The sequence below is a fragment of the Uloborus diversus genome, chromosome 4 (assembly GCF_026930045.1).
Source record: "Uloborus diversus isolate 005 chromosome 4, Udiv.v.3.1, whole genome shotgun sequence".
NCBI lineage: Eukaryota > Metazoa > Arthropoda > Arachnida > Araneae > Uloboridae > Uloborus > Uloborus diversus.
In genome coordinates this window covers 133,650,479-133,794,657 of record NC_072734.1, presented here as the reverse complement: position 1 = coordinate 133,794,657, position 144,179 = coordinate 133,650,479, and the positions used below count along the sequence as shown (strand labels likewise).

At 33.9% G+C, this 144,179-nt stretch overlaps 1 protein-coding gene across 1 annotated transcript; it reads left to right on the top strand.

Annotated features, from left to right (window-relative positions):
- Window positions 1-34,271: 34,271 nt before the first annotated feature.
- On the top strand, window positions 34,272-115,331 carry LOC129220218 (transcription elongation factor SPT4-like). The gene is made up of 4 exons (XM_054854584.1): window positions 34,272-34,521; window positions 40,655-40,761; window positions 87,313-87,368; window positions 115,120-115,331. The coding sequence occupies exons 1-4, from the start codon at window positions 34,453-34,455 to the stop codon at window positions 115,236-115,238; spliced, it is 351 nt and encodes a 116-aa protein (XP_054710559.1). The 5' UTR covers window positions 34,272-34,452; the 3' UTR covers window positions 115,239-115,331.
- The last annotated feature ends 28,848 nt before the right edge of the window (window positions 115,332-144,179 follow it).

Genomic DNA, 144,179 nt, shown 5'->3' with positions numbered 1-144,179 from the left:
TCAGGACATTGATTTTTATATATTAAGATGATGAATTTGATAGTAATTAGGTGTTGACATGATAAATGAATTTCTCTGATTTTAACACAATTTCTTCCAAATACATAGTTTCAACAAAATATTTTTTCTGGCGTTGCAATTAATATTTTTAAAACTAAATGAATAACCTTGTCGTAGCAACTTGGATGCAATTTTAATCGAGAAGGGAAGAAGAAAGAAATAGTGCATAGAACATCTAGAGGGAAGAATAGTGGAAGGAAAGTTTTATGAAAATATTACTACAATCTTTGCAGAGGAAAGCTGAAAGATGGATTTTATTTCCAAATAAGTTCTTTTATTAATTTTAGTCTTATGCTTTAGAAATATTGCATTTAAAAAAAAAATCTAATATCCCAAATCTTAAGAGTCATTCCATGTCAAGTACCTAGGGGTCCCCACTCGACCATCTCCGATTTGGATGAAACTTTATAGAGGTGTAGAGATGTCTTTGAAACTAACCTATGCAAATCTTCATCTTCCTAGATCCAAATCCTGAGGATCTAGGATCTCCGAAAAATGATCCAAAATGCGGATTAGCTTTTTGTGTCAAATTGACAAATTCAGACTAAGTTTAAAGAAAATTTTATCACGCTGGAAGCCTGAAATTTCAGGCACCTAATGTACAATTGGCCGTTAATATATTCAAACATTTTTATGAATTTGAGCTCGTTACATTTTGTGTAGCAAGCGCGTAAACTTGTGAAAAAGCGCGATATGGAAATTCTTTCCTGGATTTTAGGTTGTCATAAAATCCGAATAAAAATAATTCATAAGCTCGTGCTTCGTGATTCTATTGTAAAAACACTTGTTTTTACTGAGTTACAGTTGCAGAGCTTAAATATGTATTTTCTAAAAGATATTGTCATCAGTGGCTATCAAAACGGTTCAAGTGAAAAATAGCCAATTTCAAAGCACTATAGCTCGAGTTTGTCACCTCGCATCTTCTTTTCGTTAAAACCATTAGAAAAAAGAACAGATTTTTTCCTTTCAAAATAAGTTTTTTTTTTTTCGATAATGTTCTTTCGTTTAAGGACAAAAAATTGAGCTTGAAATTCTGTCTCTCGTAACGAATTGCCATGTTTAAGAGCAGGTTGTGGGATATTTTATTACACTGGAAGCCTAAAATTTTAGGGGCTTAAAATACTTTTGGTTGTCAATATGCTCTAGTACTTTTATGAATTTGAGTTCATTATCTTTTGTGTAGCATGCATGCAAAGCCGCGAGAAAAACGCAGTGGAGAAAGTCTTTCCTGGATTTTTGAATGTCATAAATCTGAACAAAAATGATTCAAAAGCTCGTACTTTGTAGTTCTATTGTCAATATACATTTTTTTAAGGGGATATAACTGCAAAGCGTAAATATTGACTTTCTAACAGATATTGGCATTCAAAGTGGCTGTCAAAATCGTTCACACAAAAAATATCCTTTATTTAATGCGCTGTAGCTCAAGTTTGTCAGTTTGCATCTTCTTTTCGTTAGTACCATTAGAAAGAACATATTTTTTCCTATTAAAGTAGTTTTTCCTTACGATGGTGTTGTTTCAGATAAGTGTATAAAAATTAACTTGAAATACTATTTGTAGTTAGCGAGAAACTCTCGTTCTACAATAAACAAAGAATGGTGAATGCCATGGAAACCGACTAATAATGATTTTGCAACTTTTATTAGTCAGAAATAGTTTTTTAATTCTATTTTTAAAAGTTCTTTTGCAAATTATATATAATAGATACAGAAAAATATCCTGTTCTGAAGCAGACTGATACATCAGACAGAACAAGATAATTTTCTTCTATCATATTTCATTTGCAAAGTATATTTTTAAAAGATAAATAAAAAACAATTTCTGACTTATAACAGTAGCAAAATCATTATTAGCCGGTTTCCGTGGCATTCACCATCCTTTGTTTATTGTGGAACGAGAGTTTCCCGCTAACGACAAATAGTATTTCACGTTCATTTTTATACGCTTATCTGAAAAAACACCATTGTAAGAGAAAACTATTTTTATAGGAAAAAATGTGTTCTTTCTAAAGGTATCAACGAAAAGAAGATGCAAGGTGACAAACTTCAGCTACAGCCCGCTAAAAATAGGCTATTTTTTCTTGTGAACGATTTTGACAGTCACTTTGGATGCCAATATCTGTTAGAAAATAAATATTTACGCTTTGCAGTTATATCCATAGATCTTTAAAAGGGATAGATAGGCCTTTCCTCCTACAGCGCAGCGTATTTCGCCCGGAGAAAGTGGGGTCATCATGATTCTTCCGAGAATCACGTGATCAAGGGACATCGTGTCTTCTCGGGCAGCAATGATATAACAATGCGAAGCGTCGTTAAAAGTCTAGGATTGTCTGAAGATTTTCATTATACTTATGTGAGAAATCTCTATATGTATGAATCTGAGATTTTATAGCGAAAGAGGGTTTGATGAATTTTATTAAAAAATAAAGACATAGTGAGTAACAGAAATCTTTTTTTCTGCTAAAGGCAAAAAAAGTCCCCATGCAGAGTCGAAATTAAGAATATTTTAAGCAATTTACTATAGATACCGAGCATTATATTAAATCACTAAAAACAAGCGATGGAAAATTAGTTGTAGTATGTCCGCGAAAAACTGGATTTTTAGGTTTCCTAATTTCTATGAAAAGTGTGCTGGGAACATATGAAAAGTATGCAGGTGCCCGAATTTCCAGTTCTAAACTGCGTAATGACTTATAAGCTTACTCAGGATCACCTTGAAACTTTTTTCAGTGCGATATGGTTGTGAGGGGGATTCAACAATAATCGTCGGATAATTTCGAAGTGCGAAAAAAAGATTATTCATTCATACGGAAATTAGAGTCCAGTTCTTCAAATTGCGCTGATTTTGACAACCTTCAAATGCTCAGATTAAATTTTAAGCGTAACAAAAATGCTTTGAAAGAAAGCCTTTTCTTCCGATTCCTTTGACGACGATTTGGAAAATTCAGAAATCATCTCAATTAACATGACGCAGTATAGTAATGATGTTTCTGACTACGCTGGATTTTTGTCCGGCAAGTGCACTCTGTTGTAAACTGCGACGACTGCAACGCTGTCTTAACTACAACAAATCAAAAAAATAGACCTAATAAAATTTAAGAATTTTGGGACACATTCAAGTATGATAACTTATTGCAACATTGCAGCCATTGAAATATGTACATTTGTGAAGAACAACTGAGCGAGAATGTGAAAAAGTTTTGGGAGTAAAACACAAAAATATAATGTTACTCATGAGACCACAAGAGTTATGCGAAAAATTTCAAATTCCGTTTTTCTAAGTTTAAATAAGCATATGTTGAAAACAGAAGCAGCAGATTTTCTCGTTAAAAAGTTTATGAAATTAATCATTACTAAATATTTAAGCGTTAGAATATAACGCGCAGTTAATTCAAACAATGAAAATAATTCACAAAGACCAATAAGTAGGAAAGTAACAAAATTAATCTTGTTAAGGGACAATAATCACTAGTTTTCTTCACCCTCGAGTTTGAATTGTCAAAATTATCATAGTCTGTGGGACGAAAAAAAAAGAAAAGAAAAATTGGGGAGGGGGCGGAAGTCAAATGACCATTCATGTAGTTTATAATTGCAAATAATTTATTTTCTGAGTACTTAAAAAAAAAAAAAAAAACACTGAAGTTGCTTAAAAATTAGGAACAAACCAAAGTTATTGGTTTGGCTAATATAGTGCTGGTGCGAAATGCATGCGAATATTAGAATATTATTTAATTGAGTTGATATTCGATACTATTTACATTTTTATTTCTAATTGGTTTATGGTTTTAGATCGGGTTTTATGTTAAATTGTTGCACTGGCTTCAAAAGCTGTGGGAAAAAGCACGCGTTGAAATTATTTATCTGTATTTGAAAAATTTGATTGAAATAAAAAAAAATTTATAGGTCAATTTTTGTTTAAGATTTTTGAAGACGTCTTTTTCTACTCAGTATTTAAAGCACTTGAAAAAAAGTTTAAATAGCTTGTGCGCCTGCTTCAAAAGTTATGATGGGAAAATATCTAATGGACCATTCCATGAAAAAGCAGTCATTTTGTCCCGCGTTTCATTAAAAAGTAATAACTTAAAAAGGTAACAAAGAACATTTTTTGTAAAAGTACAACAAATACATTTGCGATTTCTTAATGAAAAAAAAATTTGTTACCTTTTTTAATTATTACTTTTAGTGAAAAATATGAGGTGTTACGTGAGGGACAGAGTGTTCCGTTTTTCTTTAATAATGGATAAAATGCTTTAATTTAACCCATGCTTAAAGGGGGGTTTAACCCATGCTTAAAGCATTTAACCCATGGGTTAAATGCTTTAATTTCCCTTGATTGTGCAAATGGTTGCGGTGCAAAGTGATTCTCTTCGAGAAGGGAAACAGTTTCTTGTGAGGGGAGTCCCTTGATCACGTGATGTCCAACGAGGGATGTTGGCGCGCGCTCTGAGGAGAAAAGTGAGGAGAAGGCACATCTATTCCATTTTAAGATCTATGGTTATATCCCCTTAAAAACATGTATATTGACAATAGAACTACCAAGTACGAGCTTTTGAATCATTTTTGTTCAGAATTTATGACATTCTAAAATCCAGGAAAAGGTTTCTACACTGCGTTTCTCTCGCGACTTTGCAAGCATGCTACACAAAAGATAATGAACTCAAATTCATAAAAGTACTAGAGCATGTTGACAACCAAAAGTAGCCCCTAAATTTCAATTTTAGGGGCTTAATTTAAAAATAATTAAGCCCCTAAAATTTTAGGCTTCCAGTGTAATAAAATATTCTTCAACCTGCTCTTAAACATGGCAATTCGTTACGAGAGACAGAATTTCGAGCTCAATTTTTTATCCTTAAACGAAAGTACACCATAAAAAAAAACTTATTTTGAAAGGGAAATATCTGTTCTTTCCAATGGTTTTAACGAAAAGAAGATGCGTGGTGATAAACTTGAGCTATAGCGCTTTGAAAATAGGCTATTTCTCACTTGAACGGTTTTGATAGCCACTTTGGATTGCAATATCTTTTAGAAAATACATATTTAAGCTCTGCAACTGTAACCCATTAAAAACAAGTAATTTCACAATAGAATCACGAACCACTTGCTTGTGAATTATTTTTGTTTGGATTTTATGACGTCCTAAAATTCAGGGAAATATTTCCATATCGCGCTTTTTCACAAGTTTACGCGCATGCTACACGAAATCTAACGAGCTCAAATTCACAAAAATTCTTGAATATATTAACGGCTAATTGTACTTTAAACGCCTAAAATTTCAGGCTTCCAGCGTGATAAATTTTTCTGTAAACGTAGTCTGAACTTGGTAATTTGACACAAAAAGCTGATCCGCCGTTTTGGATCACATTTTTCGGAGATCTTAGATCCTCAGGATTTGGATCTAGATCTTAGCTGAAAATTTGCATAGGTTAGTTTCAAAGACATCTCTACATCTCTATGAAGTTTCATCTAAATCGAAGGTGGTGGAGCAGTGACGATTTGAAAAACTAGGTCAGTTGACGAGGAATGACTCTTAAATACGTTATGGTTCATTTCACGTTAATCAAAAACCCGCTACATACCAGGTCAATATTTTCAATCTAGTATTTATTTATCAATATGCTTCTTACGATCTTTGAGCTACATATTTTTATACGCATTTGATAATTAGTTTTGTAATTTTCTCCAAGGTTTATAAAGGCATTCGTAGAAATGAATTTATTGAAAAATAAATTTTTATTTCGAGTTGGACATATTTAAATTATATTTTCAAAGGAAGAGAAATGAAAAGAAAATGTTTGAAGCAATTATTAGAAACAAAAAAGTTAAAAAAAAAATATTTAAAAAATAGAAACGTTGAAAAACTATTTGTTGAACAGTTAAATAATGCTTCAATACTTATTTGCAGCTTATTTTGAGATAATTTGTAAAAAAATATCATTAGAATCCCAGATAATCATGCTTGAAAATCAGTAGAGATATGAACTGCCTCCAATTTGTTTAGTGGAGCAGCGAGGAGGAGGGTCCTTTCAGAGGACTTGCTTTTAACGTAATTGCCATTCCCAATGCATAGTTTTTACACATGTAAGGACTGTTTCGATCAAGAAAAACCCTCCAGAAGGTAATTCTGGCTGCTCTAGTGGACGTACAATTGCAAGTTCAATGCTATTCTACTGCTATTTATGAAATATGCACGAAATATACATAATTTATGCAAGAACACCGATTGATTTTTAAAAATTAGCATTATAGTAACTTAAAATATAAAAAAGTAAAATTGATCAAAGAGTGGCAAAAATTATTGACGTTTCGATTGTTATGCGTTTGCTTTACGATGTTTTTGGGTGATTTTGCTACCATCAGCAAAAATCTCTCTCAGCCAGCGTTCCATACGCTTCAGGCACCAAATAGGGTGAGATATTAGCCATTGCATAGCAAACACTTTTCAGTGTTCAAGTTTTTCTTTCCTTCTCATTCACAGCAGAGTGCAATAGTAGCAGAGAGGAATCTCTGAATAAAAGGTTTTTCTAGAACTACTCTGGAGAGAAAGAGGGTGAGAGAGAGGGAGAGAGAGAGGAGACACTTTGTTAAAAGTCATCAGGATGCGATGCTCAAAAGAAAAAGTCGCGTTCTCGGAAAACTCTTCTCAGGTATGTAGACATGCCGAACTAGGGGTGCTCTGCTCTCATAAATTTTCCTGTACAGGAACGTCAATGAGAAACAGTTGAGTCCTGGAGTCGAGACGAGATTGTTTCAGGTTCGGGGATTCAGGCGATAGTTTTGAATATTTCATAGTAGGCTTCTGTAGTCTGCAAGGAAAACCTTTTAAGCATAGAGAAATCTCAAAAAGTTACTGTAAAAGTTCAATTTTGGCTGTTTTTCATTTTTTTTTAAATAGAAAAATGACGTTAGAATCTTTTGTTTTGTTGGACAATTCCATGAGTTGTTAGACACGTCACAAATGCATACATGACAAAAGTCAAAAAAGGTCATGGATGATTAATATCAGAATTAAAATTGGGGAAGAATTAAATTTAAACGAAATTTATGTGAAGAAAAATATTTTTCGAGAAAGCTGTGTGCGGAGTTTTAGTACTTTCCGGTGCCTCTGAATTTACTGGAAGAAAGCTCCGGAGATTGCACCTCATCGTTAGGAGAAGTCTAAGCAAGTGTGTTCCAACTGTATTCTTCAAAGCCAGGGCTGCGGATATCGGAGGGAAAATGACCGACTCCGGGAATTTTAAACCCTTAGACTCCGACTCCTTTTCTCCAAATTAAGTCCGACTCCGACTCCTCTAGCACTAGCAGAGTTGAAGACTTTGAGGGACATTGACCGACTCCGACCCTTGGAGTTTTAAACCTTTGACTCCCTACTCCGACTAAGAAAATTGAAGACTAAGAAAATTGTGAGAAACAGAATGAATTTCTTGTATGTGAATTTCCCTTCTTCGGAGTAATTGATAATTATTTTTTAGAGAAAAAAAAGTAGTAATCAAAATTTTCTCCTGTAACATTCGTATTCTCTTATTTCGGATATTTCTTTCGTAGTTTTTTACGAACTGTGTACAAGCCCTATCAAATTCGGGTAAATAAGACGCTAGCCCTTCTCATGCAACAGAAATATTTTTCTGTTTCTCTGCATCTGACAGAAGATATACAGAAGTGCTTCGAAATGTAGTTAAATCCCGTTACAAAGCACTTGAAGAGGTTACAAATTTTGTTCATTGTAATGGAAACTTCGTTGTATAATGGAATTCAAGCGATGTAATGACAATTACAATGGACTGAACATTTATTTCGTTGAAACGGATATTTCGTTGCATTGGCATTCGCTGTAAGGAGATTTTACTGAGGTTTTTATTTCCAACGCATAGTCAATGAGACTTTAAATTGGTGACAGATGTGAGAGGTAAGTGAAACATCACCTCTATAGTTTCATCGAGAAATATTAATCACAAACAAGGCATGATTAATTTAACAGTGAGTAATTTTTAATGTATGCAATTCATTAATTCGTTAGGAGCACATGTCGCACCTCCAGTGCAAGAAGGACACAACTCAAAATGGAAAATTCAACATTTCGAAACCAAAATCGATAGTTCTTCATTCAAAATTTCTGAATCAAAATTGACAAATTCTCAATTGAAATTTTTTAAATCAAAAATTTTAAATGCAGTCTTCGTTTTAGTTTATATTTATCTGAAGATAAATGGTGTTTGGGACTGTTATAATATTGTGTGGATAATTCTTAATTCAAAATTTCCAAATCAAAATTGACAATTCTCAACTCAAAATTTTTAGATAAAATTTTTAAAATGCAATCTTTGTTTTAGTTTATATTTATCTGAAGATAAATGACGTTTGGGACTGTTATAATGTTGTGTGAATATTAATATTCATAAATAGGTATACAATTTTGTGGATTAACTAATGAATTACATGATAATTCTATTCCGGAAATTATTTGAATTATCTCGAAAAAAATTATAAAGTAACGCAAAAAAATTGACTTTAGCACATGAAGAAAAACTCATGAATTTATGGCAACTTTTCCTCTCTCTCTCTTTTTTTTTTTTTTTTTTTTTTTTGAGTTATTACCTTGTTGCACTGTAGGTGCGATGTGTTAGAAATATATATAATATTTAAACTGTGAACTTCATTTCGGAATTTTCACCTCTTCAATGGAGAATAAAATAAATAGATTTGATGTTTAGGGGATTTAATTTCTTGGAAAACTTTTTCATAACAATATACTTTAAACATATATTTTGAAATGGATTTTTTTTTTTTTTTTTGGTATGTTTTCAACTGTTTTCTTTTTGTACGTGTTGTTGTATCTGTTTATACATCGTTCACTTCGAAGAAGAGTGCCACAATATGAAGAAATGAAATTCTACAGGAGAAGCATTTGAACTTGAATTCTTCAGACAATTTTCATTAAGAAAGGTAAGTTTGTTGTGCTCTCCAGTGGATAATATTCGAACAAAAAATCTGTCGTTATTATCCAAAGAAGATAACGTCTTTTGAAGGCCTTTAAGCGAAAAAAAAAAAAAAGAAGAAAATTAAAAATTCATTTTGTGGCACTCTTCTTCCAAACGAGCGATATATCTTCTAGCGAAATTCATATGTTATGTATGTTTTTTATTGCTTCTATACTGAAATTGATTTCATGGCATAAGTATTTTTGCATCTAAAATTTAATTAAAAGAATAACGCATTAATTTATATATTTATGATTTCTTGTCGCCATCATCCATCAGTTAATTATTACTATTATTGTTATTATTATTATTACTGATTAATAATTCCCATTACTCTTATTTCGTTAGATTATGCGATTTTGTAATAGGTATTACTTATCAAAATGCTTTTCATTTTTGAATGATTAACGTTTTGTAACCTTAATTGTGGCTCATTAGAAGAGACAAAATTGAAAATATGTTACGCAATCCCAATTGTCACACAAACACGGTTACTGTTTTGTAGCTTGTAACTAAAAAGATATTATATTTCATTTCATAATAACATTTCTTTTCTTTTTTGCACTAAGCTTTTATCAACTTACTTTATCTTGAATCTTGTAATGAAAAATACAGAATATTTTAAACAGATGGAACGTTAATACAAAAAAAAAAAAAATTCAAAAGGAGGGGGGGAGGGCAATTTAACGAGAAAAATTTAATTAAACATCACACATTTTCAGAAATCCAGTAGGGGGAAAAAACACATCGTTTTTTTTTCAGGCTGTGATATTTAATTCCATATTAACAGAAACATATTAAATATTTTGTTGAAAAATGTTTTTCGCATGACTATTACATTCCAAAGGAAGGATCTTTAATCAGTATCGATGTAAAGTCAATATTTCAAACGTACTAGTTTTAAACAAATAGTTAATTCTATAAAAAAAATGTAATTCTTCAAAGAAAACTTTTTCACTAACAGTACAGAGTTTTTAATGTAAAATTTAATAGTTATTATCTAACTATGCTAGGATAATAAATCAAGTGTTCTCAGGCGGTATCTCAATGTGTGGTACAGAAAAATGGTAATTCATTTAAAAAATTAAAAAATAGATTGACTATGCAAAATAAATACGGCTATCGAACTACATCGTATTCTCAGACTTCTTTTTCTAAAACTTATACCCGCAGAATATTTCGAAAATAAATTGTGTAGTTAGTAGTTAATAGAGCAGAAAAACTAAAAAGTTAACAAACCTGGAACTTCAACCCTAAAGGAATTACTTTTATCCTGATTTTAACTATTAAAATAATTTAGTTTCGCTAAGAAGAATAAAACACAAAATTTTCTCAAAGCTCGTAGAAAAAATCTAAAATTTTACTTTCATCTACTTTCTGAAAAATGAAACAAGAGGAATAACTACGCACACTGAATTTGAAAACAGAGGACTTTAAAGTGGGTGTGTCAAAAATTAAGAGTCCGTGAGTACATTTGTTATTTTAAATTTTTATCTGGTTTGTTCACCGCAACTGAATGCCTGTTGAATAAAATTCATAATTGAAAGGAAAACGCTAAATAAATTCCAATGCCTGTCTTATAAAATCCATTTCATTGGAAGTTAAATACATAAACAACCGTAACTACGCAGTTGTCATGAAAGTCGTTGCCAAACGAAGTTTCTGTAATAAAAGGATTTCTTGTTTGACAAGAACTTTCATTTATGCAGCGACGGATAAAACTGAAAATTGTAATTCGGAGCCTTGCATGGTCGAATGCAGAATTCTATTTTCTTCGTTCTTTATTCTTAGCTATTTCTTAGTTCTCAGATAATTTCAACAAAGTATTTACATTTTTGGTCCGATTTTTCAGTGCGCGTTAAAATTATCTGACTTTTTATATTCTGAAATGATAAAATGTTCAAAACTCATTGCGTTAAAATAGGAAGAAATATGAATAATCAGCGTAAATGAAACACAAATAAGCAAAGCTCTTGCACATTGCACTTTTGTACTGAAAATGGGACTTCATTGCGGCCTTAAAATAGCGATTTGCCGCAGTTTCTTAACTATTGGTGCTTTATATATGTTGGTGAGTCACTTTATAAATGTAACATTCGTGTTGATCTTTTGTTTTACTAGTTACTTATTATTTAATCACATAACTGATCCAAGGGTTTCCTCATAGAGTATACTCCATATACGCCGTATACTCTCTAACATTTTTTATCCATATTATGCATACACATATTGTGCATAATGGATTACTGGGAGTATATAACCTCAGAAAAATTAAGGGGAACATCACTGAACTGATCACATTGGCTATTACCACAGTGAAAATTACTGTCTTTTAACCAGGTCTTTGAATATTAAGAGTCTGAGATGTTTCTAGGTAAATTTCTGCGATGCCTCATATTTTCACTAAATATTTAGGCATAGAAAATTAGTTTTCAAAGAAAATGTATTCAAATTTCAAAACACAAACCTCGTTTTACTTTTCGTTCATGAAGTTAAATATGTGTTAACAGTCCCTTCGGGTAGTTTTTAAATGCCTCTCAAGGTTGTTTAAAAGTTACACACGCGTCTATTTCTTTTCATTCCCCTTCAGCAAAATTCTTGTGCAAGATGAAGTGGGGTCAATAGAAAAACCTTGAGAATTGGCAATTAAGTCATGCCCACGTGAGGAAAAAAATGAATAGTTTTTTAACCCAACACACTAATGTTCGAATCTGTTAAACATTTCACGTGCAAAAGATGGGCAGGGGGTACGAAATTGCTGGGAATGGCAACCTGTTCCGTCTATTTACGGGGGTAATCAAGTGAATCCCCGATAAGATAAATTAGAGAGTAGTGCCCTCTTTGAAAATGCAACTGATTCCCAGATCGTCTGCTTGTTGCTAGGCACCAGCGTTCCTTATTTTGCCCTTCAAAGTAGTTATAAGGCAATGACACTTTCGATTTTTCTTTTTTGTTTTGTTTTGTTTTGAGAAAGTGAATGTTATCTCATACATCTTGGAACATCCCTTGACATGTTGCTATTTATGCTTTGGAAGGAGATGAAATTCCACACAACCCTTCGTATTAGTCTCAGCATGCGTGAGTAGATAAACGGACGGAATTTCTAATCACCAGCATGTCTTCCCCACAGGGAAAAATTCTTAGACGATGGAGAAGGGGGATGGAAATTCGCACGGCGCCAGGATGCAATTTGCGGAGGCAGTTGTTTGGGATCAAGAGAAAAAACCTGTACGGAGTGATAGATTAACCAGTTTTCCATGCATTCTTCAAAGCAGCTTTTCTGAAACTTTCTGCTTGAACAGAAAGAAGACATTTCGTCTAATCCGAACTCGTGGAACTTCCCATAAACTAATGTTTCATGAACTATTTTTTTTTTTTTTTGCATTTTTTTTTTCAAAGAACAAATATTTAAATCGTGAAACTAAATGATGATGAAAGGGCAAAATACCTTTAGTTTTCTTTCATTTATTTCAAAAAACAAATTCGTGCAAATCCATTGATGTCATATGAATATAAACACCGGAATCATGTTTTAAATTTATTCAATTATAACAGTTTTCACCTAGTTTTGATGTTTAACTTCATAACCTACTAGTGTTTGTGAGTGTGGTGGTGTATGTGTGTGTGTGTTTTTGAAACTTAACTGTTTGAGTGATATGATTTTAGAAATACCTCAAATCTACCAATCAATTTATTTCAATATTAAGCTATAAAAATGTAATTCAAGTCTAGAAGCTGTTATTATTAACATCAAATCAAAAATTAATTAAAGTAACAAATATTTCTGCTTCATTTTTTAAAGTATGCTAAAGTGATAATAAGATTAAAGTCTCAAAAACTACGAAAGTCTTCTTCTTCATCCTCTTCTTCGTATCTCCCACCCGGTAGAACGAAGTCATACCAGTCGCAAAAAATCATTCACAAAAACCTCCAGTGACGATGTGCAGACGTCGTGCAGTAACTACGAAAGTTCAGAATTTTAGTGAAAACAGTACAATCAAAAATGATTTTTAAAACTTTTTTAGCTTTTAATAATATATGTGACTTAAAAAATAGTTTGTGAAATATTAACTTTAAAATACGAAGAATGACAGAGTAATGAAATATGAGGAAATGAAATTGCTCCTGGCTCCAGATGCGACACTTAACAAAACAGCTTACAGAAATTTGTGTTATTGAGTACCTTAACGGAACTCTTTTTTTTTTTTTTTTTTCTGCGAAACTACAAACCTTAGGGTAAGGTTAAGTTGTGACATTGAAAAATGTAACCAGTTTGAACTAAACTGGAATAAGAAATAATAATACTGAGCCTTCATTACATCAAAACCAATACTGAATTGACAAGAAAAAGAGGGAGAGAAAGTTATTACAGTTAAAGAAAAGAGGAGATCTATTGGAAGTTGATAGTAAAAATAATGAATAAAACTAAAAAATGTGTGTGGTACATAACGGATGAACATCAATGTATTTCATTGCAATTACAAAAAAATTCAATGTATTACTTTCTTACATTCGTAAGTAAGGAGAAATGGAAGATAATTTCAGTAGTTATAATAATAAAAAAAAAGGGAAGGAAAGAAGAACATCACATTATGTTTCATTTTAAAGAGCAAATGCCTAAAGAAATGTGATATTTACTTTATAAGATAGCATAATCGGAAATCGGTAATAAAAAAAAAAGCCCACAGGTTTTCAAATTAAAGGAAAATAAATATTAAAATTATACCTCTTAATCTTATTTATATTATTTATTATTAAATATGGTGATGAGTAAAACATGATATAATGAGTAATATATCATCCCATAAATATAATGTAATGATATGATTCATTTTTATTTTATGTTTGAAAACTTATTAGTAAAGTTACAAGTTTAAAGTAAATTAGAAATGCTAAGTTAAAAATTAAAAGTTGGTCAGGAAAAAGGCAAAATGTTTTCTGTGTAGTAACTAATGCAGTATTTTTCATTCCTGATTCATAAATTTTTATAAAAGTAGCTAAGATAATTGATAAGGAGTAAAGCAGCTTTTGCTTAACTGACTCAATTAAATGCAATAAAAGTTTATAACTGTAGCTATAAAAAAAAAATGGTTAAAGCATTGAATTGTCACATTTCACAGATGACTGTTAATATCATTCAAACACACGTTTAAAAATATTTAATTTACCCAGCTGCTTTTTTTTTTTTGTAAATAATAGTTTTATTGCAATGTATAGTATATGTATATTATTAGTGTTTATTATAATACGTAGCATTGTTTTTTCAGTTCGATGTATTTTTTAACCCCCTCCCCATACATATGAAGTTTGGGGGAGGGGGTTGAGCACACTCTTTCAGTTGAGTAGAAACATTTTTTTACATGTATTTTTGTACCACCTTAATGTAAAGTTTATTCGTGGGTTATAATGCGTCTAATCTTCATACAGAATATGATGACGAATTTTAAAATTACTTTGAACTTCAGTTTTTAGTTAAAGAAAAATATTTTATCCTTTTTTTTCCTTCTTGTAAATATTATGTAACACTTAATAAGTTGTTAGCCAACTATTTAGTAACAAAAGAATTTAAAAAATAAATTAATAAATAAGTAATAGTATTGTAATAATATTTAGCTATAAATTTACTAACTGATTGTAGCGAAATAATAATTATTAATATTTACACCTTTTTTAACAGTTATAACCATATCCTAATATTTATGTTAGGAAGAGGATTTGGGAACTATTCATATGTGTCCCTACCTGTTGTGTTTACAAGTGCCCCGTCATCTACCATAGAGCTAATTTTTAAAAATAAAGAATTCTCAATTTAATTAAAAAATTAAACATTGTCATAAATTTACTTGAATGTTCATGCAATGGTTTGCAATAATTAAGTGTAGCTTATTAGTTAGTTTAAAATATGTTTTGACGTGAAGAAATAGCGATAAAGTTACATACAGCACCTGCTAAAACCGAAGTTGTCACCACAGAAAAAAAAAAACTTGTTCATTGCTCTAAAAGCTTGGACAAAAAGTAGAACTGGTACTGCCATTACTTGAAAAATTTTCAAGATTTTTTTGCATGACGTTATCTTAATAAAACATAAGATGTTCTCATGTGCCCCGTGCTCACATGGTTCCTTTTTCCCTACTCCAAAAACTGTTAAGTCGGTAATATTACTTAAGTGTATGCATATGTAGATTTTTAGTAACATTTAGAGGAATAAAGTACAGGATAATCGTCTGAACCATTTTTCCAAACACTTCATACGTGAGTTAAAATTCACATTACAACAATTCAAAGTTCAACAGGTACTCAAATGCAAAATTAGAAACTGAATGCAATACAGAATTACACAAATGTTATAATAGTTTTTTTTTTTTTTTCAGTACATCTTAGCACTGAAAGTACATTCTCCAATAGCAACGTATGCTTAAATGAACATTTCTTTACCCCAAAGATAGACTGACGTATCTCCAAAAATTGCGATTTTCCTTTTATTAGTGTATTGTATGAAGATGCCTATTCCGCATCGAGCCATGTGAACGTAATTCTTTAAAGAAATAATCCATTTCAATTTTTTACCAGGATTAAGAGAGAGCGCCTCCCATCCTTTGATTGCGCCAGAAAAAAGTTTTTCCTCTCTCCTGTAAAATTACAGTAGTGTGACTTACGTCCTTCTGGCTCTGAGGTACAGATTTATCTATCAAACATTATGAATTGGAAAGTTTTTTTGATTGTTCATCTTTAAGAATGAGGGCTTTCATTCTCTTGTAGTCAGTGTAACTGGATTAAAAGTACAAACAAACAAAAGCTCACTAACATTGTGAAAAACTGAGAACGAAGGTTGTTTAACAAATAATCTTATTTTTAGAAAGTATCCCTCTCCCCGCCTCTCCTTTCCTTCACTTCCAAAGAAATTATAGACATTACATCCCTCGTAATGAGAAACCTAGCGTTTCAGTATTTTGTAAATACTAATATCTCCTTAAATATTTGCATCATCATTAAAGTTTCCACGCTTTAAATTCGTTAAATTTGTATAAATATCTGTAGAAATAGATTTTTCATATTCATTTAAAAATGTCTTAATATTCTGTTTTATGAGCATCGATTTTTACTAATAGCAGAAGAACCTGAACGGTTATACAAAAAAAAATTTTATACGATGTTTACAATATTTATTTATTATTGAGCAATCACGTTTGCTCATTGCTTTCATTTGACTGTTTTGATGTCCTATGATTTTATTCCCCCCCCCCCGCCACCCTTTGCAGCATCACCGTCGACCGGTTCCTCAGGATGCTGCTCCTATAGCGAAAACCGTCTCCAGGTTGCATCCATATCCTACATACACGCGCATACATACACAGCTACACACACACGCGCGCATACATACACAACTACACACACACACACACACATGCACACACAAACACATACACCTACACACACATACACAAACACATACCCACACGCATACATACAGACACCTACACATCCACACACACATGCACACAACTACCCACACATTCATGCCTGCACACAGACACAAACACATATGCTTACACACACATACACATACCCCGTCCCCACGCACACAAACACTCATACACACAACTACCCACACACTCATGCCTGCACACAGACATAAACACACATGCCTACACACACATACCTCCTACACACAAACACACATACCCCCCCCCCACACACGCACAAACACACACGCATACATACACACACACACACGCACTCGTGATTGCGAAAAACATAATTTGAATTCAAGATGACAAAATTCAATTTAATTTTTTTTGAGCAATCACGATTGCTTATTGCTTTCATTTGACTGTTTTGAGGTCCTATCATTTTATTTATTTTTTGTTTTACTTTTTGATATGAAGTGTTATTTATCTTAGCCGAGCTTTATCAATACAACTTACTTAAGTAGCAATGTACCTTTTTCCACTTTATTACATAAACTAAGCGAAAATATTTGGCATATCCCATGTATCACACATTTTCTATTACAATAAACTTGATTTGAAGCTGAATGAAATTACACCCTCAAATGAAATTTCAGATTGATAAATATTTTGTAAACTCAAACTGCACTGCAAATTCGAAGAAATAGACAGTCTCAGGTTAAATGCTTTTAAAAATATGTCTGTAGACATGGTAGTGCTGATATATTTGCAAGTTTACTTTCTTTTCATTGTCTTTGTAACCCTTGTTTCAAATTTATTTTCAATGAACTGAAAATTAGCTAGTGTTATGCTGTTTTTCATGCTGTCATTAGAATTTCAATAGTTACTCATTGCGAATTATGTGAATGCTTATTGAATAAAGCTAAACTGGAAATGTTAAAAATATTAACTCAAATTATCTTTTATTTTTCTTCAGTATCAACCATGAAATTGATTTGGCGTTTGCAAATGAAAATCGCACAAGATACTACATAGAAAGTACAAGAAAAAAAAAGCACTCTAATAGCATTGGATAGGAGCCACGACGACACTGTATTGCCATGGCAACACCCCTTCATTCCTCTTTGTATTTGGATTCGACTTGTTTTACTGTGGTTTTCTCTTTCCTTTGCCTGGGAATACGTGTTCCGGGGATATTGCTGTTTGAGCGACTCATAAATGTTTTTTGAACTTATTACAAAAAATGTAGGGAACTTTACATTACCAATAGTGGAATTTTGGTGGTGTTAAGTGTATGTGCATATTGTTTAATTTATGCTTCATATAAGTTCCACTGAAATTATATTTTAGAAGGAGGTGTGTTTCATCTAATCCTCCCTGATAAATGATCAATATTTTAACGCTTCTAAGCTTCAATGATACCGTTCCGCAGTTCGAAGGTTATCATCGAAAGTGAATCACGCCATATCCCATCAAGGGGCCTCATACAACCAGACAGTGTCTAGCAAATCCTAAAAAATTTTTCCTCTATCCTCAGGGGCACCGTTTCATCATCTGGTGCGTTCAATTGTGTGTGAGTAGGATGTAGATACTGACCTCAAAATTGGAAGATCAGCTCTGTTGTTAGCTGCAACAGCATTTGCCATTGATCAATGATATCGAATGAAAATGAAAACCGGATTGACTCTACCTAAAAGGCACTCTAGTTTGGGCGCTTACTCAGTTTCAAGAACTTTTCAGCTTCAAGAAATGAACGCAAAGGTTCTTTAAAAATGGAATAAAAGGTCATGGGATTAAAACCTTTTAAAAGATGAATCCTTGAAGATTGCACAATGGCTTACGTATTTATTTTCGTAGAATGCGAATTGTCAAGTTTTTCTTGCAATTTTTGAACAAAATTCTAAGGGTTTGCGACCATTTTATAGAAATGAGCCCTGCACGTGACAACTAATATTTTTATTTAAAAAACGATATTGAAAAAATTAATAGATTTTCCTGCAGATTAAGAAATTGTACATGATTTCTAAAGCAAAAAAAAACCCCGTTTATTACTTTTTAAATTATTATTACGAAATATAGTTCCACGTGCCGGACCAGGGCCAGGTTATGACTTTTGAGAACACTACTGGGCACGAACTTTATTTTTTGCCCCCTCCCCTCTTCTATTATACCCCCTCATAATACTTTTGCTTTGGAATTTGAAAAAGATATTAAAATGTTATGAAGAATTGAGGCAGTGACATTAAAAAGGGTTATAACACGAACTCATTTACATTCCTTCATCCACTAATTCACTTATTTATTCCTTTACTAGCTGCATTGCCCGGCTTCGCACGGTCTACCTCGAAAATAAAAGTTATGTCAAGTGACGCACGTTCAACAATCAGGCTTCAATTAGACAAAAAAGTAAAATTTCCCCTCAAAATAATTATTCTTAAAGAAAGAAAACGACAAATCAAAAATTCCCGAATAAATTAAACGCAAGCTACTAAAATCCCAAACTAAAAATAATTATTAAATAAAAACAAAAAACCCAACAGCCGAAATTTGAATTGAAAATTTTTCACGAATTTATAACTTCCTACTTCGTACAAGGAACTAAGAAGAAGAAGAAAAAAAAAAAGATCGGAAGCCTGTTTTTTTTTTTTTTTCGCATTATAGCAACAAATTTGACACCGTTCTTCTAATATTTTGTTTGTCTTTAAAAATTTTCGCTTTTGTCAAACAATTAATAAAAACAAAACTTTATAACTTGAATTCGTTTTCGAACATATTCAAATTTTCGCAATCTAGGTGATTCTAAAAGTTATAATTTTTCATACGTTTCAATTTAGTTTTTCGGAAAACATGGCAGAGTTACGGTAACGTGGTTGTAGTAAGTTCTCAAAAATCTTGAAGCCTCATCCATTCCAAAAATTTCATTAAAATATGAAAATTTCTTCCAAAAAATAACTAAGTCGTCAAACCATCAACGTTAAAAAAAATTACGAGGATAAACCAAACAAATAAAAAATCCCATTGAATTTCCATTGAAAATGAAACTGATCCGCCTACTCCGTTATTTATCGCCAGTTCCTCCAAAGACTGTCACTGTACGTCTCATTCCTAACTATCGTAGCTAAGCGTTTAAAGTTAAACAAACTGACGAACTTGAGAGAATCCAAATTCTTTGAGAACCTGTAGAACAAATTCAGGTATTTTCTTAAAACTTGTATGGGTAAATAAATAAAAATTTTACAAATTTGTTAAGCTGTCTTACGTTTTTGATGGTTAAATAATGATTTAATTTTCGACGAAAGTTTACTTTTGCTGTAATAATAATGAAGATATGACGCACTTTCTAATTTCAAAGTTTAAAAGATGGAATATTTTCAAAATTCTTGAATCACTTCGCAGAATTGTAAAATTTTTGTATCGAAAATTACGGCTGAATCTTTGAAGAATTTTAACATATAAATTGTGTGATCATTTTTGTGGAAGTTATTAAAAGAAGTTAAAAACGATCGCATGTCTGGTATCCATACATCAATGATAAAGACAATAGATCTAATTGATTTGAGATAAAAGTCAGACGTTTTGCAATCAAGTGATGACCACAAGCAATCTTAATTGCTCAAAATGTATAATTTGTTTCCTTTCAAAAGCTGAGTACAATTCTTCCATAAAAAGCTATTTAAAAACGAATATGATAGCCCAGAAACAGTGAATTCTTTCGCTTTAATTTCTATCAAAAATGCAGTAGCCAAGAATCGATTTTCCAGAATTTTAAACTGTTTGTATTTGTAAGGAAAGAAGAACATGTATTTTAAGCTTAATTCGTATACCGTAATACGAAATTATGTTCGTTAAAAATTTTAAATTCCCACGATACCAATAACAAAAAAATATTTCCAGAATATTTGGGGGAGATATTCTTATTAATCTGAACATATGGCTTTCGTTAAAACTAAAGGTGGGCAATGTCGTTCTTTTTAATGATCCGTTCATCAGAGGACCGTTCATTCTTTTGATCCGTTCATTTAGTTCGTTCATTTGAACGACTTCGTTCATTTTAAAAGTTACAAGCGATCTCGCTACACGACATACTCACGTACATTCAAATGTTTCATTAAATCAGCAATATTCTTTGAAGGAAAAATAACTAAAATCATCTAAAAGTAGGAAAATATGGCTATGAAAAATGAATTTAAAAAAACTCAGCTTTTTTAAACGGCATCTTTCTCAGGTGCCGAATGGTAAGATATGTATTCCATTCCAAAAATCGCACCTTCCATTTCAGCACGTCACAAAATTTAATTATTAAATTTTACTTTATAAAAAAAAATAAACTGTTTGTTACGGAGGAAAATTTGCAAAATTGAATTTACGTGAAATAGTGCACTAATTCTAAATAGAAATATCTTATCTCCAAGCGTAGTATGGTAACAGGTGAAAATAAAACAAAAAAATAATTTTCAATCTGTACTTTAGGTTGCATTTTTTTTTAAATGTTAATCACGAAATAAATAACAGAGGGAACTACAAAAAAGAAAAGAAAAGAAAGAAAGAAACAGGCTACAATATTAAACATGAGAATAAAGAAATGTTCATTAAAACTACGTACCTTAAATAACATAAACTTAACGAAGGTAATATAATCATAAAACGCTTGCTTTGTAAATAAAAACTGGCGTTAAGTGTCGAAACTGACCTTTTTTGACTCCAAAACAAACATCAGTCAACTATGACATCTACCCAAAAGAAAGAGAGAGGTGCGGTCCTCCAAATATTTGTTTCCAACTAAACTACTTCGTGCATACATACATATAGTATTACCAATAAGTATAACGAAAAAGGTCACAACAAATGAATTTTTAGCTCAACCGAAGTACCGGATAATTTAATTTAAAAAAAAAGGGCTCATTCTAATATTAGAAAGTTTCAAAAATTTTCCACAGTACCAATGAGAACAGAAAAAAAAAAAAAATGCACACACAACCATTTTTTTTAAATGGGATAAAAATTAGACAGTCAAAATCCTTATACGAAACCTCTAGACAATGGAAATGGAATGCAAAATTAAGTGACTTGGAAGTCGCCAAGCAAGTTAAAAATGGAAATCAAATAAATATAGATGGTAGTTGATAGGAGGGATGTTATACAAGACAAAAGGATCACCAGAAAAGTGATAGAAGATAGTTTTGGATATAATTTTCGCAACAGAAAGTGTGAGAAAGACCAAACAAGTTACACAAAACATTACTAATGGATACATGGGAAAATTGCAAATGAAGAACTGCTACAGTTAAAGAAAAATGATGAATAAAGCAGAAATTAAAAAGGTTCGAACTGAATATACTTACTGCACTGAGAAAAATGAAATTTGAAATGGATTAATGAGTTTAAAAAAATTTTGAAAAAAAATAGAACCGACTTCAAAATTGCTCTAAAAAGTGAAAAATAATTTTATTCTTTAAACACCATCGATAATGCTTTTAAACATTATTTTTGAAGTTGGCGCAAAAACAAAACTAAAATCCAGTGTAACCATGCTTCGTTCATATTTTTTTTCAGAAAAGCATCCAAAGTTACGAACGAAACATTTATATCGTTATTCAAATATACTGTCATGAATGCATAATGTATGTGATAGTGAAGAAACTGGGCTTGGTTAAATTTATAGTTGTATTTGAGTTATGGCTGTGAATGATTTTATCTATCGTTTTTACGCCAACTTCAAAAATTATGTTTAAAAGCATTATCGATGGTGTTTAAAGAATAAAATTATTTTTCACTTTTTAGAGCAATTTTGAAGTCGGTTCCATTTTTTTTCAAAATTTTTTTATTTCATTCTTTTTAGTGTAAATGTAAGTATTTCAGAAATAATAAGAAGTTACCATCACGAAACTTCACATTTTTTTCTTAAAAATGCTCCATACTAAAAAAAAACTATTGACAAGCGTTAAACTTTAAGCGATTGGCACTAAAAACTTACAGTGGCTCCCAAAAGTGTTCGTACACCTTGAAATTTTGTAGTAAAACCAAAATAACGCAAAGCTGAGTTCGAATATGAAGTCCAATTTTTTTTTCACACCATTCCTATGCCATTCTGAAAAAAACCTAGTAGTTTTTTTCAAAATATTGCCAGATTTTATTTTTGAAATTTGTCAAAAAACGAAGAGACAAAGAAAAAATACGCCACAAAAGTCATCGACCACTGAAATATTTTTGAATAAATTGATGATTAAAATTATCATATGTGGTTTTTTTGTTATTTTTGTATTGTAATGACACTGTAAAGTCATTTGCCTTTAATTTTTTGTTTATTTATTCCCTAATATTCTGTTTATTATTTTTAAATGGCAGCTATAAGTAGAAAATAGCAAACACGATTCGAAATTTGATTTTTTCCCCTCACAGTAGACATAAATTGGTTTAAAATTTCTCTAAATTAGTTAATTTATACCATTCTATAGTAAGTGCTTAAAAAAATGATTTAAAGACAAGAATCGGATCGAAAACAAGGTAAGAAAAGGTCAACTGGCAATGTTAACAAAGTCTGATCGGAGGTTTACAGTTAAAAAAATTATGAAAAATACACATTTGTGTGCTGAAAAAGTTTCTGCAGAATTGAATGAAACATTTTATGTTTAATTTTCACCTAAAATTGTTCGTCAAGTTCTCTGATTACGGGATCTCTTCATGCAGAAATTTTCTTGTTCGTGAGAAAAACAGTAAGCTTACGCTTTCCGTCGTAAAATCAATGATAAATAAGCTCAAAAAGTTTTGGAACAACTTCTTACTTATAGAGGAAAATAAATTCAATATTTTAGGTTAAATTGTTGTATATCTGTCAATAGAAGAAAAAATTAGGAATTTAATCTTAAGAACCTAGTTGGATCACTTAATCAGGACGGTGAAAGTGTTCTTGTGTGAGGGAGCATAAGTGCATCAGGACTTGGAAATTTAGAATTTTTAGAAGAAATAATGAATTATGCTGTTCATTTAAATATTTTAAAACACAATTTTAAACTATTAGCCCAAAATTTGGTAATCGGAAACAACTTTGTTTTTTATCAATATAACGATAAGAAGTTCACGTTTGCGTTTGATGTCTCAAAAATTGTCCTTAAAATTAGAAATATCTCCTAAATTGCCAGAGTTCAACTTAATGTAACATATTTAGAGATATTTGGAGGCTTGATTACAAATATACAGCTCTGAAACGAAAATAGAGCTAGAAACAGTAAAACTCGATGTGTGGTTGAACACTTACTCAGAAATTGCATAAAAAAAGAAATAAATAAACAATGAAATCTATTCCCACACGTTTAAAAGCTGTTATTGATACTGTGTGATATTCTACTAAATAATAATTTTGTAAAAAGTTAGATTATTTGCTAATATTTTGACATTTTATCAAAGTGTACGAAGACTTTTGTGAGATAAAATTTCCGGCACTTTTTGGTTTTTGATTTTTAAAAAATTAAGTTTTAATGTTTTATTAAAAATTTTCATGTAGTTTTGTTAAAAATAGATCATAGATCTTGTAATTAAATACCTATTCCGAAATATTAATTTTAACCAATGCATAGGGCCTTTTTCATTGAAAGTCATAGGTGTACGAACACTTTTGGGAGCCACTGTATCTTTGTTCCTCTCTGGAAATCATGCGTAGTTAATCTTACTAATATTATATATGCGAAAGTTTGTCTGTATGGATGTATGGATGTATGAATGTATGGATGTATGGATGTTTGTTACTCTTTCACGCAAAAATACTTAACGGATTTTGATGAAACTTTACAATAATATAGCTTATGCATCAGAATAACACATAGGGTAGTTCTCGTCCCGTTATGGGGGGCAAAACCCCCTTAGGGGGGCAATAAATCACAATTTTTGTATAAATTCTCTAATATCGGGATGAAAAAATACTTGCACATATTTACATTATATGTCCATCGAAAGCTCTGATTTTTCTGCTGAAGATGGCACCTGTTTGAAATTTCTAAGTAGAATAAAAAACGAGTTATGAGCTTTTTAGATCCATGTTCGAAGGCTTTCCTCAACTCAATACAGTATTTAGTGTATCATCTCAACTCCCTGTCGATAGCGACAATTGTTGTATTGTTGACTTTCTTTGCTTTTCGTGATTGTTCAAGGCTTTTCTCAAGTCAAATCTTGAAGTAAGATTTTTGCACAAGATTGGAAATTAATACATGATTTGGCTGATGATTTTCCATTTAAACGGAACTTTAATGTAATTAATGGTTTTTATTATTATTTATGCTGATTGAACACTTACTCATTATCCAAACAACCAGCAGATCGCCAAAATTTTTGCAGAAAGATTTCCGTAGCTGATGCATTTGGCAGTTTTTTCAACGTTGCTGTTTTTGAAGCCGAAGACTACGTCATAATGTTTCTCAGCTTTCACCAAGTAAACAAAATATCGCCAATCAAAGAATTTTCAAAAGACTTTTTTTACTGTGTTAAATAATCCAGCAATTAAATTAGGCAAATCCATAAACAGCACAAAATCTTCCATTAATTTTCCTTTTTGCACAATTTCAAACAATCACCAAATTTTATTACTTATTTTGGTAACATTTCGGATGAAACTGTTTAGCGCCATTTTATGGTGACCAAAAATATCTCAGCATCAGGCGACGATATCTCTGTAACGAAAATTAATATCATATCGTTTTACAAAGTAAGGAAAGAATGGGGGAGCATCATCGAAGGTACCCCGAAACGACTTTCGCAAATTCGGTAAAATCGCACCAAGAGCCACAATGATTGAAATTTCTCGAAATAACTAAAGCAAGTATAAGGGGATTACGAGCGCAGCTACTTTTTTTTAATCACTTCGTACTTCATTAGCCATACAGAGAAGGTTTTAGACTCCATGTTAAAAAAAAAGTATCAAAAGATTAATCTTTTTAAACATGAGAAGATTAATTTCATGTTTTTTAAATTTGTATATGCTTAAATATAGTGCTTTCGTTTCTAAATCAATACTACTTTGTTCTTTATACTTATTGCTATTTTAGTTTTATGGGTAAGGAAGAAACTCGATTTTTAATCACGTCACAAAGATGTGTTTTAAATTCTTTCACTTAAAACAGAAAACAAAAGCAAGTAACGATTTTTTCTAATAATTATTACTGACCCAGGCAACGCCGGGTATTTTTGCTAGTTTAATTATAACCATTTAAGTATTGCGTTTTTCCTAACAAATTTACATTCCACTGCATCTAAGTTGCTCATGATGCAATCCTGTATTTTCTTACTTAGCCCCGATCATCTGTTATCGGCATAGATGATAACGATAAAAATACTACAGAGTAGTTGAGTCAAACCTAATGGTAGCATTGTGAAGGCTAAGCAGATCCTAATCACTGCATCACCTCGCTTCCAGGTTCGGTTTACCCCTACTATGGAACAATAGCACTGAAGAAAGGAAGATTTTGATAATTCACATAGGGTTACTATAAATCGGCAGGATTACTAAAATAAAATTATTTACGCCAAAAATGAGACGACAGCGCCAGATTCCCCATTATTGAAATATCCCTTGAAGAAATTTGATGCTTGCTTCACAGAAGCCTTCATTCAAAATTATCATTACAATTACTATTAATGTTACTGTTATATGGCACCAAACTTTTTTAACAATGAGTTTCATATTGTCGCGTAGATGAAGATAGCGAAGACAATATGAAAGCCAAATGAAGCGAATACTCGTTAGTCTCAACTCGAGATCTTTATTCAGAACGACGAATGAACGTTACATCTCCTTATATACAACTTGAGAAAGTGCAGGAACTTTCCAGACTTAGAGGAAATTAATAGAACATTCGAGAAAATACGGGAAACAGTAGACACGAAATTTTCGTAAAATTCACTTTGTCCAAGTCGGGATTCGAACCCGGGTCGCTCGTGTGGGAGGCGAGAATTCTACCACTGAGCCACCGTTATCCACGTATGAAAAGTGCGAACTTCGCTACAATATCATTTTAATCATTTATTAGGGAAATTGCATAAAATTTACTGTTTTTTGCCCATAACTTTTTTTCTAAAGAACAAATATGGTCAAACAAAGTAATGGGACCTAAGTTGAGCCATCCCCTATCCATTAAAAAAAGAATCATCAAAATCGGTTCACTAGGTGAGACGCTATGAGTGGACAAACAAACAAAAAAAACATACATGGGCAGTTCTCAAAAGGTGGGAGCAAACACAGACCTCAACTTTGAAGCTTCAACACCAAATAACTTTCATTTTAATTAACTCAAAAATTTTTGAGTTAAATTATAATACTGTATAGAGACAAGAATTGACATAAATTATGGAAAAAAAGCTCTTTAAATGCCCTTAAAAAAATATTTTCTTTGCTAAAAGGCGCAATTTTGGACATACCAAAACGTTAACTGAGCAAATGTACCATTAAAGAAAAATTTTTTAAAATTATTTCCATACGTTTCAAAAAAAAATTTAAAGGTATGAATCTTACACTGAATAATTTTTTGTTAATATTTTACACAAATAACAAAAGTAAAGACAGATTATTCACTTTGTAAACGATTTTAGAAAATAGTAAGTTTGAAATTTGATGCATGTCCAAAATTTACGATCTTTACAATGCTATTTTTTGAGAACTAAGTATATGATGTTTTCATTTTAAAGGAGTTTATCGAGCCTCAGAATCAATTTTTAATTGTTTAAAAGTGTTTTCATAAGCTTTTATGCAGTATCTTAGAAGAAAAATATTTTTTTTTAAACGTACATGTGACATGTCCAAATGGCGTTACGATCTTGACGCCGATAATTCTGTCCATTTATTCATAATTTTTGATGATCTACTGTCTTCTAACCTCAATAAAAAACGTTATTATAATGTTATCTTCTTTAATCCATTGGTATTCTGCATAATTAATATGTTACACATTGAACAATACATAAATTACAGTAGAAACATGGCTGCTTATGATCGAACCGAAAGCCATTTTGCGCTAAAATTGCCAAGCAAACCTCCGTTAGCGACAACACAGTATACGATAAGCTAAAGGTTACCAGAGGGGAATTCCAATTTGACAAATGTAGTTTATCGTCAGCCGTACCAGTTTTGGCGACTTTATCACCTGCGCTAGCAATTTTTTTTTTTTTTTTTTCCGCTTTTATTATTTTAGAATTCTTTTTCTCTTCTTTCTTTTGGAAACATAATTTAACGATCTCCAAATAGAAATACGAATTTCTTTCTTCAATAATTTTTTTGGACATCATTTTAATTCTTATGACATTAGAAAAAATATTCATTATTAAAACTGATGTCACTTTTTACAATTGTATTATTTTTAATTTGAAGCTTTTTTTTAACCTTGCATCAATTTCTTCAAAATCATTCCAAAACTTTATTAAATGTAAGGAGCAGCATGTATAGCCATTCAAGTATTTCATTAATATCCTCTTTATTATTAAATTGCAAAATTTAAAAAGTAGTAAATAAAATTTTCATTGGAAAAGTTAAAAATCAGATTAACAATTGTCAAAAATGGTGAAACTTACGTTATGATGATGTCCAAAATCCGTTACCTACAGGAAAACAATGTCCAAAATCTGTTACCTACAGATTGCTGATTTAATTTGCTAATTAACAATTTTTACAAATACCTGCTGTCTTTTCATGTTCATATATTGTGTTCTAGGTATGCATACTATAGAATAAAATCAAAATTGATGTCAAATTCGAAAATTTTTGAAATTGCTCAAAGTTAACTTTTTTGTTCCCACCTTTTGAGAACTGCCCACATACGGTATGAACTGATAACCGCCTCCTTTTTGAAGTCGGTTAAAAATTTGAAAATCAATGCATTTCAAAAAAAGAAAATGCGATTTTATCACAAGTGCATCAATGCAAGGTTCCAAACTGCTCACCGTTCAAAAGAACGGCCGTTCATTTTTTAGGAGAACGAATGGATCCGTTCATTTTTAGGATTCGTTCATTTTGACCCGTTCATACAATTCAGGACACATTCTTAGTTAAAACCGCTAGTGCTTAAACTGTTTTTAATTATAACTATGTATCTTAAATCAACATTTAGAATTTTTTTTTCCCCGTATGAAATATTTCAGTTCAAAATATAAAAGCAGTTTTCTACACCTTTTTTTATTTTAAATTTTAACGAGTAAAATAATTTTTCGTGCAATAACGGAAAATTAATTAGTATTGCAATTGACGAAAACAGTGAAAGATTCACATGATGAATAAACAAAGTTTAAGTGATTTAAAATACTGTCCAACCACGGATTGCATGGAATTTTCAAACGTCCAGATAAGAAGAATCTATGTGAATGAGGGGGAAAAGTAAAAATTTGATGCGCGTATTCCGCTCATTTCAATGAGACTCTGCTTCTGCAAAAGGTGGCAGCGGTAAAAAATAATATATTCATCCATTTCCGGCTGTAAAACGGATTTTTTTCTTTCCATACAATCCGTGGTCAGACAGTAATCCTCATATAAATAAAAGCCGATGATCGAGTAACGCGCGTGTTTCAACAATGAAACTTGAGCCAAGGCATGAAAATTTGATAATGTGTTTTGGTAATGTTTAACATGCAGGGAAAGGCTTTATCGTGACAAGGCTAAACTCCATCCGGCAACTTAACTGTTTTACTGGTAAGACTGTCATTTCAGGGGAATGAAGAAACGAAAAAGTGGTCAATTATGAACGCTATCTACTGGAGTTTAGGGTTAATCCACTGCAGTTAGGGTTACAATTTCAACCATCAAAATATCACCAAACAAGCAGTTGCTTTGTTAAAATTTAGAAGAGAAGCAATTTTCACCCGTCATACCTTGACGGGCGACTTTCTAGTAGTAATAATAATAATGATTTGAATTTTGACATCTTGAATTTGAATTATTTTTTTCGCAATCACGAGTTGTGTTCAGACCCTACTCGTTGGGTTTCTTGTTTTTACAAACGGCTCCTGTTCTCTCTGGAATCAACTTTTTTTATGCTCGACCTTCTCGATTTTACATAATCCTCTTTAGAAAAAAAAAATAAATAAAATAAAAAAATTAATTTGAATTTTGACATTTTGAATTCAAATTATGTTTTTCGCAATCACGAGTGTGTGTATGTAGGCGTGTGTGTTTGTGTGTTGGGGGTATGTGTGTTTGTGTGTAGGGGGTATGTGTATGTGTGTGCAGGCATGTGTGTTTGTGTCTGTGTGCTGGCATAAGTGTGTGGGTAATATGTAACCCACAAATAACGTGTGCGGGTAATAACGTGTGTATGAATATGTGTGTGGGGGGGGGTATGTGTATGTGTGTGTAGGAATATGTGTTTGTGTCTGTGTGCAGGCATGAATGTGTGGGTAGTTGTGTTTATGTGCGTGTGTATGTTTGTGTGTGTGTGTGTGTATGTGTAGGTGTCTGTATGTATGCGTGTGTGTATGTGTTTGTGTGTGTTCGTGTGTGTGTGTAGTTGTGTATGTATGCACGTGTGTGTAGGATATGGATTCTTTCGCTATAGGTGCAGCATCGTGAGGACCCGGTCGATGGTGGTGCTGCAGAGGGTGGCGGTGGGAAAATAAAATGATAGGAACGTCAAAAACAGTCAAATGAGAACAATAAGCAATCGTGATTGCTCAAAAAACAGCATCCAGCACCCAACAAAACTCCGCGAGAATGTACCTCCTCCTCATGTGTGTGTAGATTGTAGAACACGGACGCCACCGCTCAGGAAGACAGGAGGCTGGTGGACAGTAGGGTGGTTCGAAAAAAATCGAATTTCTTTATTTCAGAATAGCGTTACTTCTTAAAAGTTGTAGTTTGGTATCCTCAATTGGGGAAAAATAATAAAAAAAATTCTTTGTTGACATCTTCAGTTCGCGCATGAGGCTAAAAAAAATATGCTAAACATTGAATTTTTCAAAAAATAATAAAATGGGGTTTTTTCCTACAGTCAAAAGTACTACTTTTAGTCACTGAAATAGATAGAATAAGCAAAAATAATAGCATGGGCCCAGAAAATACTTCCACTTTCCCAACAGTTATTTTTTAATTAATTTTTTTAAATGTCCAATTTTTCAAACAAGGCGTAGTCTTGATGACGTCACAAATGATGCACTTTGCCTCATCTTTCTACTACGTTTCCACGTTATGATAATCAAGCAGCGAATTAAACATTGCGCTCTACGCTTGCTATCAACCATATCGTTGCCAATACACGTTAGTAAGTGTGCCAATCAAATATTTTGCTCTGTGAATGGCCACACTCAATGGCATTTCATCATTTGTGATGTCATCGGCAGAAATATAAACAATGAAAGCGCACCGATTTAAGTATTTTTTTAAAAATATTAAACTTAAGCAAATTATTTTAAAAATGTCAGATCCTACGTTTTTAAACATGCTCTTTCAGAAAAAAATACTGTTACATTTTTGGAAACTACCCCATTAGGTTTTTTATATTTTTATAACGCAAGAGCCATAAATTGTCAGAAAACAGGATAGTTTGAACCTAAATTTTTTTATAGCTTTTACATAAGATCTTTCGTTTTCGCATACGCCTTCAATTGGGCTAAAATCTCCTGCCCAATATAAGGCGTATGTGCGAACTTCAAACTACATTATATATTGACAATGTATGGTTGTTGCATTACGAAAAAATACAAAAAAAAAAACTAATTTTATTATTTTCTGAAAAAAATCAATTTTTAGCATATTTTTTCAAACTTTCAGCCTCATGCGCAAACTGAAGGTGTCAACTTGGAATTTTTTTTATTATTTTTTCCCAATTGAGGATACCAAACTGCAACTTCTCAGAGGTAACGCGATTCCGAAATAAAATAATCGATTTTTCGAACCACAGAGAAGCACCTGCAGAGCTGCAGAGACCGATAGACGGTGGTGCTCGCAGAGGGTCCGGGTCCAAAAATCAAAGGGACATTATATGCGGTCAAGTGGGAGTAATAAGCAATTCATTGATTGAGAAGAAAAAAAGCAATTTAAAAAGGGGGGGGGCGCAAGCTATAAGCTGCATGGGGGCGCAGTATATTCTTGTTACACCGCTGTCTATCATTATCTTTAGGATTGTTAGATAGCAAGTCACGTGATATTTCAATTTATTCACTTGGAATATGTTTTTCAGCTCTTTTTTTCTGGATTATTTTTGAAATATTATTTAATTTTAACGCCTAGATACGGCAATTATGAATGACTTCTTTAAATCATATCTACTAAATATAAATTTCTCATGCTAATGTTGTTTAAATGAATTAATTTCGAACATGTTTTTCACTTTTATTTTTTCTGTTCTAAAATAAATTGCGTGTTTTTCTTTTTTGATTAAAATTAGTTTTTTTAACTGTGTCTTTTATTTTACTTTACAAAAGCACACATTTCTTACTGAATGGTTCATTTATCTTTTTTGATGATTGCTTCGTGTTTTAAGGTCTAAATATTAAAAAGATTTATCAGTGTTCGTTTCAAAGAAAAAGTTTTAATGTGAGTAAAATATCTGAAAAGATGTGCTGGAATTTACTTATAATTATAACTTTTAGAAATACAAAGTAATGAAATAAATATGGAGCATAGAAATTCAATAAATAAATAAATAAATTAACTAATTAATAATAAATAAATTAAAAATAAATAATTTCAGATTACTATAGTTTGGGACAAACCTAACCTGACAGCGTAGTAATGCTGTGGTTAGGCTCTGCGTAGCCTTCGCAACGCTGCCAAGTTAGGTTTACCACAGCCGTAGCTCCCTTCATTTAGGATTAGTTAGAAATAAAAGTACCATAACGGTATACGCTGAAAATATAATATTTATAAGTAAGGGTGCATGAAGGGGGCGGGGAGATTATCCGTAGTAACCAAATCTTTTTTGCTGCGTCCAAGTTACCTTTTTATATTTTTATGGATATTCCTCGGATTACCTACGTTAGAAAATCCCCCAGTTATACTATGATGGGTACGAATTTCTTCTATACTTCCATTCTATATCATTTGTCGGAACAAGAAACCCAACGAGTAGGGTCATATCGAAGTTCGTGATTGCGAAGAACATAATTTGAATTAACACTGGATCCTGGTGGATGCAGGAAAAATTTTTGCTTTAAATTTATCACGCAATTCGCAACTTCAAAGCTCAAATACGCTACCTTGCTATGATAAAGAAAAAGGTAAAACAATCCATTCCACATGTTTTCTTTGGGGGTAAATTACAGGCTTCAGACAGTTTATGATGTGATGAGATTTCAGAAGAAAAGAAAGCTTCCCACAAACACGATAAAAAATTACTGTCAAAGCAAATTATAAGTTACGGCATTTGTTTGTTTTACCTTTTTCTTCCGCCATTAGACAGTGACTGCAGCGCATCCTGTAGTTTATTGGAGTTGCGAATATTCGCAACTCCAACGAACTATAGGGGGCACTGAAGTCACTGTCTAATGGCGGAATTGAAAACTAAAACAAACGCACATGGTAACGAAGAAAATGCTAAAAGTGTTGTGATTTTTGTTCGTACGTATGATTGTTTCGCTTCACTTTTTTTAAATTAATTTTCAAAGTCTTGTTGATATTCTGACCCACGTAGAAAGAAATGAGAATTCAAGAAGCATTACTAAACGTCAAACATTAATGCAAAGTACGTAGTTCGTAGTTCTAAGCAGCCATTTTCACGATGTTGAATTCGATATTTATCAATTCTTGATAAAACTAAATAATAATTGTGGCCTGACAAGAATAACAATTAATGCTAGAAAATTTAATATGACATTTACAAATTATTACCAAAAGAAGATGATACTTCTTTGCTTTGCTTTGGCTAGCGCTTGTTTTCCATTTGTAGCTGAGTTATTTCTCTTGAATTCCCGAATCGGTTAATTTAAAAATTTTCTGTTTCGATTTTTCTAATTTCTGAGTTACGATTTAATTGTGTCATGTTATGCAAATCATCAACAAAATTCTCACGGCTATATTGTCGTAGTTTTCTTTTCAGTTGATTGACAATTATTTCTTTTTACTTATCGAATTCTGTAATCTTACTACCATTTTATTCCACTCATGATAAAAATTGAAAATGGTTTAACTAAAAACGCGAAATCTCGCCAAGGCTACTTTGCTCGCACAATGCCAAAATTATAACCCTAAACAAATTTGGCGATACCTTTCAGCTGAGAATAAAAGGAATAAAGTAAATTCTTTCTCGGTTATTCATTTTGTTCTACGATAATATATTCAAGAAAATATTTTGATTACTGTCCATTCCAACTAAATGCTGCTGTAAAATATGGTAAGTTTAATTAATTTAAGATTAAAAAAACTCCCATATTCTTACAAATTCATACAAAACAATAAAATTTTTTACCTTGTATAACGTTATCCAAGTTTGTTAATCCAGAATTTTCGCTTTCACCTATTATTAAGGAAATAATGAAAACTAACATTATTTTGAGGAGCTCAAGAATACTACTAAGGGACAAATTAATTTCTGTAGCTGAAAGCAAACTAAGACACATCGATTGCGTTAATAAATACTCAGAACAAACTGCCTGTGTTTACGTCAACAGACACACATGGAACGCAACGTGGCAAAGTTTTAGTTGCATTCGCAGTTTTATAAATCACCGCAAGGTAGCGTATTCGAACGCTGGAGTTCCGAATTAGTGATACGGAGACCTCCAAAAAATTCCAGTAGACTCCAGTCACGTGGACAGCGTCATTGCCGTCATTTTTCAAAATCGCCAAGTGCGCCAAACGAATAACCCAGTTTCGGCCCAACGCAGAAGACAGAACCGTGCTTGTCCTCAGTGCGCACGCGTGAGAACTTGTTGCTATTATGCTATTTAGTGCAGTTTAGTGTTTACTGCAACAGCTATATTGCATTTGAGGAAGTCGGTTTTATTTTTTGAATATTGAAGAAAACTTTAAAATAGTTTGAGGTCTTCACGTTTCCCCTATTTTTTTCGGGTTTTCAAGAAAAACAAACTTTTTGTGATATTCTAACATGTCTTTAGAGAGCGTCCCAAAAGATCTTCGCAATCTTCGTGCCTGCTTACTATGTTCCATGATTAAGGTATTACGATTTTTGTCGCACAGGATCGTGTTTGTTATAACGTAATCAAAATAGTTGTCAATTTCTGTCTCATTATAGTCTAAAATTTGTATTGCTGGAAAGTACTGTTTTAAAATTTCTGTTATAAACTCTCAAGTTAAAAAATTAGACAAATATCGTTGTGACAGGAGAGTAAGTATTCCTAAAATGGGGTAAGTTTTTAGCGTTGCATTTTTTCTATATGTATTTGTACGTTATAAGAAACACTCGCAACTTCGTGTGATGTTAAAATTAGGTAAGGTTTCATTTTATTGATTCATTTAATTGTCTTGATGCATAGTAATTTGTTTTTACTTTGTCCACATGCTTTATTGTTCATTGCTGACTTCTACTGTTTGTTGTATATTAATCGTTTTCATCACTTTATTCATTGCTCCAATTTTGAAGGTAAGTTGCCTACAAGTGTAAGGATTGATTGTGTTTAATTCGATTTTAGTTCAACCTTCAATTAATTTCAGTTAAAGTTCATGGTGCGTTTTCCAGAGTGACACTTGGTCTGAGTAAATGAGTTTATTGAATAAAATGGTGTTGTATAATAGTTACAATACTTTTTCCAATGCCACAGAAGACAGGTACAAGCTGAAGAACCTCACATTACATTTTCAAAGTCAACACCCTTACTTAATGTTGACACTGGCAGATTTCCTTCAAAAAGGGAGGGCTTGAAGAACTATTAAATTTGCTGCTAGTAAATTTGTCCTCAAAGATCAACAAGTATTTCCGGGCAATTCAGATAGCATTCACTTCTCCATCAAAGGCTGTTTGAAATTTCTCTGCTGAAGCATAGAAGGAAAACTAACTCGAAAAAACTTTAGAGCCTACAGAAGTTAATTAAGGGATCTACTCATGGATAAGCGAAACCACTTAGATTTTGGGTGCTTTGTATTAATAGTATCTAGGGCATATAGTACTTCAAAACCTCTGCAGAGTTGTTCTACTTAATCTATGGCTCATGTGACAGGCATAAATTTGTTTAAATTTTTATAACATCAAGTGGGTTAAAGATCTTTAAAGTGCCATAGAAAACATCAGGCAATTCAAATTTTTGTTGAATATTCCAAACAAACTGCATTAAACAGTTTTGATTTTTTTCAACTTCTAGAGGTTCTTAGGTAATTAACTCAATGATTATCAGACTAAATTAACTTTTCCAAATGAATTAGTTTTTTTTTTCTTCAATAATTATTTTAATGGATTTATTTTTGGTCAGCAACAGCAAAGCATCAACGGTGTTGATTTGACAAGCCTATTAATGAGCCTTTAGGTCTGGTTTTGCTAAAGCTCCAGCTTTCCTATGTTTTGATAACTTGCCGAAATAAGCAGCTCGCAGCAATAAGGGGGCATTCATTAATTATGTAAGGGTCCCAAGAGGGAGGGGGTTTGAAAAATCTCTACATAGCCTACTTGGGGAAGGAGGGGATGTCAAACCCATTCTTATGTAAGGTTTTCCAAGTCGATATTTTATATTAGAAATCAGACAGTCAAGAGGTTTGGCAGGGATCATATTTCATTTATGCCTGGAAGGTAAAAAACATATTAAAATGAGCTGTTTTTTACTTGTTTTGCAAAGAATGAATAATGTAAAATATAATAAAAGAATTGCGCTATGTATGGGATGTTTTATTTTAATTAGTATTGCATCATATAATATAGCTGAAAAATAAAAATCTTTGATGAACATCAAACTGGGAGTTTTAGTGTAACGGATCCTTTTCTAACAATTTTTTATTATTTTTGAAAACGAAATGGAATAAGAATAAGGGGAAGGAGCTTAAAAAATCTTGCTTCCCCTTACATGGGGATAGGGGAGGGTGTCAAAAATTGTTAAAATCATCCTTATGTAATTAATAAATAACCCCTAAGTAACTATAGGCAAAATGAATGTCTTATAAATAGGTACTGTGTAAAGTTGATCTGTCACAACACCAGAGGGAGCCAGTTAGTCTCTTTGAAACCGTCAATCTACACTGAAAGTAATTTGAAATTGAGACAGATAATGAAACAATTTATAAATTTTCCATCTGTTAAACATTAGCAGCATTTCGGTAAGTAAATTTTTGTAAGGATTTTTAGCCGAGAATATCTTTTTGAAAAAATATCAAAGTATTTCAACTTTATTTTAAGTAATATTGATTCAGAATTCCAGCAGTATTATCTACTCATACATTAAAAGTATACTGTAACCGTTCTAATAAAGCTTTTTAAAAACCTTGTCGTATATAACTGCTATTTCCAACAAACATACGTTTTATATACTTTGAAATGTTCAAAAAGTTAATTTTTTATTTTAATGATTTAAATCAGGGGTGGCCAACCTTTTTGGAGAAGTTACACTATCTGGAGAAATAAGCTCTGCATACCAGTTTCCATTTTCCACACACTAAAAATTGTAAAATATCAAGAAAGATTTTTTTGAGGCTATCTCATTTTTATTTAAATATAGTACATTTTTTTCTCTTGTCTGAGTAGTGGACTTGTACAAACTCATGATTTATCATTAATAAACATTTTTAAAGGTTCAGTTAGATAAGTTCCGCTTAAAATAAAAGCTAATAATATGAACCATTTAACTCTAAATATTAAAGATTCGGTACTTAGTGCTGCTTATGAATTAGTAGCTTTTTCACCAAGTCATTAATTTTAGGCTTAGTTCTTGTATGTATTTGCGAAGTGCATATGAATTAATCTTCGAAGGCATTGTGATTTTTATATATTCACTAGAGGACCCGACAGACGTTGTTCTGTTCAAACTTTGTAAATTGAAAAGTTGAAAAATTTCAATAAACTATCAAGTCTTTGAACCATTTTGTTGAAAAAAATAAGTAAACAGAAAATGTTTTAAACTGCTTGGTGTCAGAATGAGTATATTTGTTACAACTTGTCTTATGTGTTTATCTAGTGCTTGCTGAGCATTTGTTTTATCAACTATTTTTTCTCGTGCACTTGAAAGATCTTCATAGATTGTATGGTTTGTTCCTTCAACCATGCTCAAAGGATAAAAATCATCCTCAGATATTAATTATAAAAAACTAACGACGCATCTAGAAAAAACAGGAAATCACGTTGCAAGGTCCCTCATATGAAAAAGAATAAAACAATCGAATGGATATTGTTTAAAAAAATGATAAAAGTGAAAACAGCTCCCTGAATTAGCAAAAATCACTCCCCCCCCCCCCTCCTGATGTAAGATAAACACATTCTTCAACTAAAATGACTAAACACTCTTTAAAAACCAAAAACAATTCTTTAGTAGTAAACAAATAATCACTTAACTGTATTGTTTGATCACTGTTGCCAAGCCACCATGTTCCTGTAATCCAGCCGATCAGTGAGCGAAGGGAACTCCGACCGATTAGTGGTCCCATCTTTTGAACGAAAACTTCATATATTTGCCTAATTTGTTCTTTCTACCAAAGATAAAAATCTTCCACTGCACTGATCTTGTGTGTACAGAACTACCCTGTTGTAATTTATCTGGACAAAAATAAAATTTGTTTTGTCTTCAAATTCCACCATCTTTTCCTTTAATAATGTACTGATTGGTTTGATAATCTTTAAAATATTCTTGTCATTGGTGCCAAAACTCAGATGGATTTGAACCGAGAAACAAATGTTGTTATGTACGGTACTATCCAATCATTTGGTTAAGAAGACCTAAAGCACCAATTCGGTTACATGGTTTAACTACGATGAAAAATATGCATTTTTGCGTGAGCCTAGTGAAATTAATCCGAGTTCTTTCAGTACTTGACTTTAAAATATATCACTGGACCTAAAATTGTTGTTTTCAAGAAATGAAGGCTTCACTCTCTCTCTATGTTTTATCTGTTCTCAATTGACATTATCACTGTAGGAAATTTCATTACAAAAAGCAGAGCTGGCTTTCTGATTGCCCTTTGGCAACAGGTTAAATATTTATTTCAGTTCTCGCTCAACAATAGGTTAAAATAAATATTAATCATTTGGGAGATATAACCATCCAATGTTTAAATAAATTAATCAATTAACCAAAGCGTTTCCGATTCGATCGATCGCGATTCAAAAAATCATTCTTGACACAACTTAATTACACACAAAAAATTTGATCAAAATACATCCAGCCATTTAAAAGTCTTATGGTTACAAACGTCTGCACCGAAAAAAAATATATATATTATGATAAAAGAAAACATTAGTTCAGAAACATATTTTAAACCAAACCTATAACAACAACCAACAGGTAAATCATATAAAATTAAAAAAAAATGTTCTGTGCTAATTTCGGAAACATAATATAATTTAGACAATTTGCAGTTGAACCAAGTTCCCAATCTTGATTTTCAATCAATATTGTATGGTGCTATAGGTCAATAATTTCGATTGGGATTTTCAGACGCATAACAATTGGAGAAATTGACAAAGATCACTAATTTTTTATCTTCAAATCATCAAACCTAATATGTAAAGAATCCTACAAAATAGACAATATTTATCATAAAGTCAGACCAAACAACGTAAGTAGAAGCACAAATTTGTAAATTACAGCAGACACGTGTTTCGGCGTTACAGGGAACGCCGAAACACGTGTCTGCTGTAATTTACAAATTTGTGCTTCTACTTACGTTGTTTGGTCTGACTTTACTATTCAGCACAAAGGTATTTATTTATCTTAATATTTATCATAGTTCGAAAAACGTGACTCTAGAAAGCTACTCCCAGTTTGGAAACAATGTAATTTTAAAATGATGTACTAACCCAACTAAACACCAATAACTTTCCCTTTTCAATGGACTCCCAAAGAAAATTCTTTCAAACTCTGACAAATTTTCTACAGCCGAACTCGTTTAGAAATTGAGGCAACCAACAATTTAAAAGGTTTTTTTGTGAGGGAGGGGGGAGGGATTTTAAATAGTTTTTTTACTCTCACCTCTCTTCTGAATACGTGGCGTGCATGTTGTGGGTTGACTATTTCTAACTGACACGTTCTGTAACTTTATACTAGAGATGCACCATGTAATTGGTATACTGCGTGTTCGGCAGACAAACTGAATGTTCAGTTTGTCCAATACTTTAATAGTCAGCAACCAAATAACAGAAAAATTTAAATGTTTGCAAATTGGTAAACAAATGCATTTTTTAAAAACAATTGGATGACAACTAGGGAAACAGTATTATGTTAGATCTGTTTTTGATTTTTGATTAAATGTTTGCTGAGGAAAGAGGCATTTTGTTTTCTTGATGAATCAATGCAACTTCATTTCCAACACATCCATAAACAATATAGAGACCATCTTCTTATTAGCAAACACAACATCTAAATATCAACTTATGAACGCCAAAATTTAATGCTAGAAAATAGGCTAGACTTAATGCATTTGATCAACAAGGCGAAAAATGCTAACACTAGTAGCGAATTGCTCAAAACTGTTGATGTTTTGGATACAGCTGTGTAAAGTATGTTTGAAGATAAAGTGAAACAATAGCAAGTTGTTTTCATCGTATTGAATTCAAGAGCGGACATGTCAGAGTGAAAAGAAGGATGTAACTTAACCAGAAAATAGCAATGATTATTACTATATATATTAAAAAAAATAGTAAATTAAAAAGTTAGAGACATTAAAGTGTATATTATAAAGATATTTAAGTTGAGAGCAAGGGACGCCCATATGCAAAATTTTAAAGGGGTGGGGGCTCAGATACTTTCCCTATGCTTTAGCAGGATATTTTCCTCATAGAAACTGATTTCAGTACAGATTAGAGTTGTCAAAATTTGATTTTTTAAAAATAATTTATTCATTAATGGCTGGAGAAGAAGGCTGGAGATTTACATTTTTGCAAAGAAAAAAGTATTAAAAGCAATAAAGTTCTAATTTCTAAGGGGGGCTTGAGCCCCCCCCCCCCTTGTCCCCTATATGGGCGCCCTTGGTTGAGAGTAAAAAATAAATAATGTGAAATAAACAAATAAAATTGTAAAACCCCTCTCCTGTGCACACCCTTCTGTTATGGACAAAAATGTTTGTCCCGTTAGTGTCTGCTTTGGAGGGGTTTTACTGTAGTTAAGAAATGTATTTTTATTCCACAACATGTAAATTTATAAATTGTGTTCTTCTTTCAGTCTACAGATCAATTTGAATTTGATGGATGTGATAACTGTGAAGAATATTTAAATTTGAAGAATAATAGAGATTTAGTTTATGACTGTACAAGCTCAAACTTTGACGGGTAAGTAGATTCTATTTTGAAGCAATTTTACATGCATTGTTATGATAATACTATTTAGCTTAGTCCTTGAAAATATTCTCTCATGTTTAAAATGTTTTTTTTTTCTTTTAAATACTACTTATGAGTTTTTTTGAGTGTTATCTATGTATGATGCATATCACATTCAGAATTATTGTCGCAATTTTGTGTGATAGATAAGAGGGCACACTTTAGCGAGTTTGAGTAGATACAATTTTATGTTCGGAAAAAGAAGTCATGAGTAATGAATTATACATATATTACATACATATATATACAACAGGGTGGCGACAGAGCAGGGAGATCAGTGAAAAGTCAGGGAAATATCAGGGAATTTCGAAAAAATAACAAAAAATCAGGGAAAATTTTATGAAGAATTTTTTTTTTTTTTGCTTTACAAAATTAAGTACTCTAATTCCCAACGCATTTTCGCCAATTATCTGTTCAAAAAAAAAATAAATAAAATTAATGAGGTGCGATTATACACTGCCGCATATTTGTGCATCTTTTTTCCTCAACGTCAAAGTATTGAATCTTACTTAATAACCACAGGATGAACTTCCTAAGATTGCTTCTGTGTCTGCTAGGTTGTTTATTTTACCTAGCTTGAAATTTCCTTTCAAGCTTTCAATGCTACGTAAAATAAACAACCATACAGGCAAAGAGGAAGCCTTCATTAATGCCTTAGCTCCTTTGCCTTTATTCCATTGTCTCGAAGTAATTAGCATACTGTAATCTCGATTTCAAGAAGAAATCTTTGGTTTTTAAATTAATACTGATAAAAGGTCAAAAGTTATTACCTCTTCGCGCTTTCAATTTAATTGCTAAAATTGAACTTTCAATCAAAAAAACTTTGTTTTTTGCCGTTATACTATTTGTTGTCGCCGCAGATTATAAAGGTTTTCTTTCCTTCAGACTTAAATGTTTCCTTTATTTTATAACCAAGTTGTATTCTTCTTTTATATATTTTAAAATAAACTAATTGCCTTTTTTTCTTTTTTTTTCTTTTTGAATTCCTTTTTTTTTTTTTTTTTGCATTTCAAAGTTGTTTGTTACAAAAACAATCTAAGCTTTTTTTCGTTACATGCTGAAATCATTTGAAATAGAGTTAACTTATGTATGTACATAGGTAAATATTCATTCATTCAACCCTATGTTCTTGATTAGAGAAAAGCTCCCTATGAATGGATGTCAAATGGTTTCGTCTGTTTTGCATAAATATGTCAATTAGTTATATAAGAATAGCTACATTACTTCTATTCTTTTACTATTATTTGTTATTCTTGCAACAATTATTCTACTGTTTGAAACTTTAGTTCAAAATATTTTCAATTACTTTTTAGTTCCATCATAAATACACATATGTTTTAAAGAGTGATTTTAATAGTTTCTTAAAATTCTTATGCTAAGTGATTTCTGAATTTTTTTTTTTTTTTTTTTCTGATTTTCTATTGTCTTTCCATGTATAAAAATTTAATATGCTCTTTTGTCGGGGGTTTTTTCCAAAAAAATTGACTTGATTTTTTTTTAAACAAGTAGCATCTTTTTAAAATATATCTTTAGTTCACCAATTTTACACAACTTAAAACGTTTAAAATACTGCATTTTATACAAACATACAAGTAGAGCAAAGAAAGGAAACCCTTCATTGGTAACGTAAATCAGGGAAATTTGGTGAACTTAATCAGGGAAAAGTCAGGGAACTTTTTTTCACTGTTCCTGTCGCCACCCTGTACAATATTATATACATATATATTACAATATTACGTCTGGTATGATCGTCGAAATCTGAAAGTCCCCTTACTAGTCTAGTAACCTTTCTTTGAACCCTTTCCAATAGAGAAATATCTTTCCTGAGATAAGAAAACAAAAACTGAACAACATACTTAAAATTTTTATCAATGTCATTCATAAAAATAATTAACAGAAGAGGCCCTAAAACTGATCCCTGAAGCACTCTTCTTAAAATATCACTCCATTTAGAATAATTTCCCCTCACAACTACTCTTTCTATCCAGTCAGCCCATTCCTAACACAAAGTAAAGTTTTTCCTCCTCTTCGTATATCAGCTGTTTGCTGAGAAGAGCAACATGCAGTACCTTATCAAAAGCTTTTTGAAAATCAGTATAAACAACGTCCACACACTTTTTGTTGTCTAAAGCCAAGGTAACCTTGTTGTAGAAATGCAATATATTAGCAGTACAGGATTTGCCTTATAAGCTACTTTATCATTGAGGTACCTTATCAAAAGCTTTTTGAAAATCAGTATAAACAACGTCTACACACTTTTTGTTGTCTAAAGCCAAGATAACCTTGTCTATCAAATGCAATAAATTAGCAGTACAGGATTTACCTTTCCTGAAACCATACTGCAAATTAGTCAACAGACTATTAGGCTTTAAGAAATTCGTAATCTTAATTTTGATCAGAGTTTCAAAAATCTTACAAACCACTGAAGTCAGACTTATAGGTCTATAATTCCCTGCATTACCCTTTCTTGACGAGCAGCATTATGTTAGCCAGCTTTCTCTGGCACTGTTCCTGAGTTATAAGAAGAATTGAAAAGGTTCAAAATAACATCCACTAATTCCTCTGCACATTCAACTAAAATTATTGGATAAATATTATCTGGTCCTGGAGCTTTAGTTTCTTTAATTTTTTTCAAATGAAATAGAACCCTCTCCCTGGAAAACACAAAATCCTCAAGTTGTATATTGGCTTGTGTCTTGTTAGTGTTGAGATAGTTATCTTTAAACACACTAGAAAAAAAGTTATTAAGAACATTTGCAATATCCCTATCTTTTGAATTAAATTTTACGTGCTCATCAACCAATGGCCCAATTTGACTATTTCGGCCTTTCCCAGAATTAGCATAAGTAAAAAACTTTTAGGATTTCTGGCAATGTTTGCTCCAATTCCCTTTTCTGAATCTGTGCCAAATGCTTAAAATTATGCCTTCCCTTACAATACTGGAGCCTATCAGCACTCTGACTAGTTTCTTTAAACTGATTAAAAGCAGCTTGCTTACAGTTTAGAGCTTCTTTTATTTCCCTAGAGAACCACATGGGCCAAATTTTAGTACTAACACCTTTTCTTCTAAATAGAACATAATCCCCAACCGTTTTGATAGTTTTTTTTAAATTCCCATCAACTGCAAATCTATGTTGCTATTTTCTAATCCTGACGAAAATATCTCTTTTCAGCTCTGCCTAAGTGCGACAAATTCAGTATTTCTGAAATTGGGCACAAACCTAAAACTTTCATCTTTTTACACTTCAACTTTAGTACAGAACCTAATACTGTTGTGATCACTATCTCCAATATAATAAAATATAATCCAATACAATGTCCCCAAATAATTTTCAAGAGCAATATACAAATGGAAGCTTTTTGATTTAATCCTCATGAGTCATGCCATTGTACGAGAAATGCCAGAATTCTCAATAGGGTTTTCCCCAGACCATTACAGGGCAGGGTGCCTCCAAATAGAAAGGCACTTTTTTATAGAAATTTTGCAATCGAAAAAGTGCCTTTAAAAAAATAAAAAATAAAACTTTTTGTGTACTACATGCGTACCAAAGTATTTTTCAATACCCATGTACCTTTTAATAATACCTTTTTTTAATGAATAAAAAGCATTTTCTCATAATTAAAAAAAAAATGTTCTAAAAACTGAGAGATTTCTAATTTTATTCAAATCATGGGAAACAGGGAGTTACGTTTCAAAGCCAGGCTTGCACGAAAGTTTCCTTTTGGAAAAAAAAGTTTGCTTTTGTGATGAAATTTGGTTAAAACTTTGAAGGATCAAGGAGGACCCATTGAGATATGTAAAAAAAAAGAGGGCAGGGTGCAGCCCCCTTCTAAAAATACCTGAGGGAAAGACTAGTCAACATTCAATCCACTGATGCATTCTCTTAAAAAACTTTCAAAATTCTGTTTTAGCATAAATAAAAGAGGAAATTTTGGAATGAAATCTGTTAAGTTTGAATTGTTCCTAAATTTGATTTCATTTGTTTATTTCTTTTTTTCATGAGAAAAAATTATCAATACATTCATACAAATTCAAAAATATGATAGAAAAGTAACTTCGTCTGAAATTGTTTTCACATTCAAAATGGCAAATGAAAATGAGGTACTTGGAAGATAATTTTGTTATACTAAAAAGTAGCATTATGTAGCGTAAGAACTATCAATTCAGTATAGAAACCTTTAAAATTTACACTCTAATGTATTGTGCAGGTTCCATTTTCTGGGATTAAGAATTTGGGATAGCTCTAATTTTTGCAATCTCAATTCCTGTGAAGGATCCCTTTTTTTCCCATAAAGGATTTCGTGAAAGTTTCGTTTTGTTACCATTCATTTCTTAGAATTAACAAAAAGGTGAATAATTTTTATTCTTAAATTTCCAATGCTCATTTATCTATTTTGCCACGTTACATGGCAAAATGGATAAATTGTATGAAACTATATAGGCTGTCAACATTTTTATTTGAAAAGTGTGCGATGTCCACTTCCTACTCCTTCCTCCCCTTGTCACAGTTTTACGACCTCTCTTCTTGCCGCAAAGCTTTACATCGTTTGTGGACGCCTCATAGGTGAAACTTATGAATGATATTCATCTATTATTGTTTCTGAGAAAAATTGTCAGAGAAAATTAAGTGAAAAGTGAGATGCAACTAGGAAATAAAAATGGCATATATTTGCAAATACTGTCGGTCCCGCTTAATCAAATATTCTCGGTTCCAAGAATTATTCGATTAAGCGGGGAAATTTTCTTTACCTTTTGGTTGTCAGTTTAGACAGCATTTGTCATAAAATGTAATCAATACCTATATGAAGGAAATAACTTTAAAAAAGTTTTAGAAATAATAAGCTAATGAAACAACAAAATAGTTAAATAGTTTGCAGAACAAAAAATACATTTGAAAATTACATTAAAGTTGCTTACAATTTGAGTTGTGAAATCTTTGTTACGGCACCTTTTTTCAGAACATTATTTTTTGTAAAATTCTGTAATAGTGGATTGCTAGGTCCTTTGGTAACACTTTTATTGTTTCTTTTTTTTTAACGGCAAGAACGAAAGAAATGAGATAGACTACATGAAATGCTTTGACGAAATATGAATGTGTTTTCTTGCACGCTGATGGTGAAAAATATTGTTTTATATTTTTATGTCAATTGTTGTTTGTACCTAACTTATTTCTAATTTATTCAAAAAAATTTCTCAACAAAAATATTTACTACAACTGATACATATTATTCAATTATATGGGGAAGTTATTCGATTAAGGAGCGATCTTTAACATTGGGTCTGTGGGGAAATATTTGGCTCTGTATAAGTGGGGTGTTCGTTTATCCATTACCCGATTAAACGGGGCTGACAGTACTATTTTTTTTGTTGTGTTGTCTGGAACTAAAGTAAAATCAATATGTGGAATGAATGCTAAAATTGTAGTATAAATGTAGTAGGGTTAACCAGGGCAATTGTGATAGGTTTTTGATGTTTTCAAGAAAAATCATTAGTTTAAGAAAAGTGTTTAACAATATCACACTTTAGAATATGCAACTTCTACATCAATCAGGATGTACCACCAAGAGCACCCATATAGGGGGTCAACGGGAGGCTTGAGCCTCCCTTTGAAATAAGAACTTCCTTGCTTTTAGTACTTTTTTCTTTGCAAAAATGTAAAAACATTTCTTCTCCAGCCATTAATGAATAAGTTATTAAAAATGTAAAATTTTAATGACTCTAATCTGCCCTGAAATCAGTTTCCACGGGGTAAATATCCAGCTAAATCACAGAGAAAATACTCGTGCACCCCCCCCCTGCAACTTTGCATATGGGCACCCATTTGTACCACACAAATTTTTAACAAATTCTTTACAAAAATAAAAATTGTTTGAGACATTTACCCGGAACAGATTTGTAAATCACATGATTTTTGGAGTAATTGTGAATGATCTCAGAAATGCTATTTTGAATGTGTAATAATAGATTATGGTACATAAAGCTCTATTCAAGATGTTGGCCTTGACCCTACTTTGGAAATGATGCTTTCATTTTTAGTGCTCACTATTCCCTCTTGTATAACACCAATAAGAGATTTCTCAAATTTATTAAAAATAGCGAGTGGAAAGTAATAGAAAAAAATTATAATAGATGTTTAATGCAAACTCAAATTGGAAAATCAGATTTTTTTTTATTATACAAATATAAAAAAAAAAAAAATAGTTTAAAAAACTAAAAAAGAAAAACACACTTTTGTAGCAAAATGAACTAAAAAGTAAAAAGTTATTTTTGGATAAGTATATACAGTGATTGACCAAGCACGTAATTTTAATATAATACAAAAAACTGCGGGCTGCTGTCTCTTTACATTTTTGTATGGACAACAAATGGAAGAAATTCAAGACAACTGATAAGAAGCGCTCCCCCCCTCGCTTTTTTGTATTGCATAAAAAATTAAGTATTTGGTCAATTACTAGCTTCCAAAGATTATTTTTTACTTTTTAATTCATTTTGCTACAAAAGTGTGGCTTTTTTTTATTTAAGTTTTTGAAACTATTATTTTATTTTTCTTTTTTTCTGTTTAGTTTAACTTGTTTTACGAAAAAAAAAAAAAAAATACATTTCAACAAAATTTAAAATCTTTTATATTAATGAATTCCCCCCCCCCCCCTAAAAAAAAGCGGCTAAAGGTCTCGGGCAGCATTTGAAATGCGGTCTCTTGAACTCCATAAAGAATAAATATACCCCTTAAAGTGTAATAGCCATGTTCTAAAAACATTCAACTGCACTGATAAATTTCCTGTCGAGTAATTGTCTAATCCAGCTGATCCATCTCAGTCATCAATGTACGTGTGCAGAAATCATATTTACATTACTTTGAAAATTTGGGATACATTTTGATAAAAGTATTGTTCAACAAAGGCCTGATCAGCAATGAATTGTCAATTGAAGGCTCACCTAAATTTTGGCATGAAATTAGTTAAAAACTAAAAACTCGTGTTCTAATTGCTTTGGAATAATGGAACAAATTTTGACTGATGCAGAAAAATCAAAAGTTTTTATAGATATTTTTCAATGATTTTTGCAAAATTTTTTTAATCTATTAAAAAAAAAATTCTTCACATAGTTAGAATTAAGGCCAAAATATTCATTAAAATTGATATAAACTAACAATTAATAGTTAATTAATTTGATTATAGAATATTGCATTGTCATTGGATCTGAAATCATGTGCCGAATTTCAAAAGAATCTGATTGCAGGAAGTATGCGAAATTTGAGTTGCAAGATTCCATTACAAGACACATACAGACATACCTACAGGTGAAGCTAACCAAAGCGTGTTCAAAATAATAAGTTTTTTTAAAGATATCAAATGAAAAAGTCTAAAAAATTACCACATTGGCTTAGTATAACTCAAAAATTTTTTTTTTAATGTTTCAATGTTTCATTTGTTAATGAGAATTTAAACATAGACTTATTGTTCATTTACATCCACAAATCCATGAAAAATATAAGTTACTCTTTGGTTCTTGTATGTTTTCATAAAAAATGGTGGAGCAGTAATGATGTCAAAAATGGTGATTGAAAATACATAGTTTACATACAAACACAGTTTTTGTGTTATTCACACAGTGGAATCCCTGTACAATGATTTCCCCATCCTCTTCAACATTATTTATTACCCAGACTTACTTGTAGTGCGTTGTAATTGTAAACAGAGTTCGCATTTACAACTCACAATGTTCAGAACACGAACAGAGTTCACATTACCCCCTTTTTAAAGTTCACATTTACTACAGATTTTCAAAAATTAGAGGGAATTTGTAATGTTAAAACTAACAAAAACAGGAGAAATGAATATTTGAGCAAGTCAACCACTTCAAAAGAAGTAGGTTTATGCATTCATTACTATAAAATTGAATCACAAAAAATTATTTTGAAAATTTAGCTAATGAGATGTGAAACCGAGGTACTAGAAAAAAAAATTATGTTTTTTTTTGTCAATAATTAATGTATACAAGGAGTTGGATAATTGTTTCCAAGAATTAAATGTAACCATATTTTGTGTCAGTGCCAATTTCATTCCCTCTAAATTTCTCTGGTTTGACACTAAGTGTCGCCATCGGTGATTTGTTTTCTGGATGCCATCAAAAGCACTGTTTGTGAAAGTTTCTTAAGTCTTCTTTTCCAGTCTGCTGTGTTGCAATTGAAGAGCATTCTTTCTGATTTTTGAAAATACTCTTTGTAAATGCAAAACAAAATAAATAACAAAAAAGTATTAGATCAAGTTGAAATTCCTAGATTGCCAAGTTTGGTGAAATTAGTTAAGATTTTTCTTTGGTATTCAAGTAAAGTTAAATTTTGCTAGCAAGATATTCGACTCATATTTTAAAATAAATAAGTTTATTTACATATACACAATATAGATAATGTTTAACATATTTATCAGGATAATTTAGTCACGTCAAGAGTGACTGCAAAATGTGCCAAGATAGCATGAAGAATTGCCTACAGAATCGATAAAGTCAAGAAAACTAAAACGGCATTCAGCCTACTTAAAAGACAAATACAATGTCATTCCGGATCACATGGATTTGCATAAAAATACTTCAACTTCAAGCTTAACTGAATCGAGAAAAATATACATGCAAATTATATATGTTGACTAAAATGTTTAACAACTCCCACTAGATGAACAGTTGTTCATCCAAAAATATATGTAACAAAGTAGAATTCTAATTTAAATTTCTTGTATCACCTTCTGACAAGATCAATTTAAATCAAGTTTCAAAACCTCGTAAATGAACAGGAACTTCCTCTGAAAATAGAAAAGTAAAATATATTAGTAATGAACAATTAAAACATTCAAACCAAGGTTGTTTTTTTTTTAGTCCACCAAAAGTTCACTAATTTATCAAGTCTCTTATCTCTAGATTATAGAGAAGTTAATCAGTTCTATTTAAGATGGCATTTCCTGTTTGAATTTTGCAGGATCGAATTTTCCCATCTCTTCCTTGAAATATTTCAGTGATTTTCCTCATTTTCCAAAAAGTTCTCGATAGAAGTTCATCCTGAATTAATACCACATCTTTTAACTTGAAATCATGACCTTTGATTTGGTTTGTGTGATGTGCTGACCTTAGGTTTAGAAGATATTCTTTCATCCAGCCTTTCCAGAAGTGGTTGAATATTGTTTTGCGCAAGCATAGCCATTGAGTAAGATTTCCTTAATTCCAAGCAAATTGAAATCATTAATTTTAATTATAGGTAAGCACATAGCGCGTTTTCCAATTTAAAAATGGACAGGTGTAATGGCAATGGTTCTTCAAATTCAAAATAAACACAGATTAAAGGTTGAGAATTGATCATGGCCTCAACTTCTACAAGAAGAGTTTCTAACTCAGGGTTCTTACTTCCTTAAAAAACCCTTAAGAGACCCTTAATTTCATCAAGCAAAATTAAGGTCCTTAAAAAACTCTTAAAAAGTCCTTAATTTTCTGAAAATTTCCTTAAATTTTTTAAACTATGTCAAATTTGGTCCCTTTTTTCTATTTTAGCCTATCATATCTTCATTCTCCGTGATGTTTGCCGAAAACGTACGTTTTGAACACATGTCAAACACGTTTATTCGCCGAAAATTGCATGCCTTGTTTGAGATTTCAATCTATTCGCATCCTGCAAATATTTCAATAATTTTTAATGTTGGAAGATTTTTCATCATATGCTACTTTATATCTGTTTATTTTATTCATTATTTCAATCATATTTTTATTTTTTAATTTTATTTTAGAAAAAATTTAAAAGAAAAAAAAAAGTGGTTTACTCTCAGTCTCAGATTGTATTGAAACTCGGCTTGGTTACTTTTTTTTATGTATTTAAGAAAGTGTTCAAAATACTTATGGTGAATATCTAGTGGTTTATGTTAGGGCTTTACAGGCTGTGAAATTTTTTAGAATTTCATGATTAAATGAAGCAACTTCAAGGATTTTTTTTTTTTTTTAAATCCTGAAATAGTATTATGAAGTTTTAGAAAACACATTATGTGTTCCAATGCAAAGAAAAAGGATAATCAATTATGTATTTATCTATTTTCAATTCTTACTATCTCGCTGTGAAAAGTATATGTTCTACCTTAAAAGGGAAACTTAGATTTTTTACTCTGCTGTAAATTTTTACTTTACAAACAAACCTAATTTTAAAATTTACGTTCTCATTTTCAATACCTTAAATTCAAATGATTTTAGTTAAAAAAAGATTTTTTCCCTAAAAAATATAAAAAATTTACATTATTGAGTGATGTAGCTAAGATTGAACTCTGACTCCATCAGCCCCTTTTTTTTAGCACTTATGAGGTAGAAATAGCTGCTTCTCTTTCAAAATTTAAATTTATATAAAAATACACTTGAGAGAAATGGTGCAGTATAGCAAATTTGTACAAAATGGGATTTTAGTAACAATAACAAATGAAAAGCAATAATAACAAAATCATAGTTTAAATATCTTGTAGAAAAGAGATTTTAGCTCTTTTCCTTCAATTTGCTTCTCACTCTAAAAATGTATGCCAGTGGCACAGCGAAGGGGAATTTTTGGGGGTTAAAACACCCCCCTGAGGCATTAGTTTTAACATAAATGTGTATTATAATACTGTAGTTTAAACATATGAAAGGACTGTTTTAATAATGAAACTCCCCTAAGAAGATAATTTTGACCAAAAAACCAACCCTAGAAGACATTTTTGATCAAAAAAACCCTCCAGGTTTTTCTGGCTGTGCTTGATGTATGCTAAAAAAATATGGTTTTAATTTGCAACTAATTTTCTGCAGTTATCCCCATTTTCCTGATCTTTTTTTTTTTTATATCTGAAATTTGAGAAATAAAGAATGCTTTAAGAACAATATGTGCCTTGTATTGTATTAATGACTACCCAATCATTTCAAGCTTAATTAATATTAAAGAGATGGTGGGATTTTATGTAAGAGACAAGTTCATTTGCAATAAATTAGTCATAAATGATAAACCTACTGATATTGATATGGTTTGGTTGGAGTTGATAAGGGCAAAAACTTGCTCTTTGGAAACATTTATAGGCCACTTAATTCAAGCCAGGGACAAGATGAACAGATGTATCATATTATTAGTGACATGTCCAGTAAGGAATCATGCATCATAATAGAGGATTTCAATTTTAAGGGTATTGATTGGAATAATTTTTATCCTAGTAATGGCAGAGAAGAGGCATTTTTAAAAGTAATTGGTGACTGTTTCTTAGATCAAGTTGTAACTCAGAGGACTCGAGAGGAGGCGATTTTGGATCTAGTTTTCTGTGACGTAGGAAGTTCTGTTCAGGGGTTGTGTGTAGGGGATCATATTGGAGATAGTGATTATAACAGCATTAGGTTCCAGAATAAATTTGAAGTGCACAAAAATGATAATTTTTAGTTTGTGCCCAATTTCAGAAACACTGATTTTGTTGCACTTAGGCAGAGCTTGAAAGAGGTTTTTTTGGCGGATTGGAAAATACCGACGTAGATCAGCAGTAGACGGAATTTAAGGAATAGGTCCCTTAACGGTTAACAGTTGGGGATTATGTTCTATTTAGGAGAAAAGGTGTTAGTACTAAAATTTGGCCCATGTGGTTCTCTAGGGAGATAAAAGAAGCTCTAAACTGTAAGCAAGCGTCTTTTCATCAGTTTAAGGAATCTGGTCCGAGTGCAGATAGGCTCCAGTATTGTAAGGCAAGGTGTAATTTTAAGTGTTTGGTACGGATTCAGAAAAGGGATTTGGAGCAAAGGGGCTAGCAGATAACACAGATGGGAATCCTAAGAGTTTTTGTTTACGCTAATGCTGGGAACGCTCGAAAAAGTCAAAATGGGCCATTTGTTGATGGGCATGGAAATTTAATCCAAAACAATAGGGATATTGCAAATGTTCTTAATAATATTTTTTCCAGTGTGTTTAACGATAACTGTATCTCAGCAGTATACACTAGCAAGGATTTTGTGTTTTCCAGGGAGGAGGTTCTATTTCATTTGAAAAAAAATTAAAGCAACTAAAGCTTCGAGACCAGATAATATTTATCCAAAAATTTTAGTTGAATGTGCAGAGGAATTAGTGGATGTTATTTTAAATATTTTTAATGCTTCTTGTAACTCAGGGACGGTGCCAGAGGACTGGAAACTGGCTAACATAACGCCGCTCTTCAAGAAAGGGTCTAAAGAAAATGCTGGGAATTAAGACCTGTAAGTCTGACTTCAGTGGTTTGTAAGATTTTTGAAACTTTGATCAAAATTAAGATTATGAATTTCTTAGTGTCTTTTATAGTCTGTTGACTAGTTTTCAGTATGGGTTCAGGAAAGGTAAATCATGTGCTACTAATTTATTGCATTTCTACGATAAGGTTACCTTGGCTTTAGATAGCAAAAGTGTGTGGACGTTGTTTATATTGATTTTCAAAAAGCTTTTGATAAGGTACTGCATTTTGCTCTTCTCAGCAAACTAGATGATATAGAAATAGGAGGAAAAACTTTACTTTGGGTTAGAAATTGGCTGACTGGAAGAAAACAAAGAGTAGTTGTGCGGATAAATCACTCTAAATGGAGTGATGTTTTAAGCGGGGTTCCTCAGGGTTTAGTTTTAGGACCTCTCTTGTTAGTTTTTTTTATTATTGACATCAGTGAAAATATTTCTGGAAGCATGAGTTGTTTTGTTGATGATATAAAAGTTATGGGGATTGTAGAAAATGAAGAACAGGTAAAATAGCTTCAAGAGGATTTAGATTATACAGTAAAACCCCTCTCAACGGACACCCCTCAAAGGTGGATACCCCTCTAATGCGGACAATTTTTAAATTCCCTGATTCCAAGGCAAATAACATTATTAATTATTAAACCCCTCTATTGTGGACGAAAAAATTTGTCCCGTTAGTGTCAGCATTAGAGGGATTTTACTGTATTACTAAGTGGGCGGAGAAGTGGGGTATGGCAGGGTTAATGTAGGGAAATGTCTAGTGCTACACTTAGGTCATGGAAATAAGTACGAGTTATCATTTACAGGGTTCAAACATTAGTCAGGCAGAAAATGTTATTGATCTGGGTATCTTAATAAATCAGGACTTCAAGTTTAATCAACAGTGGAGCATTGCAAGTAACAAAGCCAACAGAATGCTTGGATTTATCAATAGATCTATTACAAACAAATCTAAGATGGTTCTTTTGCCTTTATATAGGAGTTTATTAGCACTCCGTTTGGAGTATGCTGTGCAGTTTTGGTCTCCTTATCTGAAGAAAGACATTTCTGTATTGGGAAGGATTCAAAGAAAGGTAACTATACTAGTAGGGACACTTTCATATTTAGATTATGATACCAGACTTAATAGGCTTAATATGTATAGTCTGGAGCAAAGGAAGGTCAGAGGGGACATGATTCAGTTGTTTAAATTTGTCAAAATGAATGATGTTAATGGTTTAAATTTTTGCAGCGAAGGCAGGACGAGGGGCCATTGTTTTAAGCTATTCAAATTTCAGGCTAACCTGAAAATTAGGAAAAACTACTACTTTAGTAGGGTGGTGTGTGTATGGGCGCTTGGAGCATCTTACTGGAAGAGGTGGTAATGAGCAAGGGGGTGGATAGCTTTATCCACCCCCTGTGGCCATTGATCTTCCTTTAGGACTAATAAATTGACTAGGATCAGCCTTAACAGTATTAATTTTGTTACTTTCCTACTTATTGGTCTTTGTGAATTATTTTCATTGTTTGAATTGACTGCGCGATACATTCTAACGCTTAAATATTTAGTAACGATTGATTTTATACACTTGTTAACGAGAAAAATCTGCTGCTTCTGTTTCCAACATATGCTTATTTAAACTTAGAAAAACGGAATTCGAAATTTTTCTCATAACTCTTGTGGTCTCATGAGTAACATTATATTTTTGTGTTTTACTCCCAAAACTTTTTCACATTCTCTCTCAGTTGTTCTTCACGAATGTACATATTTCAATGGCTGCAATCTTGCAGTAAATTATCATACTTGAATGTGTCCCAAAATTCTTAAATTTTATTAGGCCTATTTTTTGGTTTGTTGTAGTTGAGACTGCGTTGCAGTCGTCGCAGTTCACAACAGAGTGCACTTGCCGGACAAAAAATCCAGCGTAGTCAGAAACATCACTAATATACTGCGTCATGTTAATTGAGATAATTTCTGAATTTTCCAAGTCGTCGTCAAAGGAATCCGAAGAAAAGGCTTTCTTTCAAAGCATTTTTGTTACTCTTCAAATTTAATCTTAGCATTTGAAGGTTGTCAAAATCAGCGCAATTTGAAGAACTGGAATCGATCAAGGCCTCGGCTGGGATTGATCAAGGCATATCTATCCCTTTTTAAGATCTATGGTCATGACCCCCCCCCCCCCCCCCTTTGTATCCGCCATTGCTCCAGAGCATATTTATGATCGAAAGCGACTCTTTAAATTTCCGTATGAATGAATAATCTCTTTTTCGCACTTCGAAATTGTCCGACGGTTATTGTTGAATCCCCCCTCACAACCTGATCACACTGAAAAAAGTTTCAAGGTGATCCTGAGTAAGCTTATAAGTCATTACGCAGTTTAGAACTGGAATTCGAGCACCTACATACTTTTCATGTGCTCCCAGCACACTTTTCATAGAAATTAGGGAACCTAAAAATCCAGTTTTTCGCGGACAAACTATAACTTATTTTCCATCACTAGTTTTTAGTGATTTAATATAATGCTCGGCATCTACAGTAAATTGTTTAAAATATTCTTAATTTCGATTCTGCATGGGGACTTTTTTTGCTTTTAGCAGAAAGAAAGATTTCTGCTACTCACTATGTCTTTATTTTTTAATAAAATTGGCACTAGCATTGCATTCATCAAACCCTCTTTCGCTAGAAAATCTTAGATTCACACATATAGAGATTTCTCACATAAGTATAATGAAAATCTTCAGACAATCCTAGACTTTTAATGACGCTTCGCATTGTTAGATCACTGCTGCCCGAGAAGAGGGAGACACGATATCCCTTGATCACGTGATTCTCGGAAGAATCATGATGACCCCACTTTCTCCGGGTGAAATACGCTGCGCTGTAGGAGAAAGGCCTATCTACCCCTTTTTAAGATCTATGGGCCCAGCTAGGCTGGTTCTAGTCAATTTATTAGTCCTCAATGAAGTTCAATGGCCCTCTTAAAGCTATCCATCCCCTTGCTCATTATCACCTCTTCCGGGAAACTGTTCCAAGTGCCCACCACCCTACTAAAGTAGTAGTTTTTCCTAATTTCCAGGTTAGCCTGAGGTTTGAATAGCTTAAAACAATGGCCCCTCGTCCTGCTTTCCGTGCAAAAATTAAAACCATTAACATCATTCATTTTGACAAATTTAAACAACTGAATCATGTCACCTCTGACTCTCCTTTGCTCCAGGCTATACATATTAAGCCTATTTAGTCTGGTATCACAATCTAAATCTGAAAGTCTCCTTACTAATCTCGTTACCCTTCTTTGAACCCTTTCCAATACAGAAATATCTTTCCTCAGATAAGGCAACCAAAACTGAACAGCATACTCCAAATGATGTCTTATTAATTTCCTATATAAAGGCAGAAGAATCATCTTAGATTTGTTTGAAATAGATCTATTGATTAACCGAAGCATTCTGTTGGCTTTGTTACTTGTAATGTTGCACTGTTGACTAAACTTGAAATCTTGATTTATTAAGATACCCAGATCAGTAACATTTTCTGCCTGACTAATGCCCAAACTCTGTAAATAATAACTTGTATGCTTATTTCCATGACCTAAGTGTAGCACTTGACATTTCCCTACTGTAACTGCCATAACCCACCTATCTGCCCACTTAGTAATATGATCTAAATTATCTTGAAGCTGTTCTACTTGTTCTTCAGTTTCTACAATCCCCATAACTTTTACATCATCAGCAAAACAATTCATGTTTCCAGAAATATTTTCATTGATGTCATTGATAAAAATAATAAACAAGAGAGGCCCTAAAACTGAATCCTGAGGAACCCCGCTTAAAACATCACTCCATTTATAATGATTTCCCTTCCTTTGCATAGTTGTACAATACTATTAAGTTCAAGTACAACCACCTCATAACAAGATTCATAAGGTTGTCTTGCCCAAAAGGGTAAATAAGCAAATTTTCTTTCCTGACAAAATTTCAATTTTAGTTCTTTCACTAAAGAACTTTTCCCAAAACATGACCCAATATCACAGAGAACCCTTGTAGTATGTATCTATTTCCAGTAGATACAGAAAAACAAAGAATTTGTAAAAGCATAGATTTATTCTGTTTAACTTTTTGCTCTGACATCATAGACACAATTGCGCCAATTTTATCTATCTCAAGATTTTCTATTTTAGTTTCTTTAAAGCAAAATAAGTAATTATGATTACGACTTTCACATTTTGTACAAGGATTAAGCTTTGATTTGCAATATGATGACAAATGACATTTTAGAAAACATTTTTAACAATGTCCTCCTTTTTTAAATTTAGAACAATGCGGCAAGTGGTATCATAAGGAATGTCTATGACAAAGAGTTTTGAGTGCCCTGACGGTTGTTAAACAGAGAATTTTTTTCTCATTTTGAAGACTTTAAGTGTGATTAATGTATATATATCACAACTGACTCAGCGAGAAGCAAAGAAAATTACGTCCTATGTAGGCTTTATTTTTTTTTCTAAATCATGCTGTACAGCAGCACCTACCAGGGCTACTAGTTCTATCTCTTGCCCCAAGACAGAGAAAGGGCTCACCTACCATTTGTACTGGTTATTGCCAAATTTTTAATTTTGCCACTTGCATTCCTTTGCTTCTCACTACCTCAATTGATCTCAGTTATCAATGTTAGAAGCTTATTTTGATTATTTAAGTGAGTTAAAGTTCTTAGGTCTTATTATCCTATCATAGTATAATAAGGTCTAATGACAAGGTTTTAAAAAATGTTTTATTTCATGCTTGTTTTCTGCAAAACCAGTGTTTTTTTGTTAGTTTCTTGTAGTAATTGATCTGTATGTTTAATTAATATTACAATTTGTTGAGTCGGATATACAGTCTTTATTTAATTTCAAATCTCCCTTAAGTGGGCCTTATTACTCGCACTTACCTTATACCAAGTTGGTCTAATTTCATACAATTTAAATTACCTCCTTGCTGCTGCTCCTCTCTCGGTTAAAAAAAACTGGTAAAAAAAATGTTGTCATGAAGTTGAATTGGATAAAATTTAATCTAAAGAGCTTTGTTTTAAAATATTTTCAATGAAAACTTCAAAATTGACAGCTTTTCTCCTGTTTGTAGAAGTAAAATCTAATGTTATGTTTCTTTCAAAAACACTGGGTACGCATTGATGGATATAACAGTAACTCCCTACTTCTATGGTAACATTGACCTCCTCTACCATATAAAATTGAACTAATTTCCTGTTCCAGTAATTAATACTTAAGTATGCTATGAATGTTTAATGCCATTTATTATTTTTAAAAGGAATAATTTAAATGTTTAAATTGCAATTTGAAAACTAATTTGAAGTTTAACTGCTTTTTTGGTTTGCAAAACAAAAGAAAAGGCCCCTAGAGAAGAAGAAATTCGCGACTAATAAATCTACTGGTCACTGGCGACCAAAATAATTTTCTAGTCTTGATCTTCAGAAAGATTGTAGCTTTTCAATGTTCAGATCTTTCTTTTATTTATTTTTTTCCATATTATTACTATTATTAATTTTTTTTGCTATTTCTGCTATATGTCTCAGTTGAGCACTGAAGTTTAAATTTCACTCTTTCTTTCCTCTTCATTACTGCAGTAAGGACTTTTAAAAGTATTATACTTCGATGCAGATATTTTTTTTAATGTGTAGAGGAAATTTGAGTAATTAAAATTTTAAAGTTGTATTCTATTTAGTTCATTTATTTTTACAATTGTTGATGTATGGATTGGAAACGAAATTACTTCTATCCCTTGATCTCAAAATGCTCATTTCTTATTGAACAAAACTGGTAAAAGTTTTTAAAAGACATGGAAAGATCAAAACGAGGCATTATTTTTAGAGCTTTGTGTCATTAGTTTCATTCTGCATCACCAGGTGGCGCTAAGAGGCTATGAAAGGTAGATGCTTTGGACTTCATGGATGGATGAATGTTTCCCTTGATGTTTCCGATAAAACTGATTTTTTTTTTATTTTTTTAAATCATTTTCAAAAAAAAAAAAAGAAACTTGTAAGCTCACATTTCGTGATCTTGAACGTCGTTCAAACTCATTTTCAATCTTATTTTTTGTTCAGTAAAAAATTGAAAAAAAAAAGAAAAAGTTAGCATTGCATATCGTTCAAGGGTCGCGTACAAAAAGTAAAAAAACCCTCCCCGCCAATAATAAGGAGGGGATAATCAATATTTTTCTTTTCGAGAAATCTCGACCTCAGCATTCTCGTGTTTGATTTTGTGGCTTGAACAATTTTGTCTTTTCATTTTGAACTGTTCTAAATTAGTGAATGAATAAAGAGAAAATAAAACGTAGGTGTCGCAAAGCCGTCTCGATAGGGGGAGGGAGGATTGCTACCCCATCCCCTTTTTATTTCAGAAATAGCGCCGCGAATTTCATTTTAGTGATAAAAAAAAGAAAGTCTGAGCAAACTTTAAAGTGAATATATGAACAAATGTAATAAAGTGATAAAAAGTTTTTTGCTGTTAATTTTAAAAGAAAATTTAATCTTTGAGTATTATTTTGGAGTATCCAAGATACTATTTCCTAATTTTCCTATCTAAAGACCGCCGAATTGTAGTAGTCGGTTTAAAGCTTTGTACGAAAATGGTTCCCAACCTTTTTGGGTTCATCGCCAAAGGCGTGCGCATAGCAACAGTAATGAACTTAATGGGGGTACGTACCACTATACCAAGGAACCTGGAGGTTTAGATAAACACCGGAAGAGTGGGGCATGGCCGCCGTGAATGTATGATATGAAAATAATTGTAGAATAACTGAAAATAATTGGGTGCATGAAATTGGTGGCATCTGAATTTTTTCAAAAGCATCTTAAATATGGAGAGAGGACTGAGCTTCTGGTTTAAGAGAGAGTCAGGTTTTTTTTTTTATACATTTGAGTGTTGGAAATATGAATCTAATCGTAAACATAACATTCACTCAAAAATAAGAGGGTCCGGGTGGTTCTCTCCTGGGAATGTTTCGAAATTATTGTCTTAAAAATTCATTTTAGACTATCTTTGCTAATGTTACACTAAAAGGTTCAGGAACGCTCCCCCCCCCCCCCCGGCATTTTTCGAAATTGAAACTTTTAAACCTAATTGTTATCTCCAATGATCGGAAGTTGGAGGTTAAGGGGATCTCCCACAGAAATTACTCGAAATTGTAGCTCTCTGCTGTAACAATTCAGTTTTAGACGATCTTTGATGATACAGGGAGGTAGTATTCGAGGCCCACAGCCCGAAAACTTTTGATATTGAAATTTTAAAAACACGATTGTTGACTATCTTTGGTAACGTCAAAGGCACTTTTCGAAATTGAAGCTCAAAAAACGTAATTTTAGTCTACTTTCAATGTTAGGGAGAGGAGTCTTAGAAGACTCTCTTTTGGAAAGTTTTCGAAATTTACCGAAGCCCTTAAAATGAAATTAAAGACTAGCTTCAACGATGTGGGCAAGAGGGGGGGGGGGAATCTATCCGAACATTTTCGAAATTGACTTTTATAACTCAATTTTTAAACACGATTTTTAGTAATGTTAGTGGGAAGAAATTGAAGTTCGTGGGCCCTCCCTCGGTACTTTCCAAAGTTGAAATTTTTTTAACAGTTTCAGATGATCCTTAATAATGTTATCAGAGGATTCGGGGCACTCCCCGGAAAAGAATTCCAAATTAAAACCCTAGAAAAATAAATTTTGAGGATCTTTGATGATATAAAGGAAAGGGGTGGTTCGGGGGATACCCAGAAATTTTTCCGAATAGAAATCCGAAACCAAAATGTTTTGACATTCATTAATGACGAAGAGGGGGCGTTTCTTTGAAATTTGAGTGGTAACGATTTTCTTTAAAACTTTTCGGAATTGACGTCCTAAATATGTAATTGGAGACCATATCTGATGACGATAGTGGAAGGGATGAATTTTGGGAACCCTTCCCCGGAATTCTTTCAAAATCAAAGCTTCAGTGGCACTAGGCTATCTTTGGTCATATGAAAGGATAAGGTTCGGCAATAAGTGTTTGCCAAATTATAGCACTCCTTGAGTTTGCATTGAAATTAACAATGATTTTACCCCAAAAAGACGTAAAAGACCCCCTTTGGAACATCCGAATGCAACCAAAAGAGAAGGTGGAGTCTATGTGCCAAATTTCAACTTTCTAGGACATCCGTTCTTGGGTTATGCGAGATACATACGCACATACATACGTACATACGGACGTCACGAGAAAACTCGTTGTAATTAACTCGGGGATCGTCAAAATGGATTCTTCAAGTGTCTCATTATCTATATTCTTTGTCTATACGTTCTTAGGCATGTATCCACGTATGGTCGGGTTGAAAAAAAAATCAATATTCATTCGGGGGCGAGCAAAATGGAAATTAAGGCCGATTTTTGAGTGAAATTTTTTTCGCGAATACAATACTTCCTTTTTTTTTGTAAAAGGAAGTCAAAAATGGTTGAAATCGGTCCAGTAGTTTTGAAGATTACCCCGCACATACATACATACAGAAGTGGTAGCCATTTATGTATAAAGATAAAATGCTTGTACTAAAACAATTATGTCCAATCATCCTTCTTTTCCAAAACGAACTGTGATACATATTGGAAGGGAAAACTAAACCAAGATCATTGACGTACTTTTCAAAAACAGAAGAACATTTTTTTTAATGAAATATCCTTTTTACTTCCTTTTACAAAAAAGGAAGTATTCACGAAAAAAAAGTTTCACTCAAAAATCGACCTTAACTTCCATTTTGCTCACCCCCGAATGAATGTTGAGTTTTTTTTTTTTTTTTTTTCAACTCTACCACACGTGGATAAGTGCCTAAGAACGTATAGACACGCGAAATATCCATTTTGACGATTCCCGAGTTAGTTACAACGAGTTTTCTCGTGACGTCTGTATGTACGTATGTATGTATGTGCCGATATGCGGATGTGCGTATGTATGTCGCATAACTCAAGAACTCTATGTCCTAGAAAGTTGAAATTTGGTACGTAGACTCCTAGTAGGGTCTAGTTGTGCACCTTCCCTTTTGGTTGCATTCGGATGTTCCTAAGGGGGTCTTTTGCCCTTTTTGGGGGGAAATCATTGTTAATTACGATGTAAACTCAAATGGTGTTACAATTTGGCGGACACTTGGCGATATATCGCCAGTCTTTTGGTCGTCAAGTTTTTTCGCCAACTTGGCGACAAATTTGGAAATTTTTTTAAATTTTAAATCTGGTTTCAATTCGGCCACTATTGGTGATATTTATAGTGTAAACTAATGAATCACATTAAAATTACCAATAATGGGAAAATGACATTAAATTGGAGTAAAAGGGAGTCTTGTGAGGCACACATCAGCTCGTTTTTTAAATTGGAACTTGGGGGAAAATTCAGGAGTCTCTTGAAAGTTGGTTAAAAAATGAACATTTTTAAATTTATAAATTTGGGGATGAATGATGAAATTAATCTTAAGATTCAACCGACATGTAAAGAGGAAGCTCCTGAACTTAAATTTGCTTACTTTTTAACCTGTGATCCAGGGCGGATTGGCCCACAGCCGACAGCCCTCTGTGCACTCTTGCGTCAACGAACCTGTGCAATTTCTTTTCTTTTCTTTCTTTCTTTCTTTCTTTTTTTTTCGCTTTTGAGCTAGTGCACCTTCAATTATTTTATTATTACTTCAAAAGAAATTTTTTTAATTTAATTGTTAATTTATTTTTTCCTGCGCCCTTGAACCTACCCACCTTTTTTTCTTACTCTTTAACAATCGGTTTCGTGTACGTTTTCAATTTCGATATTAGCGGGCTTTCTATTATTATTTTGTCGTTAATGCTCATCGCCCTCGCCCCTCTCGAATTTATCTCCTCTTGGGAAACTAAATCGCTCCTTTGGGGGCGATCACCCCCCCCCCCCCCCCCAGGTTGGACACCTTAGTATTATGCTGCTTATATTTCTTCTCTCAATTTGTAATTTAAAATTTATTGACTACTCTAGAGTTAACGCATATGTAAAGATATTAAAATCCACTGCAATTTTTGAGTGTTGTAAACAAGAAATCTCATATGTGTATACTCATTTTGTTTCATACTTTTTAGTGCGAACGAAACTAAAGTTTTTTTTTTTTTTTTTCATGTTGAAATTTATTTGAGCTGAAACCTTTTTATTCTCAAATTCATCTGTCCCAAATTCATATAATGTAAGTTCACATTTTCAAGTTTTGAGTAAAACTCTTTTAAAATTTTGATCCTAGGTAGGCTTTCATTGAAAACTTTTTCTAAATCATGCTGCATAAACAGCACCTACCACAGAAGAGAGGTTCGCCTACCATTTGTACTGGTTATCTCCGAATTTTTAATTTTGGCACTTACATCTCTCTGCTTCTTATTGCCGCATGCGTTCAAAATAAAGTTACGCGCAAAAAGTTAAATTATGTGTGTGAAATGGTCTAGCTTATTACTTGAAAACTAGCTTCAGTTATCCTAAACAGTTAAGAGTTACCTATTGGAACTAGTGTGTGGATGGATGGGGGTGGGGTGGATGCGTGCATCGAGTCTGAAAGGTTGAGAATGCCTGGTTTAGATGACAAGCTTTCTAAACGCACTTCCTTTCGTCATCTCAAAAAGGAGAAAGAAAATATGCGGTATTGTTGGTCAGTTTTGTAGATACATATTAGGGGCTATTCATTAATTACGTAAGGATAATTTTGGCAATTTTTGACCTCCCCCCTCCCCCCGTGTAAGGGTACGTAAGATTTTTCAAACCCCTCCCGCCTGTTACGTAAGATTCCATTTCGTTTTTCAAAATTACAAAATAACGAATCTTACATCACTGGAATCGTTATTGAATTCGCTATTAATCAAATGAAACCTTTTTGTGCAAAGAAATATTTACTAAAAAATTGGAATCTTGACTGATTTTTTTTTTTCGGCATTTTCTTGAATCTGAGGATTGCCAACTGCTCCGCATTTTGCGAGGTTGCTCCGCAAAAATAGTGAAACTCCGCAGCTCCGCAAAAGAAGTTATTTTGCTCCGCATTTCCCGTTAGGTCTTAATTCTGAACAGGCTTGCCAAAGATTTTAATAAATTAAATTTACTTTTATTATATTTTGTTAGTTTATTATTACAAGCGTGTAAATATGGGAAATTAAATATGCTTATTCACAAAGCATGATATAATGTTTAAAGCTGTTTTATTAATTTAAAAATAATTATTTTTAATCTAGTGTTTAAAATGACTATCAAAGCTCATAAACAATTTTAGATAAGAGGTTTAATTTTTTTATACTGATTTTTATACAAAATACCGAGTTGCTCCGCAAAATTTTAAAATACTCCTCAAAATTACCACAGATCCTTTCTCCAAGGTTGGAAACCCTGGTGCGATACTAATTAAAAATAAGACATGCTTTACATAGTACAATTCTTATATTATATTTTGCACTATTCAATCTTAGTAAAACAAATAAAAAAAGCTCATCCTAATACATTTTTTATCTTCCAGACGCTAATGAAATATGACTACTGACAAACCACTTGACCGCGCGATTTCTAATATAAAATATAGACTTAGAAAATATTACGTAAGAATGGGTATAACCCCTCTCCCTCCCCCAAGGTAAGGGTATGTAGAGATTTTTTCACCTCCCCCTTCCCCTCGGGACCCTTACGTAATAAATGAATGGCCCCTTAAGCGTTTCTGAAAGAAGACGCTGAAATACTTATTAATATGCATTCTGTCACTAAGGAAATGATCTCGGGAGTCGGTTTTCAATGTAAATAACTGAAAGAATTTCTATTTTTTTTTCTGCCAAAAAAAAAAAAAAAATGTTTACCTTTGCGAACGAATTGCCAAAACATCTTCATTTGCGTGTGATTACGAAACGTCATTTTTAGACCGAAATGTTATTTGCACGTACGAGTCACAGTCCGGACTTATTTTTATAACTGTTATTATTTAGAAAACTTTTTTTTTTTTTTGCTTACCACAAAAGACCGCGAAAAAAAAGTAGGTTTGCAGGTCATTTGTATCGTGATGAGTGGCTGGGCTATGGGGGGGGGGTAATATTCACGGTCAACATTTTTGCTTTCACTGGCTGCTTTTTTTTTGCCTTTTCTCCCCTCCTTCCCGTCCTCCTGACTCAATTATCCCATGTTTTCTTTTCTCACGTTTGCATCTTGCATGCAACTCGTTTTTCTGCTGTTTACACAAATCCTCCCCCTCCCCCCGTTTTCTTATCAAACTTATTTATTGTTGTTTTTTCCCTCGTTGCCGACTGTTTGCAGTCGACCAGCGGACCCTGTCAAGAAAGGAAAGACCTTCATTTCATTAGCTTGAAAAACGGAGTTCGCTACGAAGATCCAGCACTTGCTCCGTAGATAAGGCATAATTAAAATCACTTTAATGAACCAAAATTATTTTTGTTGCATTGTTTCTCACGCCGTTGAAGGAAACTCGACTTTCTTCTTCTTTTCTTGGTTTCTTCCTCAATTGTGAATACTACGTAATTTTAAAAACGAACAATACAGTGAAGCATCGATTTTACGTTTCTCAAGGGACTGGATTTAAAAAATAATAATAAAAAAAAAAATAATAAACGTAAAATACGGGAAATGCATAGAAAGCAAAAATTATATAGAAAAGTACTAAGGGTAGAAAAGATGACTCTTTCTAATGGTATAATCAGTGGTGTTCCCATAGGTCAGTGTTGGGCATTAATCAATTATTTTTTTCAATTGCCTTGTTAATTGATTACAAAAGAAATTGCAATTAAATTAATTGCAATCAAACAATTAATTGCACTTTGCAATTAATTTAATTGGATCAATGTACGTTAATCGTTTCTCACAATTAAAATAATTGCAATTAAATTTTTAAATTGTTTTATGAAACAATTAAAACTAACAATTAACTTTATGTATCAATAGGTACAGCGAAGGGTACAGAGTCAAAAATATTATTCGATTTTGTATTTTCGTTCAGTGCTGATTTCTTGCTCGCCGCGTGAACTAGTCTCGTCTAGGCAAGCTTTTTCCACGCGTAAATGTTTATGTTTTAATTAAGTGTTTTAAGATTGTGTAAATCATTGTTTTAGTTTAATCCATAACAGGGGAGGTGAGAAAGAAGGACATAACAGGGGACGTGAGGTCTCAGAGACCGCTGTGTTTAAAAAATAAATAAATAAATAAATAAATCATGTACATAATTAAGATACATTTCTGAAATTTCTCTCAGATGTTATTTAGACTTTTATTAGTAAAAAAAGGGGAGGGGGGAATGTGTTTGAATTTTTAATTGAAATATAAATTTTCTGAAGAAATTTCGCTGGAACCATAAGATTTTTTGGGAAAAGTCATATGCTGCAGTAAATAATTTATTACTCGTAATAAAAATACTGTTGAGCATTGAGCTTTTATCAGTTGCTAACGTGTGTATTTAAATAGATAATAATATGATATCCGTCCAGCGTCCAAGTCCCAGGTAGACCTGTCGCGTGCACAGTATATTATACAAAACCAGTAATTTTTTAAGAGTTAGTTTTAATTAAAATTCACAATACAATTGGAAATTGGTAATTGTAGCAAACTACAATTAACAATTAATTAATTGTTAACTGTAGTAAGCTACAATCAACAATTAATTAATCGTTAATTGTAATTTTCCACAATTACAATTGATCAATCGTTAGTTGTTGTGGTAACGTTTATCAATTAATCAATTGTTAATCTTTAATTGTTCATGCAATTGAAATTTGGCCAACTCTGCCATAGGATATACTCTATATACGCCGTATACTCTCAAATTTTTTTAGACCATATAGCGTATACCCTCAAGCTTCAAACATTTTCAATTTATGACATATTATACACATGATCGCATACACATATTGTGCGTAATGGATTACTGGGAGTATACCCTCAGAAAAATTGATGGAAACATCACTGGGTATAATATCTGTATTTTGTGAAAAGAACATTTTTAGGGCAATTCCACGGTGTCGGACGTAAGAATTGCACGAAATTCACTTTAAAAAACCAGCACATTTATTGGTTAACAATTTTGAAACAGATTAAAATATTTTTTAAAATACTTACTAATGTATGTAGAACTTTTTAGCATAAAAAGAATTTCTGATACAAAATTTTATTTTACGAAAAAAAATACTTAACTTATGGTGTCGGACGTATGAGCTGAATTTTAAAAAATGAGACTAGCAAAACTAAAATCTAAGATTCAGGTCAATGGCTTAATCTGCAACAATGAAACTACTTTTATGTCAAAGAGCGATGATGAAATATTAATAACTCATAAATATTTTTTTAATTTTAGAAGTATTAAGTGTCAAAATAGTGACTTCGGTATTGGTGTCGGACGTAAAAACTTGGTGTCGGACGTAATATGTACAAAATTACCATGGTGTCGGACGTAAACAAAAGTGTTTAAAACCTATTTAAATTACTTTTAATTTTGCTTTAAACCTTGAGTAATATGTTAATGACAATAAATGAGATGTTTAGATAATTACAACATTAAATTTTTTTTTGTAAAAGTTGATTATCAGCCACTTCTAATTGGGATAGGTGGAAAAAAATCCTTAAAAATATTTTATTTTGTATAGAAGATTTTATCTTTCTCTTTTTGCCATTTAAAGTGCCCTTTTGTCCTATACATCACAGATATTTCAATCATTTCACCATTTAACAGAGGAATGCATCCTGGGTAATGTACAGACTCATAGTTAACCGCAACCCAGTTGTGTACTTTAAGTTGTACAAAATCTTCAAATTCATCCAATGCATCACTGTCAGATAATTCTTTAGAACAACCATCCTAAGTGTTTTTGAGGAAGAAGTGTCTGAGATAGTAATTTTATTCAATTAAATTGCTTTGACTTGAGTACATGCAGTACTACAAGGGTTTTCTCAAATATTGTTACAATCTTGCTGAATTATGCATGGTCTCTTCTGATGATATGTGTACTTAAAGTTCACTGCCGATTAATGAAGAAGCCACAGATGCATAATTCTTGTGACATACTGCTCAACACTATTCCAGCTTGTCTAGTACAATGAACGTTTGGTTGCAGTGGTAGTCTGATTCGGTTGAGACCCCCCGCCGTCATTTTACTTCCAGCTTTTATATTACGCCACTTTTTTTGTTATCTTACCAACTATACTGTCTACAGCTCCTTCCCCAGGGAACACTGCAAAGAAATTCCGGGTTAATTTTGTGTTGAATTTCTGCTCAAATAAATGTAAATTTTGTTAATAGGCAGCTTTGCTTAAATTGTAAGCTTGGTCTATATGAGAAAACTTGTATATTTTCAGTGCTTGAGTATTTAGTTTTAAGATATTCCAAAAGGTAACTTATAAATTTATGCACGGCGAGTTTAGTGTGATCCAAAGTATCAAAAATTATTGCAAAATTTTGAAAGAATTCTTTGGGAATTCACACATGGGATGTGAAGATCGTGGCTTGGGCATGGCATGTGCCCAGTTTGCCAGATTGATTTCGTTCTGCTGTAAAATTGTTGCATTTTTATGTGCTTTAAATAAAGAAAAAACTATTCCTTATAAGTTCAGTGCTTCTAGGGGAAAAAAATACGTAACAAATTGGACCAGTTGTGATTAATCAATTACCAGTTTAATGGTTAAAAAAAAATGTTTTAAAGTACGAGTACCCATTAATAAAGACATTTTAATGACTAAAGTATAAAGGAATGTTATTATTGCTGTCCTCTATCCCTTCTATTTTAAATCAAAGAACAAGGTAATAAATTTAAAAACCTTGGTGTCGGACGTAATGTGGTGTCAGACGTAATTAATTTTTTTACATCCGAGACCATAAAATAACAAAAAACTATTTATTTGATTTTCGTTTGGATTGCACATTTTCAATAGTAACTGATGTTCTGATTTGCAGGTAAAATGTTTTGTAAAATATCCCATCCTATTTTATACAGCATAAACTTTTAGGCAATTTAGTGACGGATGTAATTTTATCAAAGTGCCTGTTATAAATAAGCTTTTAAAGACAAAAATATTTTGTTTAGGTCTCATTTTTTGTGCAACATTTGTTCTAAAATGTTGTGGCAGGAATCTGAATCAGTTACAATTTGAAAAATATTGCAACTATAGTTTGAAATACCAATTCCAACAAGATATTAAAAAATCTATCATGGCAGCATGTCGAAAATACCTTTGTTCAAAGGCTTGTAACTCTTATAAACATAAACTTTTGTGGTAATTTTATTTATTTTCATATAATTCAACTCATAAGCTTCAAAATGATACCTAATTTGAGAAAAAAAAGAATTTTGAAATATTGGTCATCAGTTCCCCATTTCCGTGGAATTGCCCTTTTGCATACCATTTTAGATCATTTTAACACATTTAGGTACGAATCCGGGCGTTCAGGTTGAAAATAGTCCTTAATAGTGAATTGTTTTTTAGTCATTGAGTTCAAAGTGAAGGCAGCATCTTCCAGTATTGAAATACTTTGAAAAATATTTTCCTCCTTTATGAAAAAGAAAAGTTTTTCTCTCTTTGTTTGCTCTTCAATGCAAGATTGAAAGAAGGAACGTGCTGTGCCTAGGGTACATCTTCATTTTCATTGGCAGACGAAAATTCCCATTAGGACGGACACGAATAGAGAGCAGTAGCATTTCTGTTTCCATAGATTAACTTTCAACAAAAAGCACAAATGAAACATATTGCCTATTTTAGAGCTTTTTTTTTTTTTTTTTTACTTCGCTAAACTACGGGAAATTTCAAAAAAAAAACTTTCAATCCGAGTTATTGTTTTTGCATCATTAGTATACAGAAGAACTGGAATCAACTGGATGAAAAATCATGAAATGCAAGGAAAACGTAGAATCGGGGGACGTAAAATCAGGGTTTCACTGTTATTAAAACTGCCCTGCATTTTCCGATTTTAAATTGGAAATCAAGAAACTTTCATTTTGTAACAATGGTGCAGGGCTCAAAATTAGAAGCAGTCCGTTGGTCTCCAACCATTAAAACAACCATCGGACCAGCAGAATATAAATTTTAGTAATCCATGGGACCAGTGAAGTTTTGTACCTGTTTTTCTTTTAAAAGTTTTTTAAGGGCTCTTGCGCTATAAAAATCAAATAAACCAATCAACCAATCAAAAGTTTTGATCATTAAAGTTTTTTTAAACTGGTGGGAGAAAGTTAGCATTTTTGTTTCCCATGTATGAGTCTGCTTTGCAAGAAACTATATGTTACGAAATTTTTTAATCATTACATGGTATTATTCTGGCCTCCCTATTTCTCTCTCCCAAAGCAACAAGAGATAAAATTGTGTTGTCTAAACAGTATTGATGTTGCAGAAAATAATTTTACTAGTGATACACAACCTTATTTTGCTCAGAGGGTCGCACCTGACATTAAGATGAATCTCGCGAGCCAGAACGCATATAAGAGTCAACTACACTTTTTATCTTTTTTTGAATTTTTTTGTTTTTTAATTTTAGATTGTATTGGAAATTGTGAAAAAGGAGAAAAAATTTCAAAACAAGAGTTATTGTTATCCTAACTGCAAGCTCGTTTTATTAATACAAAGTTTCTACCTGCTTTTTAGAAACTAATTTCTGTCGATTTGGCCTGGCTTTAGAATTGCAATTGCCGAATGAAGAGGATGGGTTGTTTTGGATGGTTGAAAATTGTTTCTGATTCATACATTGAACATTAAACTATCCACATTGATCAGCTTTGCGGGCCTTACATGACCCGTGAGCGGAAGGTTGGGTGCCACTGAATTAGACAATACCAGGGGTAAGAGTTGTCCTACTTTTGCTAAAATTCCTATTATTTTAAAAATTGACAAAAGTTGACAAAACTCAAGCACAAGCTTAAAATACGTATGTTTGTACTTATTATTATTTATTGTCCTAAAATTTTGAACAAATTGTGTTTTAATTTTTCTAAATCTCCGCTCAGACCCCTACATACTTCTTATCAAAAAAAAGGGGGGGGGGGTGGACACAAAGGAATTCGTTTTCCTGAATGTTGTTCAGGCGAAAAATAAATAAATAAGTGGACAGAGCATGCAATTCTTTGGTCTCTCCTGTATTTTTCCCTCTTTCTATTATTTTTTAAATTTATTTATTTTTATTTATTTATTTGTTTTTCATGGATTGATCTTGTTTTGATACGAAACACCTGATTTGATGTCACGTTTAAATAATATCCGACCTTTCCAACCGAGTGTTTTGGAATCTCATCACGCTCTCGGTCAGCAAGTTATCTGCTATTCGGAGAAACGAAAAGTTATCGGGGACTTCATCGAATCGGAGTCAGAGAGGGAAAGGGGCAGTGAAAGTCTTCTCCGCCGAATTTAGGCTGATTTAGGAGGAAACTGAAAGAAAAGGAAACGTCTGGGAGGTGATGCGTGTGGAATGTCTTTTGAGGATCCTCGAAGAAATTCTGGCTTTGTAGTGGTCAATGCAACACAAGTGTCAGAACACTGGAAAGGTAACGTGCAGCATCAGAGGTGAGGTCGCTGTGACCTCCCAAAAACATCCTTATTCGGCAAATTTTGTGCGACAATTCGGCTAAATTATCATTCGTTAAAATTATCATCATTCTGCAAAATTTGGAGCTCCATTCGGCAAATTGAGAACTTCCAACCACCCAAAAATATAAGTTCGGACCCCTGCGCTGTATCTGCAGAAATAAGAATTTGAGACATTTCAAGAAATGCGTTTTAGATCCCCTTTTAATAGTGGTGAAATGTTGGAGTTTTACGTTTTCTTTTTGTCATTTATTTTTAGTGGAAACCAAATAAGCAAGCTTGCAAAATACAGCTAAAGTGCAATAGGTGACAAAAATGCAAAAAAAAAAAAAAAAAAAAAAAAGAAGAAGACAAATGTAAAATTTGCAGAATTCCTTCACTTTTCCTCGGCAGCACACTGCTACAGTTGAATTTTGGCATGACACATTTTTGTGGATTTTATTGGAACAAAAACACTTGGAACTGAAATATTTGTTAAAATGAAAGCTTAAGTGAAGCCATAAGTTCAAATTTCAGATGACTTAGAATTATTATTAAGCAACCAGAAAGTCGCCAGTCTAGGTATGACGGGTGAAAATTGCTTCTACATTTGAACGAAGCCATTGCCTGTTTGGTAATATTTTGATAGTTGAAATTGTAACCCTGACTCCAGTGGGTTAACCCTTAACTCCAGTAGCGTTCATTGTTGACCATTTTTTCGTCTCTTCATTCTTCTGAAATGACACATTCTTACCAGTTTAACAGAAAGTTACCGGATCGAGTTCAGCATTGTCACAAAAAAGCCTTTCCCTGCAAGTTAAACATTACCAAAACATATTATCAAATTATTATGCCGTGGCGCGAGTTTCATTGTTGGAACACGCGGGTTACACGATCATCGGCTATTATTCATATGAGGATTATTTTTAAAGATTTTTTTTTCTTTTTCATCTCTCTCCCTCCCTCTCTCTCTCGAGCAAAAATCTTTCAGGACTGGTAAAATTTTGCTGCGGACAGGTGCCGATCTCCGCCGCACCACTGGTTGAGAATCTCTGTTCTGAAACAAGTTACAACTTCAATCACTAGAACATATGCGCATAAAAATTGAGCAAAAAGAGGCACATTCCGAAAAACAACAGCGACGGCAAAAAGAGCATTCGAACACTCGATTCAACTCGACAGCGCCCTTTTCCCCTTTTCGTAGAAACCACACTGCTGCCAACAAAAAATTCAGAAACCTTTTAAGTGCTCGCGACTTTAGACATTACAAGAAAGGTATTACTTTGGTAGTTATTTTAGCGATGTGGTTTTCAAAACAAGCAACCAACAGCGAATTGTTTTGTCAACATTGAAATTATGCCGACTACGATTCACCATAATTCAATGCGATCACTATATTTTGCTATGATTTTGTCTTTCATCGCAGTTTGGTATGCGTCAAAATGCAACTCCGAAAAAAGAATGCCCGCCTGCATGCATGAATAAACATTTATCAAAATGTATTCCACGATGGCAAAGTTTTATGGTTTGCGCTCTACTGCGCTACTTTTGAACGAAAACTTGTTCTTGAAAATACCGAGTGTTTACCATTTAAAAATACCTTTGCTTCTTCGGCGATCGAATAACAACTAAAAATTGTTTCTTTCAAGATAATTCTACGTTGCCCGCATTAGGCATCCCATATGTGGGTTATTGGCCGTTTTGCTTCAAATGCAGAAAAAAGATTTTCGGACTTACCTAAATCGTTTTTAAAAGAGAATATCTTCGAAATGCTTTTTCTCGGAATGAATTTTCTTATTTTGCCGAAAATGCGGATACGGGTGCATTAACTCCCATCATTTGGCCTTCAAAGTGAATTCAATTATTCTTCGTAATGTAAATAGTTTTTGTTGAAATAAATTGAGTTCGTGATTGGATTTTTCTTTTTTCTCGGTTTTAACCTTTTCGGTTTTATTGCCTAGTGATGGTAGAGATATTGAGTAAACTGGAGCAGTTTCTTCTCTGGATTTTTGAAGGGCTGACCATAAATGATGTCATACTTTTCTTCAAAAAATCTTTTTTTTTAATCACAAAGTGTCACACTTCTCTCTTTTCCTTATCCCCTCCCCACATGTCACGATGTATTACACAAACATAATGGAGGGGATCCAGTTCGTCCGAATTCATCAAAGTACGGATTAATCAAAATAACCCATAAATTGAGCCAAGGTACATAAACTACTGCGTGCAGTAAAAATTGTATTTAAAAATTGTGTTGTCGTCGCCTCTTGAAGAATTGTTGAAATTCGGCTTATTAGATCGCTGATAACTTTCTAAATTTTTAAGATATTGAACTAGAATTTTACTATGAGTTGAAGAATCTAGTTGACTTATAGATTGAAAGTTATAAATTGCTATCTTTCGCGCATGCGCGGTGAGAAACTAATTGCTTTAAATGTCCGTATTTTATCAAATTTTCGACATTTTAACTTCAAATTTTAGTATTATGCTTCTCTTGTATGCTATCAAGTTTTCTGAAAGTTTGTTAAGCTTTGATGAGAAACTTTGCGTGTCATGAGCCAAAACCTTCAAATAAAATTCATTGTTTTGAAAGAAATGCTCATACATTCGTGAATATCAGTGATACTTTCTCGAAAGTATGTAAAATAATTGAACATAGTAAACTAAGCTAACTATTTTCTGAAATTTACATCTTATTCTCAGCTATTTACGATGAATGATGATCGGAACACATTTTTGTTTTCCTCAATTTGTTACTGATCCCCGAAACGCGAGGTTTATGTAACTTTCATTGGAAAATGACACCTGGAGCACACCTTTTATGTGACAAAAGTTACAAAGCAATTGGTCTCTTATTTCTTGAGAAAGTCCCAATACTTTGGGTCATATTGTGCAGATACATATATACAGGTAAAGCTAATAAAGACGTGTTAATAAAAAAAAATGTCTTCTGGAAAAACTTGGGATCTTTTGACTGTCAATATATTCAGAACTACTATTTCATATTCTTCCAATCATGTACACATGGACAACACCCAGTCCACGATGTACATTAAAATTACACTCTGACCGGTGGTCAGAGCCGGGTCAGAGCTGAAGGTCAACCTCAACTCCGAGCAACAGGTGCTAAACGTCGCGTCTCGGGATCTGCCCACGGTACGAAAAAACAAAAACTAAAATTGAGAGATGTTTTTGTTTACTTGCCCCGGGGGCACAGTGCGTCGTCCATTTTCCCACGGCCTTGAAAACTCCTCTGCCCCTCACTTTTTCTCATGGACGTCGTGTTTGATGATGGGTTTTGTTCTTGGTCTTTTTAACCGACTTCAAAAAGGAGGCGGTTATCAGTTCATACCGTATGTATGGTTTTTTTTTTTTTTTTTGTTTGTCCACTCATAGCGTCTCACCTAGTGAACCGATTTTGATGATTCTTTTTTTAATGGATAGGGGATGGCTCAACTCTTTCCATTAAGTCTGGTCATAGTCTGGTATTAAGTCATAAGTCTGGTATTAACTGGTCCCATTACTTTGTTTGACCATATTTGTTCTTTAGAAAAAAAGTTATGAGCAAAAAACAGTGAATTTTATGCAATTTCCCTATTAAATGATTAAAATCATATTGTAGCGAAGTTCGCACTTTTCATCCGTGGATAACGGTGGCTCAGTGGTAGATTTCTCGCCTCCCACACGAGCGACCCGGGTTCAAACTCCGACTAGGACAAAGTGAATTTTACTAAAATTTCGTTTCTACTGTTTCCCGTATTTTCTCGAATCTTCTATTAATTTCTGTATCTTTCCAAGTCTGGAAAGTTCCAGCACTTTCTCAAGTTGTATATAAGGAGATGTAACGTTCATTCGTGGTTCTGAATAAAGATCTCGAGTTGAGACTAACGAGTATTCGCTTCATTTGGCTTTCACATTGTCTTCGCTATCTTCATCTACGCGACAATATGAAACTCATTGTTATAAAAGTTTGGTGCCATATAACTGTAACATTAATAGTAATTGCAATGATAATTTTGAATAAAGGCTTTTCTAAAGCAATACAGTGATATAGAGCCGCACTTCTTACTAGGTAACTTCTTACTTTTACTGAAATATCTACATTTACACTAAAAAGAATGAAATAAAAAAATTTTGAAAAAAAAAATAGAACCGACTTCAAAATTGCTCTAAAAAGTGAAAAATAATTTTATTCTTTAAACACCTTCGATAATACTTTTAAACATAATTTTTGAAGTTGGCGCAAAAACAAAAAGTAAAATCCATTGTAACCATGCTTCGTTCATATTTTTATCAAAAAATCATCCAAAGTTAGGAACGAAACATTTATATCGTTACTCAAATATGCTGTCATCAATGCGTAATGCATGTGGTAGTGAAGAAACTGGACCTGGTTAAATGTATACTTGTAGTTGAGTTATGGCTGTGAATGATTTTATCGATCGTTTTTGCGCCAACTTCAAAAATTATGTTTAAAAGTATTATCGAAGGTGTTTAAAGAATAAAATTATTTTTCACTTTTTAGAGCAATTTTGAAGTCGGTTCTATTTTTTTTTTCAAAATTTTTTTATGCTATTTAGAAGAAACAAGTGACACTTTTACAATTGATGCGTTTAATGCAGTGTGTAATATCGTCAAGGCTGATTGATACACATCTAAGGATGCGTACACTCATTAAGAAGTCCTTAAAAACTCCTTTACTTTTATTCTTCCTCTTAATTGCTCTTAACTCCTTATAGTTAGAGGTTTCGACATTAAGTTTTTTTTTTTTTTTTTTTTAATATATGTATCGAAGTCCATAGCTTTCTAAATTATCCAAAAATAAACTCTTTTGAATGGTGGTTTTTTCCCCGAGCTGCGGAGTCGTAGATAAAATGGCCGACTTTGACACCTGGGTTTTAAAACTTTCGACCCCCAACACCGACCCCTCCCCCCATTCTTGTAGGAAGGGAAAAACACATAAACAAAGATTAAAATACTAATTCCTGTTATGAAATTTTTGAGTTGTATTTTATTGAAATATTGAGAACCTAAAATTCCCACAACTTTATAAATTCAGTATTTGTGTCCGTTTAGTGAAATAAAAAAAAAGTATTGTTGAGAATTTGGATAAATTTTGCGGAAGGAAAAAAAAAACAACACACGCAAAAAACATTGAACGCAAATTTTTAATATGTGGGAATGCACAGAAGATTAAAAAACGTCGTTATATTTCGACGTTTTCTCCTTCCCAAAAAATTGTGATCTCTCTTCCACTAAAACTCCCGATCTCTGATGTCTGCTTTCTAGTTGGCTTAGTTTGACGATGCAATACGGTGGTTACATGTGCATAAGGCCCAAATTTATTGCATATTAACTTATCTTCCAGTGAAAACATAACTTTTTGATTATGAATTGCAAGTTATATAATGTTGGAATCTTGACATTTTCGACAATGGAATGTAAATTCGACCTTTGAAGCGCGCCGTCATTTTCGAAGATTTTAAGGTACTCTGCTCATATCTATCGGGGTTTTAAAAGTCGGTGCAGAAAAATCTCATGCTGAAAGATGGAAATATGATTCCTAACGTTATGGACCTCCGTCGAGAAGATCTGAGAAAGGAGATTACCTGGAGATAAAGGAAAGGTGGAGCGAAAAGATAACTTCTTTAATCTGCAACCGAAGGTCACGATTATCTGCTGACCTTCGGGTGGGCCCTGGCATAAATCGAGAAGGGCGACCTTGACCTTCGGCTCTCTCTCGCACCCATCTTTCCCTCAGTTGAGCTGGGGAGGAATTATGAAAGCGTGTCATCATTAAGAAGGTTTTTTCTTTTCTTTTTTGTTATGGATGCCTTATCTTTGGAAAAACTAACAGAAATGCCTATTTTGTTCAGAAAAAAAAATCATTAGAGTTGGGTTAGGACTTTAGTTTTGAAGAAAATTAATTTATGTTATCTTCTCCATTTGTTTGCTCCAATACAGGATTTCCCAAACTGGTCCGAAACTCCTTGGGTTTCTGCCGAACTTTTGATGGGGTCCGCGGCAAACTTCGAAAAAAAAAGTTTCAAAAAAATTAAGTGATACTAATTTTTTTCATTTGAAAGCTGAAATTTCAACCTTCGAAGTAAAGAGTTGTCTTTTTAGCTCTACACCCCGACAACGCAAGATACAATGTGGCAAGATCATGCGTTAGGTGGTAATCTACTTCGACAAAACCGTGCAGTCTGTCGTCATGCGATAGACGTAACTTCGAACTGCACCTTGAAATCTACCTTCCAGGATATTTTACTGCGAGAATCTGATAAGTCTGAGTTTAAAAAAAAAAAAAAAAAATCCGTGGCGATTAGTTCCATCACAGCAATATTATTTTAGAAATCACTTTTTACTGAATTTTCCCATAAACTCTGAAAACAAAAAGTTGTCTGGAGCTGACAAATTTCCCATGTCTCCTAAGATTTTATAATTTTTGGCTGCGGCTGGAAGCCAAAAAAACACCACTCGTTGAAAAAACAAAGTCCGTTTTTCCAGTTGCCACATCTTGCCGATGTGAATAAAATTTAAAAACTGTGGCAATCACCAAAGCTGAATACTGAACCTGTCTAAATGTTGGTCCTAAAATTTGACTCGAGTTGTCAACAATCAAACCCACTATGTTAAAATTGCGTCAGTCAAAAGAACCTCATTTTCCCAACTTAGTTCGAATTTCAGTTTTGAATTTTAATCGTTTTGTTACCTATAGCCCAGTCAATAAAGGTTTTGTGTCGCAACTAATTTAGGGAAAGCTAAATTTTTGCAGGTTGTTAGTACATAAAGTATACACTAAAAAGATATAAAGTCCCGACCCCTATCCCTCTTGCTTTCTCCCCCACCCCCTCCGAAACATTGCAAGAGCAGTACTATGATTATACGCTTTTCGTCTCGTAACTAATTAGGGGAAAGCTGAATTTTGGCAGGATGTTAGTACATAATGTATTCTTTAAAAAGTACAAAGTCCCGACCCCCACCACTCTTCCCCCCCCCCTCTCTCTCACCCCCTCCGAAGCACTGCAAGAACAGTACTATGACTGTTGCTTTTTGTGTCGCAACTAATTAAGAGAAAGCTGAAGTTTGGCAGGATGCTAATACGTAATGTATTCTTTAAAAAAGTACAAAAGCCCGATCCCCACCCCTCTTGCTTTCTCCCCCACCCCCTTCCGAAACATTGCAAGAGCAGTACTATGATTATACGCTTTTCGTGTCCCAACTAAATAGAGGAAAGCTGTTTTTTTTTTTTTTTTTTCAAGATGTTGATATACTAGGTATACACTAAAAAAAAACACAAAGTCCCTACCGCTATTACTCCACACCCCCCACCCCGTCCGAAATTACAATAGCAGTATTATGATTGTACGCTTACAGCTCGAAAACTAATGATGATACGGAAGTATTCCTTTTTTTTTTTTTCACTTCTTACAATATTATAAACCAGTGGTGCCCAACCTACGTCCCACGGGTCAAATCCGGCCCCCCATGAAAATGATCAGTGTGAACCGTTGTTTTGCGAAATGTTACAACTGGAGGACTATGTTTGTTGCCACTGGTTTCTGAAAAACAGATTGCATTCAAAAAAAAAGCATCAAGTTATTATAACTACATTTTTTTTTTTTATAAGGGGTCATCTAACAGTTTGTTGGCTTGGTCTGAAATATTGTAACAATGCATTCCACTACAGTGTTCGCACATAGACGTACAATTTTTACCCCCAGTTTTACCCAGTTTTACGACAGTTTGTAACACAATGTTTTACAGTTGCAAGAGGAGAATTTCACTTGGAGCAGAGGTAATTGTCATGATCTTAGGAAACAGTCTGTTGCTTGAAATATATTTCCAAACCCATTCTTCTGCTGAGCCATTCCATTTCAGATCAGGCAGGGTCTGTCACATGACCATCACAGATTTTTTTGGAAAAAATACAGTAGTTACAACTAAGGGACATATGAAATATCCCAAAAGGATTTTGCAAGAAAATTTTTTTTTCTTCAGTTACAGCCTATTAAAATTCTGCACAAAATCCGCCATTTTGGAAAAAACCGGCAAAACACTCCATTTCAAATGGACATTATTTCAAAAGTATTTAACCTATTTGAATAATTCTTTTTTCTAAAAATAAATAAGGACCCATATATCCTCTAGACATCGTTTTTGAAAGTTTAGTTAGGTTTTTTGCTAAGGAAAAAAAATCATTTTTGTCGCGAAAAAACTGCATTTTTACCGATTTTATGATTTTTTTTTCTCCATGAAAAAGAAGTTTTTTTTACTAAACGGAGATAGCAGTCTAAAGCCCTTATATGATAGTTTCATAACATATTTTATTATGATCCTTGGATGCATACAGCCTCGGAAATAAAATTTGAAATTTTGAAAATTTTCAAAAATTAGCGATTTTTGAAGTGATTTTACTCAAAAAACCCATTTTTTAAAAATCTAAAAATTGGCTCATTTGAACCCCATATAATGCTTAACAAGTGGGTAGACACCGCATCCCGTATTTTTTCCCATAAAATGTTTTATGATTTTTTGAAAGTGACCTTATCGCCCATGGCATGCATGTAAAATAAAAATTTCTAATAATTTCAGTAACTGAAATTCTGGTTATATTAATGCCTAATAACTACAATAAAGGTGCCCTTTATCAGGAACAACTAAAATCTTACTAACTTTTAATAATGAAGCAGTATCAAACCGCTTCTGATGACCCAGTCAATTCGTCTTTTTGTACTTTGTTAAATGAATATATTTTTCTGCTGATCAGCGCCTAATTGTTATGGGAGCTGAGATCCCATACTTCCTTATTTGTTTCACTCAAATTTTTGTATTTTTGACCGAATTCAGGCCACTTAAGCATTAAAATAAGTTCTGAAGACTATAGGGATCCTGACCTTCTTTTGTTAGAAATTGGATCCCTGGCTATAATAGCTACCTTTGGTGAGATCTGTTTGGTTACCTCAACTTACAACCATGTTCAATTAATTATTTCTCTCATAAAACAGTGGGCTTTTTAAATTCTTAAACTACAAGTGAGTTTTGCGGTATGAATTTAGTATACATATTCTTACGTATAAAAGTGATCATACTAGGTAGGATCCAAAAATTATGTGACAACATTCGCCAATGTCAACCAAAGCACGAAATTAAAATTAATCGTTTTAAATGCATTGTATTGTTCTTCCCTTTGATGGTTTCCCCTGTCGCGTAATTGAGTTGAAGAGAAAGAGAATTGCAAGAGAAAAAATATGGTTCGTTGCTGCATATGAAAGTAACGGTGAATGCATAGCTTTGGAGGCAAAATAAACTAATATTTATAAAAAAAAAATATAGATTTTTACTATTTCTGATAAAGTACATCATTATCGTAGCTATTAGTCATTAATATAATTACCAAAGGCTCTTCTATCTAATGGCTACACACAGAGTCTTACAAAAAGACGAATTGACTAGGTCATCAACAGCGGTTTGTTACTGATATATTATTAAAAGTTAGTAAGATTTTAGTTGTTCCTGATAAAGGGCACCTTTATTGTAGTTATTAGGCATTAATATAACCAGAATTTCAGTTAGTGAAATTATTAGAAATTTTTATTTTACATGCATGCCATGGGCGATAAGGTCACTTTCAAAAAATCATAAAACATTTTATGGGAAAAAATACGGGATGCGGTGTCTACCCACTTGTTAAGCATTATGTGGGGTTCAAATGAGCCAATTTTTAGATTTTTAAAAAGTGGGTTTTTTGAGTAAAATCACTTCAAAAATCGCTAATTTTTGAAAATTTTCAAATTTTATTTCCGAGGCTGTATGCATCCAAGGATTATAATAAAATATGTTATGAAACTATCATATAAGGGCTTTAGACTGCCATCTCCGTTTAGTAAAAAAAAACTTTTTTTTCATGGAGAAAAAAAATCATAGAATCGGTAAAAATGCAGTTTTTTCGCGACAAAAATGATTTTTTTTCTTTATCAAAAAACCTAACTAAACTTTCAAAAACGATGTCTAGAGGATATATGGGTCCTTATTTATTTTTAGAAAAAAGAATTATTCAAATAGGTTAAATACTTTTGAAATAATGTCCATTTGAAATGGAGTGTTTTGCCGGTTTTTTCCAAAATGGCGGATTTTGTGCAGAATTTTAATAGGCTGTAACTGAAGAAAAAAAATTTTCCTTGCAAAATCCTTTTGGGATATTTCATATGTCCCTTAGTTGTAACTACTGTATTTTTTTCAAAAAAATCGGTGATGGTCATATGACACTTTTCATACCTGCCTGCCTGATTTGAAATGGAATGACTCTGCTGGAAATTTAAAACCTAACCAAGTTTGTATAAAAAATTGTGAAAAGCAAGTAATCGCAGAAATGTCCCTAAAGTCCACTTTTGATTTATCAAAACTTCCACCAACTTCAGACGTCACTCGTCAACATCTTTTTAAGGTTTCCACCAGAGTTTATAGGGTCAACACCAGATTCAAACTTGGTTAGGTTTTAAACTTCTCCCAGAAGAGTGGGGTTGGCATTATACTTCATGCAACAAACTTATTCCTAAGTTCATGAAGATTACATCTGCTTCAAGTGAACTTCTCCAATTAGTATCTTGCAATTGAAAAGATTATGTGTTTCAAACTGTATCTGTCGTAAAGCTAGATTCAATTGCACGTCTTTGTGTGGACAGTGTAAAGGAATGCACTGTAACAATATTTCGGACCAAACCAACGAAATATTAGAAGATGGCCTCTTATAAAAGACTTAAAAATAAAAACCAAAAGTAATATTAAACGTTTATAATATCCGTTGCGAGAAAATAGTCAGTTCAAATATACTATTCCAGATTTATTTAAAGCTTAAATAGTTAGCCAAGCATTAACATTATATTGTAGACTATCGCCGACACAAACGAATTATAAACTTTTGTAACAAATAATTCCATTATGGTAGTAAAAACTTTTAGTGAACGTCATTACATTGTTGATCCATTTCAAGAAAATGACTATTATCATATTATTATCTATAAATTTTGTTCAAACATTTCTTTCCATGACGTAATGATAAAAAGCTATTTATTTATTGAAGTTACTTTTTGGTTTTTGTTGTGAGATTTCTGCATATGATTAAGTTAGTAAAATGGTGAAACTGAGCAATCTACATAAAAAGTGTATGTTTCATACTTTGTGTATAACAATGGTCCCCAACAATGTTTTCAGAAACCAATTTCCAAATATTTGGCTAACAATTTGTAACAGTCATTAATCGTGCTCTTCCAGTTGTAACATTTCACAACACAACGGGCAACACGGATCAGCTTCGCGGGTCGGATACGGCAGCTGGGCCTTAGGTTGGGCACCACTGGTTTATCATACTGATAGGAGTGAAATAAAAAAAGGAACACCCCGGTAACATCATACATTTTCAAGCTGTACGCGTATAATCATAGTACTGAACTGATCAGTGTGCAATGTTTCGGAAGGAGGGGGCGGGGGAGCAGCAAGAGGGGTTGGGGTCGAGACTGTCTAGGTTTTAGTGTACACTTTATGTACTAACATCGTGCAAAAATTCAGCTTTCTCTTAATTAGCTGCGAAAAGAAAAGCGAATAATCATAGTACTGCTCTTGATGGTCTAAGTGTTTCGACGAGGGGGGGGGGAAGCAAGAGGGGTAGGGTTCGGGACTTTGTGGCTTTTTAGTGTGTACCTTATGTACAAACATCCTGCCAAAATTCAGCTTTCCCCTAATTAGTTGCGACACGAAAAACGTATAATCATAGTACTGCTATTGCAATGTTTCGGACGGGGTGCTGGGAAAGCAAGAGGGGGGTCGGAACTTCGTGGCTTTTTAGTGTATACCTTATGTACAAACATCCTGCCAAAATTCAGCTTTCCCCTAATTAGTTGCGACACGAAAAACGTATAATCATAGTACTGCTCTTGCAATGTTTCGGAGGGGGGTGGGGGAGAAAGCAAGAGGGGTGGGGGTCGGGACTTTGTATTTTTTTAGTGTATACTTTATTTCCTAACATCCTGCAAAAATTCAGCTTTCCCTAAATTAGTTGCGACAAAGCCTATTTTTTTACCTTCATTGACTGGGCTACTATTGATTTATGATCTGTTCGATTTTAGTTCTCCAGATTTTGTAAATAAAGTTAAGTGTTGTAAACCACCTAACTTTTCTTTAAATAGTGATATTCCGCCCTACTTAGTAATATTTGATTTAACTAAGAATTATTTTCTAACTACAAGTATCTGTACAATAATGACAGGGCAAACTGTGCTCTAGTATGATGTCTGATTACTGCACAAGTATCTAAGTTGTTGCTTGAGATTTATAGGTCTAAGAGCACCTTTATTTGCAAAATGTAGATACCTTGCTAACACTTTCATAAATGCAGTGGTATTAGTCCAGGCAATAGGTAGAAAAAAACGAGCTTGCCTTACAAAAAATGGGGTCAAAGATTTTATTTTTTAAATTTGTGTACACTAGTGCCAATATGAAAAAACCAAGTTATCCAACACGAAAGACCTCGGGAGAACTTTTGGGGGCCGAAAAAACCCCAAAAATTTGTGACTTTTTGTAGTATTTTCAAAATATCTCAAAAATGGTTACAATTACAAAAAAGCTTCCAATGCAAATGATAAAGAGGATTAAATTTCCTTCAACTTTTGTCATTACAACATTTTGGTAGCATGAAAAGCAAGCGAGTTACAGCCTCTTGAAAGTCACACTTTTTCTGAACCCCTTCAGCGAAGTACGTGAAAGCGCATCGGATAACGGAGGAAAAAAGGAGAAAAGCCGGCAGTCTGACCTTGGAAATCATTTGTCTTTCACAGCTGAGGGTAAATGCCTCCGTTCCCATTAAGTTAAACAAAACACCCCCATTCCATCCCCCCCCCCCCCTTTTTTTTCTCCAAATGAGATGAATCGACTCAATAGCTACTCATGATGGTCACTTCAGGGTTTGAGCGAGAGTATGTTTTATCAATTTGTATGTTCTGAATTACAATTTTTTTTCCTAGAAATGATTACGCCTGACCAAGGTGTTTTTTATTATTATCATTATTATTTGCGAAATCAGTTTGCATGAATGCGAAATAAAGATTGTGAAGGAGAAGGGAACAGAAAATCTTCAAAGATGTAGCGCAAAACGGCAAAATGAAAAACATCAGCGTTTTTTGAAGTTCTTAAAAGAAGTGACAATTCACACTGCCTGTCACAAATGCTATATCAATGAGCAATCAATCTCTTCCCTTGAAGTAATGGTTGAACCTAACATGTTAACTAAATTCCACAAGAAAGGTTTCTGGCAAATTGTAACAAAAATAATTGTCTTGTTCTACTTCTTGAGACATATTTCGAAGAGTGTGGCATTGAAGTCAGGCAGACTCAAGATGATGTCGACTTACTTTCTGCTCTTTCAAAGGCAAAAGAAACTGAAAAGGTTGTTATAGTAGGCGAGAGGATTGATGACAGCTTTAGGACAGCCTTCCAGCAACTTGTTCTTTTTAAAACCTGGAAGAGGGAATGCTTGTGATTTGTTTTTTACCCCACTAAATCTTTTAAGTTTGACCCCAGCAATATTCTTTTCATCCATGCGTTTAGTGGGTGTGATACGACTTCGGCAATCTTTGGCCAAGGCAAAATTAAGTTGCACAAAATAGTCAAAAAAAAAAAAAAAAAAAAAATCATCGAAAAATTAAGGAAGCTGTTGAAGTATTTATGGACCCAATCTGTCATCATGATGCCTTCCTTAGCTGCAGCTGGAGAAAACATTTTTGCAAATATTATACACAGGTGACGTAAAGTATTTGAACCTATCTTTGGATACTTTGCAATTTAATCTTTTTATAAAACTAGTATACAGGGCTAAGATAAATCTTGCAGGGCTACCTGCTGGACGTTATCACTCATATCGGTTCTACCACCAAATTCAAAGTTGGTTGGGCAACATAATTGATCCAGAGAAATGGGGTTGGGAACGCAAGACGCAAAGGTCTAATGCATGTTGACACGAAAAGAGATTCAGTTACTCAGAATCTTTTGAAGATTGTACCTTGTACCTGCAAGAAAAATTGTACTGGAGCCTGTTTCTTTGTCAGGAAGGCAGGTTTTAAAATGCTTCCAGCACGTGCAAACACTGCAGTGGCACAAATTGTGAAAATGTTGCAGAAATTTCATCTTTGGATGAGACTGCCGAAGAAGATGATTTGTTCCAGGAGCTTTTGGAATTACCGCAACAAGGAGACGAACAATTAAAGGACCATAGCTTCTTTCTACCCCCTACAGATTCTGAACCGGAAGAATCTGGACCTTCAAAACGGCTTCGAAGAAGATAAACAGCGCATTTTGTTGTCATTTCTCTATTTGTTTAAGGTCGAATGAATCTCTCTGTAATTTAGATGTATGTATTAATCTTCTACAGTTGGATTTTCATTTTGTAAGGTAATTCTTTTGGGTTTTTCCATGCCTCAAAAAGTCAGTTTCTGCAGAATTTTTTCAAAGTGTTCATTGCGTATTACTATTGTACCTTTATTTATTCATTATTATGTCTATTGTTTGCTAATTTTCACCCTAATATTTATTCGTTCATATTTATATTCGAATGTTGCATTTTCGCTTGTAATAGAATAGATGGTACGAATTATGTGCTTTAAATGAATGAGAAGTATATGTAATTCAATTACAAACTGCAATATAAATCATATGTTATTGGAGTCTGACTTGAAGATTACCTCTGTCAGACTAGAAATATTAGTTCGTGAGCGGTGGGGGAGGGTTTATTATTATTATTGTATCAGAGCATAGGTTTGCATGACTGTGTTGATTGTTTGCTTATTAACTGCCTAATATTCATTCCTTCACATTAATATTTAAAAATCCCATCTTTGTTTGCAATAATTAGACTAGAATGTACGAATTATATCCCTCAAATGAATGTATATATTGTGTAATCCAGTTACAAATAACAATATATCATCTATTATTGGAGTCTGATGAAGACTACCTCTGTCAGATCAGAAAAGTTAGTTCGTGAGCAGTGGGGAAGGGGTTTTTTTTAAATTATTATCGCATCGTCGTATGTGCTTTAAATGAATGCGTATATAGGTATTTCAGTTTCATAATACATCGTTTGTTTTTGGAGTCTAGTGGGAACTAATCTGTCAGCCAGAACTGCTACTGTGTCCAGCGGGGGGGGGGGGTGGGTGAGCAAGAAACTCAAACTACTCTAACTGTCGATAAACTCTCTGAAACTACAGTTTCTATTCAAGTTCTAATAATTATGAAGCCTTGCTTTCAGTATGAAAGCTTTTTTTTTTTCGGAGTGGAGGAAAACTGTCTAATTTCAAAGAGCTATAGCAAGCTTGTTATTTGTGCTACAAAAAAGAGTTGTAAATACAAAAGTTGTAGGAAATTTTATGTTCTTTAAACTTTACATTTAAAATTTTTTTCTAAGTTGAACTATTTCGGAGATATTTTGGAAAAAACAAAAAAAAGTCATAAATTTTTTGTGGTTTTTCGGCCCCCAAAAGTTCTCCCGGGGTCTTTCGTGTTGGATAAAACTTGGTTTTTCCATGTCGGCACCAATATGCACAAATTTAAAAAATAAAATCTTTGACCCCATTTTTTTGCAAGGTAAAATGTATCTATTGACTGGACTATATGTGTTTGGTTTCAGTTGCTACATTTGTCCTATAAACGTTCAAATATCCTGAGGTCATCTCTTCATTTATTTACCAATTCAGCTACGATTGTTACCTAAAAAATATTTTTTCTTCTTTTAGGATGATCGCTTTGATGGGAGGAGAAGACAGTTGGGTGGCTAAATGGCAGAGAATCAGTGAGTATTACTCTCTCTCTCTCTCTCGTCTAATATGAAATGTTTCGTTTTCAGGAAAGGCACCAAGCTCTATACCAACTGACAAATAATGTTTAGTTCAATGATGGAGAACTTGTGGCCTTAAATTTTTGAAACAGTCACTTCATCGATCACAAAGCAAAATTATTAAAAATCATGAATATCAAATCTGTCGAAATGCTAATCTATTAGTGGTTGATAAAAATAACTTGGAGCTCGACTTAAGATGTGCACTGGCCGAAACTACGCCTATTAACATCAAAAAATTATCAAAACTAAGCAATACCATAATATCAACCGTCTCATTGACTACTTCTTGACTTTATAATAAACTAGCTACATTGCCCGGTCTATCATGAAAATAAAAATTGTATCAAGTGATTTATGCTCAACAATCAGGGTTAAATAAAAGATAAAAAAACGTCATGGCAAAATTTCCCTTCCTAACAATGATGTTTTTAAAATACTTTTAAGAAATAAAAAGGAAGAGTTGGATTTAAAAAGCGTAACCATGGAAACATAAAATGAAACAAATTTAAGAAATTCAAGTGTGAAAGATACAGTGGATTCAAAAAGCGTAACCATAGTAAATGCGAAAATTAAATGGTTAACAACTTGAATGGAAATGGAATTTTTCGAACTTGATTTTAAAAAGTCTTGTAACTTTTTTTCCTTTGGAGTTAGAAGCTTACTTTTTCGACCAAAGATCGAGTTAGATCTGGAGTAAAAAATGTCGCTTTTTCGAATGGTGTCAAAAAGAAAACTGTGGGACAATTTCTTTCACTTTTTATTGATTTATTTAATGAAGAAAGTAGTGCCTAAATTTCAGCTAAGCCTAAAAAAATTCGAGCTAAAAACGCAAATAACTCCCTCCGTAATAAAGGTAGAGTATTGGAACAAATTCCATAGAACGCGGAAAATTCTACCCTTTGTAACGATACGTAGGGGAGACTGGGGATACTTGATTCCCACTTTAGTTTTCAATTTTTTCCCTCTGCTGCAAATTATCATTAAAAAAAAAAAAAAACGTGAAGAAAGGTAATTTTTTCCTCTATCTGACAGTATTTTTTTAGTTGAAATGAAACAGATAGTTTTGATAAAATAATTTTTTTTTTACATTTTAACAAAGGGATCATGTATCCCCACATCTAGGGATACATGATCCCTTCATGGGGGATACTTGATCCCACTGAGAAAATACATAGACTTTTCATTAAATCGGCAATTTATTTATGGATTTTAGTTTTCTACATAATGTTTCTAAAAAAACACAATTTCTAATTTTCTTTATTACGTTATAATAATGTGAACACAAAATAACATACTTTCAAATTTCACTAGACATTTGTAAAAATGTACACAACTTTCATGAACTTATGATGCTTTTGATCAGTTACTTATTATTCAATACAGTTGTGAACATAATACTATATTTTATAAATAAAACTAACAATTTTTTTAAAGTAGCGTAATGAAGCTAAAATTACAACAAATAAAAAAATATAGGATGACAAGCACGAAAATCATTTTATTTGCTTCTTGTCTTGCAATAATAAAATTAAAAGTTTCATCATTTGAATTAATTTTTAAAAAGGGGGAAGAAAAATGTAAGTATCAGTGCACTCATAAAAAAAGAAAGCCAACTTAAAGGTACATGTTTTCAAAACCTGAGAAGTCAAATGCAAACAGTTCGTTTGTTGTAGTTCTTTAAGTTCCACTCAACCCAACTGAATGTGTGCAGCTTAACACATTTTGGTCAATTTTTCAGGAGAAATTGATTGATTAAACATATTTCTTTTTCGCTTCAGAAAACTTATTTCAAACTCTAGAAATCCAACTTTGCATTCTATCCGCTAATGGGTCAACATAATGGGCAACTCACTTTTTTGTTGTCAATCTAACTATAGTAAAATCATTTATTTTTTCTTTCAAACAAAGATTTTGACACCTATTTCAACCTATTCAAGCTCATTTGGCTAATCAGGACATGATTCATCAGTAGAGTTAGTTTATGTTTAGATGTTTGAGGTGTTATGTGGGTTACAAGTGCGAACTGATATTTCAATTGTTTAGCATATTTACAGTAGTGATTGTTTAAATCTATCACACAAACTTTGATTAATTTTATTATGTTTAAATGTTTAAAGTTAATGTCAACTAAGTAAACAACATTTATATTAAAGTAAGACAAAACAACGTAAGCAGAAGAACAAATTTGAAAATTTACAGCAGACACGTGTTTCGGCGTTACAGGGAACGCCTTTTTCAAATGCAGAAAATAATGGAGCTTATGGATGAAAAGACATCCGACAAAAGCCAAGAGCAGATAAGCATGCAGCTTAAAAGATAAAAACAGCGGATTAGCCAAACACCAATGACAAAGTTATCTGTTGGGATTCGAATCACTCTTTTGATTTTAACTCTTATCAGATTATCCAAAAATGCCCCAATTCATCAGATCTTGACTTTTGGGAATCCTTTCATATTTTGAGGAACAGTTCTAACTTAGTTAACGATCTTAGTGCAGTTCCATATTTTTCTAACATTTGGCTCCCATATCTTTAATACTGTCCTTTTCCCATTCCCCCCCCCCCCCTCTCTTTTCCCATTCATTTTTATCTATCTTCCTTTGTTTATTTTTACCTTTTTGTCTTGATTGACACCCCCCCCCCCCCATTTTCTTCTATTTATCTTTAATTTTTCCTTTTTTTCGAATATTTTTTGTTTCTGTTTATTTTATTTCATGGTTTTCCATTCAGCTTTCCTTTCTTGCGGTTCACGGTTACTGACAATTTCTTTTCTTTTTGTTTAAGCTTCTGCTTAATCTTTATCCAATTGAATTCTTTCAATCTGGGTTCGTACCTAAGAGAAAAGCTCTTGGCCTTTGCTTGCATTCCTATTGGTTCCGGATCGGTTTATAACTTTGTCATTGGTGTTTGGCTAATCCGCTGTTTTTATCTTTTAAGCTGCATGCTTATCTGCTCTTGGCTTTTGTCGGATGTCTTTTTCATCCATAAGCTCATTATTTTCTGCATTGAAAAAGGCGTTCCCTGTAACGCCGAAACACGTGTCTGCTGTAATTTTCAAATTTGTGCTTCTGCTTACGTTGTTTTGTCTTACTTTACTGTTCAGCACAAAGGTATTTATTTATCTTATCAACATTTATATTGTCATATGGATACTTGATCCCTGGGATCATGTATCCCTCTAAACGAAGGGATCAAGTACCCCTAATATGCGATTTTTAAAAACATACTTGTTCTATTATTAACAATCAGTGGCAATTTACTAAAAATATATCTCAATTATTAAAGACTGTCTATACTTTAACATTACACTTCGGAATTTTTTTGAGTTGTATTTAACGGATAATGTAAACTTCGGAATGCTTTCCTAAAAAAAAAGTTTCCCTTGTCACATTCAGACGATCATTTCTTGAGCTAAAACAAAATGTTGCCAGTTTTTATGTACAAGTATAACGTTAATATAATTGTCAGGTTTCAAATTTCTACTTAATGATTTTGGTACATTTTTGGCTATGGGATCATGTATCCCTAGGGATCAAGTATGTCTAGTCTCCCCTAATATTAATATGTGCAAGTAATTTTTTACCCCCATATTTGAGAATTTATGTGAAAATTGGGCGTAAATTGGAATAAAACGAGCTGATGTGTGCATCACATGACTTCCTTTTACTGCAATTTAATGTCATTTTCTCATTATTGGCAGTTTTAATATGATTCAATAGTTTACTCTCTAAATATCACCAACAGTGGCCAAATTGAAACCAGATTTAAAAAAAATTAAAAAATAATCGCCAAATTTGTCGCTAAGTTGGCGACAAAACTTGACGACCAAAAGACTGGCGATATATCGCCAAGTGTCCGCCAAATTATAACATCATGTGAGTTTACATCGAAATTAACAATGATTTCCCCCCAAAAAGGGGCAAAAGACCCCCTTTGAAGTATACGAATGCAGCCAAAAAGAAAGGTGCACAACTAGATCCCACTAGGAGTCTATGTACCAAATTTCAACTTTGTAGGACATTCCGTTCTTGAGTTATGCTACATACGCACATACATACGTACATACAGACGTCACGAGAAAACTCGTTGTAATTAACTCGGGGATCGTCAAAATGGATATTTCGGGTGTCTGTACGTTCCTAGGCACATATCCACATGTAGCCAGGTTGAAAACAAAACTAAACATTCATTTGGGGGTGAGCAAAATGGAAATTAAATCCGATTTTTGGGTGAAATTTTTTTCGCGAATACAATACTTCCTTTTTTGTAAAAGGAAGTAAAAAGAACTACTCGTCGATTTTTTTTTTTTTTTTTTTTTTCGAACTGGTCTGCAAACCTTTCCGGGACTAAAATAAAGATATTGTGAACATTTCAGCGAAGTCGTCCGGGTAGTTCTCGAGCTTTGCGCATTCAAACAAACAAACGCTTTTTGGAGACTTCATTTTATACTATGCAGAGATTGTTAAGAAAGAGGTGTTTTCTTGATCCGACCAACTAAAACTAATGTTAAAGTTATTATTTATTAACGTAACTTTTAGGGAAAAAATTCAATGGCTAATTTATTTATTTATTTATTGGGGGGGGGGGGGTGATTGCTCGTTCCCGTAGGGCTAACAGCCTTTAAAGGGTTGGGAACCACCCATTTACGAAATATATTTCGCGATTTAACACCTCAGCAGCAGTTCAAATAAAACAAGTACAAGTCATTTGAAATTTCGTACGGCTAGCAATTTGGCGCGATTTGTTTTCTTGCGAAGTTTTTTGTTTAATAAATTGGAGCGGTTCTTGGTTGTAGTTCAGACAAAACATGAAACGTTTCGATAAGCCCCACTTTTAACAGTTGGCGCTAGAAACAAATCGAGCACCTGTCCCCACTGTGGTTTACTTGTCCAGGCTATTTATTTGTTAATTGTTCGCAAAAAAAATTTTTTTTTAAATTATACTTAATTTTATTTTCATAAAATCAATACAAAATTGGCAATATTAGAGGCCAGAACGTAGGATATTGATTTATAAATATAATCGAGTTTTTAAAGTCAATTGGGGGGATGAATAGTAACTTGGGCAATGCAAAAAGAAAAAAGCCTGGCTATCGATCTTTGGAACTTATTCCGCGAATTTCCTTAACCATAAACAAGAATGGGTTGTTTCTAAAAAGCAATGCGCTTCGACTCCCTCCCTATTTAATTATAAATATTTAATCGCATTCATCTCACCCTCTTCCTTAGGAGCTTAAAAAATAGTAAATGATTATTTTCGTTAGCAGGAAAATTTTTATAACTAGTAATAATCTGTGCGATCAAACGTTGAGTTCCGTTAACTAGTACTTTCCTCCGACTGCATGCAAATGGGGAGAGCTGGCCTCATTAAATCCGATTGTGCAATTTTGAAACTTTAACTATCGAATCTGGAGAGGAAATCGGACGCGGTATTTTGGGTCACGACAAAATACGCCATTGTAGTACGGTGACAAAAAAAGGGGATGATTGATTTGCTGAACACTTCATTAGGTGTTAGATTAAATGATAAACATTACGAAGTGGGTCCTCAGACGATTGTCTTCCGCAATGAGTGTTCGTGATTAATACACGTGCGTAATTGGTCCTTATGCGTCACACAGTTTTATTTTTCAGAGAGAATTTTGTTTCTAAATTTAAAAATATATTACAATTTGTATAGAACTTTGAGATTTTTTCGTAACGTAAGTGGACCAGTTAAGTTTACTTTTTATATCACTAAAAAGTTTGAACTTTTATTTTCCAACGATGTATGACACGTGTCTTATCCAAAAATGAAGATAAACTGTGAAAAGTTTTTTTTTTCACTCAAACATGTTCGATGTGCGCGCCTTTCGTAACGCGACACACATCTATAACATACATCTTGTAGTGTTTCACTGTCAATTTTCCGTAATGCTACACACGTGCTATCTTTCAGTTCTTAAGGCAATGGTTTTGTATGAACACTGTCTTTGACGAAACCTCATAAACAAAAATCACATGGGGTTAGGTTTGGGGATCTGGCTGGCCAACACATAAAAGGTAAATCATCATCACCTGCACAGCCAATCAATTAGCGTTGCGGAACGTCAGTGGCGCTGCGAAATGTGTGTGGGGGGGGGGGGGGGGTAGTGCGGAGCGTGCTCATTTAATAATAATTATTTCAAAGTAAAAACCATGGCTGCGGAGTCAATCTCATTTTGGGGGAAAAAAGTCAGATTCGGGACTTCGGGAGGCGAAGGTTTTTAATTCAGACTCGAAGTCGGAATCAGTCCTTTTCAATCTAAGTCCGCAATTCTGCCATTGTTTGCGGAGTCGGACTTATTTTGGGATAAAGGAATCGGCATTGGAGTTGAAGACTTTAATTTTCCAGGAATCAGTTATTTCGCCTCCGTTTCTAAATTTTTGCCAAAGCAACGGAGTCAGAGTCTGAGTCCAACTAATTTTCGGGTTCAGGAGTCGGAGTCGGGAGTTGTTCATCAAGAGCTATTGCCAACAAAATTTGTTTGAAGTAAGTACACCTTTAAGTTCGGGATCTATATTGACTTTTTTTAGTTAGCTAAAGGATTTAAACTGTTAAAAATTAAACGGAAAATTGTTCAAATCAAAAATATATTTTCTATAAATGCTCTTCTTCAAAAACTTTTTCATGCGAAATTTGTTTGAAACAAATTCGCCTCTAAGTTTGGAATTTATATTTGCCTTGAATTTCAACGTAGAGGCGCTAATGATACGATTTTTCGAGCTGTTCAAAATTGAACAAAAAATTGTTCAAATCAAAAAAAAAGGGGGGGGGGGGAATGAGATGTTTTTTTGAATGTAAGTTTGTTAGTTGAAATGAAGTGGTTTTATTCTGAAGTGGGAAAGAGAATTTAATACTACTGCCACTCCACCCAGATAGTAGCCACCTAGCGGCTTTGGTACTGTTCCATCTGCAAGTACGACCACTTTGCACTAGATTTTAAGCCTTTGGACCTATTGGTGACCAAACACGCATGTCTAAAACAATTTTCAGCTTCTCGACAACTCTTCCAACGTACAGTCAACTAACTCTCGGTAACTCCAATATTCCTTCATCTCAAAGTTTTCATTGAGTTCCAAACTCTTGAAAAGGCTGTGAGAACTCCCCATAGCTCGTTCTGCCAATAACTCGAAGGTTTCGGCCGGTCCCTTGTACATCGAGTCATCGAGAGTACTAGAATTATTAACTTAGGTATTGGAGCAAACCTAACCTGGCAGCGTTGTGGTTCGGATCTGTGTAAGCTTTACAATCTTGCCAGGTTAGATTTGCCCCAACTATATCGATACATTCGGAATGCCGGGTCCACTGGTATCTGGTTTGCTGCGTAGCTTAATCGGCCCCTTCTAAAAATCATTCTCCTGCTAGCTTAATATACGCCTTACGAAGTGCAATAATGAGCGCATTAAAAAAACAGAAAAAGCAGTGTGGGAGATGGAGGGGGGCGATCTTTTACCCTCCGCGCAGCCGATTGTTTGAGCACAGGCCCAGCCTCAAAGGGTTGAAGAAGGCCCATTGTGCCGTCCCGCAGAAAGGGTTATGACAGGTTCCCCCCCCCCCCCTCCTCACTCTCTCTTTCTCCCTTAGAGTATAAATCTCCATTTCCGCTTTTGTCTCCTTCCGTGGTTCGTCGAGGGACCGTCCCCTGACCTTGACACTCATTTTTTTCCCGCCGCGAAGGTTGCAATATTCAAGGACTATTAAGAGATGGCCCAACGTGATCTTCTTTACGCGTGACGAACTCTTTGTTTTGTTTTTTTATACGTTCATTTCTCTCTCGAGAGTTTTGTTTCGGCCGTAATTTCGCTATTCGATGAGAGAATGGTGACGTTTCAGTTCAGTTTCGCTCCACCAGTTATTCGACTTATTGAAGATTACTATGCCCTAAATGATGGATACCTCAACCACGTGACCTTCTGTGCTTTGTAATGAAAGTACGATGGGACCCGGAGAAAAGATCATGAATTTGCCATTGGTTTCAAATTTTGTATGGGAAGGAGAAGAGGCAATGTTACATTAGTCGAAGTTTTTTTTTTTTTTTTTTTTTTTTTTTTTTTTTTTTTCTAGCTTATTTATTTTTATTTTGTAATATCAGGTCATCAAAAAGTCAGTTTCTCTTATTCAACATTTTATTTGTTCTTGTGTTTTATCATTTGCAGTGTTCCTAAACTTGATGACAACCTTAAGAACATTTCTCTACACTGAAGAAAAAATAAAAATTAATTTGAATTTTTGACCTCTTGAATTCAAATTATGTTTTTCGCAATCACGAGTGTGTGTGTGTGTTTATGTAGGCGTGTGTGTTTATGTGTGGGGGGGTATGTGTGTTTATGTGTGTGGGGGGTATGTGTGTTTATGTGTGTGTGGGGGTACGTGTGTTTATGTGTGTGTGGGGGGGATGTGTGTTTATGTGTGTGTGGGGGGATGTGTGTTTGTGTGTGGGGGATGTGTATGTGTGTAGGCATGTATGTTTGTGTCTGTGTGCAGGTATGAGTGTCTGGGCAGTGGTGTGTATGAGCGTTTGTGTGTGGGGGGGATGTGTATGTGTGTAGGCATATGTGTTTGTGTCTGTGTGCAGGCATGAGTGTGTGGGTAGTTATGCCTACACACGTACACATACCCCCTACACACAAACACACATACCCCACACACACATAAACACACACGCCTACATACACACACACACACACTTGTGATTGCGGAAAACATAATTTGAATGCAAGAGGTCAAAAATTCAAATTATTATTTTTTTTTCTTCAGTGTAGAGAAATAAAGTTCTTAAGGTTGTCATCAAGTTTAGGAACACTGCAACACTGGAATGTATGTGTGTGTATGTGTTTGTGTGCATGTGTGTACGTAAGTGTATGTATGCGTGTAAATGTAGAATATTGACGCAACCTGGAGACGGTTTTCGTTAAAGGAGCAGCATCGTGAGGCGGCCGGTCGACGGTGATGCTGCAGAGGGTGCTGGCGGGAAAATAAAATGATAGCACATCAAAACAGTCAAATGAAAGCAATAAGCAATCGTGATTGCTCAATATATATATATATATATATATATATATATATATATATATATATATATATATATATATAATTAGTTTTGTATCAATGTCTATGGGACCCATTTCTGCCGCTTTACGAATTACAAAATTTGGTGTCCAGAAGTTGTTTCTCTTTGTTAATTTGTTAAACAGAACCTTTATGAAGATATGTTTTGTAACATGCGCAAAGCATTTTCTAGCTATTATCTGGATAACACCAGGGATGTGGAAACACTCTGTGTTTTATGAGCATTTGCTTCGGACTTCATATAATCTTATCCACATATCCAAAAACGCTCCACGAATCTGGGCGTCTATTTTCTCTCCTTTTATACAATTCTAAAAGATAGTTTTCATTCTATTTTTTTAATTGCATACATTTTTTTTTCATTCATTATATTCCTTCACATATATTCCGTGAGATGACTTAAGGTAGTTAGTGTGTTAAAATCACAGAAATTTCAAAAAAAGTAAAGAAATAATAATAATAATCTCTGTGTGTATATATGTTCCCTATACAAATCCACAGCTTAGGTCGGATCTGGACCAAATTTGGCAGAGGGGTATTTGGGTACCCGAGAAGGAACGTAGGGGGGGGGGGGGTCGAACGCTAAAAATGATCCGAACCGTTTGAATTTAAACTTTAGGACCGGAAAATGGAGTTTTCTTTTAGCGTCAAGAAAATTATCGAGAAAAAAGATCTGTTGCCATTTTTTTTTCTCGAATATGGACAAATGAAATTCTGGTTTTTGTTTTGAGGCTTTTACTGTAATCGGAGGATTTAAATTTTTTCAATTTTTTTTTTTTTTTTTGTCCAAGCCTGATTGTTGAACTCGCGTCACTTGACATAACTTTTATTTTCGAGGTGGACCGTGCAAAGCCGCACGACGCAGCTACTACTAATAATAATAAAATAAATCAAAAGTAGAACGATCTGAAACGGTCTCAAGTAAATGCCCTTTTCATTTTCATAACGTTTATATGGAAATAGAAGCAAATAAATTTGCAACCAAAACACCAAAGCCTAAAAAGACAATGAACAGTACTTTTACCCCTGATTTCTATACACAGTAGGGTTAAAGTTACAAAATGAAATCTCGGTAATTCAAATTAAAGAATAAATTAATAATTTTGCTTCAAATCATTCATTATCTTCTTGAAATTTAAAAGAGATAAAAGTGATAAAAAAGAACATAGTGAATAAAAAAGCAAAGACGCATCTTTGACTTTTTCGTATAAAACTTTTGTGAAACGCTAGCCGTAAAATTGGAACGAAGGTTCTCCCCGGTTAGCTTGCATACAACTTAAACATAAGTAATTCAATGTCTGAGAAAACAGAGCAAAAATAATACATAATAATTAAGAATAAGTATTGAGCATAGAGTTATGTGCGCATAAAGTATTATAATATAGTTTAGCTGATGGAGAAATATTCTAAAAATTCGATATGCAGAAAACGTATTACCTAATATGGCGAAGGCCGATTTGTTAAAATTAAAAAAAAAAAAAAGTAACTTTTAAGGTTTAATTTATGCAGAAATTCCGCACATTCCAATTTTACGGCTAGCGTTTCACAAAAGTTTTATACGAAAAAGTCAAAGATGCGTCTTTGCTTTTTTATTCACTATGTTCTTTTTTATAACTTTTATCTCTTTTAAATTATTATTAGTAGTTATTATTAGTAGTTATTTAGAAAAGAAAACCACTACCTTATCCACCCTGTATATTAGTTTACCTCGTGAGCATGATCAATGTTAGCAGTGAAATAAGATTTACAGCGAAAGTTCGTCGGGTTTCGATACAAATGTAAGCTCGCTCTGAAGTCGACGTTGGTATTTGTGTTTGATTTTTCTTTCCCTCTTATGAGTTAGTTTCAGAAAATGGGATTGATGTTCTGGAGAAATGAGATTAATGTATTAATGAATAAACCGCCAATCTGATGATTAAGTGAATGAAAATTATGTATTGAAATAATTTAACCTTACATTTAAAGATGGTGATAATTTTGCGAAGAATACGATCTTTGCGATCGTTACTTTTTCAGGGGCACTATTTTTGCACCTTTAATGGGGTCGTTTCCAAAATTTTAAAAGTATTTTTTTCTGAAAGAGCATGCTTAAAAACATAGGATTTGACCATTTTTTAAATATTTTAACTAAGTTTAATATTTTTAAAAAATTATTTAAATCGCCGCGCTTTCAATGTTTATGCTTCTGTCCTATGACATCACGAATGATGAAATGCCATTCTGTGTTGCCATTCGCAGAGCAAAATATTTAATTCGAATCTTTACTCACGCGTATTGGCAACGATATAGTTGATAGCAAGCGTAGAGCGCAATTTTAATTCGCTTCTTGATTATCATGACGTGGAAACGCGGTACAATGATGCGCCAAAGAGCATCATTTGAAGAATCGGACGTTTTAAAAAATTAATCAAAAAATAACTGTTGGCAAAAGAAAAGAATTTTCTGGGTCCGCGTTTTTTTTTTTTTTTTTTTTTTGCTTATTCTATCAATTTTAGTGACCAAAAGTACTACTTTTGACTGCAGGAAACAACCCCATTGTATCCACACTGCTTCCTTGCTCGCCTGTTAAATAATCGATGTTTTTGCATAATACAAAAGAATGAGTAATCGTACTTTTGTGCCATATACGCATCTTAAATGCATTATTTTGAGACCCTTTTTATGCCCCTAAAAGTAATTGTTAAAAAAAATAAGAAATTGCACAAAAATGTAAAGAGATGTGGTGCTTTTGTCAAAACAAAAATATTAAATATTACGTAATAGTACCTTAGAGCAGCGTTTCTTAATTTCTTTTATAACCCTTTTCAATGTTCACTTTTTTCGTGGAACCGCTGCTTTTTTTTTTTAGTATGCTTTGAATGTAACATTCTGAGGGTGGTTTTTTTTTAATAGAACGTGACATTATTTCAAAAATTAATTCAAAATTTAAAAAAAAGAAAATCCTTGAAGAATTTTAAAAAAAAATTAAGAGTTAAAAATTTAAATAGATAAGAGCTACTGATCTGCACTATCGCGATGTGCTTAATATTAAGCTTTGTGGATGGAAGTTCAAATTTCAGGCCAGAATCAGCACCAAGCCCGTTGTGGTATTTACTTTTGTCGACACATATGTTTGAAACCACATTTCTTACACAAATGAAGTTGTAAACGATAAAAGTGACAACACGTCGTGACAATTGAAAATAGTTATCTTCTAAATTGTATCAGAATTACACAAGCTGCAATAAGTTTAAATTTCTGTTCCAAGGACCCAGTTCCTTGCACCAACACCAGTTGTTGTTCTGTTCCAGCACCAGTGTAGCTAGAATTTAATACCATTAATAGAGTAGTTTATCCATTCTATCCGGGTTGCCTTTGGTCCTAGTTAGTCCGAATAAACGAGCTTGTTTTCTATTGCGGTGCAGCCCAAACAGCTGCTGGATTTTTTTTTGGGGGGGGGGGGGAGGGGATTTTTTTTGGGCAGATATGCTAATAGTTTTTTCTTTATTCATAAACGAGACATGTTTTTTTTTTTTTTTTTTGAAATAATTGCTTTAACCGATGAAAAGGATCGTTTAATAAATTTGAAGTCGAAAACCAATGGAAACTAATGTTGCAAGAACAATGATGGTGTACGGCAGAGGTTCCCAAACTTCAGACCTCCGCGGATCCCCTCCGAAAAAATTACGAACTTCTCGCCCTCCCCCCTCCCTTCCCGGCGCGCGCGCGAAAAAAAAAAGACGTTAAATCTATTTTTTTTTCTAATATATTTTTACGCTTTTTTTTTTCTTTGATTTTATTTATTCATTGTTCTGTATATTTTTATCAATGCGTAGTGTGTTTACTTCCGAGAGTTCCGAGGATGGGGGGGGGGAGATGATGCATCCTGCATGCACTTAATCAAGAACTGTTTTAATTTCTCATAAATGTGCTTTTCTTTTTGAATTAAAATATCCTTACTCGTCCTTCAAGCTCAATTATATTTGACGTTTTAACTGGATAGCACCGCGGAACCCCCGGCACGGACTCATGGACCCCCGGGGTTCCGCGGATCATAGTTTGGGAACCTCTGGTGTACGGTAAAGCTCCAGATTAACGGTCGCCAGTCGCCAACGGACGACCATTTCATTGAAAATGGCTACCAAAAAAATCAAGTTTTAGTCGCCAAAAGTGATGCCCATGCGTTTTTTTATTTATTGAAAACCATATTCATTCATTATTATTATCTTGCTACAACAACATGCTTCCAATCCTGGGACGTTCAACGCGTCACTCGATCCCACCTTGGCAACGAAATTCGGAGCTAACTTCTTTTAGTTTATGAATTTTTTTCGCTGATTATTCTTATTTGCAGTGAGAAGCAAATCTTTGTTTCTTTCTTATGAGGCAGTGTGAAGCAAAGGGATGAAAGTGGCAAAACTAAGAATTTCGAGATAACTAGTGAAAATGTTGGGAGAACCCCTTCTCTGTCATGGGGCAGGGGATAGTACTAGTAGCTCTGGTAAGTGCTGTTATGGAATAAGATTTAGAAAAATATTTAAATGAAAGTCTGCTTAGAATTCTAACTTTAAACGCGTTTTACTCAAAACTTTATAAAGTCCACTTACATCACCTTATTTCTCTCTGCCTCATATACTTTTTTAAAAATGGCTACCAAACGTTAAACGTGGCTGTCATTTTTTGTGACTCTGATAGGCAGTATCTATTATTCAAAATTCCTAGCTGAGAGCTTTTGTGTGATGGAACAGTCAAGTTGACTTGTTCAGTTCAGAACGTTCTTCATGTTCTTTCAGATCTTGGAGGAGACTTTCCGCCGCCCAGGCGTAGCCTTGACCTCTTTCTCAAATAAATCTCATACTGTAGACATTACTGAAGTAGGGGGTGGGGAGGGGGGAGGGGGGTAAAAGCTACATCTCCGTGACCAAAAAACAGTTGAGCTTGCATGCATCAGTGATTACGGTTTCTCTCCTTTAAATTACAAAGTTCTTGTTTTGATATCGTTTTCGCCTGTTGCATTGCTGTTAAGACAAAATTACACGTTCTTTGTGCATATTAGTTGTGCGAAATCGATTTAAAAAAAAACATTGATGTTCAAAATTAAAACATCGATGGCATCACGATACATCGTTCCCAAAAGCATCGAACTTTTATATATTCCAACATAATAAACACTGAAAAATATTTTAATGCTAGAACTAAATTTACTGTAATCAATTTAAAATCAAGAAGATGTTTGAATGGGGTTGTTTCCTTCAGTCAAAAGTAGTACTTTTAGTCACTGAAATTGATAGAATAAGCAAAAAAAAAAAAAAAAAAAAAACATGGACCCAGAAAATTCTTTTATTTTCCCAACAGTTATTTTTTTATTAATTTTTTTAAATGTCCGATTTTTCAAACAAGGCGTGGTCTTGATGACGTCACAAATGATGCTCTTCGCAGCATCTTTGTACCTCGTTTCCAAGTTATGATAATCAAGAAGCGAATTAAAATTGCCTTCTACGCTTGCGATTAACCACATCGTTGCCAATACACGTGAGTAAAGATGCGAGTTAAATATTTTGCTCTGTGAATGGCAACACAGAATGGCATTTCATCATTTGTGATGTCATCGGTGAGAAATGTAAACAATGAAAGCGCAACGATTTAAGTAATTTAAAAAAAGAAAAAAAAACTTAAACAAATTATTTAAAAAACGGTCAGATCCTATGTTATTAAGCATCTCTTTCAGAAAAAAATACTTTTAAAATTTTGGAAACGACCCCATTGTCAAAGAAAAGCTAATAGTAATAATAATGCTCACTGTTTATTAACATTTCAAATTAAGTAATGCAAAGGGATAATTGACTTTTTAGAATGCAAAAAAAATGAAACATCAATACCAATTAGTTGTGTTAATTTCATAACATCTTTTAAATTTCCACCTGAATAATACTAAAACTGAAAGTAACTTATGTATTAATTGATGCAAATCAATTGGAAAAATGTAACAATTTTTTCGAAGCTGATAACATGCACACGCAAAAAAGAAAGTAAAGAGGAGAAAAGGAAATATATAATGCATAATAAATTATTATTCTTGTGCAAGGGCTTCCCAAACTTTGTAGCCTGTAGACCCCCTTTCGTTGTACAATATTCATTGAGTATCCCTGTCATTAAAGTGTATGAATACTCGTAGTTGCAATTAATTGAATTTGATTAAATTATTTATACATAAGTAAAAGAAAACATGGCATTTTGAAAAAAAAAATAGGTATAGGGATCTTACGATGTTTAACTTTTTACAAAACCTAAAAATCAAATTGGACAGAAACCAATAGGTGATGAAACGATTTAATTCTATACCAAACATCGAATTGATGGGAAGAGAGAAGGTTGTTTTAGCCGGTGCAATTTCAATATGTTGGTGTTTGATAGCTTGAGACGAATGTCAAGTTCAGCATCTCGACTGCTTCGGTATTTAGTTTTGATGGTTGCATAGATTGACAATCTGGATTTGAATAGGTAATCTGTAGTAACTGAAAGAGGAATACACTTTGCATTTTCAAAGACCGGGAAAAAAAAAAAAAAGTTTCCCAGACAAAGCAAAAAATGGAGCTAAGTATCAACCTGGAACTGGAAGGTCGAGTTCAAGGTGCAATCTGAAGTCAAACATTCATATATAGCAAGGTCAGATGACTGAATAGACCTACTACATCACGGCCTAGGGTACCCGATTTTTAGGGGTTCCCAAATGGCTAAAAGTGTTTTGGTTCGAATCGATTATTTAAAGAAAAAGAAATACGATTAAGATTTTCTCCCGTATTCATTTCCCTTTTCTTCAGCTTATTTATGGTGTGGAATGCTTAGCACATCAACAAATGTTTTGAGTTCAGCCCTTGATGTCTGCATTTCTTGTTTCCAGTGAATGTTTGTACATACTTATAAAGTTTTATTCCATGGGCCTGAAACAAGTCCCTGATGATTCAGATGGCGATCGACTGCTTGTCTTTGTCGCAAAGAAAACGGTTATATTTAATTGGGTCGATCCATGCATGATCTTGCAGTATTGTTTCTCGAGATGTCGGGAAGTAGTGCTCAAAGGACGATTCATTACTTCGAAGTTTCTCACGTTGTATTCTGAAACAAAGAACTGCTTGAAAGCTTCACATTACTTTTCTGTAAAAAAAGTCCTTCAAAGCTGGAAAACACGCACTTAACTCTTCTCAACAGATTCAGTTAAAATTTTTTAGTTCATTTTAAAAACATGGTGCATTGAAACTTCTTTATTTCATTAATTATTTCTTTTGATGTTTTTCCCAAATATTTTATTAGGTGTTTTTATTTTTTTAATCATTGTTGTTCTTGTTATTGTATAATTGAATCGTTTATTTCAGAAACCCGTCAACTGACATTTTTTTCAAAACTGACGTTATTATAAAGGGTGTTTTTTTATAGGTAGAGAAATTTAGGTTCAAATAAAACATAGTTAAATGTTGTTAATTGCTATGAATGTTGCTTTATTCGAAAGATGATTCTTTGCCATTTTTATTTAAATATGATTTCTGGCATATGGCCACCTCGGCTGACTCGGAGAAAGTCTAATCGGAAAGTCCAATTTTCTTACTTTTTGCAGCAATAGAGGTCGTATGTCAGTACTAAGGTGGCGAATGTTCTCTTCCAAGACGTCAATCGTCTGTGGCTTATCGGCGTAGACCAGAGACTCCATATAGCCCCACAAAAAGTAGTCTAGCGGTGTTAAATCGCATGATCTTTCAGGCCAATTCACGGATCCATTACGCGAAATTATTCGTTCACCGAACGTTTCTTTCAATAAATCAATTGTGACGCGTGCTGTGTGGCATGTTGTACCGCCTTGTTGCCTATTCATGATGAAATGGCAAACCGAACTGAACACAAAACAAGTGACAGCTATCAAAATGGCACACATATCAAACAGTGTTGCCAACTTAAAGTTCTATGCCTCTAAAAAAAACACCCTTTAGATTATGAATTGCCAACTTTTTAGGCACACCGCCTGATGCAAAAACATGTCAAATATCAAGCATTTTAGGAGACTTTAATGGGTTTTACTTTGTTTTGAAATCTCTGTTTATTGCAGAAACCCGTCAAGTGAAATCGCATGGCGCTTTCTGCAGCAAATTTCGTGTTCGTCATGCTTCTTGTTTCGTTTTTATAACGATGAAACTTCTAGGAGTCGAATTCAAAAGAAAAATAGGATTACCTTTTAAAGTATCCACTTACGAAGAGTTTTATTTACAACAACATTGACCAAGAAAAAGTGGTTACTAAGCAGTTTATTGACGGTTTAACCTCCTCAACATTCACATAAAACATCTCACATATTCTACAGTTCCGGAGCTGTCAACAGTGATCGCACGTCCATCTGGAAAGATAGAGATCAACAAAAAAAAAAAAAAAATCAATGACCTAAAGAAGTTGGCGAAATATACTAAAGGCTACGAATATGTTTTTGATGAAATCCTCCAGTGGCCTAAGACCCAAGCCGCCTGCAACATCGAGGTAGTGTATGAAGATGAGTAGAATAAAAACTCAAACTTCACGCTTGGCTTATATGGGTCATTCTTAAAAAATTGTAACTTTTTCTGTCACACGCCTTTTACAGTAAACATTTTAAGGAACAATTCATTTAGCAGTGATTTTTAATTTCATCAAAAATATTCTAAGAATCTATTTAAAAATGCCAACAATTTTTTAACAATAATTTTTATTTTTGGTTCACAATATGTGAATTCTCACCTCCGTGGCATGTCACACAACTTGTGTGACTGTTTATGTTGCTTAATAACTCGTTTAATTAAAGGTATATACTTATTTTTTCATTATTCCTTTCACAAATGCCTCAAATACTAATTGTTTAAGTATATTTAATTTTTTAATATTGTGTTTTAGTTCGTTTTAGAAGTACAAGAAGTCATGTCAAACAATGAATTCTCACCTCCGTTACCTAAACACAAAATGCCATTCTTCATTAACACGTGGCAGTAATGACATCAAATTTTATTTTCTATGATACAAGGGAGCTTCCTTGTTTATTTTCAGCCATAGTTAAAGTTGTGAGATTTTTGTCGAAAACCAAGAACATTCATTTTGCTTTAAAAACTTAGTGTGGTTATTCTAACTTCTCACCAGGGGCGGCAAATAGGGGGAGCAAGAGGGGGCGGTTGCACCCCCAAATATTTTGCGCAGAATATTAAGAAATCAGGAAATTCAATTTATCTAACGCGCAAATCAGTGATCATATGCAATAGGAAGTTAAAAAAAAAAAAATCTGCAGATGATCTTAAGTAAAAGTTGATGAAACTCGAGACCTGTCCAGCCACGAGAAAGTGTTTTTCGCTATTTGGATAAAAACTTTGAAATTCATGAATCATTTTCAGAACTTTCATAATAAAAAAATAGATGGAGAATAAGTTTGTTTCAACTAAAGAAGAAATTTCCTCATATGGTTTAAATGCCTCATACTTGTAAGTGCAGTGTTAAGATGATGCTTCTGCTTCCAATGTGAAAGGGCAGTGCAGTGTGATCGGCCCGATTTTTACGAGAAGTTTCTTGGTATTTTGAGTTCATTGTTGCGCTCATATTTTAAATATACGTTCAGTTAGTGAGTGAACATTGATTCCTCCTGTTAAGAGGCATATTTGAGCAGTTCAATACATTGTATACTTTCATGGAAACTTCTTACAAAAGACACGCTATTTTTGAAAAAAAATCGTGCATAAACAGATACTTTTGCTGGGTGAGGTACAAAATGATCTTCAAAAGTTAAAGCTAGAACTCTTGATTGAGCTCTTATTAAGAGCTTCTTGTTAATTTGGATTTATTGGACATATTAAAAATAAATAAATAAAAAAGTGACAAAAATCCACATGATGATGCAAATTAAGTCAAATGATTGACTCAATATTTTGTATCAAATAATAGATTCATTCAGTTTCTAATGAAATTAACACAAGATTTAGTGATAAATCTAAGTTCAATATTATATGTGCAGGTTATTTATTGAACAAGATAAATAAAATATTTCAGTTACAAGTAAAAGTTGTTGAACGAAGCAAAAAAGAATTGTTTTGCGAAGAGCCAGTGTACTTCAATGATGAAAAATGAGGACTAGAGCACAAATTTTAAACTTGCGCGTTTTTTTTTTTTTTTTTCAAGAAAAAAATTTTAAAGATGCGTTTTCTAACATAACTTTCTATCTTCAATTATTTTTTCACCGATTCCAATCAACTCAGCTAACTGTGAAGGATCATTTTCGTATCTCAGAAGGTTAGAGATTTTTTTTTTTTTTTTTTTTTTTGGTGCATGATGGGACAAGCAAGACTTTCATCTTCAGCTATACTGCCAAAGAGCATGCCACTGGATATTGACGGAATATAGTATCAAGATTTCCTCTTCTTCTGGATTCCAAAAATAGTGCATTAAAAATTTACTTTAGAAACGGTAGTATCAAGATCTTTTCTGTTATAGTTGACTATAAAATAAATTAAAAGTGTGGATATTAAAATTTGAATTTCTTTAATGACTTTACTTTAAAAAAAATGTACTCGCATTTTATTCCACACTGAGAAACTTCATGTTTAAAAAAACTCGACCCCCCAAATGAAATGTTGAAATGCCGCCCCTGCTTCTCACCTCCGTGAACTTGAATTTCAGGGATTTAAATTAATGTAAAAAAAAGTGAATATGTTTTCATACGCTAAACATGTGCAGGTTGTAGCATTGAAGAAAAAAAGATCCATGAAAAATGTATCTATTAGGCCTATATTAATGGAAAGATCCTCACCTCCGTGACAGACCTTATCGATGTCATTATTTCTGAGGTGAAAATCAATGATGGATGGGAAATACATCATTAATAAGCATTCTACTAAAATTATAAATTGCCAGTATATTCTCAAATTTACTAAATACTATTTTTAACATACATTTGAAACTACTAATTGGGCCCCTACTTTAATTGAGAGAGCTTAATATTACGTTCCCACTAATCATTAAAATAGCTGATTGTTTGTACTATTAAAAAAATTACTACTTTGACATCAAATTGGCCTCGATTTTTAAATATGAAAAGTTTTCTTTTTTTTTTATTTCCGTGAACAAGGCATTTTTTTTATTTATGAGTAAAATGATTGGAACTTCGCTATAATTACTTCTAGTGGGTAACACTTTCATGTAAGAATAAAAAAAAAATAGTTTCGAAATTGAAAAATATTTGCTTTTAAAAGTTACGTTTTCTGGAGAATGACCCAAATGCATAGACGATATGTTTTATGTTGTCTCGTTTGTCTTCGATTATTTCTTTATTTTGCGTTTCTTATTTAACTGATACTTCAATTTTTTCTTTGTTTAATAAATTTAAACATAAAGATAATATGCTTTTTACTTTCTTCTATATCTAATATATAGAAGAAAGTATTGGATTCGTGCAAATTTTCGAATTTCGAATTTTGACGGATTCGTACGTTTTGAGGTGTGCTGAGTCCATTTCGACCATTTTTGGAAAATGTCTGTCTGTCTGTGTGTGTGTATGTATGTGTGTGTGTATGTATGTATGTGTGTGTGTATGTATGTATGTGTGTGTGTATGTATGTGTGTCACGTCTGTGTGTGACCAGTTTTTTGTGGCCGCTCTACAACAAAAACTACCGCATGAAATCGAACGAAATTTTGTACACATATGTGCCCCTATGTGAACTTGTGCCCATTAGTTTTTGGCGCGAATTCCTCCAAGGGGGGTGGAGCAATGGGACGTTTTTCGAGTTACGCGTGCTTGCTATTCCTCAGGAAGTAACTGGCGGAATCAAACAAAATTTGGTCCGTATGTTGGTATTAACAGGAACAGGTGCTGATTCAATTTTGGTGTCAATAACTCAAACGGGGGTTGAGCTATAGAACGTTTTTTGTCGTCAATTGTGACTGCTGTATCTCAAGAAATAATGAACGGAATGAAAGAAAAATTTATCGGCAAGTAGCCCTTAGTGGGTATAAGAACTGATTTTATTTTTGTGTCAACAGCTAAAAAGGGGGGTAGCGCAATCACCCGTTCTTTTTTTCCATTTTGAGTGCCCTATCTCAAGAAGTAATGCTACGTTCTGGTTGAAATTTGGAATATATGTGAATCCATATGTAAACAGGCTCTGGTTTAATTTTGACGCCGATCGCTCCAAGAGGTGTTGATTTTTTTTTTTTTTTTTTTTTTTTTGCGAATAAAAATATTTTTATTAATGCAACAATAAGAAAGATAAATCGTAATAGATTGTCGTCTGCGTATTTCTCGTGATTTTAATTGCATGGAAATGATAGGAAATATTATCTCAATGATTTAAAATTTTTAACTGTTGCCATCTTATGTTTGTTAACAAATAAAATATTTGTAATTAATTCAAGCAAGGCTTTTAAAATAACTTTCAATTTTCGCTCTTTGCTTTGCTTTTGCAATAATTCAGACATTGGGATGGTCGTCAAGTTTTTGCATGTGTAATTTTGTTTTTGTTAGGAATATTGCTTCCTCGTCAAGCATGGGGAGGGATCAGAAAAAGGAAAAATATAGAAGAAAGTTTCATGATGGCCACAACATACTAGTTTATTTACACCCTACAACAGCTTTTCAAAATCAATATTATGATCAAAAACTTTTTTTTCAAGTAAAAAGTTTATTTTATTGCAGAAACCCGTCAAGTACAGAAGTGTAAAAAAAATTTTTGCAAACGAAATAAAATTTTTAGAACTAACTCCAAGCATTATTTGCTTTTGCAATGCAATAAAAAACACCTGAAAAATTTTCTACGCCAAATAAAAGCCTTTACTTATTTTAAAATTAGGAAGTTTTTTTTTAGTTTTCTGAAAGTTTTAAAAAGCGCACTTGTGGCGGGATTCTGAAATAAACGATTCAAGTATACTTCGTTTGGTGCGATAAAAATGATTTAAATGATTCTTTTTTTTCTTTTTCTTTTTTTTTTTTTTTAATTTCATATTGTTCATTTGTGCTTCAAGCTTGTTCACGTGTGAACAATTGCAAATATTTTTCTGTAAATACCATAGAGCAAAGAAATGTTTTTTTTAAAAACATTTTCAAGACATTCCACGACACAAAGAAAAGACTCTTCTGCTCGGAAACATTGGTAATATTTTTTTTGAACAATGATAATAATTAAAACTAAAATTTCACATATGCCCCTATTTCATTTTATGTAAAATTGCGTTTTTGCCAACAATGGTAAGTTTTTAATAAGTAATGACTCAAAAGATGCGAAATCGGGTAGATAGGTTAGAGAAAAAAAGTACCGTCATGTAATGCTTTTTTTTCGTATTAAACTAATAATGGTTCGGACTATGACCAAATAATCGACCAAACGCATAAGACAATGAAGATGGAAAAGTGTCCTATGTTTCTGGAATATAGTGTTTTGTTTGCGAGAGAAAACGAAATGTATTTTCAATTGATGCAACAGGAAATCTCCCGTCAGAAGTCAATCTGAACTAGATTAAACGGTTGGTTATATTTACTAAGTTCAAAATTCATTACAATTATGAGAATAGTTGAATAGTTTGAATGCTATTCAAAACCATAGAGCCTACGAAGCTGTTCTTTCCTTCATGATTCATATAGTTTTTGGCAAGATGGCTATCACTTGTTATAGACTTTTTAGTTAACTTTGTATTACGTTCAACTTCTTTTCTCTCTTTATTGATTGCACTTCATAAATTCCGCACCTCAAAGCTAGACTAACGTAAGTCACATTATCACTGCTTTTCAGGAGATCATAAAAACGTTTGTGTCGTGGTGCTTACAAGGGTAATATTAATAAATTATGTACCTCAAAGCTAGACTAACGTAAATACCATTATCACAACTTTGCAGGAGAGCGTAGAAATATTTGTTTGGTACATACAAAGGTTGAAACTCGCGCTCTTATAACACTATAGTTATTAATTATAAAGGTTTTTTTTTTTTTTTTTTTTTTTTTTTTTTTTTTTTTTTTTTTTTTTTTTTTTTTTGAATTTCGTTCTTACGGCTCAGTGAGGAATAAGGTTCTTTATATTTAAAGCAGTAATAACTTGAAAATCGCCATATTTGAACATAGGTCAGTTTGATCCTGAGGCACAGAATAATCGTGATTACAGTAAAATGTGAAGATTTTTCATTTGTAAAAATACGGAATGAAACCATTCCATAGGCAAGCAATTTTATACGTAAAATGCTAACCTTCCACTTAACCAAGTTCGCTATGACGTCTAAGTCCTTTGACTCCAGAATTTGTTTGGGAATGGGGGAGAAATGACGTTCCTGTGTTTTTTCCTTTACTCTTTAGCACATTTTAAGTTTGAGCTCACGTTTTAGCACATTTTACGTTTTCAAGTTTGAGGGAGCAAAAGAAAATACGTATCCTCTACGAGTCACGTTTCAGGCAAATGATATGCAGCATATTATGCCATGTCATAGATAGAACTAACATATGGACTCCTAGAATACCTTTTGCGCTACCAATTCTATTTAGAGCTCTGTGCTGGGAGAGGGGTTAAACTTTCGGCAGCGGGGTAAAAAGAAAAAAAAATGCTGATGACATTGACATTGGACTCTTTTTCGGGAGGAGGTCGAGGAACAGATTCCTTAAATGGTGGTCGCCTATTTTTAGCCCATACCAGAGGGGATCTCTTTTTCTCCGAGGTGAAGGTTCTCTGCATTTTTTTGTGCATTTAGTTGAAAGTTTGAAATGGAAGTGGATCACTTTTAGTGTTCAAAAACGATTTTGGAGCTATTCCTGGAAAAACTTTCGAGGCCTTGGTTCTGTATTCAGTTGCCCTGCATTTCGATAAGTGTTACAACGCTGTCGCAAAAGCAAGGTCGATAAAGAAGTCGACAGTTGTCATTCATTTCGTTTAGATGATAGATATCCATTACCGTTCTAAAAAGATAATCAAAATTCATAAAATTCGTACACGAGGGAGCTTGAGGGCGCCTTGCGCATGAAAGAATTTCCTTGCGCAGTTGAACAATTAGACTTTCATCTTGGTTGCGTCTAATGCACTCATGGCAATGTGGAGATAAAAAAATTTCATTCAAAATGTATTTATAACATTTTGCAGTAAGTTACCGCCCTAAGCATGGGCTAAGGCAGAAATACACCAGAGAGAGTCCGCTAACATGGTGTGGTTCAACTCGTACTGCTTTAATATCCAAGCTTTCCCTTCAATTTATGAGTTGGCAGGGGATAAAGGTGCCCAAAAAAATGAGTAAGTTACCCTCATCGAGTTTCCAAAAATTGTTGTCATAAATGGAGATTAAAAGCTATACAGAAAACGTCAAAGTAAGGTTGCCTACCTTTTTCCGGTCCCTAATCAGGGTTGTCACTGGCTTAAAAGTGCCTAAAAATGAGTAATTTACCCTCATCGAGTTTCCACATAAGTTATGTACAAAAATGTGGGTAAAAATATTACAAATTGTTACCCAAGCAAAAAGGATTCAATCATAGGGTTGTCGCTATTCGAAGTTTCAATTATTGTGCCCAGTGTCATCAAAAATCGTCATCTGGCCCTGCTTATGGGAGCACCTTGGAAGAGCAATTGTACGTAGAAATCCGCCTCCTCAAGATGTAAATGCGCTGAAGACGAAAATTACTGGAAAAGTGGAAAACCTTATTTCCCAAACAATGCTATTGCCACTATGAAAACACGCTGTGATACGTGCTAACAAGTCAGGGGAGATCACATTCTTATCAAACTCGTAAAACTTGATTTTTTTTTCTGAGTTGTTCTCTTTTTTATGAGCTCTCTTTGTCGCATTTTCTTACCATTTTGATTGTTTCAATCTGCAATTTTGTACCATATGCAGTGCTCTTTTTTTTTTCTTTGTATATCCCTTGTATTATTCTTTGTTACCTATCACAATCTTAGGTATCATCACAGAAATATTAATGAAAATGTTCGTAGTTTATAGTTTAATTCATAGCTTCATAGGAACCTATCAATTTATGCATTGTAAAGATTATTTTTGACATGAATGTTATGACTCATTAGTTGCGCCGTGCCTATGCACATCATCAATCACCGTTCAAGAACGATTAGTTCTATGTGATGTATAAGTTTTAATCCAAGTTTGTAGTCGTCGTATAAGTATTGTAACATTATTATACCCTTTTATGTCCACTTAACAACCGCCTTATGAATATGCAGTGTTGCGAAAGAGAAAGAATCATTTGTCATTAAATCCCGTTTTCGGGGGGGGGGGGGACTTTTCTGTAGAGAAATTAAAGTGAGTAATTTCTTCGTTATGAGGCTCTTATCTCTTATGGTGATACCCTGTAGCCAGCCGGCTTGTCATCAAAGAATCTTTCTGATGTGACAGCTATCGCTTAGCCGTCAGAATCTTTTAAATGTTAATGAGGTCGTGTCGTCTCCCTAGGCAAAAGCTAAATTAGAATGCACAGATTAACACCGGGAAGTAGAATTTCTGAAATGCCATTTGCCTTCGGGTCTGTAGTGCTAACCAAAAGCAAGCTTAAGGCTAGATTTTATTTTAATGAATTACCTCGTGCCATTGCAACAGGTGCAATTATCGTCATTTGTTTGCTCTTGAAAGTTGCTGAGGAAAAAGGCACTTCACAAATAATATCCTGTTTTCCAGAACGATCCGCTGCTGCTTGCCTTTTATTTCAAATGTTCATTTTGTTGTTCGTTCTTTTGGGTTCATGTGGTAAATGTCATTTGCAAGTTAGGAACAAGGAACTGGGAACATGCAGATCTGAAGCAGTTCTATCTGAGCTATTTCAATTAAAAGGATTCGAGATTTTGATTGTTGACATTTTGCTTGAATAAAAAATTTCCAAATACACACTACAGTGGACTCCAGTTAATTGAATCAACCGCTTTAATGACTCAAATTGCCAAAAACAGAACAAAATCCAGCGTGATTGAATTACCCGCTTTATTGAATCAGCCGCTATGTGGATTGTGGAATCGAAACTGTTTAGAACAAAGGTGATTCATATAAGCGGCGGCCACTGTATAACAAAAAAAAAATCGATCTCACTAAGGAGTTGTCAGAATGAAACAGAATTTTACGCACGTGAGAACAGCATTACTGCAAGAAAGTGCTTACAAAATGATCATTTATTACAGGAAAAATTACAAAGAAATGAAAAATTCAGCACTCTGTTACACTAAAGCAGCTTAGCTTAAGTAGCGACACGCTCAACCGTCGACCATCTTGGGTCTTACCCCTAATATTTCCCTATCTCTACAGTAGAGAAATACTGAGTCTTGCTTCTTGAAAAGTATTGTTTTGTTTGTGAATATTTTCCTACTTTAAAATAAATGGAGAAGAAATTCGTAACCGTCATGTAATCCTCATATAAATAATAGCCGATGATAAAGTAACCCGCGTGTTTCAACAATGAAACTCTCGCCACGGCATGATAATTTGATAATATGATTTGGTAGTGTTTAACATGCAGGGAAAGGCTTTATTGTGACAAGGCTGAACTCGATCCGGCGACTTAACAGTTTTACTGGTAAGAATTTTTGGAAAACGAAGGAACCAAAACAATTCACAACTCCAATAAACTATAGGGGGCGTTGCAGCCACTGTCTAATGGCGGATGAAAAAGGTAAAACAAACAAATGCTGTAACTTATAACTTGCTTTGAAGATTGGTGAATGACAGTAATTTATCATAGTGTTTGTAGGAAGCTTTCTTTTCTGTTCTGAAATTACATTACACTATAAACTATCTGAAGCCTGTACTTTACCCCAAAGAAAACAGATGGAATGGAATGTTTTACCTTTTTCGGTAGTATTGTAAATCACAGCAAGGTAGCGTATTCGAGCTCTGGAGATGCGAATTGACGATATCTACTGGAATTTAGGGTTAATCCACTGGTGTTAGGGTTGAAATTTCAGCTATCAAAACTTCATCTAACAAGCAATTGCTTCGTTCAAATGTAGAAACAATTTTCACCCGTCATACCATGACGGGCGACTTTCTAGTAACTGATAGTTTTCTAGATTACGTGGTATGAGGCACATCTCATATCCATTTTTAAAAAAAGAAATGGTAATTAGGATACGGCTTTAAAGATGTCGTTATCATGACGGATTTGAAACCCGTACACTTATCATAAAAATTATATTTACAACGTAAACCATTATGGTATTTTTATTTCTTATTAATCTCAAATAATAGGAATTATAAATCTGTAAATTTTGTAATTAGATGATGTTTTGCTATTAAGTTCATCTTTCTATATAGATGTTTTGCCTCAAAAATACGTGATTTTGCACAAGAAAAAGGTTTTTTAACGTAAAATTTTTTGTTAAGCCTTGAATAAACGCAGACTATTTGTTACCATGACGACGAAAATTATTCTCTTTAAATAATATCAAAAACAACGGGCTAGACTTATTCTCGTCTTCATGATAATCTGTAAAATCAGACCAACGTCAACTACGGTCAAGTGAGGAGAACCAGCTATTCATGTGTGATTGCTCAAAAAAAAAAAAAAAAAAATCTAATGTGCATGATAGGTAGTAAGTTGACTATCAGAAACTCCAGCAATATCAGTAGAGGCGGGGAAGTACTTGGCGAATATTCATTCAACTAAGTGTTTCTCTATGCAGGTCGCAACGCCAAGGGTATCTACGCCATCTCCATCTGTGGTCGTCTGCCTGCCAGCATCGTCCGAGAGCTCAAGAGCAGGGGAATCACCTACAGATCCCGTGACACTAGCACCATGTGAGGCAAGGACGAGAAAATCATCCTGTTTGTTTGTTTGTGTGTATGCTGCGAAATGTGATTTTAAAATTATCTTGCTAGTAAAGTTTCTTCGAAAGCGTGTTACTTTCTTTCACAAGTTCATAAAAAGCTCGTAACATAGTATACTAATAGTCCGGTCAATGAACACATTATAGCGTGCATGGAATATGCGATAATTTTTGACTTCAGTATATTGTTAGGGATACTTGGTAAAAAAACATTCTAAAGGTCACCGCCCCTAGGGGGTGAGAAAATTTTGGGTTTTTCGAGAAAATGTTGGAAACGTGGAAAAAATGCTTTCAAAATAAAAATTCAAGTTAAATAAACTTCCTATGAAACTGTTTCTACACATATCAGTAAAATTTCTAATAATTTTCTGGGTATACGTTATGAATAATCGATGATTTTCGGGAAAATTCTCTTTTTGTCAAACATTTACTCCTAGTGTTTCCCCGGATCAGTAGTCTTGAAAATTGTCAGTGACAAAGTTGTAGAGGTTTAAATTTCCTTCAATTTGATATGCTATTTTGTTATATTTTATTCAACAACATGTACTTTCATGGCAAAAAATGAAACATTTGCGAATCACTAATTTCAAACTGACTCGAAAGGATCGCGCACTTCCTCTTTCCTCAATGAATTTGGATATTCCTGATGGACAATAAAGAAGTATTTGTGGATTACTACAACCCAAATTATGTTTGGAGGGGGGGAGTCGTGAAATTGTGACAAGGGAGAAGGAAAGAGTAAGAAGTTTGACATCAAGCATTTTTTAATGCGAATATATTTATAAAAATTAGTTTATAAAACGAACTTTGTGGTAAAGGAGGAGGAGGAAGGTAAAAACTTTTAAAAAAAGTGTGACATTATTGGTAGACAGCCCTTTACTAACGAATCGGACAAAGAGTTGCAAAATTACGTATATGCAGTAGGAATTGGTGGACTGAGGACGTCCAGACAGTCAGCATTACATACTGTTTAAGGAAATTCATAACGACATTAGTTTAATTCAATTTGAATTTGTTGTTTCTGAGGACACCTAGTCTAAAAAACTGTTAGGCAAAGCGAGACGACTGTATAAACCATATGATCATTAATGTCAGTTAGAAAATTGAAACGAAGGTCAAACAAGAATGTTTCTATCCAACTTTCATAATAACAGTTGACAAATATGCTCCGAGCTTTAGGTGATGTTGACGTTGATATTGCGAAGACGGCTATCATCAGATGCCCAAATTCTTCGGTAGCTTTCATTTGAGATGAAGTCCTCCTGGTTGTTCTCTTGATAGCCAAATCCCCAACTGATCACTACATTCAGCTATCAAAATGTACCAGAAATCTAAAAACATACAACATGTATCTAAGGTATATATCAACAGTTCTTCTTCCCCTGAATCCATTGAGGCTGCTGGGGTCATAGGTATCTCTTATGGTATGGTGCTGTAGCCACAGAAAAGTCCCTCAACGAGTTCCGTTGCTGATCATTTATCAAACATCAAGACTGATCTCTAACTCTGCCGTACCACCAGGTACACCCGTAGCTGGGAACTTAATAATGGTGAAGTACCGGATTGGGGGTTTTGGAAAGGAGGATGACCAACTCGTGCCGAAACTCTCGGAATCAGATTTACTCCTGACGGAATCTTGAAGATGATTTTGACCGATTGCTTTTCTACAAGTGACTCATCGTTAAGCTACTCTTTCGCAAGCTTGCATTGCAAGGGCAGTTGCAACAACGGAGTCAAAATAGTTATTCAGGACAAAGCGGACGACTATGACGACATCAATACATTACCAATTTCTTAGAACAAACTTAGCCGGTAACATGACCCTTCCGCTTCAAAATAAAACCAAGATGTTACCTTAAAGATAATATTTTCATTTTCTAATTACTGTCAGTCCATATTTGTATAAATACTTTTAAAATATGATTAGTAATAATATAATAAAAACTATAATTACAAAAAGGTGCTGCCTGTCAGCTACACTTACCTTATTTCAATTATTAAAATTTTCATTATGATATATCGTCAAATATTCATTTCAATAAGAATAACGGAATTGAGAACATGCTAGAACTTCATAATTTTTGATTGCTTGTCAGCTGGGTGTCGCGGTGATCGGGCATAGGGCTTCGTATTTCTTTGGTATCAGGTTTGAATCTGCAGTTCAAGTGTTCAGCCGGTGGATTTTCAAGACACTGAAAACCGTGAGGGTCCTTGTCACATGAGTGCTGCACAAGACCCCCTTGAGCGCCTGCCTGGCACAGACACTCTGAGACAAAAGAACGAGATTTTTTTTTCTCCAAAAGTATTGGTTTTAAGAACTCATACCTAAAAAACCACTGGCAAATGTGACATATATGTATGAAAATAATTTCACAATAAATTTAGTTAACTTTCACTTTTATTAGAACACAGTTTTCCTGCCGTTTTCGAGATATAATCGAAAACCACAAAATTTGGCTCCCTCTTCCTATCTTTAACTCCCCTCCCCGCTCCCTGTAGGTCGGGGACAGTCAGTATATTTACTTATTAATTACTTCTAACAAATTTCTTACTGAAGAAGTGCTGGCTTTCTGCACTTCCCCAATTCACTTTCGTTAAATGATGCCATGGGTATGGAGCTAATTCATACTGCAAATACGTAGTTCTGCCAATCTTCGTACGATTTTTGGTAAGGGGCTGTCCATAAATGATGTTACACTTTTTTTCAACATTTTGACCCCCTCCTCATTTGTCACAAAATACTTTTCATAAACTATTTTTTATAAACATATTCGTATTAAAAAATGCTTGATGTCACACTTCTTACTTTTTCCTTCCCCCTTGTCACAATTTCAAGACCTCCCCCCCCCCCTCCTTAAACATAAGTTTTTTTGTAATAATCCACAAATACTTCTTTATTGGCCATCAGGAATATTCAAATTCTTTGAGGAAAGAGGAAGTGCGCGATCCTTTCGAGTTTGAAATTAGTGATTGGCAAATGTTCCATTTTTTGCCATGAAAGTGCATGTTTGAAATTCTGTAACTTTGATTGGTTGAATAAAATATAACGAAATAGCATATCAAATCGATTGAAGGAAATTTAAAGGTCTACAACTTTGTCATTGACAGTTTTCAAGAATACTGATCCGGGGAAGCACTAGGAGCAATTGTTTGACAAAAAGAGAGAATTTTTCCGAAAGTCATCGATTTTTCATAACATATACCCCGAAAACTATTAGAAATTTGACTAATATGTGTAGAAACAGTTTCATAGGAAGTTTATTTAGCTTGAATTTTTATTTTAAACGCATTTTTTCCACCGTTTCTGACATTTTCTCGAAAAACCCAAAATTTTCTCCCCCCCCCTTCCTCCCACCTTTAGCTCACCCCCCAGGGGCGGAGACTTTTAGTATGTTTACTTACTAACTACCCCTAGCAATATTCTGAAGTCAAAAATGATCGCATATTCCATGCACGCTACACCGCCGTTTTTAGCACTCATTGACTGGACTATAACTGCAGATCGTGTAATAAATTTGTTATTGGAGAAATAGCCGGTCCTGCCTTTCAGAAGTAGGAATATTCTTTGTAAGAGCGTATACTCAATCTTATATCCACGAAAACGTTGGGGATGCAATGATATTTATATGTCCTAATACTCTGCAAGCAATAAGACTCCAACTAGCAATCGTGTAATTAAGGAACTCTTCCTGCTGTTCATTCTAGTTAGAATAATGATAGCCGCCCGTCATTTAGGTTATTAATTTCAGAGAAAGATTTTCAGAGACAAATCTTGGCAAATTTCATACAAATATGCTGATGTGAGCTAAGATCTATTCCAGCCAAACTTGAAGGCACATTCTTTAAGAAAATAATTTTAAACTTCACCAGTGGTAGATTTTTGCAGGTTTTGATAAATTTTCGGACAATTATGTTGCATTAAATGTCACAATCAATGGAGGTTTATTTGCATACAGCAGACAAAGTAAAGCACTGAATGTGTTTTGTTTAGTTTTAACTCAGATGATACCTCCTATCCCACCAATATTGGTGTTGGTACCGTCACAACCAAATTATCAAGTGGCTGCTCATTAGATGTAAAGAAATTAATAATGCGATACCGAAGAATTTCAGCCCTCTCTGCGTAGAACTATTATTATGTCTTATGTATTTCTATCCGGGTTCTTGTATTATAGAGTAAAATGATATTCGACAGGAGTTGAAATATAATGTTTTTTCACTTGTAAAAAATTCACTTGTACGTTTCAAAATTCGGAAAATCATTATTTTTCACTCGGCCGAAAAATTAAGGCGGTCATGTTCGCAAGTTGAGTCGAGTTAACTCGGACTCGCGTAAAGGACAATTCGGTAAAAAGGATGTACGGAATTTTACAGGTAAAAAAAGGTATTTGTTCTTGTTAGCTGCTTGTTAATTGGATTGTACCATTATTGCATAAAAAAACTACAATTATGGTGTAAAGCAAAAATTCTTATATATCTATACTAATATTATAAAGAGAGAGGGCGGATTTTTGTGTGTTTATAAGTTCGAGGTAATCTCTGGAACCACTGCACCTACAGTGGCTCCCAAAAGTGTTCCTTAGCCTACGACTTTCAATGAAATGGGCCCCTATCCATTGGTTAGAATTAATATTTCGGAATAGGTATTTAATTATAAGATCTATGATCAATTTTTACCAAAACTACATGAAAAATTTTGATAAAATAATGAAACTTAATTTTTTAAAAATCAAAAACCAAAAAGTGCCGGAAATTTTATGTCACAAAAGTCTTCGTACATTTTAAAAAATGTCTACAGAAAATTGAATAATCTAACTTTTTATTAATTTATTATTTGGTAGAATATCATTCAACATCCATGACAGCTTTTAAACGTATGCAAATAGATTTCAATGTTTTTTTTTTTTTATTTATTATTATTATTATTTCTGAGTAAGTGTTCAACCACACTACGAGTCTTACTGTTTTTAGATCTCTTTCCGTTTCAAAGCCGTATTTTCGTAATCTAACCTCCGGTATCTCTAAATATGTTACATTAAGTTAAAGTCTGGAGATTGAGGGGATATTTTCTGAAATTTTTGGGACAATTTTCGAGGCACTAGACGCAAACGTTGAAAACCGTGTGCTTCTTATCGTGATTTTGATTTAAAAAAAAAAAAAAACTAAGTTGTTTCCGATAACCATATTTTTGGCCAAGAGTTTAAAATTGTTTTTTAAAATATTTAAATGAATAGCATGATTTATTATTTTATCAAAAAATTCCAAACCACCAAGTCCTGATTCTGATATGCACCCTCACACAAGAACACCTTCACCGTCCTGATTAACTGATCCAACTAAGTTCTTAAGATTAAGTTCCTCATTTTTTCTTCTATTTAAAATTATGCAACAATTTAACCAAAAATGTTGAATTTATTTTCATCTGTAAGTAAGACGTTATTTCAAAATGTTTTGAGCTTATTTATCATTGATTTTGTGACGAAAAGCATAAGCTTTTCGCACGAACAAGAAAATTTCTGCTGGAAGAGGCCCCATCTAATCCAACTAATCAGAGAATTTGGCGAAGAATTTTAGGTGAATATTAAATGTAAAACTTTTCATTTAATTCTGCGGTAACTTTCCCGCTTTGTTAACTTCGCCGGTTGACCTTTTCTTACCATGTTTTCCATCCTATTCTTTTCTTTAAAGCATTTTATCAAGCTATGATTTTTTTTTTTTTTGGAACTATTTTTACATTTAAAAGATATTATTTGATGTCTTTTTTTGTTTATTTGGCGAAATGTTTTAAATTGCAGTAAAAACCGCTTCACTCGCCAGAGTTTTAAAGCAACTGTAAATCTAATTTAATGATTCGACAAAAAGTTTTAAATTCCAAAGAAACTTTAATAGTTTTTTCTTTCTTTTTTTGAAAAGGTGTGTACGCATTTTAAACAAAGAAAAATGATCGTTTCGCATCAAAGAGGGAGGAGCCGTCAATTTTTTTTTATTGAACGGACTTCCATTAAATTTTTAGCATGGGCATCGCTGTGCAGGTACTGCTAGTAATGTAATAAACTATCCAAAAAAAATTGAATATTTAAGTTATAAATAAGTTTAGATTCTGTGTTTAAAATATGTATATTGTGTTCACTTAGCCTATTTTTGTTTTGCAAGATCGTGGAAATGAAAAAAGAAAGTCAATTTTTGGTTTATTTTGGGACTTTTGGAGAATGTAAAAAATTACTCTATTGAACTAAAACTACTCGGAGATATCAATGTCACCTAGAGTTAACATTTACACTTTAAAAATTTTCAAAATTTAAATTTAATTAAAAAAAATAGAGGTCAAACTTTTGAACTTTTTTGGGGCGACTTAGAAACCTAAAGATATATTCCTAGGAAGCTAAAATTTTTAAGGGTAACCTATTGATGTTAAGGCAACTTTTGAGACCCCAGGCGTTTTGAAATTTGAAAATTCATTCTTTCACTCAATCTTAATCTACAGTGATCATCATCAAATGTCACATAACCCCTTCTTCCATTCGCCCCTTCTATTACTAGAGGGTCAATGGCACCACTAGCTAAACGTCATTAAAATCTTTCATTTTCATTGGTTAGATGTGCTTCTAGATCTGTCGAATGAAATGAGGATCGATAACAAGTATCTCGTCTCCGTGTTATCGCTGGAGAAGCCTTAAAATATCGTCTCGTAATCAAACCTACTTCATTTACAATTGTCCGTTCATCATTTTTCACAAAGAGCCATTTTATCAACTTCGACATTTGTGAAAACTTTTGAGCTACGTCACGTTGTATTTATAAAGAATAGTTTTCATTTACAATACATTAAGTTTCGTTTAATTTAGTTCTATCTAATTGGGAGTGTTACGAAATTAGCTGTCATTTAAAATGAGTTATCGTTTCTATCGTGTTCAGTTATGCATAAAGAGAAGACCCATTGCTCAATATTAGTGCACTATTTGATTTGTTATCAACACTGGTGTGCAAAAGGACGAAGTTGAAAAGTCAGCATATCAGTGAAACGGAAAGGTAGTAATGCGAAGTGAAAGTCTGATCAGGACGTCAGCTACGTTAACATATGCGAATATATGCAGCTGGACATGGTCGGGGAATGTCTGAGCGATTGCACTGCGTGGATGACTTGAAGCGACGACGTCGAATTGCTGCTTCCAGGGCTGCGGGGTTGGAGTTGATCATTTTCCCCCCCAAGACCGCAACTCTGCTAGTGCTTGCGGAGTCAGACTGTTTTTGGGGTATAGCAGTCAGAGTCGAAAGCTCTAAAATTCTCTGGCTGCCTCGGTGTCAAACGTCGAAGAATCTAATCTTTTGACAACAGCTGGGCGATTTCAGACGAAGTCGAAACAGCGAAATTAGTTGAAATGTGACTGCGAAGTTCGGGATCGCACATATTATCGTTTGACGACTTTGGAGAATAGTTCTAACTGAAAAAACTGCTATCCGATGGGTCCCTAGTGGTCGTCCACACGCAACAACGGCAACAGACGGTCAAAATATTTCCCTACAGACAGCGTCTTACCCGAACCAAGAGGCAGCACAGTGGCGGTTTGTTTGCCCGAAGACTTGTAACGTGTACAACTTTAACACCTTGCTCATCGGAGAAGAAGTTTAATGTGGCGCTGGAAACAAATTGAATAGGGGGTCTAATCCTCTTTTCGGATGAGGTTGCATATTTTGTCTGAATATAGTGATTCTGGAAGCATGCACAATGCACATCTGGAGAGAGTAGGAAACACACATAACTCATTAACTCCTCCAACACCATCAAAAGGACCGTTTTAAAGGCGGAGTTCTCGCGTGAATAGTAACCATGGCACACCTTCACATCTTCGAAGGAGGTTCTATCAATGAGATCCGCTATTATAACGAAGTACCACCTCCTTGCATGCGTCTTTTCAGAGAAACCTCTAGTTCTTCAGTTCCTTTTCATGGACGTAAAATCCCAGCATATTCCACGGTTACTGTGGAAGAGTTGTTGGAGAACCGGTACGCGGAACAAATGCAAGACCCAACTAACAAAGATTGAGGTCCAAGGCACACAATAGTCAAATGCAGTGGCAAATTTACTAGTTAAAGGTTCGTTGGAATGTATTTTTGAAGGTCTCTTTTCCATCACAGAACTAAGTAAATCATTTACTATTTGCATTTATGAATTCCCTTCGGGGCCCCTCATACTTTCGACATGGTTAATTCACTACTGGCTGAATGAATAAAAGTTCCTCTTTAAGGAATTTTTTTTTTCCGATTAACAAGTCATTACTTTTTTCTTATTATTTTAAAAATACATGTATTCGTATAGTTGTAATTCTATGCATACTTTTTAAAGTAATTTGGGGCCCAGGCTTAGTTAGCGTGTGCGGTAATCAGACCCTGAACACTTGAATTAATCGGCAAAGGTCGGATCTAAATCACATCGAGCACATATGGAACTTTCTAGAGCAGGAGTTCTCAAACTGGGTGTCGCTGCAACCTGTAGTGCCGTAGGTAGAGGTGAGGAGTGCCGCGAAGTGTCAGTGGTAAGGTGAGTATCCGTATATTAGGCGTGTGCGCCAAATAATGCTCAGTTGACCAGTAAGGAAATCCTCCATTTTTCGTTAGAGTGAAACAAATATCCACTCTATCCTGTCATCGTCATCAAAAAGCTTGGCTGATAATAAAGCGTTATTAACAAGCCATTTTTTTACTACCGTGCAACAGAAGAGTGAATGATATCAAAACTAACTTGTCTTATTTTGCAGTAAATATTGTTCATGCATGGTTCTCTGTAGTTTAACTAAAATAACTAGTATGTTGTGGCCATCACGAAACTTTCTTTTATGTATTTTTTTTCCTGATCCCTCCCAATGCTTGACGAGGAAGCAATATTCCCAACAAAAACAAAACTACACATGCTAAAACTTGACGACCATCCCAATGTCTGAATTATTGCAAAAGCAAAGCAAAGAGCGAAAATTGAAAGTTATTTTAAAAGCCTTGCTTGAATTAATTGCAAATATTTTATTTGTTAACAAACATAAGATGGCAACAGTTAAAAATTTGAAATCATTGAGATAATAAGGGGCCGTGGTAGCCTGATCGGTAGGGCATTGGACTCGGGGCCGGAGGGTCTCGGGTTCGATCCCCGCTGGTCGAAGACCCACCGTCGTCATTAAAGGGGACTGGGCGACGTTAAATATGCTCGTGGTCTCAATGTCCTCCAAGTGAAACGATACCTCTGGGGGTGCTAGCACCAGGTAGCTATTAGCTCTTGGACTAGTTCTAAATTCTCATTAACTGTTCGATCCGGTGATGGTGCTGCCATCTATCGGTATATAAAATAATGGAGGCAAGGCTCTTAGTATGCAGTCCTCGACATAAATACAGTTGTAGTCAGTTGTGACTCTTGAATAGAATAGAATAGAATTGAGATAATATTTCCGATCATTTCCATACAATTAAAATCACGAGAAATACGCATACGACAATCTATTACGATTTATCTTTCTTATTGTTGCATTAATAAAGCTATTTTTATTCGCAAAAAAAAAAAAAAAAAAAAAAAAACACCTCTTGGAGCGATTGGCGTCAAAATTGAACCAACGCCTGTTTACATATGGATTCACATATATTCCAAATTTCAACCAGAACGTAGCATTACTTCTTGAGATAGGGCACTCACAATGGAAAAAAAGAACGGGCGATTGCGCTACCCCCTTTTTAGCTGTTGACACCAAAATAAAATCAGCTCTTATACCCACTAAGGGCCACTTGCCGATAAATTTTTCTTTTATTCCGTTCATTATTTCTTGAGATACAGCAGTCACAATTGACGTCAAAAAACGTTTTATAGCTCAACCCCCGTTTTAGTTATTGCCACCAAAATTGAACCAGCACCTGTTCCTCTTAATGGCAACATATGGACCAAATTTTGTTTGATTCCGCCAGTTACTTCCTGAGAAATAGCAAGCACGCGTAACTCAAGAAACGTCCCACTGCTCCACCCCCCTTGGAGGAATTCGCGCCAAAAACCAATGGGCACAAGTTCACATAGGGGCACATATGTGTACCAAATTTTGTTCGATTTCATGAGGTAGTTTTTGCTGTAGAGCGGCCACAAAAAACTGGTCACACACAGACGTGACACACACACATACAGACATTTTCCAAAAATATTCGAAATGGACTCGGCACACCTCAAAACGTTCGAATCCGTCGAAATTTGAAAATTTGCACGAATCCAATACTTTCTTCTATATATTAGATATAGAAGAAAGTAAAAATGAGTTGCAATATGTTTTTGAAACCTAAACTATGTAGTTAACAAATTCCAAAAGAAAAATGTCGTTGTGTGCCGTCTTTTTTTTCTTAAGGTTCGATAACCTAGAAAAGTAGATTGCAATACATTAGGACCATAGTTCGCCTTGTTAACACTCCGGTGTAGTTATCATATAACAGCAGAGTAATTGTGTAGGCAGCGGTTCCTAACTTTCTTGCCCTTGCGAACCCCTCCCAAACTCTGAAAGAGGTTGGCGAACTCTTTGGTTACTAGGTAATAAGTGATACGCAAAAAAAAAAACGTTCGCACACACACACACACACACATAGACAATGAAATTTGGGATTTTTTTTTTTTTTGTTTGTTTGACGCTGCTCCATAGTTTATAACAAGAACGAAAACATAATTACAAAATAAAGAATTACAAATATTGCTGCGAACTAAAATGAACGCAAAACAAATTCACCAAAAATATAAACTGATTATTCTGGGTTGAGCTTCAATCAACGTTGAAAAAAATTTTTAAATGTGATATTTGTGGAACAAAGAGGCTCAAAGTTTGGCTGAAAATTTTCTGATACAAGGGTACATTGATGGCACAAACTATCACTAAATCAAAAGTCAATTAAAAAACGATCTTTAAAATACCTTCAAGGGTCTCTCTTAGATTAACTAAATGAACTTTTTTCTTCCAGTAAAATGCGAAAGATCTCTAGGTTTAAATCTTCTAGAAAAGGACTACGAGCCTAGCTGTTCGATAGAGATATACTGCTTGCATTAATCGTTTAATTTGATTGCTAAAGAATTTTCTTGTAATTATGCTATAAAGGCGGAGCAAAATGCGTAGATTAAAAAATAATAGAAGTGGTGTCTATTTTTCAATGTACGCATTCTCTAATTTTTACACAAAAGGTAATTTTTAACAAAACAAATGTTTCTAAGCTCACTTAATACAAAAGAAGTTTTCTTCACAAATTTCATGGACTCCTTATTTACATGTGGCGCAAATTAAGTTGCATAGTTAAATGCCGTTGATTTTTTTTTTTTTTAGTGCGGAAACCTCACACTGCCAAACTTCACCCACGAAATTTTTTTAAACAAATTAATTTTTCATACTTCCTGTGGCATTTTTGGGTCGCTAGCCATTCTTTCTCTTTTTCATCAATGAAGCTCGAAGTAAATTGTTGTCTATGTAGTGTGAAAATTATAGCAACAAACAACAGCGTGATCTCACTTCTATGCATTTTTGACTCAGTACAAGAGAGGAGCGATTGGTATTCGTCGAACCCTCAAGGTAAAAAAACTAAACATCAAAATATTTGAGCCGCTCGCATATACTCCATGTAATATTTTCCTCAAGTTTAATCAATCATTCCGATCAAAAGATTCTGAGGAAACGAACGCTTTCAAATTCTTTCATCTGAGGACATTGTATTCATAAGTAGAGCTTTTTCAGCATGACTTCAGGGCTATCATTCTCAATGAAAGTGCTAAAACCGGCGCTATTTTGCAATGCGGACTAAATACTTCAAATGTAAAATGTGTCGGCAAGTATGCAAATATTTTCATGCTAAACGCATCGAATGGGTGAGGGACACATGAAATTTAAAAAAAGCAAAATTGGTTGAACATGAGACTTTATCAGACACAGGCGTGTTAAAACTCCGCCATTACAATATTTTTTTCGCGAACCCCCTGAAAACCTCTCGCGAACCACCGTTTGGGAACCGTTGGGTAGAGAATATGACTTTGTGCTGCATATGCTGCACATATGTGTAGAAACTGTGTTACGACTTATTGGTTGTTTTTACATAATGGTGCCTTGAGAAAATTCTAAATGTTTAAAGGGTGCCGCGAGTCGAAAAAGTTTGAGAATCCATGTTCTAGAGCAAAGATTTTCCTAAGTGGGTGCCGTAGGGAGTGGCGACAAGTGCCGTGTATGCACGGTATCACTATAACATATTACTGTAAAAGACTGAAATCTCGTAAATATCGACATTAAGGGTGGAATAGGGGTTTTCAAAAACTATTATTATTATCAAACGGAGGCGCGGCATATGCAAACAAACACACCTTGTACTGCAGAACTGCAAGTGTCGGCCCTGGCTACTCTGGAAAAATCACACAACTGTTTCATTCTTGTTCATCTTCATTCGCGAACGAAAAGTCCATGAGATCGGCTGTGGATGGAGAAGTAGCTTTTCTGTTTTCATAGAAAATCTCTCAAAAGTGTGGCTTAGCTTTAAAGAAGCACAAACTGAAACATATTGCTCACTTTAGACCATTTCTTTTTTCCTTTTTTTTTTGCTTTCCATACGGGTTAAATTAACATTGTTATACGGAAAGACTGGGACCTGATGAAAAAAATGTAGATTCGGGGGACGTGGGATTTCTCTTTGAAACCCCACGTCCCCCCCCCCCCCCCCACGTCAAAATGTGACAAGTTATAAAAACCAAGGGAACATATATTAATTATATATAATTTTTAAAAAAACTGTCAAATTTAAGAGAATACAGAATTAGCTAAATCAGGCAATTTCGTTGAAATGCGGAAACATTCTTCAAAATGTAATTATGAAAGAGATAAATATTTTTGTGGAATTTCGCCTTTATTGTTGCAGCTACAATCGGAGCAAAGCATAGTTTCCATTTATGTATTAGTTTTTATTCGCAATTACTATTTTTAAGAATCATCTCATCATGACGAACATAAAGTAGTAGTCGTTTAACAGTGCCCGTGAGCAATATGACTGGAAGACACAAAAGCGGGTTCTGAATTTCAAACCCTTTCGCTGTCACCGATGAGGATAAATAAGTCATGGTTAATAAATTTCATGTCCACGTGTCGCGTTGGTTGAACACGTGCTGTTTATTTACCCGTGGATGATATAAAAAACTGATCAATATCCGAAATGTGTTTACGCTTTTTGTAAATTGAGGCCACGGGGTGTGTGCTTCCTAAAAATGCATCCGAATTTGCTCTGTGATTAAGGAACGCTCATTTCCTATAGAAATATATTCATTTAACAAGGGCTCGTTCACAAATGCTGTCACGCTTTGAGGGGGAAGTTCGTGTAATGGGGTCGTTTCCTAAATTTTAAAAGTTTTTTTTTTTTTCTGAAAGAGCATGCAAAAAAAAAGAAAAAAGGATTTGACCATTCAAAAAATAGTTTGGCAAAGTTTAATATTTTTTAACGATTATATTAATGAGTGCGCATATTCATTTTAATTGTTTTCACTTTATGAAATTCCTTTCACTGATGCCATTAGCGCACAGCGCAATATTTAATTCGCTTCTTCATTCACATAAACTGGCAAATATATGATTGATAGCTAGCGTAGAGAGCAATATTAAATGCGCTTCTTAATTATCATAATCTGAAAACGCGGTAGACAGTAAGCGTGAGCATTCAGTGTACCAGTTGAGTTGCACGTCAAAGTTCATCACTTGTGACGTCATAAAGACTACGCCTTATTTGAAAAACTGGACATTTAAAAAAAAAACATTAAAAATTAAAGGTTTTGAAAATAAAAGTTTTGGTTTTTGAGCAATCACGATTGCTTATTGTTCTCACTTGACAGTCCTTGATGTTCCGGTTCCTTTTTCAGCTTGGACCAGGGCTGCAGCACCACCGTCCACCGGCGGCGGCGCGGCTGGTCCTGAGCACTGTCCCCCGGAATCCACTTTTGCTGGGTGGTGGCGTCCATGTCCTACACAGTCGCCTACGCGCGCAAGCCTTTACACACATACACACGCCTACGTGCACACACGTAAGCCTACGCACACAACTATATACACGTAAGCACCCAGGAGGAGGGACATGCTTGGGCGGGGGAGACATTTCTAGAAACAATAACTCTAACCAGTAGAGTCTTGTCGCAACTCGTGATTGCGAAAAACATAATTTGAATTAAAAGTTTCGGAATTCAAATTAGAGTTAATTTTTTTTTTTTTACTCATTCTATCTACTTCAGTGACTAAAAGTAGTACTTTTGACTGATAGAAACAACCCCATTGTGACAAGGAGTAACAAGAAATGTGACATCACACTTTTTCTAACAATATGTTTATGAAAAATAGCATAACATAAGGTGAAATGTGACGCTTTGTGGCAAAGGGGGGTCAAATATGTTGGGGGATATTGTGACATTATTTCTGAACAATCCCAGTTTCGTGTGTTGAGAGATTTATTGATTACGGCCCTCTAAAGCCCCGTTTCACAACCTTTTTGGGCCTAAGGACCGATAAAATTTAAGAAAATTCGCTTACCGGTGCTTCTACCCCCCTCCCCCCCCCTTTTTTTTTGCAAAAAATACATTACAGTATGTATATTAAAACCATTTTAAGTACTCTTTACTTCCAGCAATATTTAAATGAAAGAAAAACGATTATTGTACTTACAAATCTCTGAAAAATATCAGAGCATATTTTAAAAACAATACAAAGTCTAATTCACTTAAAAACGAAGGGGAGCTTATGGGGTGACGAATACGTGCACACTCCAATGTTTCTAACTTTCAAAGACAAAGATATAGGTTCTATCCTAAAATTACAGTACTAACGTTAAAAAAAATAGTGAAACAAAAGATTTTTGTTTTTTCAAGTAACTTTTTTAAACAAAAGAGATGGTAAAACTCTGAGGTCCGATCAGGGTTTTCTGCGGACTGGTGGTGCCGGACCAGCGATTGAGAATCCTTGCTCCACAGCAGAGTTTCTTGAAATGGGATCCGCGGTGCTGGTTCGGTAAAAAGTGCAAAATAAGTAACAATTATTGCAATCGATCAAGTCAATCCATTCACAATGTGCAGCTGGAGTGAGTAAATTGCGTCGATATATAGCAACTAGCAGTCATATTTCGATAGTTAGCATGGCAGTAATTTCATTACTGCTAGTAAACTTGTAAAAAAAATAATTTGGTAACGTTTGTTCCTTGATATTATTATTATTTTTTAAGTTTTGCAACCGCAGCACAAAGCAATGTCTATATACTATGTATAAAAGAAAGTCGTGTTAGTTACACTATTTATAACTCAAGACCGGCAGAACCAATTTGACTGAAAATTGGTGGGGAGAAAGCTTAGAACCAGGAGACGGACATAGGATACTTTTTATCCCGTTCGACCGCGTTCCCGAAAGATTTGTAATTGAAAATTAAATGTTTAATTAATTGTTTAGTTCTATGAATTCCTAATAGATGTCGGGGTAAGTTAATTCGAGAGGGCCTGGCGGACAGTGTCGATAGCTATTGTGGGACTGTTGTGGTCAGCAAACTGATTTTTGAATGCGGTTTTTTTTTTTCGATATTCAGGTTATTTCTAGAACGTCTGTTTTTGTTCTTATAGTTGAAGATAGTTACTTATCCAAGTAAATAATTTCATCTGTCGTATTATTGAATTGTGATTGTTCTTTATAACGTTTTCTTTATAGTATAGTTTATTAGGCGAAACATTTTAAATTGCAGAACCCCCCTCCCCCACACTTCACTCGCTAAGGGGCAGGGTTGCGGTAGCGTGGTTGCTTGGCGCGTTAAGCGATGAACCATACAGTTGAAGTATTATTTTGAGTTTTAAAGCTAATGTTAATTCTTTTATGTGTTTTGGCGAATAGTTTTAAATTCCAAAGAGACTCTAATATGTTTTTGAAAATGTGTGTACGTATTTAAGTTGAAAAAAAATGATAATTTTACATCAGAAGGGATGGAAGGGATCGTGGATTTTTTTAATTCAACGGATTTCCTTTAAATTCTTAGCACGGGCATCGCCATGTGGGTACTGCTAGTTGTTAAATGAAGATGACTAAAAATGTATCATATTTGTTTTTTGAGGGGGGATGGCAAAGTTGATGCATTTTCAGATGGGGGACCGTAGTGGCCTTTTCTTTGAGAACCTCTGCTCTAAATTTGAATGGGTGATTCTTGAGCATACAAATATTGTTTCTCTCTTTATAGAAAAACAAAAATAAACTTACGTTGCAGTAAAAGAAATATGGAGGAATGCGAGAAATATTTGGAAGTAATGTATCATTTGTAACTACATTTTCCGAGGCATTTCTCAAAATAGGTGCACTTATAATGTGTACTCTGTAAAAACATATTATGCACCTGCAGATGTATAACCCATACATAGAGAGTTCTTCATAGAGAGTTACAACCTCCAGCCCCTTACTATGGTCTCCACTATTTTCGTTATTTCTCTTTCCTAAAACATATCAAGGAGTATTTTCACACCTTGAACCCCATCTATTCAGATAACACACATGTCTAGCAGCAGAATTCTTTTCAGCATCTCCGAGACAGATAAGAAATCAAGAGATAGTCTGATCGAAAAATTGTTGGTAAATCCAAAGATATACCGACGTCAGATTAATTTTAAAATCTGAATCGGCTACGAGTAATGCACAAAAATAAGATGATATTTCAAGAGCAAGCTACGTGTGGATAAATATTTTAGAAAATAAAGTACAAATCTTCATTAGCTGAAATTTCAAGGATTTTTTTTTTTTTTTAACTTTAAAATTTTTAAGTGTTTCCTTCTCCAACTAAGAAATAGTCTGCAAGAAAACTTTCTCAAACTTCGCGGCTCTACACTGTTTCTGCTACCGGGTACACACATACACAAGCGTATCATACATGCATTTTTATATACAGTGGACTCTCTCTACCTGAGCACTCCTTAATGTGAATACCCGATATTCTGAACACATTTTGATGGTCTCGGTGAAACTCCATAGACTTAGCAAAGGCTGACTCTGAACACCCTGTAATATGAACACCCCAGTATTATGAACGCTATTTTTAACTCCGTTCAATTGTTACCTCGCAATATACTGAAGATGTTAACAATCGGTACCCGGGAATTCCTATGTATCAAATTGTAAAACCTGAAATACCTTCAATTTTATCACAATGATTGAAGAACATTAAGAAGATGAAGAGAGGAAGACGAAATGTTATTTTCTTGGATATTGCTGCATTTCATAAAATCATTCAGCTGAGCAATATGAACCTGAAGTTTCTGCCACTGAACTGCGAGCTCAATAACTGGTATAGCTCACTTGGCAAAGTACTGAACATTGTTCATTAACGCAATAGAATACATATGCATGCATTTCCGGTCTCCCTATATAATGAACACCCCTATAACCTGAACACTTTTGTTCCCGTTGAGTGTTCAGAATGGAGAGAGTCCATTGTATTAGTAATTAGTGAAATAATCCCTATTGTCTATACAGTGTCGAAGTGTTGCACGAAGTTCGATCCAGGCGGCAAAGTACAAATTCTGCTATAATATAAAAACGTCGTCATGTACGTAGCGCCGAAGCGAAATTCGTTTTGCTGTATTTTAACGGGATAAGACGAATTACGATCAGAGAGCTCAGCGTGCAAAGTTGGTAAGTTTTCAAGATCAGTGACAGCAGCGAAACAAAAAATGAAAGTGGCGCGGTGAGAAGTGTATTTGGCTCAACTAATCCGACGATGGCCGACCCTGACTTTGTACGCTAGCTCAACCAAACGTACTTGGGGAGCGTTCGCGTAATGCGTTATGTAAACGCTATGGAAGATGAATGACGCAAGGGGCGGAGAAAGTTTCCACGGAACATTGCGATCCTCGAAACTCCGATCTCCAGGATCAGTCTCCGAGAAATGGGTTATAAGGTCGCTTTCGCGGTATCGATGACGCTGGGAGTGAACTGCACCGTTTTCCTCAAAACGGCACTTGATTAATTCACGCAGCCTTGTTTTGTTTCACCCTTTCGAGAACACACACGGGGAGCAAATAGCAGGAAGTTCGAGCAGGAGGAAGTGCCCCTTTACGTACCCTTCGGACGACGCTCATTATATAAAGACACGTTATGACCGGAGGGAATGAATGAGCGACCAAAATAAGGGATCGATTCCGAGAAATTTCTGTAAATAGCGCATATGCAGCACCGATCGAAATATATATTTAAGAATGATTTGCTGGCTTTTATATTGGAAAGGGAAAGTCAGGGGAAAACTTTTTCGAGGGAAGTATAGTAGATATCTTCAACTCGTTCACGTGCCATTCCACGAACCCCTGGCTCCAGGCTATAGAACTCCTTTAATAACACAAAGTTGAACTAATCTGTTGATTTGTTTCCAACAGAAGACACGCGCGCTCTACTTCATTGTTATTTGATAGCGTGTTTAGCACCGGTATTGCCTAAGCTGGCAAGAATGTACACTACAGTCCATTAAAATTGCTACACCAGGAAGAAAGGAAAATAACAACATGATACTCATTGGACAAATGAATTACACTTCAAATAACAATAAAATTTTCGAACATTTTGAAAGCATAGATCGTGAGAAATCAGACGCTGACCTCTGGCTACAATAACAGCACCTACACGCCTGATCATTGAGTCAAACAGAGGTTGAACGCCATGTACAGGTACATACTTATTGATCTTCAACACCTTGGCAATTCATAGACAATAGTGCAGGGAAAGGCCAGCCAATCGACAACCATTAATCAGACGCTTTCCATTGGTGAGAGATCTGGAGTACATGCTGGTCAGGTTCGTAGCTAAGTATTTTCTGCAGTCAAACAGGTCCATACAGTACCGGGAACATGCGGTCGTGCATTATCCTGCTGGAACGTAGCGTTTAGCATAGTCCAAATAACAGCTCTTAACGCTACAGAAATGGAATGGCCTCTGTCGTACAAGAAGTGGATATGGACTGAGACGTGTATAAAATGGCTCTCCATGGCAATACATCAAAGGATCAGCCAGTATGACGATGGGGAATGTCCTCTGACAATATGCATACTTCATAATGCCGCCAAACACGAATGCGACCAACACGATCTTGTAAACAGAGTTGGGATCGTCAATGGTATAGTCGAGGGAAATGGCATCCGGCTACTTTTTGATTTTTACTCAAGCACCCCCTTATTTTTTGACTTGATTAACTTATTGTATGTATATGCAAGAGTCCCTTTTAATTTTTCCCAGATCTACACCGTTGAAGATCGTCTGAAAGCGTGATGGCGAACCCACACCCTTAATCTTCCACGTTTGTCATTGATCTACACAGGGACTGATATACGGCAGGGTATTCGGGGCCCGGTCCCGGAGCGCCAAAGGAAAAGGGGCATCAAATTTCTGTCATCATTTTTTTTTTAGCAAAAAGACAGAGTGCAAAAAGACAGAAAAAAACTCCAAAACAGTTTTATGATGGACAATGTGAAGAAGTCATATTAGACTCTAAGCAAAGGTTCAAGGTTTCCTGTTTTTATGTAATCATTTATAATTTGATTACAAAACTAAAATTCAGGATGTCAGCCTATGATGGTATATTAAAGAAATTTTTTTGCTTGTTTGAATGTGACAAGCAAAATATTCGAGAAAGTGCAAAAGAACTTTAAAAATCTTACTCCTGTGATTTGGAGGAATCTTTTCCTGATGAATTTATTCATATTAGTTCAATCATCGGAAAAAAAAGTTTAATCACCAAAAAGTTTAAAAAAAACCCATAAACTTGGTAAATGGATACTTTTGCCAATGTAGATACAGCCCTGAAATTGTTTTTGACTTTGCCAATCTCCAATTGTAGTGGAGAACGATCATTTTCGCTATTGAAAAAGAACTGTCCGAAAAAGAAAGTGTCCTTTGCGTACTCTCATTTCTGATAGTAAATTATCTTCATTAGCTCTATTATCAATAGAAGGAAGTTTGACCGCAAAACTTGGTTCTAAGGACATTATAGAAGAATTTACAGCAAGAAAACAAAGGAACGCAGGAAGCACATAATGATTTACCTTAACCATCATAGTTTCTCCATCTGCGACTGTAAAAAATTTTCTTACATGAAAATCAGGAATTTAATTTAGAGTTTTCTTTATATCAAAATAATATCCAAAAATTACCTTCATATTTTTTTTGCGGAAGGAGGGGGGGGGGCACCATATTTGTCAGTGCCCCGGGGCACCCAAGTGTGTTAATCGGTCCCTGGATCCACACCATGGAATGCATTAAAGTAGCTGTGATGTAGCGTCAAAGGTAGCCAAAACCATGATTGCCGAGCTGGCAGTCCATTTTCCGGTAAGTATTATCGAATTATTCGTGCAAGCTTTGGTTGTCTTGAAAGAAACTTTTTTTCTGACTCTTCGCTGGTGACGCAGCTCTGCAAATTATTAAGGCCATGCAGGTAAGGCCCATGTCCACTCGACTATTAAAGACAGCAGGCCACTGAGATAAAGCACAGTAATCTATGTTGCTCCCCTAAACCCATTGATTCTATATACAGACATTCATGATATGTCGACAGACGTGAGCAGCAATACTGCGACAAGATAAATCACTTTCCCAGTTTGTTACAATTCGATTTCTGACGTTAGAAACATAAGTATTTCTCCTTACATGAGGCATCGCGACAACTTTTCACCGAGACACAACATGTAAATGCTAATAGTGTATAAGAACCCTGCTGTGCAATTTCTTTATGAAAGCACACTTTAGGTGTGACTGCCATCGCTTATTTTACTTGAATGCGTTAAAAAGACAATCATTTATCTTTCACAGCATCATCCTATTGGGTAAAGTGCACATGTGTAGCATAGTGCATAGTGCCTCGGTGTAGCAGTTTGTGGTGACCAGAAGTGTAACTGGATCATTCCATCATGACGAACGTAATATTCGGAGACTCATTTCCACTACATAACTTAAATTCAAAACATTAAAAGGTTATTTACTTGAAATTTCGTTAAATAATTTAACTTATGTAACTTCATTGAAGAAATCCATCAAAAATCACCGAGGCGCCAATCGTAGGCAACAAGAAGGGGGCGATGATCCCAAGGTACATAACTGAAGGCGGTGTACATCAACTCACCGCAGTGGGGTTATACGAGCCACCCAAGCGGCTAGTGAATGAATTTAAAATGATGTGTCACACCCCTTTTTTTTCCACTGAAAAACGAAATATTTACAGCAAAGTCATCTCCAGAATGTTAACAGCATACCAAGTAGGAAACAAAACGTATTTCCAGCCAACTCCAGTTTAAGAAAAGAAAAAACATAATTTACTTTTTGTCGAATGTCCTGCGGTTCCTTCATCATTACAAATGTCAGTGCCCTTTTTTCATCTGAACATTTATCAATTGATTTGAGTATAAGCACCGAATGTAATATGTACTTAGGTTCTAAAAATGTATTAGTCGTCTGATAAGGAAGAAGTCATGTTCCTGCTGAACACATTTCTAATACGGAATGAGTGAAGCACTCAGCTCCGTGTCTAAAATCCTCTCATTTTCATTAGTGCTATCATATTTTATTTGTAAGAATTTTACGAGAAGGTAAGAAATTTAATGGTAAATTTAAAGTTCGTGCTTCCAGATGTATTACTTTAGTAATGCATATTTTAGTACCAAATTTCACGGTGGGCCTGTACCACAGATTACCTGGACTGCTTCGCATAACGCATACACACACAAGCGCGCACACACACTTTCCTTCAAAAAGATGTACGAGCATTTGAAGTAACACTTCTTACATTCATATTTTTTGACAACAATTGTGCAAAATATACAGTTTTGCACTTATAAATCTAATGAATTCTGATATTTTTGTCAGCGCCAGGTATTCAAAATGTGAAGGAAGAGCTGTGTTATTTTGTAAGAAATTATGTTCACAATAACTACATAGCAAAAATAAATACTCGTTCTACAGGTAAAGCACTGGGTTTGTACAATTCGTCAATCATAATAATTTCAGTTTTAAAAGAAATTGAAGAAAATAAACTGAAGAATAATTGAAGAATGGCGCAGTAATAATAGTTTTAAAGTATATATATATATATATATATATATATATATATATATATATATATATATATATATATATATATATATATATATATATATATATATATATATATATATATATATATATATATATATATATATATAATAAAAAGCATATTTTGGAATAGTTTTGAAAGATTTTGGAGGGCTGCTTGAAGCCAAAAGGCCCACCCCTTAAATATGGCCATGGAAACACAAATACACTGACACGTAAAACTTATAAACCCCTTCCTTGTTGCGTCTGGGGTTTAAAAAAAATACTGAAAAAACAAATTTCCGCATTTCGGGAAAAGCGTGAGAACCGACAGAATTGTTTATTCCGCGGTCTTTCATGACAGCGCACCTTGGTTCGAAATTTTCCCAGCTTGGAATCAATGAACCGCTGGTCGTGGCTCACCTTGACCCTTGCCTCCATCCCCTGTGCCCCATCAGCAAAGGGTTGCGGCGACAGGTGACGCAGTCGGAGGGCATTGGACTGTGTCAAGGTGGACACTGTGGCAGAGGGCCCCCGAACCTGAAAGCGAGAATCGCCCTCCAGCAGAGAAATTGAACACAAAGGGCACCTTCCAGAATGACCCGTCCGCGGCTACTGGGCATGGGTGTCGTAACATTCATTCTTTTTCCTTCAATTATTTACTAAAGGGTTAGTGACTCTCAAGTCGTTTCGATACAAATATTTCCGATGGGAAAAGTAGCAATATCTCTTCACACTATATGGCCCCCCTCCATTTCTCGATTTAAATATATGTACGTGTATGACAAGGGTGTATGTAAGAGGGGTGCCGAAGTGGCCCTGGACCGTCCCAGAATAAATTTAAAGTCACTCTCTGAATAAAACTGTTCATACTGTCAAACCTAAATATGGTAAGTTCTCATATCAGGCTTCAGCCCCTTCCAAAATAAATTCCCATATACGCTCCTGTTGTACGTGGACGGTAGAGGGCACTACATCCATTTATTTCAAGGTATTTAAGCACCATCTTACTCAATTTTCCAGACTCTATTCAGAGGCACTGAAAGTTTGATAATCAAGTTTTCCTTCTATAAGTCCCGAAAAGACTATCCAGTATTACAAAGCATCACCAGAAGAAAAACTTTGACCTCTTCTTCTGGCCAACATCGCTTTTGTGACTTAGTGCACTTTATCTCCCAGGTACCTTTAAATTTCGTACTGCTTTCTGAAAGTCTGAAAGAATATAGAATAATTTCTTACAAAGTAGAGAAAAAGTCCAAGTAAGCATAAAACGGCAAATTTCAAACTCTCTTTCTTTCTCTTTTTTCGTTACTACCATTTAACAGGGCCGCCGAGAGCCAAGACGGGCCCCTTGTCAGTTTGGTCGCTGGGCCTTCTAACCCATTAAAACTTATAAAATATATTCTATTCAGATTCCGAACCAGACCCCCCCTCCCCCACAAGGCCCGGGGCCCTAGTTTCCGACTAGGCTGACATGGCCTCTCGTCGGACCTACCATTGAACACGAGAATGTAAATTTTTGTTTTCTATAACATTTTTTCATTTTGTCAAAACATATTTCTTACATCCATTTCAAAAAAAGAAAGCCATTTTTGAATGATTTTCGATTAACCAAATAACATGCCCTTCACTTGTCTTTGTCCCGTCATCACAACAAATAAATAGGGTAAATGCTCCAGTAGTCGGCCACAAGGACATAAAACTGCTTATAAATAGAATATGTTTATCTCAAAATCGGATATGATGTGTTCCCACACATTCCTTTACCTATCCCCAATTATCGTCCAATAACAATAAAGTTGTAAATACTTTTTATTAAGTAGTAATGAGTCATTTTACTTTAAATGGTGTGCCCATTAACCTAGTTTACGATTATGCTTATTTTTTTGTTAAGAATACACATTATTTTTAAATGTCAAGCGCCCTTCTTTTTTTCGTTCTATTGTAAATTTGATTTTACTTATGCTTTAATGGATTGTATAACATAACGTTTCAATTAAAAAATAAACTCCTTCTTGGACTCAATTATTGTTAGAGGGGTGGCCGAACACTGGGTACTGAATTCTTATGCATTTCCAATAGTCGGCCATGGTAGATTGACCAATGGTTCTATACTGTTTGATACCCTGTAGTCGATTGCGAGCTTAATATGGATTTTCTAATATTCATCAAATAGTAATTAAAATAAAGTATTGATACAGCAGCAGTTTAGCTGTTTTGAGTAAAAATTCCATTTCTAACGTGATTTCTTCAATAGAAAGTGTCGTTTCATCATTTTACTGCTTTTAATGCTGATTTTAGTTTAGAATTCTCAAAAACAGGGTTGAAAACCTGTTGTAAATTCAGTCCGTCGTTGCGTTTAGAATATGACTTCAATAATATAAGTCAATAGAATATAAGACGGGGCAATAAATTAAAATTTCCATTGTACGGAATTAAGATGTAATACTTCAATAGTTACGTTAGCTCAAATTATTGCTCAAACTATTTGCTTAACTAAAGGTTCAAGAAACCTGTATTCAATTTAGGCTAATTATTCTAAATGTTGGTACCACTTCTGATATATTACTGCTTTTAACCAAATAAATAATTCATTGGGCTTTCTTCACAAGGAAATCAAAACTTACTTCTTGTTTAAAAATGCCGGATTTAAAAAAAAAAAAAAAAAAAACATGGTTTCAAAGTTGCATTACGTTGCTACCCACTCCATTTTAGTTTATTCATTGTTTACTAATGTTCCTGTTGAAAGCTATAAGATTATCTTAATGACATCCTTGATTTCTCAATTTCAATTTACCCACCATATAGACCCGTCATTTGGGCAATCGGGAAGGGGGGAAGGACAATTGACTCTCTGTATTTTCAAAATATAATTTAAATATACATTTTTGCTTGTATTTTGATTCTTATTTCCTATAAAATGCATTGAATTCATACCTCCCCCCAACCCAGAAAAACTGTGAAAATACTGACCTGCCAATTTCGTCTTACTCCAGTTTGTTCGCAACAAAAGTACCTTTTTTTACGATAAATTTTGTTTTAGATGTGCCAACGATTGCCAATCTTTTAAGTGCTTTTCGGACGGATTTTTACTTGTTTTGTTTTGAAGTGAAATTGTTCCCAAATCTACAATTTTAATTTTATGTTCCAAACGTTGAAGTTTCGTTCTAATGAACATGGACCAGTGAAGTGTCAATCATATCGATCTTTAATTCACTTTTTATCGATCATGAATTCTATCAACTCTTTTATTCAGTCCTTAACTTAACATACACAGGTACAGAAGCTTTTTTTCGCCAGGAGAGGGGGGGGGGAGAGAGAGAGAGAGAGAGAGAGAATTCCAGTTCTCATGTTTTCAAAATTCCTTTCCCAAAAATCCCGGGTCTTTTCCATTCTTGAATTTCTATTTTCTCAGTATATATGATACCATTATTAGTAAGTGATGTAGAAGATAAATAATAAATGTGTATTGCATGTGATGCATATCCAAACTGGTTGCAAATTGAAAAATAATATAAACATAGATGTTACGAAGACATCAAGGACGCAGAATTCTTTTGTAATTATTGGAAAAATTTGTAAGTTCCGCATTAAATTTTCTTTAAATTTAGTCTCTCATACCCCATAAGAATAATGAAAATGAAACGGGCGACTACTGGGCTCAAACATGGCCGAGCACTGGATTTCGATGGCCGACTACTGGAGCATTTTCTCGTATTAACAATAGGTTAGTTTTTAAAATAAAATTTTTTTTCTTTCTGAAACAATTTTGTGAATCATTATAAGCATTTATAAAGGCATAGTCTAAAGTCTTACAGTGTTTTTGTGGTTGTATTAATTGCTGAAATCTATAGGTTAACAGAAAATAGCAATCGCGCTCTTAAATGGCCGACTACTGGAGCTCTTACCCTATGTATAAAATAAAATGAAATTAATCTTAAAAATCAGCAGTTCTGTATACAAGCTTGATTTTAATTTTGGAATTACTCGCTTCTGAGGTCTTTTAGAGGAAAGGTTTCCAAAATCAAGGTAGGCTTTTTTTTTTTTTTTTTTTTTCCCCCGTCAAGAAAGGAGGCGGCAGATTTCATGTGTCAGCCTATGACTGAAGCTAAATTCTGCTCGGTACAAAAGCAAAGCTTTGGAAGTGTGATTTATTATATCATTGGACCTCCATTTGCTAATTTATCATACAAAGTAAGCTATTTTAAAAATTTCATTCCTCTTATTAATTTTTATTTTCCGAACTTTTTCCTGTAATTTTATTTTCCTTCACTGTATTTCGCAAAATTCTTTTCTTACATGGCATTTCATAAGTTTTTTCCGCGAAAGATCCCGTAATCTGTAAAAAAAATTCTTTGCGCTGAACTACCACACCCGGTTTGTTCAATCAATCTTCACTCCATTAGAGGAATTTTCTAAAAGAATTTGCATTTCTTCCCTTTTAACAACAAAAGAGTTTGAACTTCTTATCAAGGCTACTTTTTTTTTTCAAACAGACTCGTGATTCAATTGTTTACTCTCTAAATATCACCAACAGTGGCAAAATTGGAACCAGATTTAAAATTTAAAAAAATAATAATAAAAAAAAATCGCCACAAAATTTGGCGATCAAAAGACTGGCGATATATCGCCAAGTGTCCGACAAATTATAACCCCACTTGAGTTTACATCGAAATGAACAACGATTTCCCCCCAAAAAGGGGCAAAAAAACCCCTTAGGAACATCCGAATGCAACCAAAAGGGAAGATGCACAACTAGGCCCCACTAGGAGTCTACGTACAAAATTTCAACTCTCTGGGACATACCGTTTTTGAATTATGTGAGATACATACACACATACACATACGCACATACACACATACATACGTACATACGGACGTCACGATAGAATTCGTTGTAATTAACTCAGGGGTCGTCAAAATGGATATTTCAGGTGTCTGTAGGTTCCTAGGCCAAAGTGGCCTAGGTCCAAGTGTGATCGGGTCGGAAAAAAACTCAACATTCATTCGGGGGTGAGAAAAATGGAAATTAGGCCGATTTTTGAGTGAAAATTTTTTCGCGAATACAATACTTCCTTTTTTTGTAAAAGGAAGTAAAAAAAGGCACATGAATCTGTCTCTAAACATGTTTTTCCCTAAGTATGGTATTATTGGAAAACATTGTATCTAAAAATAAAGAAAATTTTAAAACATAGAGAATGGCACATTTTGAAATGTGTATTAATTTGATGTTTTTGTTGGCGTCTGAGGACTCTAAAATTTCTCCAAAAGAAAAAAAAAAAAGAAAACTAAATAGAACGTGTAAAAAGAGCAAAAATACAATACAGTTGTGCGTTAGAGTGAGCAGAAAAACTTTTTTAAATACTTACGCCCCTAGTTTATTACGAACCGATGCATTAAGACTTTTAGAGATTAATATTACAAATATATCGACAATTTTAACGTGTTTTCAACGCGAATCTCGCTGAATATCAACTATATTGATAAACTGACACGGGATTCGACATCTCATTTTTCATTGATTTTCTGCAAAAAAAAAAAAAAAAAGTGTGAGTCTTTTGGAGCATCGGATAGCAACCAAAAACGGAGGTGCTTTTACCTCTGCATGGAATAATCTGTGTACGTAGTTTTTAAACCTTCTATCGACGTATAGTTTTTGAGTTATGCTAGATAGGCACACACATACATACGCACATAGATAAAATAGGGGGCCCAAATATTTCTCATTTAGGTAATTTGCTTCCTAAAGTTATAGATATTTCACAATTAAGTATGAAACTGGTCTGTTGTTTTTGTTGTGATATTATGAGGCTATAGATATTCGTGCAGTAAAATTGTAATATCATAATGCATTTTGCAAAACATGTAGTGTGCGAAAAGACAAAGCTTTTGCCTCTTTTTTTTCTTTTGTTACATTTTCCATGAAACCACTTCTTACATCTTAACCAAATTTGACTATGTTTGTCAGATGAATTAAATCCATCACAAATACCACATATTGTTTGTCATCGTCGTCATTAGTACTGTCGTTCTCATCGTCATCATCTGAATGGGGAGCCGACGCATCCGCCATTTTGGAGCAAACTTGATCCAGTGCTTCGTAGCGATAGCATTGCTGCTGATATTTACATTTCTTTAGCATGTGTTAAATTGAGTCAAATGGGTGGTTGTTCGGCTGTAAACTGTGCAAACAGCTCCAAAAAAGGGATTTCAGCTCTTCAGATTTGCAGCAGATGCAGAAAGAAAAAAGAAATGGATAATTAATAGCCCGCGAAGTGACTAGCAGCCTGGAAACGACGCCAGTTATTTCCAAAATTTCGCCAATGCTCACTTTCGCTCTCCGACTCTCTCGTTCCCTATTTGGCGAATGATTGCCAATAAAGGTAGCTTTCCCTGTTGTACGCTTGCTCCAAAATGGCGGATGCGTCGGCCTCTCCAGTTATAGGGGCTCTAGGATGAACTAGTGAAGGAATTCTCTTTCTCGTGTTTCATTTCTTTTCAGTTCGATTAGTTAGTGTCTTGTCAAAAAATAAAGCCCTGAATCATAGCATAAGTAGCGGCACGTCCACCATCTTGGGGATAAACGATACTTTCTTCCTGTATCTGCTATGGTGATGAAGTAGCGTGTTTTGCTTCTTTGTTGCGGTTTCTTAAGAACCACAATGAAGAACAAGCTATTTCATAATAGCAATAGCAGACATGCTAAGAAAGCGGCATTTAGCCCCAAGATGGTGGACCTGTCGCTACTTAAGCTACGATTTAGGGCTTTTGTCAAAAAGGGAGCTCTGTCTTTTAATTTTATTATTTCTCTTTTTTTTCCCCTGGGCGGCGGACGGTTTC

Coding starts and splice junctions, on each gene's coding strand:
- LOC129220218 (XM_054854584.1), top strand. CDS start 34,453: ATGTCTTTAGAGAGCGTCCCAAAAGATCTTCGCAATCTTCGTGCCTGC. Junction 40,762..87,312: donor ACAAGCTCAAACTTTGACGG/GTAAGTAGATTC, acceptor TTCTTCTTTTAG/GATGATCGCTTTGATGGGAG. Junction 87,369..115,119: donor GGCTAAATGGCAGAGAATCA/GTGAGTATTACT, acceptor TTCTCTATGCAG/GTCGCAACGCCAAGGGTATC.